Source organism: Hylobates moloch, unplaced genomic scaffold (assembly GCF_009828535.3).
Source record: "Hylobates moloch isolate HMO894 unplaced genomic scaffold, HMol_V3 SCAFFOLD_17, whole genome shotgun sequence".
NCBI lineage: Eukaryota > Metazoa > Chordata > Mammalia > Primates > Hylobatidae > Hylobates > Hylobates moloch.
The window spans coordinates 39,595,565-39,717,460 of NW_026652292.1; the positions used below are offsets into that span (position 1 = coordinate 39,595,565).

At 39.1% G+C, this 121,896-nt stretch overlaps 3 protein-coding genes, 1 long non-coding RNA gene and 1 pseudogene across 9 annotated transcripts; 1 reads left to right on the plus strand and 4 right to left on the minus strand.

The window, feature by feature from the left end:
- Positions 1–17,181: 17,181 nt before the first annotated feature.
- Positions 17,182–49,295, minus strand: TMEM267 (transmembrane protein 267). The gene is made up of 4 exons (XM_032136120.2): positions 49,254–49,295; positions 27,155–27,540; positions 19,735–20,071; positions 17,182–17,288 (listed from the first exon to the last, which is right to left on the minus strand). Exons 2-3 carry the CDS (start codon positions 27,464–27,466, stop codon positions 19,736–19,738), a joined length of 648 nt encoding a protein of 215 aa, XP_031992011.1. The 5' UTR covers positions 27,467–27,540; positions 49,254–49,295; the 3' UTR covers positions 17,182–17,288; position 19,735.
- On the plus strand, positions 49,127–51,485 carry LOC131381624 (uncharacterized). Its single transcript, XR_009210496.1, has 2 exons — positions 49,127–49,435; positions 49,573–51,485. It is a non-coding gene; the product is annotated as an uncharacterized LOC131381624 (long non-coding RNA).
- Positions 51,486–52,140: 655 nt separating this feature from the next.
- CUNH5orf34 (chromosome unknown C5orf34 homolog) lies at positions 52,141–79,182 on the minus strand. Of its 4 annotated transcripts, none has more exons than XM_058430081.1 (14): positions 78,844–79,170; positions 74,845–75,041; positions 74,276–74,365; positions 71,464–72,110; positions 69,386–69,481; positions 68,092–68,215; positions 60,202–60,293; positions 58,948–59,017; positions 58,121–58,291; positions 57,616–57,710; positions 56,039–56,137; positions 54,364–54,402; positions 53,333–53,373; positions 52,141–52,547 (listed from the first exon to the last, which is right to left on the minus strand). In XM_058430081.1, exons 2-14 carry the CDS (start codon positions 75,037–75,039, stop codon positions 52,354–52,356), a joined length of 1,953 nt encoding a protein of 650 aa, XP_058286064.1. In that variant the 5' UTR covers positions 75,040–75,041; positions 78,844–79,170; the 3' UTR covers positions 52,141–52,353. The 4 variants fall into 4 exon arrangements, with proteins under 4 accessions (XP_058286064.1, XP_058286063.1, XP_031992013.1 ...); XM_058430080.1 differs by having other exon boundaries at positions 74,845–75,076; XM_032136122.2 differs by lacking the exon at positions 54,364–54,402 and having other exon boundaries at positions 74,845–75,076; positions 78,844–79,182.
- On the minus strand, positions 60,743–62,158 carry LOC116457118 (elongation factor 1-alpha 1-like; annotated as a pseudogene).
- Positions 79,183–89,608: 10,426 nt separating the features above from the next.
- On the minus strand, positions 89,609–119,975 carry PAIP1 (poly(A) binding protein interacting protein 1). 3 transcript variants are annotated; one of them, XM_032136131.2, is made up of 11 exons: positions 119,855–119,975; positions 118,355–118,524; positions 111,620–111,805; positions 106,925–107,037; positions 101,945–102,056; positions 99,843–99,968; positions 98,550–98,656; positions 97,851–97,968; positions 96,731–96,785; positions 92,448–92,541; positions 89,609–89,890 (listed from the first exon to the last, which is right to left on the minus strand). In XM_032136131.2, exons 2-11 carry the CDS (start codon positions 118,451–118,453, stop codon positions 89,797–89,799), a joined length of 1,104 nt encoding a protein of 367 aa, XP_031992022.1. In that variant the 5' UTR covers positions 118,454–118,524; positions 119,855–119,975; the 3' UTR covers positions 89,609–89,796. The 3 variants fall into 3 exon arrangements, with proteins under 3 accessions (XP_031992022.1, XP_031992019.1, XP_031992020.1); XM_032136128.2 differs by lacking the exon at positions 119,855–119,975 and adding an exon at positions 119,103–119,623; XM_032136129.2 differs by lacking the exon at positions 119,855–119,975 and adding an exon at positions 119,340–119,614.
- Positions 119,976–121,896: the final 1,921 nt, after the last annotated feature.

The window sequence follows — 121,896 nt, forward strand, 5'->3', positions numbered from 1 at the left end:
TTTTTTTTAGCATTCATGCTTTCCAGATATATGCATACAAATTCATTCCCATATCACCATCATCAGCCTTATTATATGCTAAAGCATAGAAGTTAGGTGACTTGCCTAAGGTCAGTCAATAATTTGGGAACCATAGAGCAGAATGGTACCTCGTGCTAATAGGAATAAAAACACCCCTAGGGAAATCAGAAAAAGGAGAGCAGTGAGGGATGATTAACGTTTCTGGATGTTAAAATATATTATAAATTTACCATAATTAAGTTAGTGTATCACTGATGCATAAATCCAGAAAAAAGGCTCTTGCCAATTTAATATATTGCAAAGTTAGTATTCTACATCAGGGAAAACTGTGGATTATTCAATGAATGGTTTTGAAACAACTGGTTAACTGTGTAGAAAAAAGATAAAGTTAAACCTTTAAATTCCAAGTATATTACTAGACAAGCCTTGTAATTAGAACACGTGTAGACATACACCACTTATTATCAGTTAGTGTAGTATGCTCAGTCAAGGCAAACACCATCTTAGTATAGTAGCCCCAGGATATTATTAGTTAATACAAAACCAGTTCAAAGATATGTTAGTGAAAGGGACTAACTAGTCCCTCTCAGCAGTCCAGTTGACTGCTGGAGTTCTCAAAACTAATGTAAGCATTCAATATTAATTATTAAAATTAACAATGCAGTTCCCAAACTATGTGCGGAGGCAACCCAGAATGCTGAAACAAACTCAGTGGTGCTGTGAGATATTTTAAAATTTTCAGAGAAACGGAGACATCTGTTGGACATGGCACAACTAATACCATTAGGTTGTTCAAATCTAACTAAATAACAGAAACTGGCTGGGCGCGCTGACCCACACCTGTAATCCCAGCACTGTGGGAGGCTGAGGTGGGTGGATCGCCTGAAGTCGGAAGTTTGAGACCAGCCTGACCAACAAGGTGAAACCCCCGTCTCTACTAAAAATACAAAAATTAGCCAAGCATAGTGGCAGGCACCTGTAATCCCAGCTACTCGGGAGGCTGAGGCAGGAGAATGGCTTGAATCTGGGAGGCAGAAGTTGCAGTGAGCCGAGATCGCGCCATTGCATTCCAGCCTGGGTGACAGAGCGAGACTCCGTCTCAAAAAACAAACAAAAACAGAAACTGGTATTTCTTTCGGACTAGTGGTGCAGTCTCAAAAAAAAAAAAAAAAAATTACTGAGACATTAAGGACATCAACTGTAAGCCAAGAAAGTGTGGGAGCCTCTAGTATGCCTCATCCATCAATTTTCCTGATATTTCCTTGTTTTTTTTCTAAGTGGACACGTACTGTTTGAGTCATTCTTTCTTTGGGAGAACGTCTTCACCTGCCTGGGCCATCAGAGGGCCTCTTCACGTGGACATCATTTCCAATCTCTCCCACTGCTACTCCCTCCCTGCAGCCTCCTCCCCATAGCTCACCTGGCTTCAGTGTTCCTTCACCCCAGGCTCTGGCGTCCCTCTGTGGAAATAATCATGTGTTAATCCTTATCAGTGCCATCTGGGGACTTGCAGAATTTGCATCCTGGTCCCCTCCTCTCTGCCAAGTTATTGCTACTCAGCAAAAGGTAAGGGTGAGGGAAACACTGTGAAGTTCTTCCCTTCCGGGCTGTGGTTGGTTCGGCATCCCCAAATTAATTTTCTTCTGAACCCCCAGTGAGGTGAGAAAGTCCTATCCCTTTCACTAATGTATCTTTGAACTGATTTCTTATTAACTAATATCCTAGGGCTACTATACTAAGATGGCGTTTGCCTTGACTGAGCATACCACACTAACTGATAATAAGCGGTGCATGTCCGCACATGTTCTAATTACAAGGCTTCTTTCCTGGCCTTTGTGGTGGTGGTGTGGGGTGGGGGCAGGGGTGGGGGGATGAAGTAGCTGAATAAGAAAAGAACAGGAAAAGCATTTAGCTCTTGCCGTCACATTAATGTGATAACCACACAACAGAAGGATGCAGAAGAATGTACGCAGGTGGGAGCCGTAGCTACCTCTTGGAGTCAGATTGAGAAGGTCTAAGATATTTTGCAGAACAGGACATACTTGAGGCACTCTCTCTTAAGTAGCGGCTACCCAGATATTTAAGTGGTGGAGGAAAAGCTTCTCGGAGAACAGCGTACGCATAGGGAGCCAGACCATGTTCAGTTCCAGGCACTGCAAACAGTCCAGCGCTCTGCGCAGAAGCTGGACTTGATCCCAAAAGGCTACAATCCAGGGGACAGGGAATGTGTCCCTGGTTTGCTTAAGGTAGGGGTGACTTTTGTTTAGATATTATTTTTAGTGGGTTTTTGTTGTTGTTGTTGTTGCTGTTTTGGTTTTTTTGTTTGTTTGTTTTTTTGAGACGGAGTCTCTGTCGCCCAGGCTGGAGTGCAGTGGCCCGATCTCGGCTCACTGCAACCTCTGCCTCCCAGGTTCCAGTGATTTTCCTTCCTCAGCCTCCCTAGTAGCTGGGACTACAGGGGCCCACCACCTGTATTGTTGTATTTTTATGCCCTGCTAATTTTTGTATTCTTAGTAGAGATGGGGTTTTACTACATTGGCCAGGCTGGTCTTGAACTGACCTCAAGTGATCAGCCCGCCTTGGCCTTCCAAAGTGCTGGGATTACAGGCATGAACCACTGCACCCAGCCTTTAGTGCTTTATTTTTAGATTGTAAATAGCCCATATTAAGAGTCAGCCCACATTATACTGAATCTGTATAGAGGCTTCTTAGCTGCTATGCCTCTAACCTCTGAAGTTCTTGATGGGAAGTGTACATAGCTACAAGACACAAATTAAAATCTGGGAGCTTTTGGATTCAGCTCCCAATTATCACCTCTAGGAAGAAAGGCAAACCTGATCATGCCATTCTCAGGCTTAAACCTTGCAATGCTTCTTCTGCATTGCCTCAAGGTAAGTTCCTAAGTCCTTAAAAGGTATACAGGGTTCTCCAGGACCCAGCTCTGGTTAGCTTACCGACTTCAACTGTTTTCACTCTCACACCTCAAACACTCTGCTCCTGCGTTTCCTACAACCCCACTGACTAGCTGCCACTCAAGGCTTTTGTAAATGCTATTCTCTCTGCCTTCAGGGAGCTTCTCGGCAGTTCTCCATCACCTTATTCACTTTCACCTGAAGACCTCTTGCTCAGCTACTGGTTCTCAGGGAGCTTCCCTGTCTTCCCTAGGGGGACCTCCAAGCCCCTGTGCTTGACCTGACTGCAGCACTTACCACCCTCTACTGAAATGTCCTGTCTCCCTGTCCATCTTCCAACTAGCCTAGGAGATCTTTTAAGATGGGGCCTGGTTTTTTCCACCATTAGAATATTAGTTTTTAATACAAGGCCTGCTACATAATAGGAACACGTTGAACATTTGTTCAATTGCTAACTAAACCAGTATTCTGTGAGGGCAAATATTATATTCATTTTCATCAAAAGGGCTATGAACTGGAAGACTCTTTTTTTTTTTTTTTTGGCAACGGAGTCTCACTCTATAACCCAGGCTGGAGTGCAGTGGCATGATCTTGGCTCACTGTAACCTCCACCACCCAGGTTCAAGTGATTCTCCTGCCTCAGCCTCCCAAGTAGCTGGGATTACAGGCGTGTGCCACCACACTGGCTAATTTTTGTATTTTTAGTAGAGATGGAGTTTCACCATGTTGGCCAGGCTGGTCTTGAGCTTCTGACCTCAGGTAATCCGCCCACCTCGGCCTCCCAAAGTGCTGGGATTATGGTGTGAGCCACCAGGCCTGGCCCTGATAAGACTTTTATGAATTTAAATTTTTTTTCGTGGAGAATAGAGAAAGGGTTTTTCTAAAGATGCAGTAGTTCTACATGGAGAAAATAAAGGAAAAATACAACCGTTGATATCGAAGGAGAAAAACATATCCCAAGAATGAACTTAACTGACAAGGCAAGTTGCGGGCCATTTCCCCAGAATTTGAGGAGCCCCAGCATTACTTGGACAAAGAGCTGGAGAATATAAAAAAATAAAGCAGGAAGGACTCTTGGGAAGTATCTGGCCTATCCCTCGTTGGCTCAGAACAGATGAGTGACTTCTCCAAAGACACCAGGAACACAGCGATGTCCAGGGCATAGTGACTTTAGAAAGTGGTTTCAGGAGTATGGGAGGTGGCCCACCAGCTTGTATTAAACAAACAAAACCACTAACAAACTACAACAACTGAAAATACTGAAGCAATCATAGCAGGTAGAATATAGTAATGGCCTCCAAGTCCCTGCAACCTGGCAAAAGAGGCTTTGTAGACATGATTAGAACCTTCAGCTGAAGAGATGATCACGGATTATCCAGGTGGGCCCAGTCTAATCACATGGGTTCTTAAATCAGAGAACCTTTCCTGGCTGTGGTCAGAGGAGGGTGTGACTATGGAAGGAGGATCAGGGAGACGTGATATGAAAAGGGATTGACCTGCCATTGCTGGCTTTTAAGACAGAATAAAGGGCCACAAGCGAAGGCCTGCAGGTTGTCTGAGTCAGTTTGGGCTGCCATAACAGAGTACCATAGACTAACCAGGTGCGGTGGTTCGCGCCTGTAATCCCAGCACTTTGGGAGGCCAAGGCGGGTGGATAACCTGAAGTCAGGAGTTTGAGACCAGCCTGACCCACATAGTGAAACCCCGTCTCTACTCAATACAAAAAATTAGCCGGGCATGGTGGCATATGCCTGTAATTCCAGCTACTTGGGAGGCTGAGGCAGGAGAATCACTTGAACCAAGGAGGCGGAGGTTGCAGTGAGCCGAGATTGCACCATTGCACTCTAGCCTGGGCAACAAGAGCAAAACTCCATCTCAAACGAACAAATGAAAAAACCAAAACCATAGACTAGGTGGCTTATAAACAACAAAAATGTATTTCTCATAGTTCTCAAGGTCGAGTTTCTGATGAATGTTCTTTTCTGAGTTGCACACACTGAATTCTCACTATAACCTCCCAGGGTAAAAGAGGCGAGAGAGCTCTCTGGAGTCTCTTTTATAAGGGTACTAATCCCATTCATGAGGGCTTTGCCCTACAAACGGCCCCACCTACAAACGCCATCACAGGGGGATTGTATGCATTTTGGGGGGATGCATTGAGTCTGTAGCACAGGTGGTATCCAGAAGCTGAAAAAGACAAGAGAGCAGATGCTTCCCTAGAGCCTCCAGATGGACACTTTCCTCCTGATGCCTTCATTTTAGTTCAGTGAGACTGTGTTGGATTTCTGACATACAGAACTATAAGATAATAAATGTGTCTTGTTTTAAAGCACTAAGTTTGTGGTCATTTATTACAGCAGCAAAAGAAAAGTAATACTGTATGCACAGACACGAACTCATACCCTATAACCCCTAAGCAGTCCAGGTAGGCAGAATTCCCCACTTCCATACTTCCTTTCCACCCTTTTGTAGTTTTCAAAGATCCCTTGAAGTTGATTTTCATCTGATCTCACCTGGATTGGTATGTGGAGAAGGAAGCAGAGGGCTTGCAGAGTGGTTTGTCTTAGATGTCACACCCTAGGAATGGGAGAGCCCTTTCCACGATTGGCCTGGGGCCCAAGCCATCTTCTCTGGAGGCCAGATTGCACAAGAGCAACCTGTGTCAATCATTTTAGAATCTGGACAAACACTAGAGTCTCTGCATGCCAGGGAACCAGGCCTAACACTGAGAGACTATTGTCAGACATTGAGCAATCAGCTGTGGACCTCCAGGAAGAGGGAACTGTGGTATTTACACATGGCTTTCCAAGAGAGACAGCGCCTCTGCAGCATACAATGTGTTCCTAATAGTACTCTCAGGAATACTTTACTACTGTCATTAAGATATGTTATATGTGCCTGTTATGTAACCACTGTCCCACATTTTAGACTTTATTTAGTATCACCCGGATACTTAGGGAAAATTTTCTCTCTGCCTTCCACTTTATGTGCATGCTGTCAATATCACTGACCTGGAAACTTGGGCAGTGTTCAATATAAGACCAATTAATACCAAATGAGTAAGGGGGTGTGAATTCAGATGACCACCTTCTTTGAAGGCTCACCCAGAGGTCTTAGGAAGATCAGGATATGTGCTAGACCTTTAAACTGACATTCCCCTCCTGTGCAGGCAGTTGTGGGGTTGATGGAATTGGAATGCTGCCCAGACCTTGAAGCAACAATATTAATTGCGATACTGGATATGTAAGTCAAACTGACTCCTTGCAAAGTCAGAAGAAATGGTAAAATGCTTCATACACCCTTTCATTATTATTGTTATTTCTGGCAAGTAAAGAAATGCCAAGGAGATGCAGGTGGCAGAACCTTTGATTTATGCAAAGTGCAAAGTAATTGTGGAGACTGATTATTAACATGAGTTTCTCAGATCAATGAAATGGCTGTGAACCTTCTGGCTTGGAATAGATCTTGGTACGTAGCTGGAGTCTGATGAAATAACAGATTAAATAATAAGGACAGCTATGTGGGCTTAAATGAGGTGCTGAATCTAGTGTGGAAACAGAGTAGCTTATCAGTAGCTCGGCTCACTGACCCACCAGAACAATCAGCACCAGTCTGAGGTGTGTTGCGGGGAGAGTCAGGTGCTGGTGTCAGGCCAGACCTGCTCCGTAGACTGAGAATTGCATTTGTGATAGGAAATGGAGCTACCTCTGTGTCATATAAAAGTATACATGCTTATTGTAAAACATGATACAATATATAAAGTAAAAGCAGAAGTTCCTCATGACCCACTCCCCCAACTCCTGAGGTGACCATTGTAAATTGCCTGGTAGCTAGGTTTCAGAATTGTTTTCTACACTACACACATGTATATGCCTATTTTACAAAAATGGAATCACCTTGTTTTATTACTGGCTTTTATTTTTAAAATATTTCATACAGACATTTTTGCGTATCATTACATCTATCTCCTTCATCCATTTAAGTGATTTAGCCATTAGTATTCCATTGTTTGCACAATAGCTTAGGCTACTAATCCTCTAGTCAGACTTTCAGGCGATTGCAAGTTTTGTCTTGTTTTATTTTTGCCATCGGAAGCAACCAATAGAAATCCCTCTCCTTTGTATACTTACTTGTTTGTTTCTTACAATAAATTCCTAAAATAGAATTTCTGAGTGAAATGGCTTGTACTTTTAAAACATGTTACCAAATTTATCTCTAGCAAGAAAGTGTGATTTTATTGTTTCACCAACAGTGCCCATTTCCTTACACCTCTTGCCGATACTATTATCAATCTTTTTAAAATGTACCAAACTGAGAATTTTAAAAAAACCTTGTTGATGTTTTATTTTGCATTTTAGTTACATTAAATATCTTGGGATTTACGTTTTAATAGATTGTTTCTATAACATAACAATTACAATACTTGTAATAATTAGCAATAATCAGAAATAAGCATTTCTTTCTTTCATTTTTTTTTTTTGAGATGGAGTTTTGATCTTTTTGCCCAGGCTGGTGTGCAGTGGTGCAATCTTGGCTCACTGCAACGTCTGCCTCCCGGGTTCAGGCGATTTTCCTGCCTCAGCCTCCCGAGTAGCTGGGATTACAGGCGCCCGCCACCATGCCTGGCTAGGTTTTTTTTTTTTTTTTTTTTTTTTTGTATTTTTAGTAGAGATGGGGTTTCACCATGTTGATTAGGCTGGTCTCGAACTCCTGACCTCAGGTGATCCACCTGCCTCGGCCTCCCAAAATGCTAGGATTACAGGCGTGAGCCACTGCACCTGGCCAGAAATAAGCATTTCTTGATGTAACTGAGAAGTTAAAAGTACTCCAATCACAAAATATCTATAAATTCATAACAAAACTAGATGAAAATCAACCTGTTACCACATCTGCAGATTCCATTAGAATTAAGTTCAGTATGTCTTTTCATCACATGAAACAGACATAATGAGTCACATAGAAGAAATTACTAATTAAGATATTCCTTAAGGGCTCTAGATTTAGAACTTTGTGAATAACATTTAGATCAACATTTTCTTTTTTTAAGGTCATGATATGGGCCCAGAGGAAAAACCATAGGAAAACAAATAGAAAACTTTTGACAGACTCATTATTATTATTATTATTATTATTATTTGAGATGGAGTCTGGCTCTTGTCGCCCAGGCTGGAGTGCAATGGCATGATCTCGGCTCACTGCAACCTTTGCCTCCCAGGTTTAAGTGATTCTCGTGCCTCAGCCTCCCAAGTAGCTGGGATTATTAGGCACCCGCCACCATGCCTGGCTAATTTTTGTATTTTCAGTAGAGACAGGTTTCACCATGTTGGCCAGGCTGGTCTCGAACTCCTGACCTCAAGTGATCTGCCCACCTCGGCTTCCCGAAGTGCTGGGATTACAGGCATGAGCCACCGTGCCTGGCCCAGACACATTATTGTTTGGCCATATATGTATTATATTTTGTAGTTAGTGCATCACAGACCATCTAACATGACAGACATTTGGCAGGATACTCTGGCACACTAGTAAAATCCCATTAAATTCCTCTTTGTCTCCCCCACATGCATGTGTGACAACATTCAGAAGAGGGCACAAAATATATAAAATAGTGAACACTGCTTGCCAAATGATGCATAATTGCTTTCAGTGCCGTACATTTCCACTGAGATCCAGCCATATATGGTGAGGAAGAAACCAGCACAATTGTCAAAAGTGCTTGCTCGTGGTCGCATGGCACCCACACCAGCCAAGGAGTGAGAGTCACTTCTATACCCCAGAAATCAGAAGACTTTACTGGTTTCTAATTTGTGGGGTAGACATTTAGACTCATCATATTTGCATTTTACTGCTTCATAATCTGGTATATGAAATAAATTGCTAGGTGGCTAAGTTTGCTTTTCAGGGAGAATTTAAAATGCAACACAATATACATCATTATTCATGCTCAGGAGGCCATGGCACTTAAAATATGGCACAGTTATATTTGAAAGATTCTACAGAAGTCCACACTCAGAGGTTTGAGTATGTTACCTACTCCATCATCCTGATGTTTGTGTTGTTGCCACAAAATTGTGCAAGGTGCCAATAAGCTCTGTTATACCACAAATCAGACTTCATGTGCAGACTATGCATACAGATAATGTGGAAAAAAAAAACCCTTGTGTTTTCTTTGGAGCAGGATATAAAAAGCAGAAAGAATTTGAAATTCTCTTGAAAGCTGTAAAAGTAGGCTTGACAGTCACTGGGCTCATCCAATTTGAAGGCAGAGCACAGGACTGAATGACCTCACTCATCATTCTGTAGCTCTGGGAAACGGAGTCCATCAACTGAAACTCTTAGTAAAAAAGCATATCCTTCAATAAAAGTCCATAGGATGGATTGAAAAATACCCCCGGCTTTCATATAAGTTGAAAACATAAGCCAGGTGCAATGGTTCACACCAACGCTTTGGGAGGCCAAGGCAAAAGGATCATTTGAGGCCATGAATTTGAGACCAGCCTGGGCAACATAGTGAGACCCTGCATCTACAAAAAAAAAAAAGAAAATTTAAAAAATTAGCTGGGCATGATATTGCACCTGTAGTCCCAGTTACTCGAGAGGCTGAGGTGGAAGAAGTGCTTGAATTTGGGAGGTCAAGGTTGCAATAAGCTGCAGTCATGCCGCTGCACTCCAGCCTGGGTGACAGAGCAAGGCCTTGTCTTAAAAAAAAAAAAAGAAAAAAAGAAAAAGGAAAAAAAGAAAAAGAAAAAAAAGGGCCGGGAACGGTGGCTCATGCCCATAATCCCAGCACTTTTAGAGGCCGAGGCGGGTGGATCACGAGGTCAGGAGATCGAGACCATCCTGGCTAACATGGTGAAACCCCGTCTCTACTAAAAATACAAAAAAATTGGCCGGGCGCGGTGGCTCACGCTTGTAATCCCAGCACTTTGGGAGGCCGAGGCGGGCGGATCACGAGGTCAGGAGATTGAGACCACGGTGAAACCCCGTCTCTACTAAAAATACAAAAAAATTAGCTGGGCGTGGTGGCGGGCGCCTGTAGTCCCAGCTACTCGGAGAAGCTGAGGCAGGAGAATGGCGTGAACCCGGGAGGCGGAGCTTGCAGTGAGCCGAGATCGCGCCACTGCACTCCAGCCTGGGCGACAGAGTGAGACTCTGTCTCAAAAAAAAAAAAAAAAAATTAGCCGGGCATGGTGGTGGGCGCCTGTGGTCCCAGCTACTTGGGAGGCTGAGGCAGAAGAATGGTGCAAACCCAGGAGGTGGAGCTTGCAGTGAGCCGAGATCGGGCCATTGCACTCCAGCCTGGGCAACAGTGCGAGACTCCATCTCAAAAAAAAAAAAAAAAAAAGAAAATATAAACCTTTACCAGTTGTGCATACATTGTGGCTTGTGCTGTCTGCTTTCTCTTCTCTAAGGTTCTAAGGTGCTTTCTCTTCTCTAAGGAATTGGTCAAAACTTCTTTATCAGGTCATCTCCAAAGACTAACCTGCTGTCAGTTGGCAACACTTGGGTCAAGGGTCAAGGGCACCCTCCTGTGGTATGTCAGTGTGGGGGAGGAAAGAGAATAGAGTGGGGTCCTGAGGTCAGTATGATCAGTTATGCTTAAGCACCCACCCAAGTCTATGCCACTATCAGAAAGCTGTGGTGTAGCAGACATTCCATGTTACAATATTACACTACAATGTTCAGTAGTGAGGAACACATTATCAAGTACCTGGCTGAAGTTAGATTGCATGAGTTGTAGTAAGCCAAGTCAGCATGCTTCCATAACTACTTCAAAGACATATGGCCTAAAGTAGAACTGGGAAAAGCCCTCTACACAGACTATTCTAGATTGACTAATCGTATGATACACGAGGAAGTGCACAGTAATTTACACTGTACTGTACATTGCACTGATGGGTGACTGAACTTATACCACTGTACAGGTAAGGGCCTTGGCAGAGTTAAATGTACCCAGCAGAGGGCTGATGGACTTGGTGATGAGGGACATTTAAGAAAAATTAAAGATATCGATAAGGCAGAGCAGCTGGCTCAATTAAAAAAAGAGAGATGAGGAAAATGAAGTTAAACAAGCAGGATGGGTCTGGAGTAGTGGTCTTCAAAATATTCCTGACCAGCAACATCGACATCAATTGGAAATGTGTTGGGAATGTAAGTGATCAGGACCTACCAAATCAGAACTCTGGGGATGGGTCCCAAGCAGTCCAGGTTTTAACAAGCCCTGAATGTGACTGTGATGTGTGGCAGAGTTTGAGAACTACTGGTCTAGAGAAAGGAAACAAAGCTTAAGATCTCAGAGGTGACCCGTATCATCTAAGAAGGAGGTACAGGGGCCCACTGTACTGATAAGTGGCTGATGTGATGTGAGAGTGGTGGCATAGAATAGGGGAATGCAAAAGTCCAGGTTTCAGGCAGGTTATCTGTAACTGGGAAAGATAAAAGCAAGGGTTGGAATAAAAGGAAAAAGGGGATCCTTTTTACTCATATCATCAAAGAAGGGGAAAGTGAGTCTTAGAAGGTGAGGAGGATTTGAAGTGAGCAACATAATGAGCTATCAAATGAAAAAAACTGAGAACTCTGACAGTGGTGAGCAAAGACCAGTTGGTTAAATGGGCCAAACTAAGTAATCGTTCCACCAGCCAAAAGAAACAGGAGCCAAGGGTGTCTGCCTAAGGGTCAGAGTGGGAAGGTTGCTGCCTCAGAGAAAGGGCCAAGTTAAAGAGGTGAAAATAAAATGGGGAGTTTTGACCAGGCACGGTGGCTCACGCCTGTAATCCCAGCACTATTGGGAGGCTGAAACAGGCGAATCACTTGAGGTCAGGAGTTCGAGACCAGCCTGGCCAACTGATGAAACCCCATCTTTACTAAAAATAAAAAAATTAGCCGACTGTGGCAGGTGCCTGTAATCCCAGGCTGAGGCAGGAGAATCTCTTGCATCTGGGAGGCAGAGGTTGCAGTGAGCCGAGATCATGTCACTGCACTCCAGCCTAGGTGACAGAGCGAGACTCCATCTCAAAATAAATAAATAAATAAAATTAAAAAGGGAGTTTTTATCCATTCACAATAGGGATTTCTTTTATTATTATACTTTAAGTTCTAGGGTACATGTGCACAACTAGCAGGTTTGTTACATATGTATACATGTGCCATGTTGGTGTGCTTCACCCATTAACTCATCATTTACATTAGGTATATCTCCTAATGCTATCCCTCCCCCTCCCACCACTCCACCACAGGCCCCGGTGTGTGACGTTCCCCACCCTGTGTCCAAGTGTTCTCATTGTTCAGTTCCCACCTATGAGTGAGATCATGCAGTGTTTGGTTTTTTGTCCTTGCGATAGTTTGCTCAGAATGATGGTTTCTAGCTTCATCCATGTCCCTACAAAGGACATGAACTCATCCTTTTTTATGGCTGCATAGTATTCCATGGTGTATATGTGCCACATTTTAAAAATTATTATTGTACTTTAAGTTTTAGGGTACATGTGCACAATGTGCAGGTTTGTTACATATGTATCCATGTGCCATGTTGGTGTGCTGCACCCATTAACTCGTCATTTAGCATTAGGTGTATCTCCTAATGCTGTCCCTCCCCCCTCCCCCCACCCCACAACAGTCCCCAGAGTGTGATGTTCCCCTTCCTGTGTCCATGTGTTCTCATTGTTCAATTCCCACCTATGAGTGAGAACATGCGGTGTTTGGTTTTTTGTCCTTGCGATAGTTTACTGAGAATGATGATTTCCAGTTTCCTCCATGTCCCTACAAAGGACATGAACTCATCATTTTTTATGGCTGCATAGTATACCATGGTGTATATATATGTGCCACATTTTCTTAATCCAGTCTATCATTGATGGACATTTGGGTTGGTTCCAAGTCTTTGCTATTGTGAATAGTGCCGCAATAAACATACATGTGCATGTGTCTTTATAGCAGCATGAATTATAATCCTTTGGGTATATACCCAGTAATGGGATGGCTGGGTCAAATGGTATTTCTAGTTCTAGATCCTTGAGGAATCATCACACTGTCTTCCACAATGGTTGAACTAGTTTACAGTCCCACCAACAGTGTAAAAGTGTTCCTATTTCTCCACATGCTCTCCAGCACCTGTTTTTTCCTGACTTTTTAATGATGGCCATTCTAACAGGTGTGAGATGGTATCTCATTGTGGTTTTGATTTGCATTTCTCTGATGGCCAGTGATGATGAGCATTTTTTCGTGTGTTTTTTGGCTGCATAAATGTCTTCTTTTGAAAAGTGTCTGTTCATATCCTTTGTGCACTTTTTGATGAGGTTGTTTGATTTTTTCTTGTAAATTTGTTTAAGTTCTTTGTAGATTCTGGATATTAGCCCTTTGTCAGATGGGTAGATTGTAAAAATTTTTCTCCCATTCTGTAGGTTGCCTATTCACTCTGACAGTAGTTTCTTTTGCTGTGCAGAAGCTCTTTAGTTTAATTAGATCCCATTTGCCAATTTTGGCTTTTGTTGCCATTGTTTTTGGTGTCTTAGTCATGAAGTCTTGCCCATGCCTGTGGCCTGAATGGTATTGCCTAGGTTTTCTTCTAGGGTTTTTATGGTTTTAGGTCTAACATTTAACTCTTTAATCCATCTTGAATTAATTTTTGTATAAGGTGTAAGGAAGGGATCCAGTTTCAGCTTTCTACATATGACTAGCCAGTTTTTCCAGCACCATTTATTAAATAGGGAATCTTTTCCCCATTTCTTGTTTTTGTCAGGTTTGTCAAAGGTCAGATGGTTGTAGATGTGTGGTATTATTTCTGAGGGCTCTATTCTGTTCCATTGGTCTATATCTCTGTTTTTGTACCAGTACCATGCTGTTTTGGTTATTGTAGCCTTGTAGTATAGTTTGAAGCCAGGTAGTGTGATGCCTCCAGCTTTGTTCTTTTTGCTTAGGATTATCTTGGCAATGCAGGCTCTTTTTTGGTTCCATATGAACTTTAAAGTAGTTTTTTCCAATTCTGTGAAGAAAGTCATTGGTAGCTTGATGGGGATGGCATTGAATCTATAAATTACCCTGGGCAGTATGGTCATTTTCACAATACTGATTCTTCCTATCCATGAGCGTGGAATGTTCTTCCATTTGTTTGTGTCCTCTTTTATTTCATTGAGCAGTGGTTTGTAGTTCTTCCTTGAAGAGGTCCTTCAAATCCTTGTAAGTTGGATTCCTAGGTATTTTACTCTCTTTGTAGTAATTGTGAATGGGAGTTCACTCATGATTTGGCTCTTTGTCTGTTATTGGTAGAGGAATGCTTGTGATTTTTGCACACTGATTTGTATCCTGAGACTTCGCTGAAGTTGTTTATCAGCTTAAGGAGATTTTGGGCTGAGACGATGGGGTTTTCTAAATATACAATCATGTCATCTGCAAACAGGAACAATTTGGCTCCCTCTTTTCCTAATTGAATACCCTTTATTTCTTTCTCCTGCCTGATTGCCCTGGCCAGAACTTCCAACACTATGTTGAATAGGAGTGGTGAGAGAGGGCATCCCTGTCTTGTGCCAGTTTTCAAAGGGAATGCTTCCAGTTTTTGCCCATTCAGTATGATATTGGCTGTGGGTTTGTCATAAATAGCTCTTATTATTTTGAGATGTGTTTCATCAATACCCAGTTTATTGAGAGTTTTTAGCATGAAGGGCTGTTGAATTTTATTGAAGGCCTTTTCTGCATCTATTGAGATAATCATGTGGTTTTTGTCTTTGGTTCTGTTTATACGATGGATTATGTTTATTGATTTGTGTATGTTGAACCAGACTTGCATCTCAGGGATGAAGCCAACTTGATCATGGAGGATAAGCTTTTTGATGTGCTGCTGGATTTGGTTTGCCAGTATTTTATTGAGGATTTTTGCATTGATGTTCATCAGGGATATTGGTCTAAAATTCTCTTTTTTTGTTGTGTCTCTGCCAGGCTTTGGTATCAGGATGATGCTGGCCTCATAAAATAAGTTAGAGAGAATTCCTTCTTTTTCTGTTGATTGGAATAGTTTCAGAAGGAATGGTACCAGCTCCTCCTTGTACCTCTGGTAGAATTCGGCTGTGAATCTGTCTGGCCCTGGACTTTTTTTGGTTGGTAAGCTATTAATTATTGCCTCAACTTCACAGCCTGTTATTGGTCTATTCAGGGATTCAACTTCTTCCTGGTTTAGTCTTGGGAGGGTATATGTGTCCAGGAATTTATCCATTTCTTCTAGATTTTCTGGTTTGTTTGCGTAGAGGTGTTTATAGTATTATCTGATGGTAGTTTGTATTTCTGTGGGATCAGTGGTGATATCCCCTTTATCATTTTTTATTCCGTCTATTTGATTCTTCTCTCTTTTCTTCTTTATTAGTCTTGCTAGCAGTCTATCAATTTTGCTGATCTTTTCAAAAAACCAGGTCCTGGAGTCATGGATTTTTTGGAGGGTTTTTTTGTGTCTCTATTTCCTTCAGTTCTGCTCTGATCTTAGTTATTTCTTGCCTTCTGCTAGCTTTTGAATGTGTTTGCTCTTGCTTCTCTAGTTCTTTTAATTGTGATATTAGGGTGTCAATTTTAGATCTTTCCTGCTTTCTCTTGTGGGCATTTAGTGCTATAAATTTCCCTCTACACACTGCTTAAAATGTGCCCCAGAGATTCTGGTATGTTGTGTCTTTGTTCTCATTGATTTCAAAGAACATCTTTATTTCTGCCTTCATTTTGTTATGAACCCAGTAGTCATTCAGGAGCAGGTTGTTCAGTTGCCATGTAGTTGAATGGTTTTGAGTGAGTTTCTTAATCCTGAGTTCCAGTTTGATTGCACTGTGGTCTGAGAGACAGTTTGTTATAATTTCTTTCTTTTACATTTGCTGAGGAGTGCTTTACTTCCAACTAAGTGGTCAATTTTGGAATAAGTGTGATGTGGTGCTGAGAAGAATGTATATTCTGTTGATTTGGGGTGGAGAGTTCTGTAGATGTCTATTAGGTCTGCTTAGTGCAGAGCTGAGTTCTAGTCCTGGATATCCTTTCTAACTTTCTGTCTCGTTGATCTGTCTAATGTTGACAGTGGGGTGTTAAAGTCTCCCATTATTATTGTGTGGGAGTCTAAGTCTCTTTGTAGGTCACTAAGGACTTGCTTTATGAATCTGGGTGCTCCTGTACTGGGTGCATATATATTTAGGATAGTTAGCTCTTCTTGTTGAATTGATCCCATTACCATTATGTAATGGCCTTCTTTGTCTCTTTTAATCTTGTTGGTTTAAAGTCTGTTTTATCAGAGACTAGGATTGCAACCCCTGCCTTTTTTTGTTTTCCATTTGCTTGGTAGATCTTCCTCCCTCCCTTTATTTTGAGTCTATGTGTGTCTCTGCAGGTGAGATGGGTCTCCTGAATACAGCACACTGATTGGTCTTGACTCCTTATCCAATTTGCCAGTCTGTATCTTTTAATTTGAGCATTTTGCCCATTTACATTTAAGGTTAATATTGTTATGTGTGAATTTGATCCTGTCATTACAATGTTAGCTGGTTATTTTGCTCGTTAGTTGATGCAGTTTCTTCCTAGCATCAATGGTCTTTACAATTTGGCATGTTTTTGCAGTGGCTGGTACCGGTTGTTCATTTCCATATTTAGTACTTCCTTCAGGAGCTCTTGTAAGGCAGGCCTGGTGGTGACAAAATCTCTCAGCATTTGTTTGTCTGTAAAGGATTTTATTTCTCCTTCACTTATGAAGCTTAGTTTGGTTGGATATGAAATTCTGGGTTGAAAATTCTTTAAGAATATTGAATATCGGCCCCCACTCTCTTCTGGCTTGTAGAGTTTCTGCCGAGAGATCAGCTGTTAGTCTGATGGGCTTTCCTTTATGGGTAACTCGACCTTTCTCTCTGGCTTCCCTTAACATTTTTTCCTTCATTTCAACTTTGGTGAATCTGACAGTTATGTGTCTTGGAGTTGCTCTTCTCAAGGAGTATCTTTGTGGCGTTCTCCACAACAGGGATTCTTAAGCCTGCCATTAAAGAAAGCTGGGCTTGGGGATGAGTAGAACACAGTACAGCGGCAGAAGTTGTCCAGAAGCCAGCATGAATAACACAACTCAAGAAAAGAGAGTGGTAGACTGGGAGGTCGGATCAGTGAAACAGCAAAGAAACAAACACTAGGTGAAGGAAGTTAGTCTAGAGGATGGAGAAAAATGCACACATGCAAATAAGGTTCAATCTAACTTTCAAACACAACGTTTTATTGACACAAATTCTTTCACTAGAAGCAAAAACAAAGTGCGGGCATGGGGAGGTGGTTTTCCAGACATTATAATCACAACTTTTGGGGTCCATTTAGATCAGGGGTCCCCAACTCCTGGCCTGTGGACAGGTCCTGGTCCATGGCCTGTTAGGAACTGGGCGAGAGAGCAGGAAGTGAGTGGTGAGTGAGCGAGCATTATCACCTGAGCTCTACCTCCTGTTAGATCAGCTCCAGCATTAGAGACCCATGGGAGCAGGAACCCTACTGTGAACTGCGCATGCAAGGGATCTAGGTTGAAAGCTCCTTATGAGGATCTAATGCCTGATGATCTAAAATGGAACTGTTTCATCCTGAAACCGTCCGCACCCCCACCCCGCCCCTGCCATCTGTGGAAAAATTGTCTTCCACCAAACTAGTCCCTCCAGTCTCTGGTGCCAAAAGGCTGGGGACTGCTGATTTAGAGGACAATGAAGATTTCTGATGGTAGAGGTAGGAACCACGATGAACCCACACATAAAATGTGCAGTATTGTTTAAGCAAGAAGTTATGTTCAAAAGTGAATTCCCATTCTAATAAAGGAAAGTTATGACAACCCAAAAGATGCCTAGGTAGCATTCTTATTTATTTATTTTTATGTTTTAAGACAGTCTCCCTCTGTCACCCAGGCTGCAGTGCAGTGGCCCCATCTCAGCTCACTACAACCTCTGTCTCCCAGGTTCAAGCCATTGTCTGCCTCAGCCTCCCGAGCTGAAACTACAGGTGCATACCAGCACGCCCAGTTAATTTTTGTATTTTTAGTAGAGACGGGGTTTCACCATGTTGGCCAGGCTGGTCTCGAACTCCTGACCTCAAGTGACCTGCCTGCCTCGGCCTCCCAAAGTGTTGGGATTACAGGCGTGAGCCACCGCGTCTGGTCGCTATGTAGCATTCTTAAATAAGGCCCTATATTTTTAATAATATTTATTTGTTTAATATGAAGAAAGAAAAAGTAGAATAGGTTTTGCAATTTAGTCAGGAATTGTTACACAAGATACAGACTTTATTTCCATGGATTTCTGAAGTCAGATGCTTAAAAAAAACTCTAATCAAATTTACCCCCACTATATAATATTTACCATTAAACCAGCCAAACTTATACAATAATTACTCTTGAAAAATAAGTAGACTGTAGTATCTAATCAATTGCAAAATATAATAGATTGCAACCAATTTGTTAACAACAAGAAAAAAAAACTCCCCTAAAGAGCTTGAACCTTCATAATAATTTACAGAATTCTGTTTAACTTGATATACAAGAAAATCTGCTGTGGATAAGGCATTGCTTTATGAACCCTCCATCTTTCCTCAGAGAATAAGGCACCGATCACTAGCATTATAAATCACAAAACTGTAAGAAAATTTGAAGACAGCAGGTGCCATATATGCCACAAAGAAAAGCAGGTACCTTTAGGGCACGGATTTTAATAAACTGTGCAAATATAAGATGTATAGCAACTAAATTTTCCTTCTCTAATAAAGAGGAATCATTTTAATAGAAGATCAACCTGAAAGAAAAAGGAAAAAGCAAATTTCCTAAAACTTTATTTTGAAAAAAATATATGCTGTCTTTCAGTATAAGGCAGAGTAAAATATTTTAGAATAGTATATAAAATAGTATATAAACAAAGTGATAGCAACTAAAACAATTTTAATGGTACGTTCAGGAATTTACATTTGAAATGACATTTCTGGTCTTTTTTTTTGCATGAATTCAAATGTTATGGTTATGATCCCAATATCAATATTTTGTTAATGTTACTTATTAACAAATATTACATTTAGTTATGTTTTTCAAAACAGTTAAAACTAACACATGAGATTCTAGGCTAGAGATACTAAAAAATACTACTTCAGTAAAGTGTTACTGTAGCCAACATGTTTTAACAATTATTTCCTAAATTAATTTCTGAAATAATAAGCTAGATCTAATGTTAGCTACTGGATATTATAATGATGTGTCACAAGTGTTCTGAAGGTTTTGCCAGTAATCATAACTCATAAAGCATTCTGCAAATTAAATTTCACTCAGGATCAACATATATGAAAATAAATACATGTTAGCATTAACTATACATTTGTATAGTTAAATGATTCATATCATTTATTTGGTGATTTCACTATTTCAATATCTCAAGAAAATTGGATCCAAATATAATGTTAACTCTTTACAAATTAGTTACCCTAAAATTTGAGCTGTTTTTCATTAGGAAATGGACTAAATTCCAGGTATATTTCCAGAAAATGAACTGGATGTTAATCTAAAAGAACTACTAGTAAAGCCAGATAAACAGAAAGAAACAATAAAAATATATCGTGGAATAAATGAAACTCTAATATTGCACTAGAGTTGTCATAGAAGAGAGAAGTAGAATAATAACAAGTATAATTTTTTAAAAAGTTGTACATGCTTCCTGAGCAAGAGGATTCCAGAATTATAATAACTAAATAATGTAAACACCTAACTGTATTTTTAAAAATTAACTTTAATGTTGGCTACTCTTAATTATCATCATCTGAGCCATTTGCTTCTCTAAGACTGCCGTGTGGTTACCTCAGACATCAATACGAACTCCATGTTTTGAAGACATCATTTGTCTGGTTCCTGTTAAATACATAACGAATGAACAGATGTGAGGTAAAGATGATGTGATTATTACATAAAGCCAGAATGGCAAAGGAGAAGTTTTTCCAAATGGGCATATCCACAAACCATGACGAATCCCATCTCGGATATGATGTGAAGTCCAGGATATAAATAACATCCAGGGAAGAAAGCACCATGAGTCTTTGAGCTTGAAAAGGTGCATAGTAAATTTCAGGGTCAGAACCACAATGGGTATCACAGTAGAACAATGAAGGAAAGGTCTTCGTGGAAGAGTCAAAGCAGCCTGAGGGAGCAAAGTAATAGCGAGTATCATTTCCTTTCTAGCAAAACAAAAGTTTATACATGCTTCTTAATCTTTTAAAATATTTTCCAGAGTCTATTGGACATGCAAAAGAAAGATGTTCTATGCCACTTCAGAATACATATACCAAAATTATATATATATATAAAAGAATATAAAAGTGTGAGCAGGATATCCTTTACATTAAAAATAAAATCAAGGTCTCAGGAATATGGTGATTAATTTTTTAAGTTTCCCATTATTTGCTTAGAAATTCACAATATGAACATAATTTATAATCTAAGTGTACAGTTTGTGTAATTTAGAGTTTTATATAATTACCCAGGGCCTCTAAGAGCACTGTAAAAAATATCTCACAACCAAATAAAATATTCTTTAGTCAAGGCAAAAGAGGGAAATATTTTTGTTAATATCCATTTTATATTAGCTATAAACACTTTTGGAATTTATTTACAACATTTAGAAAAATTATATTATTTTAAACACGTATTCTAAAATTGAGTTAAATAAACTTCAGTAAATTTCTTTTTTTTTTTTTTTTTTTTTAGTTGGAGTCTTGCTCAGTTGCCCAGGCTGGAGTGCAGTGGTGCAATCTCAGCTCACTGCAATCTCTGCCTTTCAGGTTAAAATTCTCCAGCCTCAGCCTTCTGAGTAGCTGGGATCATAGGCACCTGCTACCATGCCCGGCTAATTTTTGTATTTTTAGTAGAGACGGGGTTTCACCATGTTGGCCAGGCTGGTCTCGAACTCCTGAACTCAGGTGATCCACCCACCTTGGCCTCCCAAAATGCTGGGATTACAGATGTGAGCCATGATGCCCGGCAAACTTCAGTAAATTTCTAAACCACTACCAAAATGTATACTCAATATCTGAACCAATAAAAATGTCAGGCTTAATCCCTGAATGATTCATGAGTAGGGTTTTGTTCCCACCTGCTTTAAAGACTAATTTGCAGCGAGATAATCCCTAAACAAAAATAAAGCTGAGGATAGTTATGATTGTCTAAATCTGAATCTCCGCACATATCCTCTAAAAGTATTACAAAACATGAAGGTCAAATAAAACTACACAAAATCTCAAACCCTCAGCATAAACAGAAGCCAGAGAATGCCCATATTTGAAATTACCCATAAGTATTAAAATAAACACCAAATCAGTGGGTTCTCTCTCTCACACTTCCATCCAAGTCAGGAAAAACTATATTGAAGAGAGAAGAGGGGAAACCTAAGATTGATCTAAAATTACCACTAGGAAGTTCAGCTTAAGTGTGAAAATACTGAAGAGTGTCCTAGTAGGTCAGAGCACTAACTGCAGGGAAAGGACTTAAAAGTGGACCTTCAAGACTCTGAAAGGTATTGATTCTGGGGGAGATGATGGTAAGAAAGGGAGAGACACCCTTTGGAGACTGGATGGTGAAAAGGAAAAGAAGTAGTAAAAGGAAGAAATGTAGTTTCCTGTCCAAAAAACACAAACAAAAATCAGACAATGTTCCGACCACATGAAAAAAGTTACTTATTAAAGAGACTGTACCTTGTCCCACTGTCAAATCAGACCACCCTTGAACAAGGAATCCTATAAACCCTCTCCTCAAACGAGTATTCTTTACCTCTCACCTATGGTATGAACATCAAAGAGTTTATTTTACGCTCCTCTTTCCCTGCCTTCTCCTCCATATTTTGTTTTACTTCTATTTCATCAGAACATGTACCATTTCTGTATTATTATTCTACTTTTGTCTTCACCTTTGTTTTTAAATTCTATATCCACAATATGTTAAGTTCATCATCGGTCCTTTTACTAACACTGCCTTAACCAAGAATACGTTAGAATAAAGAATCATGTAATATCATGAAATAAAGTGATAAAATAGAACAAATCTATAAAAAGCTAGTATAGGAGGAAAATAAAAAACAGAATAAAAATATCAGGCCAAGTGGGGTGGCTCACACCTGTAATCCCAGCACTTTGGGAGGCTGAGGTGGGCTGATCACCTGAGGTCAGGAGTTCGAGACCAGCCTGACCAACATGAAGAAACCCCGTCTCTACTAAAAATACAAAATTAGCTGGGCATGATGGTGCATGCCTGTAATCCCAGCTAATTACGAGGCTGAGGTAGGAGAATCGCTTGAACCTGGGAGGTGGAGGTTGCGGTGAGCTGAGATCACACCATTGCACTCCAGCCTGGGCAATAAGAGTGAAACTCTGTCTAAAAAACAACCCCCACCCTCAAAAAAAAAAAAGAACCATCTCTTAAATCCTGTTCCTAGTAACAAATACAAAACAACAAATTTTTTTTAACTACATAAAACATAAGAAAATTATATCACAAGACTCCAAACTAAATTAAATCTCAAACAACCATATGGGGAATAAAAAATCTTGAATAAGAAATTCAAAAATGGAAAAAAATAGATTAAAAAAAGATGATAACTGATTAAACTCAGTATGAAAAAAACAAAAACAATCTAATGAATGACTATATTGCAATGTATCCAAGGGAGAATAGGTCAAATGAAAGTTTAATAAGGAACATTGAAAAAAATTAATACAAAAATTAGCTGGGTATGGTGGTGCACGCCTGTTATCCCAGCTACTCGGGAGGCTGAGGCATGAGAATCCCTTGAACATAGGAGGCAGAGGTTGCAGTGAGCTGAGATTGCACCACTGCACCCCAAACTGGGCAAGAGTAAGACTCTGTCTCAAGAAAGAAAAGAAAAGAAAAAATGCAGGAAACCAACGAAGAGAATAAAAATGATATGAGGAAAAAAGTAAAAACAGTCAGGTGGCAAATAGCTGAAATAGAATACAGGCAAAAAGAAACAACATATGTATAACTGAAGTCCCTAAAGAAGAAAAACAAAGAAATAGAATGGAACTAGTATTTAAAGCTATGATCCAAGAAAACCAAAAATAAAAACGCGAATCTATTCAAAGAGCCCATCTTAAAAAACGGACTCAATGATAAGCTTCGAGACAATTTAGTACAGCTATTACTGTAATAATGATAAAAGAACAGTTTTTAAGCCCTCCACGCAAAAGATAAAATAACTTCCAAAGGCAATAGTATTACACTGGCATCAGATTTCTCCCCCCAACAAAAGCACTTTTATGTACTATAGTAATAAAGGTTTAGTTTATAATCCGTATTAGTAAAATATAAATCATAGAACTGATTGGAAAGACTGGTGACACCTTTAATAGGAAGTACAACATTTTCAACAGGATGGGATTAAGGAGCCTATGGTAATCACTACTTGCAAGAAAGCAATAACCTGATGTTGAGTTATGCTCGGGATATGTTTACAGCCATACTGATTCTTCATACTCTTATTTGTGAATTAACATCTATTTATATTAATAGCTGCTAAAAAAGAAACTGGAAATTCTTGTTGTTGGCTGATTTCTAAAATGTCAATGTAGCGTTTTTTTTGTTGTTGTTGTTGTTTTTTTGACAGAGACTTGTGCTGTCTCAAAGCCCAGGCTGGAGTATAGTGGCACAATCTTAGCTCACTGTAACCTCACTGTAACTCCTGGGCTCAAGTGATCCTCTTGCCTCAGCCTCCTGATTAGGTGGAACTATAGGCATACACCACCATGCCTGGCTAGTTTTTTATTTTTTGTAGAGATGGAGTCTTGCTCTGTTGCCCAAGGTGGTCTTCAGCTCCTGGCCTCAAGTGATCCTCCCATCTCAGCCTCCCAGTGTTGGGGTTACAGGCATGAGCCACTGTGCCTGGCCTTTGATTTTTTTACTAATAGAAAAACAATGAATAAGGAAAGAAAATGGAATTATCATAGAAGTAAAAATAGATCACTGTCATGAATACTTATTCAGTTTTGATATTTATTACTGATAATCACATACCACCTTATGGTGGATGTAAAATATTTTAATACTTAATTCAAAAATAATGATTAATACTAGCACTATGCTGTACTTTATGTGCACTATCTCATTTGATCCTTATAACAACTCTATATGGTAGGTAGCATTTTACAGCAGAGGAAACTGAGGCAGTGAGGCTAGTTACTTCCCCCATACTGTGCAGTTAATCAGTGGCACAGCTGGGATTTGATCCTGTGTCTGTTTAACTCTATAGTTCATATTCTTAACAATAGTGCTTCTAAGTGAATTAAAGGATAAATATGTTATGCAGCCTAAATGCTTTTAAAAATTATAATAGAATAAATTCTAGATGAATACATTTATGAATCACATATTTTATAATGTTTCATAGCTTATCCCAATCTCTAACATTTATTTTATTAATTTTTTTGTTTTTGAGACAGAGTTTCACTCTTCTTGCCCAGGCTGGAGTGCAATGGCATGATCTTGGCTCATTGCAACCTTCACCTCCTGGGTTCAAGCAATTCTCTTGCCTCAACCTCCCAAGTAGCTGGGATTACAGGCGCCTGCCACTATGCCTGGCTAATTTTTTTTTTGTATTTTTAGTAGAGACGGGATTTCACCATGTTGGCCAGGATGGTCTCGATCTCCTGATCTCGCCTCAGCCTCCAAAATGCTGGGAGATTACAGGCGTAAGCCACCGCACCCGGCCCATTTACTGTTAATATTTACCAGGCCATGTCACTTATCATGCTTACTTAATCCTCACAACAACCCCACAAGGTAAGTAATGTTATAATCCACATATTACAGATGAAGAAATTAAAACTTAAAGAAGAAAAGGGAACTTAATTAAACTAAAGAGCTTCTGCACAGCAAAGGAAATAATCAATAGAGTAAACAGACAACCTACAGGATGGGAGAAAGTAGGGTTCATTTGAAAAAGGGCTCATATCCAGAATCTACAAGGAACTCAAACAACTCAACAAGAAAAAAACAAATAACCCTATCAAAAAGTGGGCAAAGGACATGAACAGACATTTTTCAAAAGAAGACACACAAGCAGCCAACAAACATGAAAAAATGCTCCATATCACTAATAATCAAAGAAATGCAAATTAAAACCACAATGAGATGCCATCACATACCATCAGAATGGCTATTATTAAAAAGTCAAAAACCAACAGATGTTGGCAAGGATGCAGAGAAAAAGAAACACTTATACGTTGTTGGTGGAAATATAAATTAGTATAACTTCTATGGAAAACAGTATGGAGATTTCTCAAAGAACTAAAAGTAGAACTACCTTTTGATCCAGCAATCGCACTACTGAGTATCTTCCAAAAGGAAAATAAGTTATTATATAAAATAAGTCATTGCCAGGCACAGTGGCTCATGCCTGTAATCCCAGCACTTTGGGAGGTTGCGGCGGGAGGATCACTTGAGCCTAAGAGTTTGAGACCAGACTGGGTAACATACGGAGACCCTGCCTCCATAAATAATTTTTTAAAAATTAGCCTGGCATGGTGGCATGTGACTATGGTCCCAGATACTCAGGAGGCTGAGGTGGGAGAATCACCTGAGCCCAAGAGGTTGATGCTGCAGTGAGCCGTGATCACACCACTGCACTCCAGCTTGGGCATCAGAGCAAGACCCAATCTCAAAAAAAAAAAAAAAAAGAAAAGAAATCATTATATAAAAAAGACACCTGCACTTGTATGATTATGCAGCACTATACACAATAGCAAAGTCATGGAATTAACCTAAGTGTCCATCAGTGGATGACTGGATAAAATGTGATATATAATCACACCATGGAACACTACTTGCCCATACAAAATAATAAAATCAGGTCTTGTACAGCAACATGGATGGAACTGGAGGCCATTATCCTTAGTGAAATGATGCAGAAACAGAATGTAAAAAACCACGTGTGTTCTCACTTGTAAGCGAGAGCTAAACAACGGGTACACATGGACATACAGAGTGGAATAACAGACATTGGAGACTCCAAGAGGTGGGAGAGTGAGAAGAGGTGAGAGATAAAATACTATTTGTACAGCATTACAGTGATGGGTACACTAAAAGCTCAGACTTTACTGCTATGCAATACATACACATTATACAACTGTGCTTGTGGCCCTAAATCCATAAAAATAAAAAAAAAACACTAAAAAAAAGAAAAGTACTAACACCAAACCACCAGGATTCAAACTCAAGTCTTCTCATTTCAATCTTAAACAAAATGTTATGCTAACTCTACTTATAGCACAAAAGTTTGTCTTTAATTAGCAATTACTGATTTTTTACTGATTAAGTTTCTAAATAAGTGAAACAATTTCTGAGAAATACCTGGTACTTGATGCATAATAGGAAAAAGTGAATATTTCTCATTCATTCCACAAATATTTCCTGAATATCTACTAGGTAAGCCAGGCATTGTTCTAGGCCAGGGGTGAATGAAACAGAAAGTCCTTGCTCTATGAGTTTAGATTTCTTTCCTGAAATGTTTATAGATCATAAACACATAAAACGTAGGCAAATCTTCTGACGTTTAGAAAATATTATCTGAACCAACATTTTAAGTTTAGTTCATTTGTGAACTATATAACTGAACTACTGAATGCCTCAGTGAAATTCCTCAATTTCTCCACAAGGGACTGTGTTCTAGCCATTCCAGTTGAAATACATGCCTTTCGCCCCAAAAGGGACTGGGAGAATTAATCTGTTCAAGTCATTCCTCAGGACTGGGAATCATCTTAAAGCTATTCAACTTTTATGGAGTACTTAGGAGCTGCATACTAACTGTAAAACACAAAGAATAAGGGGGAAATGTTAAGTGTGCTCCTGAAGAAACTACACTGATACAAAAAGAACTAGGACACCCTTGAGAATCACCCCTGTTAATTTAAACCGGTTTACTAATACATTCTTCAAGACCTGGCTAAACACATCCTCTGTAAGCCAGCACTGAACTCTTTAGGTACAGTTCGTGGGTCTTTGCTCTATGTGAATCCATAGCAGTTTGTGATGGCAAATAATTTGATTAGCAACATGTCTGTGTGCATCTTTAGGGAAGTACTAAGTGGTCAAAAAGGTTAAATGAATGTGCTTTCCTATTTTAAGACAAATCTTCTCTAGTTCTAAATGATGCTGTAAAGATCAGCAAAACAGTGCTAAGGAAATTAAAGATCAGAAAAATTAAGCCTATGCTTTTTACCTTTAAAGACATGGATCCAGCTAGAAAAAAGTGGTCTACATCAATAACAGAGGCTAAAAATCCAGCTAAAATGATTTCTCCGAAGTCAGTCTTCTTCTTGATTCCAGTGACTACCGCCCATGACCACATGCCAATTACACAATGTACTGCATTATCTGAGAGAGCACGAAGCCAGTCGTTTTGCTGAATTGTGGAAAACTGAAGAAGTCTGTCAGCTACGAGGCAAAATACCCCCAGACCAAGGCTGGAAATAAGAGATTCAGTGCTACAAGTCTGCAGTAAAGCATGGGTCTTTTCAGTCTCAGATGCCATGACAAACAATATGTTAGTATAGACTAAAAGCCATCAGGAATGAACAGTCTATTCTTGTTTACATTTCCAGCACCCTAAAGGAGAAAGTAGAGAAAAATATGAATGAAGATTATGGAGTACCACATAATATTTAAACAAAACAGTATCAGCAATAATTTCAAAAATATAAAACCAAGATGTAAAATACTGGCAACTTTTACATGTTATATATAATATGCCATAAAGCCCAAGGAGAATAGTTTTTTTTTTTTTTTTTTTTTTTTTTTTTTTTAGGAAAAACAGGGTACATAGTATGTATCAAGGAGAATTTCGGAAAGCCCACCAACTGCAATCTATTGCTTTAAGGTCATCAAATAGTTCTATCTCTCAGCTGTGTGTAGTACATGGTGGTGAATATCCACTGGGTTTGTGTACCCAACAACTACTTTCCATACTTCAGACAACAGTAATCCCTTCCTTTGGGAAAACTTTCTCACATTAAACTCCAGAGCTCGCCAATTAGAGTTTTCCATTTCCCTAATAATGGTGACTAATTTAGTAATGAAAGTGGCCCAGGCTGAGCCAATCAGATTCCTTTCCAAAATTTGTCTTAGTGGTAGAGAAAATTCCTCTTCTTGGAGGCCATGGGCTCCACTACATGAAATAGCCTAGGAAAATAAAATCCCAGAGAGACACAAAGGAGAAATGCTAATAGAATCATGACGACAGTGAGTACTTATGTCCAATGTCTAAAGGTTCTCAGAGCTACCCTAGATCTTGCAGCTCCCCCTCCACTTCAATGAGCTACCCCAGCATTTTCCCAATAAATCCCCTTTACATTTCTGTTGCCTTGAACCAAATAACCTTAACTGATATAAAAATGCAATCATAATTCTATGCTGAGTTCTCACGTGGCACAGAATATTGACATTATTTACCTAGCTAGAAAATATCTGTCTATCTAAAGTGTGACACATGAAGTTTTTTCTTCTACATTGTTTTGTTTTAATCCTGAGACTGAAGAATAACTGATTTATTGATAACAACTCAACTTCTATTCTGCAATAAAAACTATACATAGCTCATTATATATATTCTAAAACTGCAGAGGGCCTAGAAGAATAAAACAATTTTGAAAAAGAGAAACTAAGTTGGGGGACTACTTATACCATCTTATTTTAAGTTTCATTATAAAGCTACAGCAGGCTGGGCACAGTGGCTTACACCTGTAATCCCAACAGTTTAGGAGGCTGAGGCAGGAGGATCACTTGAGGACAGGAGCTCGAGACCAACCTGGGCAACATAGGGAGACACTGTCTCTACAAATAACAAAAATTAGCCAGGCATGGTGGTGCATGCCTGTAGTCCCAGCGACGTGAGAGGCTGAGGTGCGAGGATTGCTTAAGCCCCAGAGGTTGAGGCTGCAGTGGGCTGTAATCGTGCTACTGCATGCCATTCTGGGCAACACAGAGACCCTGTCTTAAAAAAAAAAAAAAAGCTACAGTAATCAAAACAGTGTAGTATTGGTATAATGACAGACATACAGACCAACAAAACAGAATACAGAGTGGGATCAGAAATGGAATCAAACATACCTAGTCAATTTTATTTATTTATTTATTTATTTTTTGAGATGGAGTCTCACTCTGTCACCCAGGCTGGAGTGCAGTGGTGTGATCTTGGCTTGCTGCAACCTCCGCCTCCTGGGTTCAAGCAATTCTCTTGCCTCAGCCTCTCAAGTAGCTGGGATTACAGGTGCCCGCCACCATGCCTGGCTAATTTTTTTGTTTGTATTTTTAGTAGAGATGGGTTTCACCATGTTGGCCAGGCTGGTTTCGAACTTCTGACCTCAAGTGATCCACCCACCTCAGCCTCCCAAAGAGCTGGGATTACAGGCGTGAGCCACCATGCCCAGCCAGTTTTTTTTTTTTTTTTTTTTTTGAGACAGAGTTTTACTGGAGTGTAGTGGCACAGTTATGGCTCACTGCACCCTTTACCTCCCAGGTTTAAGAGGTCCTCCTAACTCAGTCTCTTGAGTAGCTGGAGCCACAGATGTGTGTCACCATGGTTTTTTTTTTTTTCCAAAGAGACAAGGTCTCCCTATCTCTAGAGAGGCCTCGAACTCCTAGCTGGTCTCGAACTCCTGGCCTCAAGTGATCCTTGGCTTTCCAAAGTGCTGAGATTACAGGCATGAGCCACCATGCCCAGCCTGATCAATTAATTTTTGATAAAGGTGCAAAGATAAATCAATGGAGGAAGAATATCCTTTTCAACAAATTGTGTGAGAACAAATAGATATCCATATGCAAAAATCATAAACCTGAATCTATATCTTACTCCATATACAAAAATTATCTCAAAATGAATCACAAACCTAAATGTAAATAAAACATAAAAAGATAAAATTTCTGGAAAAAAAACATAAAGTATTTTTGTGTCTTTGGGTCACACAAAGAGTTATTAGATACAATACCAAAAGCTTGATCCATTAAAAAATTGGTAAGTTGAACTTTATCAAAATTAAAAGCTTCTGGTCTTTGAAAGACAATGTCAAGAGAAAGAAAAAACAATTTTTAAATCTTATATCTGATAAAGGACTTACATCCAGAATATATAAAGAACTCTCAAAACAGAGTAATAGGAAAACAAACCAATACAAAAATGGACAAAAGATGTGAAAATGGGTACTTTACCATAGATGATATTCAGATAGCCAATAAGTATAAGAAATATGTTCATCACCATTAATTATTAGGGAAATGCAAATTTTAAAAATGAGATATCACACACCTGTTAAGATGGCTAAAATTAAAGACTGACAATCCCAGATGTTGACAAAGACGTGGAGCAACCAGAACTCATACACTGCTGGTTGGAATAAAAAACAGTATGACTATTTTAGAAAAACAGTTTTCCAATTTCTTAGAAAGTTAAACGTACTCTTACCATATAACCCAGTCATTCCACTTCTAGGTATTTTCCCAAAAGCATATGTGTACACAAAGGCTTACACATGAATGTTCATAGCAGCTTTATCTGAATTTGTTCCAAGTTGGAAACAACTCAAATGCCCACAAACATGTGAATAAACAAAAGGTGGAATAAAAAGGAACAAACACGTGATACACATAAAAACATGAATGAATCTTGAAATGATTATAGTAAGTGAAAGAAGTCAAACAAACAAAAATTACACAGTTAAAACCCACAGAACTGTGCAACACAAAGGATGAACCCTAATGTAAAGTATGGACTTTAGTCAATAATAACATATCAATATTGGTTCCCTACTTGTATCAAATATACCACACTACTGCAAATGTTAATAATGGGGAAAATGTATGCAGGGCAAAGGGCATCTATAAGATGCTCAATATTGGCTCAATTTTTCTGTAAACCTAAAACTACTGTTTAGGCTTATGTATTAGTCTGTTCTTGCATAGAACTACCTGAAACTGGGTAATTTACAAAGAAAAGAAGCTTAATTGGCTTACAGTTCTGCAGGCTGTACAGGAAGCATGGCTGAGGAGGCCTCAGGAAATTTACAATCATGGCAGAAGGTAAAGAGGAAGGAGTCACGTCTTACATGGCCAGAGTAGAAGAGTAAAGTGGAAGGTGCTACACACTTTAAACAGCCAGATCTCGTGAGAACTCACTCACTATCATGAGAACACCTAGGGGGAAATCTGCCCCCATGAACCAGTCACCTCCCACCAGGCCCCTCCTCCAACACTGGGGATTACAATTTGACATGGGATTTGGGTGAGGACACAAATCCAAACCATATCAGTTTATAAAGTCTATTAACTAGAAAAACTTACAAAAACTTAAAAATAAAGTCAATTTATTTTTAAAAATTAAATAAATGAACCACCAACAAATATTATAAATGTAGGTAATAGATGTTCTGTAGTTCATTATATTTTTCTCTATGTTTAAAATTTTCATTTAGAAATGTTTTTATTAAATTTATTTATTTTGAGGACAGGGTCTCACTGTGCTGCCAAGACTGGAGTGCAGTGGCTTGATCTTGGCTCACTGTAACCTTGACCTCCTAGTCTCAGGTGATCCTCCCACCTCTCCTCCTGAGTAGCTTGGACTATAGGCATGAGCCATCATGCCTGGCTATATGTTTCCATTTCTATTTATTTAATTTAAAAAATTATTTCTTTCTTTATTTTTTGAGACAGGGTCTTGCAATCCCCAGTGTTGGAGGAGGGGCCTGGTGGGAGGTGACTGGTTCATGGGGGCAGATTTCCCCCTAGGTGTTCTCATGATAGTGAGTGAGTTCTCACGAGATCTGGCTGTTTAAAGTGTGTAGCACCTTCCACTTTACTCTTCTACTCTGTTGTCCAGGCTGGAGTACAGTGGTGTGAATATGGCTCACTGCAGGCTCTACGTCCTGGGCTCATGAGATCCCCCTGCCTCAGCCTCCTGAGTAGCTGGAATCACAGTCACAGGCCACCATGCCTGGCTAATTTTTAAATTTTTTTGTAGAGATGGGATTTCATCATGTTGCCCAGGCTGGTCTGCAACTCCTGGCCTCAAGCAATCTTCCCACCTCAGCCTCCCAAAGTGCTGGGATTACAGGCGTGAGCCACTGAACCTGGCCTAGAAATATGCTTTTAAAAAGAGTACATAGTATAATTCTACTTATTTAAAATTCTACAAAATACAAACTAATTTATAGTGACAGAAAGCAGATCCATGGTTTCCTGAAGACAGTAGAGGCAGGAATGATTAAAAAGGAGCATAAGGAAACTTTGGTAAGGGACGCATATGTTCATTATCTTGACTGTGGTGATAGTTCCATGGTTCACAGTTTCATACGTATGTCAAAACATATCAAACTGTATATTTTAAACATATACAGTTCATTACATGTCAATTATACTCCAACAAAGATGTTAAAAAGTTAGGAGGGTACACTTCATTGATTATAAAACAGCAGGCTTTTGTAAAAAAGGAGAAATATGAAAACAAGAAACTATGGAAATGAAAAGGTTGATTACCCAAATAAAAACTCAATGAAAAGTCTACTCTGCACTGAAGCAATGCACAGTGGCATGAATCTTTCAAACATCAAAATTAGTAAATGAGAACATTTGCAAAGAATTTTTCCAAAGCTTAAGGGGAAAATATAAGACAGAGAGTTGGGCATTGAAAAAAAATTTCCAAAAATAAAGAGAAAACCTTTAGAGTTTCTATGTCCAAAAAAAAATTATCTTCAAAAGAAAGAGAATGTGATTATCACCAACCCTAAATGTCAGAATATTGTGAGGTAACATTTACAGAACTCTGAGAGAAAAAGATCATAGACTGTAGCATTCTATGCATAGCTAAATTATGGCACCTATGTGGCAACTGTGAATTTTAAAAGTTTTCCCCTAGAAATTATACACCCATGTATGATTTTGGGGGGTAGGGGAAACTGAGCAGTAGAACTTCTCAATCTCTAGCAGGAAGGGAGACAAATAAAGAAAATTTGATCAATACAGCAAGACAGAAAATAAAAAAAAGAAAACCTTACTTCCCTCCAGCTCACCCCCACTCTGCAAAAAGCAATAGGGACCAAATAAAATACAAATACCACAACAAATGTGAATGTGTTAAATTTCTCTATAAAGAGACAAACATAATCAGATTGGGGCAAAAGAAAACATCACTAAATTATTGTTCAAAACAACACACCTCAAACAAAAAGTCTTAACAATATAGAAAATAAAGAGATGAGAAAATATGTCTAAGAAATACAAACAAAATTAAGTAGAATGGTAATATTAACTGCAAACACAGAATTCAAGGTAAAAATGATTAATTAGCACTGAAAAGGATAAAATATTCACATCACAGTAAAGTTCTATGGGGTAAGAGGATGCTTACATGTCAAACAACATAGCAGTAAAAAATTAAGTGGTCAGTAAAAGGCATAATCTGAATAATATAATTTATAAATTTTATTTTATACTCAGGTGTACAACTTCATATGCTGTGAAGCAGTGGTCCCAATCCTTTTTGGTACCAGGGACTGGTTTTGTGGAAGACAATCTTTCCATGGACTGGGGAGGGGGATGGTTTGGGGATGATTCAAGTGCATTACATTTATTGTGTACTTTATTTCTATTATTATTACATTGTAATATATAATTAAATAATTACACAACTCAACATAATGTAGAATCAGTGGGAGCCCTTAGCTTGTTTTCCTTCATCTGGAGAGTTCCATCTTAGGATGGTGGGAGACAGTGACAGATCATCAGTAATTAGATTCTCATAAGAAGCACGCGACCTAGATCCCTCGCATGTGCAGTTCACAATAGGGTTCGCTCTCCAATGAGAAGCTAATGCTGCCACTGATCTGAAAGGAGGTGGAGCTCAGGCAGTAATGTGAGTGAGGGAGAGTGGCTGTAAACACAGACGAAGCTTCACTTGCTAGCCTGCCATTCACCTCCTGCTTTGTGGCCTGGATCCTAATGGGCCACGAACCTGTACTGGTCCATGGCCTGGGGGTGGGGACTCCTGCTATAAGCAGTACACATTCTTTTCAAATGTTCATAGAAACCCCATAAAAGTTAACCACATATTTGAATTAGGGAGGCAGAGCAAAATAGCAGAATAGAAGGCTCCACCAATCATCCCCAAACACAAGTCAACAACTATCTACACAGAAAAAAAAAACACCTTCATAAGAACCAAAAATCAAGTGAGACTCATAGTACCTGGTTTTAACTTCACACCACTGAAAGAGGCACAGAAGAGATAAAAAAACAAACACAAAAAAGCAAAAACAGTCCTGAATTACGAATGCCACCCTTCCCCTACACCCTAGAAGTGGCAGAGTGGGGGCAGAGAGCATCTCTGGGCACTGAGGGAGGGAGAACACAGCAGTTTTGAGGCACTGAACTCAGTGCTGTCCTGTTAGAGCAGAAAGGAAAACCAGACTAAACTCAGTTGATGTCCAGCCATGGATGGAGCATTTAAATTAGCCCAAGCCAGAGGGAAAATGCCCATTCCATTGGTCCAAATTTGAGTTTCTGCAAACCTCACCACTGAGGGCTACAGTGCCCTCTGTCTCCAGGTAAACTTGAAAGGCAGTGTAGGCCTTAAGGACTACTACTCACCCTTAGGTGAGTCCTAGAGCTGAACTAGGCCCAGAGACAGTCGACTGGGTGGGCACATGACATACTGAGACCTCAGCTGGGGCAGCCAAAGGCGTCCTGGCATCACCCTCACCTAACCCCATGCTGCAAATCTTGAGGCTCCAAAAGAGACCCCTTCTTTTTGCTTGAGGAGAATAACAGCTCAACCACAGCAAGACAGGACACTGGTCAGAGTCATGAGGCCCGCATTCCAGGCCCTAGTTCCCAGATATCATTTCTAGACATACTCAGGGCCAGAAGGGAAACCCCTGCCTTGAAGGACAGGACCCAAAACTGGCAGCATTCATCACCTGCTAACTGAAGAGCCCTTGGGACCTGAAAAACCAGCAGTGATACGCAGGTACTACATCAATGGCCTTGCGTGAGACCCTTGAGACTTGCTGGCTTCAGGTGAGACTCAGCACATTATCAGCTGTGGTGGCTATGGGAAAAAAATCCCTCTGTTTGACAAAAGCAGAAGGAAAACTAAAGGGGACTTTGTCTTTCACCTTAGGTACCAGCACAGGCATAGGAGGATAGAGCACCAAGTGAGCTCTTGGGGTTCCTGATTCCAGGATATGACTCTTGGATGGCATTTCTAGACCTGCCCTGGGCCAGAGAGGAGCCCACTGCCCTAAAGGGTGGGTCTCAGGCCAGGCAGCATCCACCACAAACTGACTTAAGAGACCTTGTGCCTTAAGGGGCATCAGCAGTGTTCTGGCAGTATTCTTTGCGACCTGGGGTGGTGGTGGCTATGGAGTCAGGCTCCTCTGTCTTTGGAAAGGGGAGGGAAAAGTGGGAATAACTGCATCTTGTGGTTTGAGTGCCAGCTCAGCTGCAGTGCAATAGAACATCAGGTAGACATCTAAGGTTTTTGACTCTAGTCCCTGACTCCCAGATGGTATCTCTAGACCCACCCAGGGCCTGGCGGACCTCACTGCCCTGAAAGGAAGGACATAGGCCTGGCTGGCTTTGCTACTGGCTGATTGTAGAGTCCCAGGGCCTAGAGCAAACATAGGCAGTAGCCAGGAAGTGAATATAGCAGGCATTGTGTGAGACCAAGTGCCATGCTGGGTTCAGGTCTGACCCAGCACAGTCATGGTAGTTGTGGCCACAGGGGTGCTTGGGTTACTTCACCCTAGCTTTAGGTGGCTCAGAACACAGAGAGAGACTCTTTCTTTGAGAGAAAGTAAAGGAAGAGAACAAGAGTCCTTGCCTGGTAATCCAGAGAATTCTCCCATATCTTGTCCATGACCATCAAGGCAGTACCTCTATGAGTCTGCAAGAACCACAGCATTACTGGGCTTGGAGTGTCCCCTAAAGCAGATATAGCTTAGATTATAACACCAAAGTCCTTTCAAATATCTGGAAAACCTTCCCAAGAAGGCCGGGTACAAACAAGCCCCAACAATGAAGACTACAATAAATACCTAAGTCATCAATTCCCAGATACTGAAGAACATCTACTAGCATCAACACCATCCAGGAAAACATGACCTCACCAAACGAACTAAATAAGGCACTAAAGACCAATCTTGGAAAACAGAGAAATGTAAATTTTCAGACAGAGAATTTAAAATAGCTGTGTTAAGGAAATTCAAAGAAATTCAAGATAACACAGAAAAGGAAGTCTATCAGATAAATTTAACAAAGAGATTGAAATAATTAAACAGAATCAAGCCGAAATTCTGGAGCTGAAAAATGCAATTGGCATACTGAAAAATGCACCATAGTCATTTAATAGCAAAACTGATCAAGCAGAAGAATTAGTGAGCTTGAAGCCAGGCTATTTGAAAATACAGTCAGAAGAGGCAAAAGAAAAAAGAATAAAAAACAATGAAGCACACATACGGATCTAGAAAATAGCCTTAAAAAAGCAAATTTAATAGTTGTTGGCTGTAAAGATGAGACAGAGGAAGAGATAGGGGTAGAAAGTTTATTGAAAGGGATAACAGAGAACTTCTCAAACTTAGATATCACTATCCAAGTACAAGAAGCTTGTAGAACACCAAGCAGATTTAACCCAAAGAAGACTACCTTAAGGCATTTAATAATAAAACTCCCAAAGGTCATGGATAAAGTAACAATCCTAACTATAGAGCTCCAGTACATCTGGCAGCAGACTTTTCAGTGGAAACCTTTTCAGGCTAGGAGAGAGTGGTAGGACATCTTAAAAGTGCTGAAGGAAAAAAAACTTTTATATTAGAATAACATATCTGGCAAAAATATCCTTCAAACATGAAGGAGAAATAAAAACTTTCCCAGACAAACAAACACTGAGGGATTTCATCAACACCAGATCTGTCCTATAAGAAAAGCTAAAGGGAGAACTTCAGTCAGAAAGAAAAGGATGTTAATGAGCAATAAGAAATAATTTGAAGGTATAAAACTCACTGGTAATAGTAAGTACACACAAAAACAGAATATGATAATACTGTAAATGTGGAATGTAAACTACTCTTATCCTAAGTAGAAGGAATAAATGATGAGCCAATGAAAAATAATGCCTACAGTTTTTCAAGACATAGTACAATAGGACATAAATAGAAACAACAAAAAGTGAAAAAGTAGGCGGGGGGGATGAAGTTAAAGCAGAGTTTTTATTAGTTTTCTTTTTGCTGTTTATTTGTTTATGCAGACAGTGTTAAGTTGTTATCAGGCAAAATAATGGGTTGTAAGAGTATCTACAAACCTCGTAATAACCTCAAACCAAAAAAACATGCAGTGAATACACAAAAAATAAAAAGCAAGAAACTAAATCACATCCCCAGGGAAAATCATTTTAACTAAAGGAAGACAGGAAGGAAAGAAAGAAGGAAGAGGCCAGACGCAGTGGCTCATGCCTGTAATTTCAGCACTTTGGGAAACCAAGATGGGTGGATCATTTGAGGTCAGGAGTTTGAGACTAGCCTAGCCAACATGGTGAAATCCCGATTCTACTAAAAATACAAAAATTAGCTGCATGTTGTGGCACACATCTGTAGTCCCAGCTACTTGGGAGGCTGAGGCAGGAGAATTGCTTGAACCTGGGAGGTGGGGGTTGCAGTGAGCTGAGATTGTGCCATTGCACTCCAGCCTGGGCAACAGAGAGAGACATTGTCTCAAAAAAAAAAAAAGGAAGAAAAGACCATAAAACAACCAAAAAATAAACAACAAAGTGGCAAGAGTAAGTCCTTACTTATTAATGATAACATTAAATATAAATGGACTAAATAATCAAAAGCCATAGACTGGCTGAATGTAAGAAAAACCAAGACCTATTGATCTGTTACCTACAAGAAACACACTTTACCTATAAAGACACACATAGACTGAAAGTAAAGGGATGGGAAAAGATATTCCATGTTAATGGAAGCCAAAAAAGAGCAGGAATAGCTATACCTATACTAAACAAAATAGATTTCAAGACAAAAAGTATAAGAGACAAGGTCACTGTATAATGACAAAGATGTAATTTCCATAAGAGGATATAACAATTTTAAATGTATGTGCAACCAACACTGCAGCACCCAGATATATAAAGGAAATGTTATTAGAGCTAAAGAGAGAGATAGGCCCCAATATAATAATAGTTGGATACTTCGACACCCCACTTTTGGCATTGGACAGATCTTCCAGACAGAAAATCAACAAAGAAACATCAGACTGTGAAAGGAAAATATCTTGGGTCCTTTCAAGCTGGGAACCACTCAGGGCAAATCTGCCTCTCATTCTATTCAAGTCATCCCTTTGCTCGTAGAGATAGATACATATTCTGAGTGCCTTCTTGGGAAAGACTTATTATAAACTCAAAAGAATGCAACCATCTGTCTCTCACCTACCTGTGATCTGGAAGCCCTCAGTGGTGGGGGCCTTACTTTGAGCTGTATCTGCCTTTCTGGATGGAACTAATGTACTTCTTACATATTGATTTGTTGTACCCAAGCAAGTTAGAAAAAAGCCACACTTTGAGAAGAATTAAGAGTCCTTTATTAGCCGGCGACCAAGAGATGGCTAACGCTCAAAATTCTCTCGGCCCCGAGGATGGGGCTTGATTAACTTTTATACCTTGGTTTAGGAAGGGGAGTCGGGGGGGTGTCTAGTTAAAACAATTTTACAGAAGTAAAGTAGGCAAAAAGTTAAAAGGATAAATGGTTATAGGAAAGTAAACAGTTCCAGGTGCAAGGGCTTTAAGACTATTACAAGGTGATAGATGCGAGGCTTTGGGCGTTATCAATCAGATGAATTCCTGGGAACTGCGGATATAGCTTGACACAGTATCTTATTGGTTAATTGCATTCTTGGATGTGCTGGGAGTCAGCTTGCACAAGTTAAGTCCTTGAGGAAGGGGCTGCCAGTGAAAGGGCCAAGATGGAGTCTGTCTGGTTCTCTTAGCTAAGGGAGAGTCCATTCAGGTGGAAACAAGGCTAAGTGATTAAAGGAAAAAGGGAGAGTCTAAAAATAGGGTTAGTAAAAATGAAGTTGGGCATTACAGATTGATGTCTTCTGTCTCCCTAAAATATATAAAACCAAGCTGCACCCTGACCACCTTGGGCACATGTCATCAGGACTTCCTGAGGCTGTGTCATGGGTGCATCCTCAACCATGGCAAAATAAACTTTCTAAATTAACTGAAACCTGTCTCAAATTTTTGGGGTTCACAAGACTTAATCTGCACTACAGACCAAATCGATCTAATAAATATTTACAGAACATTTCATCTAAGAGCTGCAGAATATACATTCTTTTCCTCAGCACATGCATATTCTCAGGGATAGACTATACAAAACAAGTCTTAAAACATTAAAAAAATTGAATTAATATCAAGCATCTTCCCTGACCACAGTGGAATAAAACTAGAAATTAATAACAAGAGGAATTTTGGAAACTATACAAATACATGGAAATAAAACAATATTCTCCTGAATGACCAGTGAGTCAATGAAGAAATTAAGAAGGAAATTTAAAAATTTCTTGAAACAAGTAATAATGGAAACATAATATATCAAAACCTAAGGGATATGGCAAAAGCAGTACTCAGGTAACTTTACAGCTATAAATGCCTACATCAAAAAAGAGGAACTTCGTATGAACAATTTAATAGTGCATCTTAACTAGAAAATCAAGAGCAAAGCAAGACCAAAATTAGTAGAAGAAATAAAAAAGATCAGAGAACAAATAAATGAAATTGAAATAAAAAAATACAAAAGATTAATGAAACATAAGGTTGTTTTTTGGAAAAGTTAAACAAAGACACACAAAAAAGAAAACTAAAGGCCAATATCTCCGATGAATATTGATGCAAAAATTCTCAATAAAATACTAGCAAAGTGAATTCACCAATACATTAGAAAGATCATTCATCATGACTAAGTGGGCTTTATCCCTGGGATGCAATGATGCTTCAACATATGCAAATCAATCAGTGTGATACATCATCTCAATAGAATGAAGGACAAAAACCATATGATCATTTCAATTGATGCTGAAAAAGGGCTAAGTAAAATTCAACATTTATTTGTTTTAAAAACCCTAAAAATAACTGGGTATGGAAGGAACATACCTCAACATAATAAAAGCTGTATATGACAGATCCATAGCTAATATCATACTGTGAAAGGAAAATAAATCTTGGGACCCTGAAATCACTAAGTCAAGAGAAAAGTAAACTTGGGAACTATGTCAGGTAAACCTGCCTCCCATTTTATTCCCAAATAAGATAGCTACAAAGATAAAAAGCTACATACCTCCCTCACAATTTGCCCAGAAGGAAATTCCTTGTGGATCTCAAGATCTTTACCCTGAAAGAGTTCCATTGAATTTCACCCTGGCAACATAAACTGATGGCTTATCTTCACAGGTGCAGGACAGTAAATCCTCCCCCTGCTCACCTGAGACAAATGGATATCTGATTGCTTCCTTTGCCCTATTTATGTAAAAATGCAGATTCACTGAGCCAGACAAAATTGTGTATTTAGTAAAAGGCTGGGCCAGGACTCAAAATAATGCAACCTTTTGTCTCTTATCTACCTATGACCTGGAAGTCTTCCCTTTGAGTTGTCCCACCTTTCCAGAAGGAACCAACATACATCTTTTTTGTTTTGTTTTGTTTTCAGATGGAGTCTCGCTCTGCCACCTCAAGGCTGGAGTGCAGTGGTGCAATCTCAGCTCACTGCAACCTCCACCTCCCAGGTTCAAGTGATTCTTGTGCCTCAGCCTCCCAAGTGGCTGGGATTACAGGTGCACACCAGCATGCCCAGCCAATTTTTGTATTTTTAGTAGAGATGAGGTTTCACCATGTTGGCCAGGCTGCCTCAAACTCCTGATCTCAAGTGATCCACTGCTTCAGCCTCCGAAAGTGCTGGGAGTACAGATGTGAGCCACCACGCCCGGCCCCAACGTACATCTTACACACACTGATTGATGTCTCATGACTCCCAAAATGTATAAAAGCAAGCTGTACCCTGACCACTTTGGGCACATGTCATCAGAGCCTCTTGAGGCTGTGTCACGGGCACATCCTTAACCTTGACAAAATAAACTTTCTAAACTGATTGAGAGCTGTCTCAGATATTTTATGTTCACAACACCGAATGGGGGAAAATTGAAAGCTTTTCCTCTAAGATCTGGAACAAGATAAGGATGATGCCCATTGTCATCACTGTTATTCAGCAGTAATAGACATCCTAGCTAGAGCAATCAGATAAGAGAAAGATATAAAAGGCATCCAAATTGGAAAGGATGAAGTCAAATTAGCCTTGTTTGCGGATGATATGATCTTATATTTGGAAAAACCTAAAGACACGACAAGAAAACTATTAAAACTATTAAACTAGAAAAGCATGAGCAAAACAAGCCCAAAATTAGTAGAAGAAAAGAAATAATAAAGATTAGAGAATAAATAAATAAAATTGAAATAAAAAAATACAAAAGATCAATGAAACACAAGGTTGGTTTTTTTAAAAGTTAAACAAAATTGGCAAAACTCTAGCCAGACTAAGAAAAAAAGAGGGAAGATAAAAGAGAGAAGATAAACAACTTCAGTAAAGTTGCAGGATACAAAAGCAACATACAAAAATCACTAGCATTTCAATACGACAATATTGAACAGTGTGAAACAGAAATTTTTAAAGTAATTCCATTTATAATAGCCACACATAAAATTAAATACCTAGGAATTAACCAAGAAGTGAAAGATTTCTATAATGAAAATTATAAAACAGTAAAGAAAGAAATTGAAGAGGACACCAAAAAATGGAAAAATAATCCATGTTCATGGACTGGAGGAATCAATATTGTTAAAAAGTAGCATAATGTGAGTACATAAAGGTGAATACAAAATCGAGAACCAGACCCAGTATTTATATGGTGGGGAGAAATGTGTACATAATTCTGAATTGGTAGAGGAATGATGTAATATTTGACCCAGATCTTGTTATCAACTATGGTTCCAAGTGCAAGAAGGGCAAAAACAGTTTTGTATAAGTAAAAAAAAAACTTATTAAAATTTTTGAGGCCAGGTGTAGTAGCTCCCACCTGTAATCCCAGCACTTTGGGAGGCCAAGGCAGGAGGATTGCATGAGTCTAGGAGTTTGAAACCAGCCTGGGCAACACAGACTGTCTGTACTAGAAATAAAAAAAAATAGCCAGGCATGGTAGTGTACACCTGTAGTCCTAGTTACTCGGGAGGCTAAGGTAGAAGGATCACATGTGTCTAGGAGTTTGAAGCTGTAGTAAAGAACTACGATCGCCCTACTGCACTCCAGCCTAAATGACAGGGTGAGACCCTGTCTGAAAAACAACAACAAATAAGGAAATGGGGAAATCACAGACTTGTCAGGTTTTGAAAACCAGGCTTCAAAACTATCCCTCAAGACCTTCAGTTAAAATGACACCAGACACAGGCCGGGAGCGGTGGCTCACGCCTGTAATCCCAGCACTTTGGGAGGCCGAGGCGGGCGGATCACGAGGTCAGGAGTTCAAGACCAGCCTGACCAACGATCAGAGACCGTGAAACCCCATCTCTACTAAAAAAAAAATACAAAAATATTAGCCGGGCGTGATGGCGTGTGCCTGTAATCCCAGCTACTTGAAAGGCTGAGGCAGAAAAATCGCTTGAACCCAGGAGGCAGAAGTTGCAGTGAGCAGAACGCGCCAATATATTCCAGCCTGGCAACAGAGCGAGACTCCGTCTCAAAAAAAAAAAAGGACACCAGACAACTGTTCGGATGAAGATTTCCCTGCCACCAAGACCCGCTTGCACTGCCCAAACTCCTGTCACCGGGTATTTCCCATGGCATTGCTGCCAGTGCTGCCCTGTCTGCTGCTGCTATAAAAGATTCTTGGCAGTTATTTGTTTCCTTGCTCTCAACACAAAATTCGGAGCGGGGTAAGGTATGTGTCTGATTGGCTAAGTCTAGGTCATATGACCACACTCAAACCGCAAGGCTGGAGAAGACAGAACAGTATGTGGCCTTTTCAGTACATACAGATGGTTTCAACCTACGATGGTTCAATTTATTATTTTTTTGACTCTACAGTGGGTTTGTGGGCGTTAATGTATTTTCAGCTTATGTAATTTTTGACTTACGACGGGTTTATCAGGACATGGACACCATCATAAGTAAAGGAACATCTGTATAGAAGAACATGGGTTCTATCTTCCTTCACAATGGATTGGAAGAGGAACCTCCCAGATCTATTACATTGAACAGGAAATGACCTGTCCATACTGGTAATCAGTAGGTAGAAAAGGCTATAATTACTAAATACCACTGAAGAAAATCAATCATCAGACAAACCTAGTTTGGATAACCAACTTTCAGTCTGTATAATGTAATTTTATATAAACAACTTTAGATTTTAAAATGTCACACCCCATGTTTTACAATACAGACCATTTCTCTGATTAAATTAAGAAAGGGAATCAGTTTGGTTGACTAGCTGCCTGGAAAACTTTCATGGTTAGATAGCTTTTGTAATCAACTGGGTTATTAAATTTAGGATATTTATATGCATTTGTCAATAGAATTCTACATAGTCCAGCTAACTAGAGGAGCTCAAAAATATTTTTAAAAATCTGATAGGCATGACTACACAATACTGTAAAGCTTTTAGCTAGAAGAGCTCAAAATTATTTTTAAAAATCTGATAGGCATGACTACACAATAAAGTTTCTGCATGGCAAAGTTAAAGACAAATAAATGGAGGAGATTTAGAACATTTATGACAGAGAAAGATTAGTAGCCCTAATGTATTAAGGGCTCTTAAAATTAATACAGAAATAAGCATCCTAATAATAATGTGGGCAATGTACATAAAAAGACAATTTGGAAAAGAAATACAAATGGTCAAAAAATATGAAAAGATTTCAATTGTATTAGTAATCAGTTGAATTCAAATTATAACAATGAGATTTCAATGTAAGACTGACAAAAGATTACTAATACTCTGTGATAGTAGGAGTAGGGAAATAATGATCACTCTCAAAGATTATTGGCAAGAGTGTAAATTGGTATAAACCTTCTCGTGGTCAATTTGACTATGTATCAAAAACCACAAAAAATAAGCAAACACTTTTGATGCTACATTTCCAATTCTAGGAAAATAAGGAAATAATTAGATAAATACGAACAGCTATATATGAATGTTCAGCATAGCATTGTTTACTAGAAAAATTTTAAAATAATGTATATGTCTGAAATATGGCACTAGTGAAATAAATTCCACAAATATGCAGCCAGTAAAAAATACTTATTCTCATATTTACTGACATAGAAAGATGTTCATTAAGTATTAAAATTTAAAAGATAACCTACAAAATTATATGTAAAAAATTACATTTTTGTTAAAAAAATATATACAGGTCTATTAAAAAATCTGGAAGGCTGTTCATTTGGTTTGTTTCTCAGTGGTGGGCTTACAAATGTAATCATTACTTTTTTTCCTTTTCTGAATTTTTGGAAAATTTCAATGTCTTACTATTATGACCATAAAACCAATAAAGCTACTTTGAAAAGTTAAAGCCAGAAGTAATTAAACAACTCATACTTGATTGTTAAAGTCAGCCTCTTAAGAGTGTAATTTTAGGGCCGGGCGCGGTGGCTCACGCTTGTAATCCCAGCACTTTGGGAGGCCGAGGCGGGCAGATCACGAGGTCAGGAGATCGAGACCACGGTGAAACCCCGTCTCTACTAAAAATACAAAAAAATTAGCCGGGCGTGGTGGTGGGCGCCTGTAGTCCCAGCTACTCGGAGAGGCTGAGGCAGGAGAATGGCGTGAACCCGGGAGGCGGAGCTTGCAGTGAGTCGAGACTGCGCCACTGCACTCCAGCCTGGGTGACAGAGCGAGACTCCGTCTCGAAAAAAAAAAAAAAGAGTGTAATTTTAAAAAGGTATAACATTATAAATATATATTAATAAACACATTAAATATATAACACTAATTGGTATTAATAAAATTACATCCAATCTCATAAATCAAATTTATTGTATAACATAAAAACAATTTGTTCATAGTTATGTAATAATAGACACAAGAAATAACTTATGCAGATTCCTTATGTGAAGCATACTTACTTTGCAGATAACAACTATTTTTTAAACGATAATGGAGTCTACAACAATGCTCATTCTTGATCATTTGCAATAATGAAAATTGTTCTCTAAAGCATTAAGATGGATTATTTTCTATAGATTCTTCCAGGATCTGGAAATAATGATTTCCAGGTACTCTCAACCAAGAGATGTGACCAAAATACAAAAAATGCAAAAGATACCTCCATTACAAAGTAATGAATCCTTTCTATAAACCTCAGGATTTATAGTGTCACAAATTATGAATCATTGTCTCCTTTAGAAAACAAACATTCAACACCTGAATGGATAAAGAAGTCAACATATTTAAATATTTAATGCGTATAACTTTAAAGTTGATAAAATGTCCCTTTCAACTAAAAATAAATGCCCTTATCCATTTAGCTGGACTGAAACAGGGACACTGAAAACTTGAATTAATGGCCAACCCAGAGCAGCCGCAGCAATATTCCCCTCCTTCAGTAAAGTATGGCCTGTAAGTTAGCCCTAAGGAGAAAGAAGGCCATTCAGGTATGAGAAGAACCTAGGCTGGGCACAGACTACACAGACGCCTAACACAAAAGCTCTGCTGCCACTCAATCTTTGTTTATATATTATCACAAATTTTCTTTTCTTTTTTTAGAGACAAAGTCTTGTTCTGTTGCCTAGGCTGGAGTGCAGGGGCATGGTCCTAGCTCACTGTAGCCTCTAACTCCTAGGCTCAAGCAATTCTCCTGACTCAGTCTCCTGAGTAGCTGGGACTACAGGCAAGTGCCACCAAGCTTGGGCAATTTTTTCTTTTTTCTTTTTTTTGAAGAGACAGGGTCACTTTGTTGTCCAGGCTGGTCTCAAACTCCTGGCCTCAAGTGTTCCTCCCGTCTCGGCCTCCCAAAGCACTGGGATTACAGGAGTGAGCCACTGAGCCTGACCCAATTACAAATTTATTTTCAACCCTCATTCCAGAAGGAAGACAAAAATAAAAAGCCAATATCCACTTAACTGCAAATTTCATGATGTCCTTACAAAGCCAGTGCATTATATTTTCTTTCAGTCATGAAGCAATTTTTAATAATCACAATATATATTTAAATGTTAATAACCTTACTTTTTTTTTTTTTTGAGATGGAGTCTTGCTCTGTTGCCCAGGCTGGAGTGCAGTGGCACAATCTCGGCTCACTGCAAGCTCTGCCTCCCAGGTTCACGCCACTCTCCTGCCTCAGCCTCCCGAGTAGGTGGGACTACAGGTGCCCGCCACCACGCCCGGCTAATTTTTTGTATTTTTACTAGAGACGGGGTTTCACCGTGTTAGCCAGGATGGTCTCGATCTCCTGACTTCGTGATCCGCCCGCCTCGGCCTCCCAAAGTGCTAGGATTACAGGCGTGAGCCACTGCGCCCGGCTTACTTTTTTTTTTTTTGACAAGGTATCTCTGTTGCCCAAGCTGAAGTGTAGTGGCACGATCATAGCTCACTGTAACCTTGAACTCATGGGCTCCTGCTTCAGCCTCCTGAGTAGCTAGGACTACAGAAATGCACAACTATACTTGGCTAAATTTTTGTTTTTAAAGTGTTTTGTAGAGATGGGGTCTCACTGTGTTGCTCGGGCTGGTCTTCAGCTCCTGGCCTCAAGTGATCCTTCCACTTTGGCGTCGCAAAGTGCTGGGACTACAGGCAGAAACTACCACACCAAACCTACTAACCCTACATTTTACATGATGAGTTCAGATTTTAAAAGGATTAGTTTGCTAATAAAGTGTCATGAGCAAAGTGAAAAATCAAAAGATTACTTGAAGTATTTACATGATGATCCAAATTTAAAGCGACCTCAACAAGGAAAATTTACTGTTTACAAATAACTGTATCACGGTTTACGAATAGGAACACATACATTATACATAATGGGTATAATGCGAATGCCATTTTATCAATGGAAAGTACAAAACAGCTTGCTGATGAAAGAGGAAGGAAAAAGCTCACAGTGAACTTGGAAGCAGATCCTTCAGCCCCAGTCAGCCCTTCAGATGTCCACAGCCACTGCCGACATCCTGACTGCAACTTCATGAGACCCTGGGCCAGAACTGCCAGCTAAGTCCTGACCCCACAGAAAGAATGAAATTATTGTCTACTGTTTTTTTTGTTTGTTTGTGTTTTGTGTGAGATGGAGTCTCGCTCTGTCGCCCAGGCTGGAGTGCAGTGGCGTAATCTCGGCTCACTGCAAGCGCCGCCTCCCAGGTTCACGCCATTCTCCCGCCTCAGCCTCCCGAGTAGCTGGGACCACAGGCGCCCGCCACCACGCCCGGCTAATTTTTTTGTATTTTTATTAGAGACGGGGTTTCACCTGTTAGCCAGGATGGTCTCAATCTCCTGATATCGTGATCCGCCCGCCTCAGCCTCCCAAAGTGCTGGGATTACGGGCGTGAGCCACGGCGCCTGGCCCCTGTCTACTATTTTAAGCCTTTAAGTTTTGGTGTAATTTATTACACAATAGATATGTAGAAGAGTACTATTTCTATTTTTAAGGAAGGTATAATTGCAGTTCCAGAACCCCAAATTTCTGGCATCTATTCTACTCCAACTTTTGGTGCAGATATTTAACATCTGGCTCAGAGTCTGAGTATTAGAAAAAGAGAAATTTAATAAGTGTTCTTCCTGTATTACTTATTGTCTCTGAATAATACACCTAAGGGTACCCATTTTTCTTCTTAAACTTTTTATTTCCTTTTCCATTTCCTATTCCTCCCCCTACAAATAAAACGGACTCCCGAACCTCCTAAATTCATAAGCTTTAAGTTTATTTTACATATTCACTTTTGTTGATAAGGTTCCTTAAGAGTAGTGATCTCTTTTAAACTTGTCATGCTTAAAATCCGATGTGCTCAAGGTATTTAATAAATATTCCATTTTACTAATACAAGGGGTAATCACATAATAAATCCTCAGCCTATGAACTAAAGATACTGTTTGGGATAACTTCTCTGACATAACTGACATATTATAAATTCCTCCCTATGACTCGCAGAAGCCACTTTCTGCAATGGCCAAACTTTGTCACACCCCATCCCCCTTATAGCAAATACTACTAACTTTGGGGCCTTCAGAGTATACATAGCAGTACTTTTCTCCTTCCTGAATTCCACATATAATTAGCTGGTCACTTTAATTATACGCTATCATGTATTGTTTGCTAATAATCTTAGACATTATTTCTGTCAAAACAAATAAGAGCTGATACATTCTCTAAGTAAATGTCATCTGTTTTAACCTTCCCTCTTCCCCACCAACCTTACACATTATATGCAAAAACCCAAGGTCAAAACACGGTCCAAATTCAAGAAACTGCCTTTATTATGCTTTACCAGTAAGTCCTCTTCACTGAACTGTAGTTGCTGTAAACTTAATATATTTAATTTCTTTAACGGAAAAATAACAAAAGCAGATGCCAAATCTGATGCAACTAACTGACAAAGAAAGGAAACACAAATCTTGCTTACTTTCACTGAAACTTTTTATAGCCATCAGATGTCTGCACTTAAAATGTTTAGTTCCTATGCCCATTACGAATAAAACAAAATTCTGTATTTCAACATGTTTCAAGCCTCAGAAGTTCCCAGACATCCTTTTCTGAGTCTGGTGTGATGCAATAATTTTTTAAATGACATTTAAAAAAATGGGCCAGGCTGCAGGGAAAGAACCATGTCACACTCTCAGCATTCAAGCCTCAAGGGCTCCGGGGCGCGAAAGGCTCTTACAACCGGTTAAGGAGAGCAATGGGCTCCTTCGGCAACTCCCGGAACCCTACCCTGGGCCAGGGGCGCGGAGCATAGGCGGAGGGCCGGGGTTCTAGGGATCTGGAAAAAGCGCGAAGCCGGGGGGCGGCGCCAGGGCTCCTCGCAGACCCCAGGGCCGCGGGACAGTGCCAGCTCGTGGGTCACACGCACCCAGCAGGCTCCTGGCTCCCGCGTGCCGGCTGTTCCAGCACGCCCTCCGACCCGCAACCGGACCCTCCAGACATCAGACTCAGTGGTCCCCACCTCCGGTCTCCCACCTCAGGACGCAGTTCCGCGGCGTCCACCCGGCCCCCTCCCCTCAGTCCCTCGCAGCGGCTCAGCCGTACCCACCCCGGGTTCTCTGAGTTCAAACCAGCAGTCCCTAGAGCAGCGGCTCCGCCCCTCGGTCGGAGCCATAGAGACGTCGGCTGCCGGCCAGAGTGGCTTCAGACCACAGCCTCGGCGGAGAGGACGCCGGGATACTGGCCAGCTCCAAGTCGAAAGGAAGCGACGCATGAGTACTGTTTGGTGCGGTGGGTAGATACCTCGAGTTTCTCCTCGCCCACCGTAGGCCCCGACCCCTAAAAAGGAAACTTTTGGGACGTCAGAGTGAGAGGAGAAAAGTGTCTTTTTAGTTTACTTTTGTCAAACCTGAGGATTCGTTTTTCAGTTTAGCCGGAGCCGTGCCGCAAACGTAACTGCCGACATCCCCACGACGCACCCAAGTGGTGGCCCGGAAGCTGGGGACAGAAAAGTGGCCTCCCCGAATGCCAGGCACACAGGCCTTACTACCAGAAGCTTGAGCTAGGAGCCTCGGCCGTCGCGTCTCGAAGGTGCAGCGATACTGCCAACTTCCTTCCGCGAACCCCTCAGGGTGGGCAACGGAGCTTTTCACCAGACTGAGGGACCGGGCGACCTGGCCGACCGGCGGCTCCTCACCGCCCCCTTGGGGATTTCTTGATAATTCTTTGCCACGATGCGGGCGGATGTTGTGGAGCTACTGTTTGTAGACCGCAGTAGCGTGACAACACTTAATCATGACTACTAAATCCTCAGAAGTCGAAAAAGCAAGTCCATACAGAGTACTTTGACCCTAATTAAATCGCGCTTACAAGATAGTTTGTTTACTGGGACTTTGGCTAGGTCCCATCCCGTCTCTGCCTCAGAGTGGTGGTTGCTCTCTTCGCACCAAGGAAATACCAGCTTGACATTTGACTCTAGGAGGTACAGGCCCAAAAGAAGAGGCCCAAGGAGGGACATTCTTCTTTCCCTTTCCTACCTACAGTTTCTCAAACCAAGTGTCAGATGGAAAGCAAGGGGTGGTATCATCGTAATTATACAGTTGACCATAGAAAATAAACTTCAATCTCAAAGTAAACTCCTAGGCCACCCCCAGAATCTTAGAGTTTCTCAATCATAGAACTCATTTCTTGTCACACTGTTGGTTCTTAGCCAATGTAAAAGACCCAACTGACAGGGAAAATTAAACACCTTTTAACTCCCACATACCTTAAATGAATTTAAAGTATCTCTCAGCAAATGTATTTATAATTTCGAGTGCTTTTAGCCATGTTAAGGACAAATTTTCTCCTTCTGAATGCAGTAATAATTTGGCATTACCCTTTTGGCAGTGTGGTACAGTCTTATAATCTAGGCCTTATGGAGCTATTGAGGAACAACATAGATGGCTTCATGCAAACCCGAACAATGTAATAATAGTTCTTTTGTCTGTAGTCAGTCTACTGCCTGTAGATGCTTTTTTTTTTTTTTTTTTTTTTTTTGAGACAGGGTCTCCCTCTGTCACCCAGGCTGGAGTGCAGTGGTGCAATCATAGCTCACTGCAGCTTTGATCTCCTGGGCTCAAGGGATTCTCCGGCCTCAGCCTCTGGAGTAGCTGGGACCACAGGCACATGCCATCGTGCAGGTAATTAAGTTTTTTGTAGAGACGGGCATCTCGCTATGTTGCCCAGGCTGGTGTTGAAGTCCTGGGCCCAAGTGATCCCCCTCCTTGGCTTCTCAAAGTTCTGGGATTACAGGCGTGAGCCACTGTGCCCAGCTTACTGATTCATTTATACAAACAGAGTGCTCTCAGTGTGCTACAGAATGACTATGGAGCTCAAGTTCTAGTGGAGGGTGTAAGCCACAAGGAAACAAGCTAGACAGATTGTAGTTAAGTACTATAAAGGAAGTAAATAGGGTGATGTAATAGACTTGGGAGATGCTAACTTTAGTCAGGTAGTAAGGAAGGCCCTTATGAGGAAATGGTACGTGTTTGAGAATTGAAATGTGAAGGAATCCAGTGTCAGAGGAACTAAAAAAAAAAAAAAAAAAAAAAAAAAAGGCATTGTGCCCCTTTAACTTGGTGACGTTATCATTCCTGATCTACAGTCTTCTCCCCATTTTTCTCGTTTTCTCTGTTACTGCTTCCCTTTTATTTGAAGAGCCAGGTCTTTTATAGAAATCAGAAAATTAGAACATTTCTGGTTGTGTTTGGTGTAATCTTGACGTCTTTATAGATATGTGGTTTTGTTCTTTCCTAATAGACAAGCTTATAGCACTTTTGGTGAGCTCATTTCTGTTAAACACTTTGCAGCATAAATCTTTTCCTGTGTTTGAAAGAAAGTATCTGGTTCATGAGACAGTTTAGATACAGTCTTTGCCAAAGTGCCTGATTTTTAGTTTACAATGTTACTTGTCTCCGTTTTTGTTTTTGAGATCTAGTTCTTGTCTTATAGCTGTATTGAAAAATACTTGGAGTAAAGGGACCAAATAGCAAGTGAACAAATGCACAATTCTGCATATTTAAAAAAAAAGAGGCCGGGTGCAGTGACCCACACCTGTAATTCCAGCATTTTGGGAAACGGAGGCAGGAGGATAGCTTGAAGCCAGGAGTTCAAGACCAGCCTGGGCAAGATAGGGAGATTCCTGTCTCTACAAAAAATATTTTTAAAAATTAGCCAGGCGTGGTGGTACATGTCTGTGGTTCCAGCTACTCGGGAGGCTAAGGTGGGAAGATCCCTTGAGCCCACAAGTTCAAGGCTGCAGTGAGCTATGATTGCACCACTGCATTGCAGCCTGGGTGACAAAGCAAGACCGTATCTCAAACAGTAAAAACAAACAAAATGAAAAAACCTGAAGATTAATAGTGAATGCTCCACAAGATAAAAACAGCAACAACTTTATAATGCTACAAATTTTTTTTCTTGTTAATCTGAAATAAGAATTAAATGTGAAACAGTTCAAAACTTCAAAATAGTTATTTATTATTAAAATATAAATACATATTTTAAGTACAAGTTAAATAAAAATACCTTCAAAGTTAAATGTCAGTTCTTTCACAATCATTGTGCAGGGGTAATACGTACAATATCTTGGCTTACTAGTAATTTTATACCAGTCACTTGAAACAACATCCTTAAACTTTAATAATATGTTGCAATAATTCAATTTTTCACTTTTTAGAGTTTGATAGAAGACAGTCAATATCGTGAAGGATTTCAGAGGTTTTTTTCAATGCTATTGATACTCTATTTTCATTAACTTCTCCTAGCAAGGTTTCTGAAGATCCTGGCTTATAATGATCAAAAGACTGTTCATTTTTCTTGTTAGAAATCTGGTTTAGGATACCACTATTCTCTAGTAGCACTAAGTTGCTTAGTTAAGGAGGTTTTCCCCACATTTTTCACTATATAAATATCTTTATATACAGAAAGCATAGGCTTCATATTAAAATATTTCTCAGCTGGAAGACCTCTTGGATTCAAAATAGAGTTGGAACTGCAAGGCTTATCAAGTCTGCTCCTTGTAGATGAAGAAACTAATTACAGTATAAGGGAGGGGGAAAGAGAACAGAGTGTGTATGTGTGTGTTTGGGTGGAGGTTTGGTGGTAAAGAGGAAATGAAAATTTCAGTAACATTTCTTTAAGTGAAGAAATGATATGGGAATTAAAGAGTAGGATGACAGGATTATAAGGAATCTGTGTAGTGTCTATTTTTAATTTAAAAAGATTTAGAATGAAAAACCTGTTCACTACAGAACTTATTATTTGAATAAGATTAGAGAAAAACCACAAGAGAAAACAAATTTAGATGAATTGGGTGAGAATGTACAGAATGAAATATTTCATTAAAAAAAGAGGTCTTAAACAGTTAAAATTTTATAATATAATTAAAAGCCTCCAAAGGAGACCTTAACCCTAATTAACTGTTCTTTGCCCAATTTAAACTCAAAGAAAGGTAAAAATGTTAACATGCTATACCTTCTATGGACAAGATCCATCTTAAATTACAATCTTAGGTATTTGCTGACTCAATAAAGGTTAGCAATATATTAAGTATAGATTAATATTCACAAAGTACTGAAGTCATGAATTAAGCCTAGAATGAAACAGAGTAATTATGTAGGACAGTGCATTCTGTTTAAAGGATACAGTTAAACTTCTGTATCTTTTCAAGTTCAGAAGCAACAGACCTGTCCAAGGAAAAAGAAAAAATTCATTCAGTTCTTTTGTATTCATGGTATTTCAAATAAGCATACCTGACTTTTTTTTTCATAAAGGTTAGAATTTTAAATGGAAGAACGCAGAAGAATTCTCTTTATGTTACCTTTATTTAGCAACAAATCAACTTGACTCAACTGATACTGAGTGCCTTTAAAGGTAAGTGAATAAAAGTCTACCCCTTGTAAATCCAATTCAAGGAATTTGTAATCAAATATTGACGTTTGAGGATAATGGGCCTTCCTGTTATTTCTTAGTACTAACCTAGCATACACTCTACTTTCCTCCCTAAAGTTTACTCAAACTTTAAAAACCTATTAAAATTCCATTCCTTCTGTGAAAGAAGTGCTCTCTCCTTCCTTGAATTCCTATAGCATATTAATTAATCACATACTTATTTGTAATATCTTCTCTTGAACTATTTAACTTCCTGCTCTTCCTAACTAGTTTCTCTCAGAAGAAAGGGTTTTTTATTTTTCTGTACTTGTGCATATATTAAGACCTCATTTATATGGAACTCTTTGGGAATGGATGGTATGGGAGATCCAAGTTTTTAAATAGTTGAATTACGTGTCAAAACAACTATTTTTTATTAAATTCCTTCTGGAATAGACTACCTACTTATTTCATTGTTTTTTTAAGCACAAAGGGTTAACATGATAAACATTAGCTCTTACCATGTTCTATAGAAAGATAGTGGGACAACCGGTATGGAGTAGAGGGCTAATATATACATCTCCAGCAGAACCCCTAAGTGTCTCTTCTTTATCCTTTTTCTTATCAACTTAGAGTGAAATACGAGCAATGGCATACAACTACAAACTGTAACTTGACTAGCTCTCTGCAAAATTAATGAAGACATTAGTCTAAAATATTGAAGTCACTAGAAAAATCTTCACAGTTCGTAGTAGGGTGTGTGACTTGTCTGCTTTATTGGCTTTACTACAACAGATCACATGCACCTCCTTATCAGCTTGTACTCTTTTCCCTTGTACTCCAGCCTATGGATAGAGAACGAAAAGAAATTTCATAATTTTAAACACCTGTGGCAAAGAACTTAGATACAACTTACTCCAATAACCAGCTGATTGTTCATTATTGCAAAATGTTTTTTTTTTTTTTTTTAAAAACCTGACACATTTTTCTGGATGTAAGAAACAATACCTTTGTTGTTATTGCTCACATAATGAATGAACTTTTTATGAAACATGTACAATTTTTAACTAAAAAGTTGAATTAATAAGCTAATAATGGAGGGTGTGGTGGAAAAAAATACTAGAATACAACGTAGGTAGTTTTTATTGTACAATCTTGTTTCTTCCTTCAACCTACCCGCTTTGATAAGAAAAACCGAAGTGGAGATACCTAAGGCTTTATAAGGGGAATGGAGCTACTCCTCAATTTCTTTATCTTGCCTCTGCTGTTCCTAGTTACTTTCACCTTTAGCTGCTATCACCAATCTCTACTTGCAGTTTTTAGTGTGTATTGACAGCCTCTTCTCAGCTTTCAAATAAAAAGGCTGATGATATTTTACAAACTGCCAGCTAAGCAATGGTGAAGTGACGGTTTTATAGACAAGTACGATTTTCCTTCCATCACAATTGTTTTTTGCTAGTTACTTTAGCAACTTTTCTGCTTTCAAACAGGCTACAGCTAAAGGATGAGGGATCTGCAAAGCTGGATCCTTAGATACCTGAGATAGTCAAATAACGCTTACTGATATGATTTGATTTGTTCTAAGAAAGGACTTAGGAAAAGGTAACAAAAATTGGCTTAATGTTTACATTTTGTATCACTACACTATGTCAGGTCACCTCACAAAACTTACTTAAAAAGCTTCCCAAATTGTTCCTGGTATCCCTGTCTTCCCATATATTCAGGTTAGACTCTCAGTGACACTAATCTTCGAATGACCTTTCTTCCTATCATTTTTCCATTTAGGACCTTCTAATTCCATCAGGTCTGAACTCCTATTTATTATAAGATCTATTCCTAGCCCTCAAAACTCATACTATATACTAATAGATAGCATATGTTCCATAAAAACTATCTTCTGTCTCCACAGGCTAAAATATCCTTTTTACTTCTGCCCTTATTTCCTCTCTAAAATGTCTTATATTTTCACAAAAAGTTCCCTTGAAGCCCAGTTCTAGTACCCTGCACACTGAAAAGCACACAGGAGGGACTAAAATACTTGCTTTATTTGATCTGCCAGTTAACTTGGGGGAACTAATATGACAAATCATTTAAAAATCAATGTTCTCTGAAAGCTTATGTTATTAAACCTTTTATTTCCTTCAACATTACTAAAAATTTAAGAATCCCTTTTAAATTTTTCCATAAAGTTTTCAGGATGAATTTGTCACATAAAAAGAGCCACTCATTTTCATGTTAAGTTGTCAATGCAAGGTTTTTTTACCTTTAGGTAAAATAGAATATGATGAAATGTAATAAATTAGATGTCTGATTAGAAATAAATTATTTTCAAGCTTAAGCTATCAAAAATACTTTAGGAGTTAAACATATTCAAAACTAAGAAAGTTTTTTTGGGGAAAAAAGTCTCAGTTTACTGTTTGACATTTTAATTTTTTTAAAGTATTAGCTCTTCTAAACAGATTAAGTTTAAAAGAAAAATACCAATTTTCTTGGAGAACAGAAGATGACGAATGAGTGGGCATCTCTCTGGGACTAGTCTGGGTCAGTCTCCTGCACCATGATGTTACTGCTGTCACATATCTAAAGTGAATACATTAAAAGAAATACTTGAAAAATGAATACATTATAAAATTATAAACCAATGTAAAAATAATTAGACAATTTGGGAAAAAAGGATAAAGAAAAAATGTTAAAGTGAAGCATTTACTGGGCAATTCTCAAAATATTTTTCCCTGGTCATAGAAAAGCCAAGTTTTTTCCATTATTCATCAAGAATAAAATGATTTACTTATATTTGTGATTAGTACAAGTGACATTTAAGAATCAAAATAAAGGTGATATTTGGATTTCATTTAAAGTTCAATTTTAAATGTTCTAATTCTTTTAGTTTTTCAAAGTAAAATGCGTTTAAGTTTTATCAAAAAATATCGACACATAATAAGACTAAGTGAGCATTTGCTTACTAAAATTTAAACCAAAAAACACCTGCTAATGCATATACACATATGCTTGTATGCATATGTATAATTATATGTAACTTACTACGTATCTAAAACAAGTATCAAGTTTAATAAAATGAATGATCTGAAATGATTGGCTGAATCAACAGAAATGTTTGCTAAAGAAACTATCTTTTTTGAGGCAAATCATTAATAGCAATGAATGAGCACTTAGACTGAAACACAATAAAACCCAACAGAAAAATACATTCAAGAGGTAATAAAAAGCAATTCTTTTGTGAATATTCTCAAGTAAAATCACTAAAATGTCAAGACTATCACAAGTAGAATTATTGTAATAAATTAGATAAACCAAAAGAAAAAAATTCATAAAAAGCTGAAGAATCTTCCCCATTTTAAGAGTAATCATTGGGTAATTTTATCCACTTTATAGAAATATACACAATTTTAGTTATTTGTGGTTGCAAACCTTATTTCAAATTGGTTAGAGGATTAGTTAATTGTTAACACAGCTGACCATATCCAGCTTCCACAGCAAATCAGTATGTCTATAACACATTTCATTTTGAAAAGTTACTTGAATACAAATGAAATGATTAAAGCTGACTTGAAGGCCGGGCATGGTGGCTCATGCCTGTAATCCCAGCACTTTGGGAGGCCAAGGTGGGCAGATCACCTGAGGTCGGGAGTTCAAGACAAGCCTGATCAACATGGAGAAACCTCATCTACTAAAAATACAAAAATTAGCCGGGCATGGTGGCACATGCCTGTAATCCCAGCTACTTGGGAGGCTGAGGCAGGAGAATCGCTTGAACCCAGGAGGCGGAGTTTGCGGTGAGCCGAGATCGTGCCATTGTACTCCGGACCAGGCCACAAGAGCAAAACTCTGTCTCAAAAAAAAAAAAAAAAGCTGACTTGATCTATTTAGTTATGCTAAACACAAGTACAACTATCAACTCTGAAACGACTGAAATGCCTTCATTATTATCCACATGGAAAAACTAAAAATATATATGACACTTAAATAATGCTTATTGCTTCTTCTCTGTTAGTTAAAAGTAAAACATAAAAATAATTTTTAAAATTGCTTTTCAGTACCTTTCATATGGTTCAGGGTGTTCAATTTGAATTAACTGATCTTGTCCATCAGGAAAAGTTAACTTACACCAACCTAAGTTAAGACCTTGATTTACCTTAAGAAGTGGAAAGATAAGTTTTATCATTTTAGAACTGCAAAAAAGAACATAAACAACCTATTCTAACTTCATTAACTTAAAGAAATAAGTAGAGGAATCATTAAAGATGCAACAGTTTAAATGTTGTTTACATGAGATATGGGTGTTATGTAACCACCACTCATATAGGTAATTATCAAAGCAAATGAAAATACTAATCCCTTTCTCTATAATCAGTTATCTTGAGAAAAATGACTATTTGTCAAATCATTCTGATTTTTGCTAGGAAATCCAAAGAGATCAGTAAAGCCTCTTGACAAATTTTATACTTCAAAAAATGAACTAAAATAGTGTGGTACTTTATTTTCTTTGTTCTGTTTTCCACAGATAACCAATAAAAAATAGATGTAAGTCTGAAGTATACCCACCTGTCTCTTCTCAATAGGAGAGCTGAAATTCCAATTTAGGGTTAGAGTAATGCCATCTAAAAAGATAGCATGTACTTTGTCATCAGAGTAGGCAAGAAATCTTCCCACATTGGGTATGAGTGACTCTTTCAAAACCAAAGGCAGTATATTGCTATCATTTATCCCACGTACCTAAAACCAAGTAAATAAAAATATCAGGAAATAGAGTTATCTAAGAACAAGATTTAAATGAATATTAATGACTCTAGGGCAATTTTGGATACTTATTCAGAAGTCGAATATTGTAAAATCCTTATATTTTAATTTTTCCAGAAGTAGATACCCATAACAGTCTTTTTTTCAAGCAGATTCAGTTCTAATATCTTTGTAAAGTCACTGTTCTCCTCTGAACTTTACATCCATTATAGACAAAAATTAGGAGCTTATAGATTTGTAATTAAATTAATACAGATACAGAAATCAAAGTCTGAGAATCACTTCCTCCAAATCAGCATTAAGGAATTTATTTTTACGGCTATGAAAATATAGAACACTATAATATCATGGTTTATAATGACTAATGTTTTTACATACTTCAAATCCAATCAGTTCCCCTATCCTTTCCTCTTCATGAAAAATAAAAACAAACCATATACAATAAAACTATAACATAAAAGCCTGAACTTTCAGCGCTTGTCTACTAGGTAGGTATTTTTCTGACTAAACCAACATTAATGTTACAAGCATTTCTCACATCACTTAGAGGAAAACGGTTTGAACTCAAAAGTATGGATACAAACAATAAAACAATTTAAAAATATCTTGCTTTTAAAATAATTTTAACATACCATTTTCCAGCAGGATATACGATAGTTATGGCTTAAAGAAAGTCTCATCTTCACACAATGTTGAAGAATTCTGTGAACACAAAAAATACTAAACATTTGCAAATGACATTTTCCAATTCTAGCAACCCATTTTCACTGCCATACAACATTTTAGATGATCAGTAAATCATTTCCATTGAAATGTGTTGGGAACTCTTTTTTTCTCCAGAAATCCTTAAGCCCCTAGAAGGGAACTACTGTTGTTTCCCTTTGTGCTAATCTTACCTACTTAAGGCTATTCCTTTAATTTGTAGCAACGAAATGGTTCCATGGACAGAATTTTCAGGAACTCCTTTTTAAGAGGTGATAAATTCACACTGCCTGGAAGGTTTCACATAGCCTAAAAATGGTAGGGATGTGAATCAACTATCCCTAGGAAATCAAATTACAGAATATGCTTCTTCAAATCTATTTTGGAAATTGCTTGTAAATAAATTTATAAAAAGAAACAACAGTCCACTTGCATTCTTCTGGGTGTTATAGATTGAGAGAATTTTAAAAACATATGAACCAAAGAACCAATCTATGCTTTATCATTAGTATATTCTCAGAAATCTATTACTCTGAAGATAATAAAGAAGTATAGGGCCGGGTGCGGTGGCTCACGCTTGTAATCCCAGCACTTTGGGAGGCCGAGGCAGGCAGATCACGAGGTCGGATCGAGACCACGGTGAAACCCCGTCTCTACTAAAAGTACAAAAAAAATTAGCCAGGTGTGGTGGCGGGCGCCTGTAGTCCCAGCTACTCGGGAGGCTGAGGCAGGAGAATGGCATGAACCCAGGAGGCGGAGGTGCAGTGAGCTGAGATTGCGCCACTGCACTCCAGCCTGGGCGACAGAGCGAGACTCCATCTCAAAAAAAAAAAAAAAAAGAAGTATAAAAACTTTAAATGTAACATCAAATCTCCAACTTGATTTCAAGGAACAATAATGATGCCACACTATGCAGTGAAAGGGCACTTACTTCCTCTCAGCACTTGCTCACCAAATATGGATATTTCTGCATATTTAAATTACAAACCCAGAAGTACTCTTAATAAATGACATAAAAATTACCTTATTATATAAATTATGACACCAAAAAAGTTGACAAATTTTACCGAAGGCATATATTTCCATTGTACCTGCCAATTCTTAATCTTATCGTTAATCACAAGAAAATGTGCCAAGATGTTTAGACATATAACATTTTATTCAATTGAATGGGAAGAACTTACCTTGTTGCCTGTTTAATTAGAGAACGGACAGAGAATGGACTTCCTGGTCTATCTGGAGGAAGGTTATTTACTGAGTAAATTTTCTCTTCTCTCTGAAAATTAGTTAAAATGAAAAATCTCATTAATAATAAAATTTGGCCTTTATTACTTAGCTGTTTTTCTTTGAAATAAGTTTTTACAATAGTGACGATGAGTAGATTTTAACAAAATAAAGCCCATAAAACCATGGTATTTTATGATGCTTTTTCATTTTCCCATTTTTTTTTCTCATTAAACTTTTTTAATGGGTCTCAAAATTCTGTGACAAATGTTTGGTCAAGTTGTTTCCATTAAAAAGTACTGATTTTAAAAACTAATAACTTAAAACTGCCACATGCAAAAAAAACCAAAGTGGTCCATAAAACACTCTCCTTTCCTTCTGAAGGTTTTACGATGCATTGTTACCATTAACCAGTCTTTTACTACTAAACTTAAATGGCCAATTGAAACCAACAGTTCTGAGACAGTTCTTCCACCACTGATTAAGAGTGGGGTGGCAGGTATTAGGGATAATATTCATTTGGCCTTCTGAGCTTTCTGGGCAGACCTGGTGACCTTGCCAGCTCCAGCAGCCTTCTTGTCCACTGCTTTGATGACACCCACTGCAACTGTCTGTCTCATATCACGAACAGCAAAATGACCCAAAGGTGGATAGTCTGAGAAGTTCTCAACACACATGGGCTTGCCAGGAACCATATCAACAATGGCAGCATCACCAGACTTCAAGAATTTAGGGCCATCTTCCAGCTTTTTACCAGAACGGCGATCAAGCTTTTCCTTCAGCTCAGCAAATTTGCATGCAATGTGAGCCGTGTGGCAATCCAATACAGAGGCATAGCCAGTGCTTATTTGGCCTGGATGGTTCAGGATAATCACCTGAGCAGTTAAGTCAGCTGCTTCCACTGGTGGGTTGTTTTTGCTGTCACCAGCAACGTTGCCATGATGAACATCCTTGACAGACACATTCTTGACATTGAAGTCCACATTGTCCCCAGGAAGAGCTTCACTCAAAGCTTCATGGTGCATTTTGACAGATTTTACTTCTGTTGTAATGTTGACTGGAGCAAAGGTGACCACCATACCGGGTTTGAGAACACCACTCGCCACTCGGCCAACAGGAACGGTACCAATACCACCAATTTTGTAGACATCCTGGAGAGGCAGGCGCAAGGGCTTGTCAGTTGGAGGAGTTGGTGGTAGGATGCAGTCCAGAGCCTCAAGCAGCGTGGTGCCACTGGCATTGCCATCCTTATGGGTGACTTTCCAGCCCTTGAGCCAAGGCATGTTAGCACTTGGCTCCAGCATGTTGTCACCATTCCAACCAGAAATTGGCACAAATGCTACTGCGTCGGGGTTGTAGCCAATTTTCTTAATGTTAAGTGCTGACTTCCTTAACAATTTCCTCATATCTCTTCTGGCTGTAGGGTGGCTCAGTGGAATCCATTTTGTTAACACCAACAATTAGTTGTTTCACACCCAGTGTGTAAGCCCGAAGGGCATGCTCTCGGGTCTGCCCATTCTTGGAGATACCAGTTTCAAATTCACCAACACCAGCAGCAACAATCAGGACAGCACAGTCAGCCTGAGATGTCCCTGTAATCATGTTTTTGATGAAGTCTCTGTGTCCTGGGGCATCAATGATAGTCACATAGTACTTGCTAGTCTCAAATTTCTACAAGGAGATATCAATGGCGATACCACGTTCACGCTCAGCTTTCAGTTTATCCAAGACCCAGGCATACTTGAAGGAGCCCTTTCCCATTTCAGCAGCCTCCTTCTCAAATTTTTCAATGGTTCTTTTGTCGATGCCACCGTATTTATAGATCAGATGGCCAGTAGTGGTGGACTTGCCCGAATTTACATGTCCAATGATGACAATGTTGATATGAGTCTTTTCCTTTCCCATTTTGGCTTTTAGGGGTAGTTTTCATGACACCTGTGTTATGGTGGCAAAACCGTTATGAAAAAAAAAAGCCATTTTCCCATTTTTTAAAAATATAGAATTCATTCAAAAGTTTTTTTTTATGGTTTTTTTTTTTTTTTTTTTTTTTTTTGAGACAGGGTCTTACTCTGTTGCCCGGGGCTGGAGTACAGTGGCGCAATTACAGCTCACTGCACCTCTGTGGCTCAAGGAGTCTTCCCACCTCAGCCTCCCAAGTAGCCAGGACCACAGGCACATGCCACCACACCGGGCTAATTTTTTAAGTGTTTTGTAGAGGCGAGGTCTTACTATATTACCCAGACTAGTCTCAAACTCCTGGGCTCAAGGGATCCCAAAGTGCTGACATTACAGGCATGAGCCACTGTGCCTGGCCCAAAAGTTACATTCTAAAAACTTACAACTTATTGCGCGATTTAAATATTAGCTATATTTACATTAACGTGGTAACCAAACTAATTTTCCTACACATTAGCAGGAAATTTATCATGAGCCACCCCTTTCCCTTAAGACAAAAAGAAATGGCCATATAGATTTAAAAAAAAAAACTATTTTAATTGAATGAATATACTGTTTTGCTACATTAATGGAAGAAATACTGTTACAGTTTGTGGAAGAAAAAATTATTTACAGGCTGAGGTTATTGAAATTTGAAAAAACATGTTATTTTAAAATTCTTTCTGAATTTCCTCTTCCTCAGACTTGCTAGTGTTTCCCAGAACTCTGTCTCCAGCCTTCTCTTCTGACTTTTTAGATAATCCTAAAAGGGTCCAAAGCTGTGTTCACATTAAATATCATAATAGCAACAGCTAACATTTGTGGAGCAGATACTATGTGCTAGGCACTATCCTATTTTACATGGATTATCTCATTTATTCCTCAAAATAATTCTGAGGTAACTATTAATGCTTGTTTTTCAGATGAGAAAACTGAGACTGAAGGCCAAGAAACAGTAGAGATCTGATTTAAACCACCAAGAGAGTGCAGCTCATACTCTTTACCATTAGGGGAAGAAGATGGGCTTCCAAGTCAGACAGATGTGGATTCAAATCACAGGTCTGCCTCTTACCAACTATAATGATGAGGAGGCTATACAACCTTTTGTAAGCCTCAGTGCCTGCAGCCTGTGAAATGGGGATACTGCCTACCATCCAGATTTATCTGAGGATTAATGATATAATATACATATGAAGTTCCTGGGACAGAATTTAGCATATAATAGGTACCAAACAAAAGTCTCTGTCCTTTTATCTTGGTCTACAGAACTGACTATCTAAATCTCTATTGGGCTTCTCTTTTGGCTATGAAAACAGACACCTCAACATCACCATGTTAAAACTGGAATTAGTGTCATTTCAAAATTTGCACTTTCACTTTCTCTACGCTGTATTTACCTTTGGTATGTCATTTATCACGTTGTTCCCTCTACCTAGAACTCAGTTCCCTCCTCCAGCACCTCCCTTTGCCTGGCTAGCACCTGTTTTTCCTTCCATCTCAGGGAAGCCATTGCAGAGGTCCCACAGACTAGAAGAAATCCCCTAGTTATGTCCACAAGCACAGTTCCCTCTAATCCTGCCTCTTGGTTTTAAATACAACTTCAATTTAATAGTTTTTTACTTAATGTCTGTTTTCCCTGTTAGAATGCAGCTCCATGAAGGAAGAGGCTGTGTCTGTTTTGCTCATGTCTGTATCATTATCATTTATTAGCAGAGTGCTTAGCACATGGGAAGCACTCAAAATACCATATTTTAATTATTCATGTCTTTCTCTACTGGATATTGAATTCCCTCTGAGTTCTTATTTCCAATATTCTATTTCATCAACTCTAAAATGCTCATTTTTCACAATTTAACCTCTCTGAAATCTGGATCCATCTTACAATTGTGTCTTATAATCTATTAGGCAGGTGGGGGTTGAGATATAGTTGAATTTTAATAATCTCAAATCCTTAATTGACATGTCATGGTAGGTGCAAAAGAAAAAAAGCCATCATCAAAAAAATTTAGATTTGATAAAAATTTTGGTTTCACACAGTATTGGGCACCACCATTCATTGATTAATAATTTGGCATCCCTTTCAACTCCTTCCTCATCCTCCATGTCCAGTCAGCAATCAGTTCTGTCTCCTTAATATTTCTTCCCATTTTTCCTACCACTGCCTGGCCTTCACTTGAACTACTATACATGTCTTCTGACTGGTTCTACAGCTTCAAGTTTTACCTCTTTCCCACCCAGTTCATCTTCCTCTGAAATAATCTAACAAAAATCTGATGTCACTTCCCTACTTGAAATCCTTCAATGGTTCCCCAAATGCAGTGAGGTTTCTCTCGCTCCAGTTATAAGCTGGCCATCTTAGTGATCTGGCTTCTTCTCTGGACATTTCCCCCAGCATCCCATCTATGTTTTGGCCTAACAAATTACAACATTTTTACTTCCTTCAACATTCCACACTCGCCCCAGGCTCTTGTGTCCAGTTAGGTGCCATTTATAAACTGTTCTAAGAACCAGCAATAATAATGTGTTGAATAAGATAGGGCTTAGCTCTAGTGTGGCTGATAATGAACAAACATACATCATTAAGAAAATGTCACCCAATATTCAGTGCTTTGAAGAAAAAAGATGAGGATGTCATGATAGGGAGTGTCTTGGGTAGCTTCTTTAATTTGAATAGTCAGGAAAAGCCTCTGTGAGGAGATGACATTTAGATAGAAATGACAAGAAGTCAGCCATGCAAAGAATTGAGAAAGTAAATTGTTCCCTTAGCTATATGCTCCTCTTTTGTACAACTCCTCCTTTGGAATTATAGATTCTAGCTTAGCCAAGTTTTCCTTCAGGAGTTGTTTCTGGAGCCTCAAACACTGGGTCACATGCCATTTCTTATGTGGTAACAAAGCACCAAGTTCTTATCTCTATGGGAGTATTTACACTGTGAGTACTTGTCAATCTTTCCTATTTCAATTTTTAATTACACAATAAATAATACATTACTTTTTTGTTAAAAAAAAAAAAAAGTTAAAAAAGTATGAAAATTGAGTCCTCTCAGACTTCTCTTCCCTCAAAAAATCCCACACTCTTTCCCAAACGTAGCTACTTCAGTGTGTATTTGCCCAGGATCCTTTCTTGTGCTTGTGCATGTGTATTACAGAAAGTACTATATAGGTATGGGGTTTATTTTTTGTTCTTTACAAAAAAGATATCATTGTATGTGTTCTAACGCAAGTTTCTTTATTTGCTCAACAATATCTTTGAGATCTTCCAGAATCTATTACTCTATGCATCGACATCTACCTCATTCTTTTCAACTACTGCACACCATTCCCGTAATTTGATAATTACTATTTCACCATTTCCCTATTAATGAACATTTATTTAGGTTGCTTTTGATTTTTTGCTGCTGCAAATAATGCCACAAAACACACCCTTGGCCATGCTTCTTTGAACACATGTGCAAATATTTTTCTAGGCTAGATACGGAAAAGCAGAATTTCTCATCAATTTCATTTGATGTTATCAAATTGTCCTTTACGAAAGCCAAACCAATTAACACTTCAACCAACACTATGAAAGCATCCCTTTTCCCACACCCTTCCCAGCAGAAGATGTCATCAGTCTTTTTAGTTATTGACAACTTGGTAAGGGAAAAATGTTATGTCATTGATATTTTAATTTGCATTTCCCTGATGCAAGTAGTTAAGTTGAATATGTTTTCAAATATTATGACTTTTTAATTTACATTATCTTTTCTATGGCTAAATCCATTTTTTACCCTTTGCCCATTTTTCTATTAGGGATTTTGGTTTTTTTGGTCTATTACTGATTTATAGTGTGGAATATCTTCTGGGCCTTTGCTTATCTTTTTAACAGAAATTCTAAAATTTTTTTTAATTAAAAAAATTTTTTTGACACAGAGTCTTGCTCTATCTCCTAGACTGGAGTGCGGTGGCGTGATCTTGGCTCACTGCAACCTCCGCCTCCCAGGTTCATGCGATTCTCATGCCTCAGTCTCCCAAGTAGCTGGGATTACACACATGCACTATCATGCCTGGCTAATTTTTGTATTTTTAGTAGAGACGAGGTTTCGCCATGTTGGCTGGGCTTGTCTCGAACTCCTGGCCTCATGTGATCCACCAGCCTTGGCCTCCCAAAGTGCTGTGATTACAGGCGTAAGCCACTGTGCCCAGCCTAAATATTTATAATTTAACATAAGTTTGAAGATCTCAAGCTTGTCAAACTTTTCTTTTATGCCTTCTGGTTTCCTGTATTCTGCTTAAGAAGGCCTCCTTTACCTAGAGATTTTAAACATTGTTCTTCTATATTTTCTTCTAACACTTACGAAGTTTGGTTTCTTACATTTAGCTCTTTAATTCATCTGAAATTTATTTTGGAGTCTGGGTTAAAGTAAGGAGCAAACAACTTTATCCCAAAAAGAGGGTCAATTGTTTCTAAACCTTTGCACTAAAGCAGAGAAGGATGAATGTGTTGCACACAAAGGTTGGAGAGTGAAGCCCAAGGCAGTTTTAACCCAAATGCTTTTTAACCCAAAAGCTCATGCTTCTACTCCATGATATATTTGCTTTATTATAAAAAGCAAATTATATTATTTAATTCTCCAGACTGGGGAGTAGGAAGCAATGTTATATCACCCCCTCCCACAACAGCTTTTAGTATAATTGAAGCTCCAGGAAGATACACTCCTTTTATCTTGCAATTTTGCAAACCCTCTGATATACAGCAGTCGGCAATGTGACTATGCATACCTACTCTATTTGCTTGCTCACTTGATTGTCTGATGTACTATATACACACACACATATACACATATATACATATACATGTTACTGGGCATGCTTGTATCTCATTTGCTTGTTTTCCTGTCTAACTGAACACAAGACTGTGAACTCTTGAGGGCAGGAACTCTTCTTCATCTTCATCCTTGTCAGTGCTTACCAGAATGCCTGCCAAAGAGTTACTGTTCAATTAATATTCATTTACTAAATACTTTCCTAGAAATAGGCCCCAGTTGGGAATCTCTTCCAATATATACTAAAGTATTTATGAAGAAAACAATATTTGGTTGGGATTTACTTAAAAATAAACAGGGAGTGGAGGGAGTAGCAGGAAGTATAAATGAACAAGATGGGTGATGGGTACATAGGGGTCCATTATATTTGCCTACTTTTGTATATGTTTGAAATCTCCATAGTTAAAAACAATCTCAATTTTTAACTCTATTCCCTAGGCATTCTGATAATCTGATTAGTATTTAAATACTCCACTCTGTAATGAAGAGAGAAAACATACTTATTTTGTTCTAGCATGCAAAGTAGTGTGATACTATAGTGATTGCTGTGAAAGGGTGGATGTCAAATATCAGAGGGGCAATAAGCAAATTAAAACTCATTAACAAAATATTGACATTATTAAGACTATGGGCTGGTAATTATAGCATGTTATGTTTCACTGTTTTCAGCAACACAGAACAATCTTGTTCAACGGTCTAGCTGTACATAAAGATTTAGAAGTTAAGAGGTGCTTAAAATACACAATTACATGATGGGGAAAAAAATGTGCTTTTGCTTTTCAATGTACAAATATTAATTCAAAGTAGTGTATTAACTTGAAGTAATGGTACTGGTTTCAGCATTTTCCATCGATAAAGTCTACGACAAAAGGAAGTTTCTGATTTAAACACGAACTGCCTAGGCAAATGGAGATAGCAGGTGAAAATACAGTAAAAATAAGGTGGTTAATAATTACTGTACCAATGCTGGCAGTAAGATTATATTAATTCTCCAGACTGGGGAGTAGGAAGCAATGTTATATAATGACCAAATTTCCCATATATATTTGGAATTATTTAGAAAGAGCTATACAGCAAAACTCTTCTTGAGTTGAGTTCATTGTTGGCTTACCTCTTCTGATCCTTCTTGAATGGAATAATAAGTAAAATAGTTCCCAAAATAAGCCCCTTCTGATTTGAAAACAGATCCATCCCCAGAATAAATCTCTATTGAGTTCATATTTTGATGGGTGAGTCTAAGAAAGAGAAATAACCATTAAAATTTTTTTTCCACTTGAGATTAAAACACGCATGAAGATAGTCATCAAAAAACAGTAACAAAATCTAAGCAAAGCAGCACAGTCTTTTTGCCTGTCCAGTGAAGCAGATAATTTCATATTCTGAACCCAACCAGCTAAATTAACTCTTTCACAAAAAGATAAATAGAATTGATTTATGCATTTATTTCAACAACTAAACTAAGAGCTTCTGAAATTCAGGCATCTTGACTTATCATCTTCTTGATATCCCCACTGCTAATCACAACGCTGGCATATAAGGGTCACCAAAGCAATGTCTATGGCATACGAGTTAAATACAACATTTCCAGAGCCTGAAAATAAATAGATTAATGAAACTAGTGGAATCAATACTTTATGGATAAGATTAGCCATCTGCACAAGGGGCTATCCCTAAGAAAAGGTGGCTGTACCTGGAGCAGCCAGGTACAATCAAGGTACTGGGTATATACCAAATAGAAACTTAAGCCAAGTTAATTTTATTAACATATATGTTAGAATATGTTGTTAGAAGGAATAGGTCTTCACATAGGAAAAGGAGAGCCCCCTCGCTCTCCAAAAATTCAGCAGTGCTCTTCTAGCATTTTTCATGGAAGTGAAACTCTCAAACTGGCTAACACTAGTATTCTAGTCACTAGAAGGGTGTCCTTTGTTGTGGGGTAGGGATAATTCAATGGAACAGTGCTGGCACAGAGCGGCCACTCAATGAGTATTTGCTTTGTGAATGAAGGCTAAAATCTCCCTTAGGTGATCTAACTTCTCTTATTCCATGCTCAAGCAATTCTGTTTTGACTATTTCAAACAACTTGATCCTCCAATGCTTGGAAGGGGTATCCTAAATAACTGATATGAATGTTACATTCACTAGCAAACCAATCCCTCATTGGCTTTGGAGGTACCACATAAGTCTTATAAAAATGGTTAATGTGAGTGAGTCACAAGACGCTTGTGTGCACTAATAACATTAGTTTTGAGACCTGTAAAACTTAGGATCAAACACAGGAGCACAGTTGGCCCAACAGAACTGTGTCCTCTTCTGAGAGTCTGTCTACAAGGCTAGTCCCATCTTCTCTGTGACATCAATAAACAGCTCTAACTCCAACACAGAAGCCAACATAGGTGCCTTACCTATATGTAACACCTTTATACCAAACCATTTTCACTAGTTCAGGATAGGAATATTCATCAGATTGTCTCTGTAAAAGTGAATCACAAAAATTCCACCTGTGAAGGATAAAATACAAGCTATTACTTCTGGTTGCTCAATATAATTGCCTTTATAAGTCAACAAAATGGTGCCACTGTAACAGGATTAATTTCTTGTTTAACTCACTAGATCAAAGAATAAAAATTAATATGAAGGTATATTAATGAAATGTAAAAAGCAAGTCTTTTTCCATGTTTTTTCAGTATTTCCAATAATCTCATTATTGAATCTCAGCACAATTACATAAAGTTTTACTAACATTTAAAATTTAGCCTGGATTCGCTAGGCACAGTGGCTCATGCCTGTAATCCCAGCACTTTGGGAGGCCAAGGCAGGTGGATCACGAGGTCAGGAGTTCGAGATCAGCCTGACCAACATGGTGAAACCCTGTCTCTACTAAAAATACAAAAATTAGGCATGGTGGCACGCGCCTGTAATCCCAGCTACTCAGGAGGCTGAGGCAGAAGAATCACTTGAACCCGGGAGGCGGAGGTTGCAGTGAGCTGAGATCGCGCCAGCCTGGGTGACAGAGCGAGACTCCATCTCAAAAAAAAAAAAAATTTTTTTACTAAAATATCTATAGTGGGCCAAGCACTGTGCTATACACACTGTGGATATAACAACCAAAAAAAGGTAGACATGGTCCCTGCCCTCAGCAGGGACATCAAATAATAAACATTGAGTGCAAAGAAAAGGCAAGTACTGTATGCTACGGAATTGTATAGGACTTAACTTGTTTAGAGTCTTCAGGAAAACCACTCTAAAGAAGTTAGGTTTAAGCTGAAACCTGGAAATGAGCACAAGTTAGCCAGTTGACAGAGGGAAAGAGAGAGCGCTCCTGCAGAGTAGAGTAGGTGCAGTGGTCACAGAGTGCTTGAGCAAGCATTTTAGGGATTGCTGAAGTCCAGCTTAGCAAGAATAGAGAAAGCAAGGGCAAGAGTAGTGAGAGAGTTGAGGATTACAGATATACGAAGGGACCAGATCACAAAACACCTGGTAAGCTATGTGAAGGATCATGGATTTCAACCTAAACATCATGGTAAGTTATTGAAAAATCATTGCTTTTGAAGCATAATTCCCTTTTGATGTGTACTCATAATACTTTTCTCATTTTAACCAGATAATCATGACAAGCCTAACAGTCATTCCCATATTTTTGTTTTAAATAACAAATGTATACTCAGAGATTGCCTGGGATCAAATCTCAATTTTACAAGTACTAGCTGTGTACCTTTCCTCAAGTTATTTAACATTTCTGTGTCTCAAGTTCCTCTACATATAGGGATGATACATTTTTTAACTGCACGGGAATGCTTTGAGAATCAAATGGGTAAAGTCCAACAGTACCTGGCACATAAGTGTTTTGTAAGTGTTAGTTTTTATCATTATTATTTGCACTATTTATGCAAAGTTGATGTTACAAATCTACAATCCTTAGTGGAGTTAAAAGTTTTCTACTTAGCCTTACAGAAGCCACTCCATGTGTACCCCTTTTGAAAACAGACGTATTTATAGTCAGTGAACCAAAGACAGGGGCAGCCTCTGAAGCTAGGTATGGACAAAAAACTGTGTCAAATCCACACTCCAGCAAGCAAGGTTACGGGCTCCAGTGAGTGGCAGCAGGTGCTCCCCTGGGCCCACAGAACCCTGTGCGGACTCCTGTCCTATCATTTAGCATACTTTAATAATCTTTTTAGGTACAGTGACCTTCACTAGATTCTACGTTGCTATAAAGCAGGGACTGTGTCTTAGTCATCTCTGCAGTTACTGGACTTAGCACAGTATCTAGTGTAGAGTCAGCCTTCTACATTCAATGCATGGACACAGAGTAAGAAACATAAGCAACATATCTGCTAGGGAAATTATTTACTATCAGTTAAAAGCAAAATTTTGGATGAGATAAACTTTCCTTGTGAATGGTATCAGATAAAAAGAAAATTATCCAGGTTAAGACTGGTTCTGATAAAAGCTTCATGAACAATAGCCATTACTGCATTACCTGTGTAGGTGTGGGACTGGACAGCTGAGTGACAGGGCCCTGGGAAGAACAGAAACCACTTCTCCTCTTTCCTCGGAAATATCAGAAGTTAAAAATCTACTCTGAGTTATATGTGCATCAATTTTAGACATATTGCTGATTTTATTATGAAAATGAAGTGCTAAAGACAAAGGATATTTCCATTCCTCTGGACAGGCAGCCACAGACCAGCACTGCTTGACCCATGTGTATACACATGTGTGCTTTGTACCAGGCGAAGGCAGCTCTTCCCTGCCTTCAGTTCCATTTACACAACTCATCTTCTTTAAAGTTTCTTTGGATTTCACAATCTGGCAATGAAACTCATTTTCTTTGTTCTTCAGTCTCTGTCCTGATAAATTTCCATGTACACAGATTTTGCCAGCTTTTTCAACTAGTTTATCTTTTGGGGCTTTATTATTTGTTTCTGACAACACTGCAGATGAGTCTGACTTCTGGCTAACTTTACACAAAAAATGTACTGTAAATTCATGCTGAGATCTGGGCAGGCAGAGGTATGCATGACCATCTAAAGATGTTATCTTCACAATGCCACTCTCCATATATATCATGGTACCATCTGTATCCAGACTGGGCCATCTCACTTCTGTGATGTCAATGAAGATACGCTGCAATGAGGGGGGAAAAAGAGATGGTGAGTATTTTCTGTTAACAGTCCAATTTTTCCATACATTTGATATTTAAGTATTGTGTAAGAAAGCTCTTAAATATTTGTGTTTTACTATCTGCAGAGAATGAAAAAATGGAGGGTCAGATCTCAGCCTATATATGATTTTCCAGAGAATATCTGATATTAAGATTATCACCCTTAAGAAAAAGAGATGTAAAACAGACACAAAATGAGAGAAATGGTCATATTTAGTGTTAAATGTATTTTGGTTTTAAATGTACAATGAATTAGAGATAAACAGATTTGTACCCCTCCCCTCACCCTGCAAAAGTTTACTCTGAAAAAAAACTAGAAATAAGGGAAGACCAACACTATGATACAATATATTAAAAGCAATCACAGCTAAAAATTTTTCTTTAAGTTTTAAATAAAAAAAATAAATAAAAGCAACCATAGCTTAAATGGTACAGGACTAGCACAAAAATTATTGACAGAACAACTCAGAAAATTCAAAAACGAACTCAATCATATCTTAAAATGTTACATGAGATAACATAAGTTTTTCAGAGCAAGAGGGAAAAGAGAAAATTATTTAAACTAGTACTAGAATTACTGAACAGCATTTGGGAAATTCTGTCTTGCAGGGTTATCACATGAACTAAATAAAGTAACATGTAAAAAGTACCCATCCTAGGCAGTACCTGGCACGCCATACACTAAAATAAATTTCAGGAGTCTTAGAGGAAACTTTAAAGAAGTTTAATTACTCAAAGAAAAATTGATCTTGACTAATAACAGACTCATAACAAGTAACAGTGTTGGTTGCGTCTTTTCATATAAGATATAAACAGTAGATATTGTGTGAGAGGTTTTTACTGAATTAATTTTGCCAAGCATTTAGCATTTCAATTCCATTTATGTAAAACCTTACATTTACACAAACTATTGTCAAGAAAGCTTCCTAAATTTACCATGCTATCTATATGTACAATGTTAGGACACTAAAATTGAGAGCTGTATTTATTGACAGCAAAGCTGGTTTGTAAGGATGGTCATCAAAGTCCTCTTTTAGAATTAGACTATCTAATAATCCTGCTGCAGCATCAGCAACAAGCTAGGCAGTTTCAGTGACTCAAAAGACACAATGGAAAATTACCATTCTAGGCTAAGTTACAACTTTTAATTTTTTATGGCTCCTTTGCCACGAGACAATATAAAATTACTCAGCCGGCAGGCAAGCATCTTGACAGCATAGAAAGGTAGCAGAAAGTAGTTGAGAAACAGAGTTTACGGAGTCAGACAGACTAGGTTCAAATCCTGACTTTGCCACTTAGAAAACTGCCATAGACAAATTAGGTAAACTCTCTAAAACATAATTTCCTTGCCTATAAAAAGAGGCTGCCGGCCAGGCGCGGTGGCTCACGCCTGTAATCCCTGCACTTTGGGAGGCAGAGGCGGGCGGATCATGAGGTCAGGAGATTGAGACAATCCTGGCTAACACGGTGAAACCCCATCTCTACTAAAAATGCAAGAAATTAGCCGGGCGTGGTGGCGGGCACCTGTAGCCCCAGCTACTTGGGAGGCTGAGGCAGGAGAATGGCGTCAACCTGGGAGGCGGAGGTTGCAGTGAGCCAAGATAGCGCCCCGGCAACAGTGCGAGACTCTGTCTCAGAAAAAAAAAAAAGAGGCTGCCATCTAGCCAATATACCTGTTTTGATTGGATGGACATCCATTTTGATCAGTATGGTGTTATTAAATATTTTTAATATTGTTCATAGTTGTTGGACATAGTAAACCCTCAGTAAATGACAGTTATTATTCCTAAAAGTCCAAATACAATACTATATAAGCAAAATAATAAAGGTCATACCCATAGTTACATATCTCTACTATACATTAACAAATATGCTGTTACTGAAAATGGTCACATAATTTCTTAATTTTGAGATCTCTGAGAATGAAAAAGTCACCAATCTAAAACATTCTAGTTATAATGCTTGGATACAAAGAAAATGGCAAGGGGATACACTATGTAACTTCAATGTTTTATAGCAATGTATCCCCAGGTGTCTTGAAAAAGAAAAAAAGGCTAAATATTAAATTACCTGTTTCTAGTTACTTGTCCTCAAATAATACTAACAAAAATGAAGTTAAAAAATTCACCTTTTTTCTTTCAGAAGGTATGATGGTTTCAGATAAAAAAGGGCAAGTAGCTGAAGAGTTTCGAAAATCTAGGGCTCGCTGTAGTTGCTCCTATGAAAAGAAATATAAAATGTAACCTTAATGTAAAATGATTTGAAAATCAATTAAAAATGACAGTACAGTATAATCCATAATACTTAATTACTTTTCATATTCTAGCCACGTCAACAGTATTTTGGTATTCAAAGAGTAGTTTTGGCCAGGCACGGTGGTTCACACCTGTAATCCTGGCATAATGGGAGGCCAAGATGGGAGGATTACTTAAGGCCAGGAGTGTGAGAACTAGTTTGTGCAACATAGCTAGACAATGCTCTACAAAAAATTTAAAAGTTAGCCAGATGTGGTAGTGCACACCTGTAGTCCTAGAGTAACTCCCTTGTAAAAGGAGGTTGAGGCAGGAGAATCACTTGAGCCTAGGTGTTCGAGGCTGCAGTGAGCTATGGCAGTGCCACTGCACTCCAGCCTGGGTGACAGAGCAAGAACCTGTCTCTAAAAAACAAAAAAGTTGTTTATGTGATATCTTTACTTACTTTGTAAGTGCTAATGACAAAATGTGTCCTTTGACGAATTCTTTCTGGTTGTTCTAAAGGATGTGCTGAAACAGGTGGTGACTTTTCAAATAAAAATTCAGAGCCACAGGGAGAAAGTTGCAATGTGGAACCATCAACATATTGTACTTGTACTGAATCATCTTCATAAAGTATCATTCGCAGTTCGGCTGCCATTACTATGACAGGATAAGATATCCTTCTAAGTCAAAGACTGAATGAAATAGGAAAAACAATAGCACAAATAGTTCTCTTAATGTACAAAAGTTTTATCAAAATAAATGGGTGCATTTTCTAAGAAGATGACATTGCCATTGCATTTACTTTTGTTAAGAATACTAACTACACTTGATAAATCTGAAATGAATATCCTTAACAAAATGCCTTAATTAACCCCTAGAAGTTTACTCCAATGGAGGAACATAACCAAGAAGAGACAACCACAAGTGATAACTGTCTTTATAATTTTAATAGCTTCACTTCTACTGAAATTTAATTTTTGTAAATTATATGCTCATTATTTAGAAGCTTATAATTTCCAGAAGTTTACTCCAATGCAGGAACATAACCAAGAAGAAATTTAATTTCTTTTTTTTTTTTTTTGAGATGGAGTCTCACTCTGTTGCCCAGGCTAGAGTGCAGTGGCGTTTTCTTGGCTCACTGTAACCTCCACCTCTCAGGTTCAAGCGATTCTCCTGTCTCGGCCTCCTGAGTAGCTGGGATTACAGGTGTGTGCCACCATGCCTGGCTAATTTTTGTAATTTAGTAGAGACGGGGTTTTACCATATTGGTCAGGCTGGTCTGGAACTCCTGACCTTGTGATCTGCCTACTGCAGCCTTCCAAAGTGCTGGGATTACAGACATGAGCCACTGCGCCCGGCCTAAAGAAATTTAATTTCTATAAATTACATGCTCATTATCTCATTTTAAATTTCAAATAATAAGCAAATTCCACCTTTACGGTAAGAATGCAGCAAATTGTTTGTAATACAAATTCAAAAGACAGGCAGAAAGTAACTATTAGGCTTACGGGAAAAGGACTCTGAAGAAGAAATCCAAATACCTGGAATCCTATCTCTACCCTAGCATTAAAGAAATAGCTCTTTATTACTACTGAGCAACTTAATCTCCTATTGTCTTGGATTCGTCCTTATTTCGCTGCATTCAGTTTCCTCTTCTCTACCTCTAATCACCTATGCTCTCCATATAGCAGTGACAGAAGGGGAACTAAAGAGTTGGGTTTCATTCACACCTTACCATTTACTAGCTAGCTGTAAGTCTCAGGTTGTTCCTCATGTAAAATGGGAGTAGTAACAGGATTGTTGTGTGGATTAAAAGAGAAAACAAATATGATAGTGACCAGCACTGGGGATGCTGCCTTGCAGGCACTCAATCAATCTTATGAAATGTTTTTATTCCTTTCTAACCCTAACCCCATCCCTTTCCACATTATCCCCTTCTACTACCCAGATGATCAAGTTTTACGTGCCAGAAAAAAATAACTTTCTATAGAAAACACTTCTACCACTTTATCCCTATTTCCCACCTATAAACAGCTCAAGTGTAATATTCACTCACTACCAACCTTCTCGCCTATCAGTCTTCAATTCACTGCAATCCAGCTTTCACCTCTATCTCTTTACTGACATTGTTTCGCAATGGTCGCCAATGTCTTCTTACACCCAATGACTTTAGTCTTCATCCTACTAAACCTCATCAACGTGTAACAGCATTGTCTACATTCCCTTGCACCAAACTCTCTTTTCCCCTACTTTTCCCCTCAACATTGGGCTGCCACAGTTTGCTTCTTCACTTCTACCTGTTTTTAATCATTCTTCTTCACCATTCCCTTAAATGAAAGATTCTTCAAGACCTGACCTTAGTCCACATTTCATCCCTTCTTAACACTCATGTCACTTTTATGCCCCACCTCATCTTTTTTTTTTTTTTTTTTTTTTTTGAGACGCAGTCTCGCTCCGTTGCCAGGCTGGAGTACAGTGGCGCAATCTGGGCTCACTGCAACCTCTGCCTCCCCGGTTCAAGTGATTCTCCTGCCTCAGCCTCCTGAGTAGCTGGGACTACAGGTGCGTGCCACCACGCCCGGCTCATTTTTTGTATTTTTAGTAGAGACAGGTTTTCACCATGTTGGCCAGAATGGTCTCGAACTCCACACCTCGTGATCCACCCATTTTGGCCTCCCAAAGTGCTGGGATTACAGGCGTGAGCCACTGCACCCGGCCCACCTTGTCTTTTTTTAACCTTACCCCCTTTAATGTATGTAATCAGCTGTAGGTGATATCATCTGTAATCTTCTGAGGATATGTCAGGATATAAGTAAATATTTAACCACATGGTCTCTCCTGAGTAGATTCACACAATTTTAATTATTTTCTTTCTCTAGAGAACTTCTAAATGTACCTGACCTCTCACAGAGCTTTCAAGTGGCTGCCTGCTAGACTGCTATGTCCCTGTCCTATAGATAAATCAAACTTAACATAACTAAAATGAAACTTAATCACTTCTACCAAAAGCAGGCTTCTGTAATATCCCCTAATTGCACTTTCACTCTCATCTCTTCTGTCAAATCCAGTCTGCATACAGTAGTACCCAGAGGGATCTTTTAAAATGAAAATCACATCTATCACTTCGTGGCTTAAAACCCACCAGTACCTTCCATTTCCACTTAGAATAAAATACAAACTCCTAAACTATGGCCTACAAAGGCCACACAATCTGGTCCTATCTACCTCTCCCAATGTCATTTCTCAACTCTCTCCTACTTCTACAGGACACTTTAGATACATTGGCATTTTTAATGTTCTTTAAACAAGCGCTTTCCCATCTTTGCACTGTTCTTTCTGCCTGCCTTGTCTTTTCCTTGGCTAATCACAAGGCTGGTTCTTTATCATCATCAAGGTTTCAGCACAAATGTAACTCCTACAAGGGCCTAACGACCAACTAAGTTAAAGTTACTCCCAAACATCTCCCATCATTTGTCATCCCTCTTCAAGTTTTTTCTTCATAGAATCTATCATCAAAATTGATTACTTGCTTTTTGTTTTCTCCCACTAGGATATAAACTCAACCGAAGCAGGGGCCTTATCTGTCTTATATTCAACAGTATCTCTGGCATCTAAAACAGTATTAGGCAAATAGTAATGGCACAATAAATATTTGAATGATGAAAAACAAGTAAATTGCTCCTCTTGAATTTGCAATTTGAATTAATGGTGTCTCATTATTAGTAGCCAATATTCTAAAACTTGACTTTCCACTCCATGCCCCTGTAACAAGTCCTGTTGATTTTCTGTCTTCGGAACCTGGCTCTCTCTACCTCTTTCTCTTTTTCAGGCCATAGACTCTCCAACTCCTGCAACTGTCTGGATTTCTTCTCTCTCCAATCCATCTCTAGTATTGATGTCATAGGTAACTTTCCACAAGTTAGACCATACCAACTGCTTTACATCACCTGTTTACGTACTTATCAAATGGCAATATAGATTACAGAGATATATATATATATATAAACACACACGTATATATCGGATATGTCTACTTGGTATTTTAGGGGAAGAAACGGGTGCTGATACATAGATGGAAGACATTTTCTGATTCCAATTTGGGAAAAATAGTCTATCTTTGGCCAAGTCTTTTTCTTTTCTTTTTTTAATAGCTTTATTGAGGCGGTTTTCTAATTTTAAATAATCAAGCATACACAAGAAACAGTGTAATGACTAAGGTTCTTGGCATACCATAGGAAAGCATAACCCGGCTCCAACCCACACTGCCATTCTCATCTCTACAGTCTCATTCCTGCTTGCGTTCTCATCACCCAGCACATTACGTCAGGGTATATTTAACACTCAAAAATCCACAAGTCTGTTCTTGATATGAATGAGAATCTCATTTCTTTCAAAATGCTATAGTCTCTAGTTACAGAAGGAGCCTGATCAAAACCACCACCAAAAGTCTTCTACTCACAGCAGTTCGGAGCCGAAAAGTTGCGGAAATGAGGCCCAGCAACGGTCCCTGGCTTTGATTTGCCAAAATGCTCTGGAAGCCGCAGTGTCGGCGCCTGCCCACGACTGCTTCTTCAGGGGTTTCTTGAGTTTGACAAATTACCAGCAAGTGATATTTCCTGAGGAAAGAAAAAAATCACAACCCTAGAGGAATAAGGTGGCAGGGAGAGTGTTTTGGCCAAGACGCCCACCAGGCAACAGGAAAGCGGAGACAGCGCCAACTGTAACTACTAGGAGAAAGCGCAAACAGCACAAGAGCGGTTCAAAACCAGCGCCCTCAGCCGCTTCACCGCTCCGCAACAGGGAAGACAGGAAGTCCCGCCCCTCCACGACAGGGAGGGCCGGAAGTCCCGCCCCCCCCACTCCGGAGGCTGCCCTCGCTGCGTTCCCTGCGAAGGGCGGAGCAGGAAGAGGTGTAGGAAGGGGAGGGGTGGTTCCTTGTTCGGAATCGGGTTGGCTCCTCTTTGATTTTTATTTCTGGTGTCCCACGCAAGAGCGGTCCGACCTGGTTGTATTAATAATAAAGGCTGTAAGGATCAGCCTTTTGAACGGTCCAGCCGAGAACTAACCACAGAGCGCGTTTTGGTGGAGTGGTACTTATTTTTAAATAAGCTAAAAAACGATTATACTCCAGTAAAGCTGTTTAAAAAAAAAAAAAAAAAAACTTGGCCAAAGATGGAGAACTCTTCTTTTCCTGATTTGGTTTCAGAAAATAGGTCGTCTATGTATCTGTACCTTTTTTCCTTATAAAATGGCAAATAAACGTGTCTGCTATATTTATTGCCACTAAACAAGTGTTTATGGAACACTCACTATGTGTTTAGGCATAGTGGGGATAAAGCAGGGAAGGTGGCCCAGTTCTTTGCGGGTGAGAATCAGAGCTAGAGATTAACTGGAAAGAAAGAATAAACAATCATTTATTACAGTTGTGGTGAGTGTTTCTAAGATAAAATACAGAGGTTTGTGAGAGCATAGAGAGGCATACCTTGTTTTATTGTGCATTTTATTGTGCTTTGCAGATACTGAGTTTACTACAAATGGAAGGTTTGAGGCAACCTTGATGGAGCAAGTGTATGGGTGCCATTTTTTTCCAACATCATGTGCTCACTTTGTGTCTCTGTGACACATTTTGGTAATTCCCACAATATTTCAAACTTTTTCATTATTTTTGTATCTGTTAGGGTGATCTGTGTGATCACTGATCTTTGATGTCGCTGCTGTAATTGTTTTGGGGGACCACAGATCATGCTCATATATTATAAAATGGCGAACTGAATCTGTTACAGGTAGTTAGGCGTGAGCAAGGCAGGAGAGGGCTCTCCCCCGCCACCCACCCACTAGAAATGTTGGGTGATGATGGTTCAGCAATTATCACATGGCCTCTCTAAAAATGATAATTTGGCAGCGCCAGGGAAAGGCCATTTCCTGATGGCCCACACCTGTTAACACCAAAATGTTAATTGAATGCAGGCCCCAGAGAGAAGCAACTTCCTGAGCATGCCGGTTAAGAGACAAAAATGAAGTATGATTTTTCTGCTACACTCCACTGGAAAAAGGAAGAAAGCCTCAGATGGACATGTGTATAAATCCATAAAATCACTGTGTGTGCTCACTTCCCAAGGGTAAAGAGGGCTCTGAGCATGCAGGGAGCCCATCCTAAGATCATGGTTAAATGCGGCACTTGACCTTCTCTCTCTTTCTCTCCTTTTTTTTTCTTTTTTTTTTTTTTTGAGACAGAGTCTCACTCTGTCGCCCAGGCTGGAGTGCAGTGGCACGATTTCGGCTCACTGCAATCTCCGCCTCCCGGGTTCAAGCAATTCTCTGCCTCAGACCCCCCACCCCCGAGTAGCTGGGATTACAGGCGCCCACCACCATACCCGGCTAAATTTTTTGTGTTTTTAGTAGAGACAAGGTTTCACCATCTTGGCCAGGCTGGTCTTGAACTCCTGACCTCATGATCCACCTGCTTCGGCCTCCCAAAGTTCTGGGATTATAGGCGTGAGCCACTGCACCTGGCCGGCCTTCTCTCTTCAACCTTCACATGCCCACTTGGGTCTCTTCCATGCATACCTTCCTTTCTTTCCTGTTCTAAGGCCTGTTTAAATAAACTTCCATTCCTACTCTGGAACTTGCCTCAGTCTCTTTTCTGCTTTAGGTCTCTCAGTCAAATTCTTTTTTCTCTGAGGAGGCCAGGACTGAAGTTGCTATGGACCTGCAAGGATAGGCTGCTGGTAACTTGGGGTAACTCAGATCTCTTCCACTAGTAACAAGTTGATTGATATATAATGTGTGTGTCTGGCTGCTATATTCACTGGCCGCTCTCATCTCTCACCCTCTACCAGAGCCTCCCTATTCCTTGAGACACAACAATATCAAAATTAGGCAAAGTAATACCCCTACAGTGGCTTCTAAGTGTCCAAGTAAAAGAGGGTTGTATGTCTCTCATTCTAGGTTTAAATCAAAACCTAGAAATGCATGATTAAGCCTGTAAGGAAGGCATGTTGAAAGCCAAGATAGGCTGAAAGCTAAGCCTCTTGTGTCAAACAGCCAAGTTGTGAATACAAAGAAAAAATTCTTAAAGGACATTAAAAGTACTACAGTGAACACATGAATAATAAGAAAAACCAAAACAGCCTTATTACTGATAGGAAGTTTGAATGGTCTGGATAGAAGATCACACAAGCTACAACATTCCCTTAAACCAAAGCCTAATCCAGAACAAAGCCCTAACTCTCTTCGATTCTATGGAGGCTGAGAAAGGTGAGGGAGCTGAAGAAAAGTTTAAAGCTATCAGTAGTTGGTTCATGAAATTTAAGGAAAGAAGCCATCTCTGTAACATAAAAGGGCAAGGTGAAGCCACAAGTGCTGATGTAGAAGCTGCAGCAAGTTATCCAGAAGATCTAACGAAGATCATTGATGAAGGTGGCCAAATTAAACAGTGGATTTTTAATGTAGATGCAACAGCCTTCTAGTGGAAGACGTCATCCAGGACTTTCATAGCCAGAGAGAAATTAATGCCTGGTTTCAAAGTTTCAAAGGACAGGCTGATTGTCTTGTGAAGGTCTAATGCAGCTGGTGACTTGAAGTTGAAACCAGTGCTCATTTCTCATTTCAAAATCCTAGGGCCCTTAAGAATTATGTTAAATCTACTCTGCCTGTGCTCTAGAAAAAACAGAGCCTGGATGACAGCACATCTGTTTAGAGTATGATTTACTGAATATTTTAAGCCCATTGTTGAAAATGACATTCAGAAAAATAGATTTCTTTTAAAATATTGCTACTTATTGACAATGCACCTGGTCACCTAAGAGCTCTGATGATGTACAAGGAGATTAATGTTGTTTTCATGCCTGCTAACGCAGCATCCATTCTGCAGCCTAAGAGTCAAGAAGTAATTTTGATTTTCAAGTCTTATTATTTAAAAAATACATTTCGTGAGGCTATAGCTGCCATACAGAGTGATATCTCTAATGGATCTGGGCAAAATCAATTGAAAACCTTTGGGAAAAGATTCACCATTCTAGATGCCATTAAGAACATTTGTGCTTCATGGGAGGAGGTCAAAATATCCAATTAAGAGGAGTTTGGAAGAAGTTTATTCCAATCCTCATGGTTGAGTTTGAGGGGTTCAGGTCTTTAGTGAAGGAAGTGACTGCACATGTGATGGAAACAGCAAGAGAACTGAATGAGAAGGGGAGCCTGGAGATGTGACTGAATTGCTGCAATTTCCTGATAAACCTTGAATGGATGAGTTGCTTCTTTTTTTTTTTGAGGTGGAGTCTTGCTCTGTCACCCAGGCTGGAGTGCAGTGGCACAATCTCGGTTAACTGCAACCTCCGCTTGCTGGGTTCAAGCAATTCTTCTGCCTCAGCCTCCCGAGTAGCTGGGACTACAGGCATGCGCCACCATGCCCAGCTAATTTTTTGTATTTTTGGTAGAGACAGGGTTTCACTATGCTGTCCAGGCTGGTCTCGAACTCCTGACCTTGTGACCCGCCTGCCTCGGCCTCCCAAAGTGCTGGGATTACAGGCGTGAGCCACGGCGCCTGGCCTGAGTTGCTTCTTATGGGTTAGCAAAGAAAGTGATTTCTTGAAATGGAAACTACTCCTAGTGAAGATGCTGAGTATTGTTGAAATGACAACAAAGGATTTTGAATATTACATAAACTTTGTTGATGAAACAGCAGCAGTGTTTAAGATGATTGACTCAAATTTTTAAATAGAACTTCTTTAAAATGCTATCACACAGCATCGCAAACTGGATAAATCTTTCTTGAAAGGAAGAGGCAAACCTCATTGCTGGATTATTTTAAGAAATTGCCACAGCTGTCTCAGCCTTCAGCAACCACCACCCGAATGAGTCAACAGCCATCAACATTGGGGTAAGAACCTCCACCAGCAAAAAGATTACGATTCACTGAAGACTCATATGATCATTTGTATTTTCTAGCAATAAAGAATTTTTAAATTAAGGTATGTACATTTAAAAAATATGCTTTTGCACACTTAATAGGCTACAGTATAGTATAAGCATAACTTTTATATGTACAGGGAAACCAAAGAATTCCCAACTTACTTTATTGCAATATTTGCTTTATTGTGGTAGTCTGGAACGGAACTAGCAATATCTCCATGGTATACCTGTAATGAGCAGATTTAACCTATGATGAGAAAATATTTCCACTGAAGTTTGAAATTTAAGTATGTGTTAGCCAGGTTAAGTAGGGGGAAAAGTATTTCAAGCAGAGGTTAAGGTCCGTGTGTTAAGGCTGTGAGGCCCAAGGGAAAGAGCTTTCCCTTTAAAAGGACTGAAAGAAAGCAAATGTGGTTTAAGCATGGTTAGGGAAGAAAGAGGCCTGAAGGGGAGGGAATCCTGGAGTGGGATATAGAGGTAGGCAGGCAGAGTACAGAACATTAGGGATTTATGGACTCAAGATTTATATTCTCTGACACCAAATTAGGAAAAAAAGAGGTCTCTATTTTTGGCCAAGGGGTGTGTATGTGTGTGTGTGTGTGTGTGTGTGTGTTTTAAAACAGCTTTATTGAGGTATAATTGTTTATTGCAAGGTGTTTAAGTAGGCCGGGCACGGTGGCTCACATCTGTAATCCCAGCACTTTGGGAGGCCAAGGCAGGTGGACCTGTAGTCAGTAGTTCCAGACCAGCCTGGCCAACATGGTGAAACCCCATCTCTACTAAAAATACAAAAATTAGCTGAGCATGATGGCAGGCACCTGTAATCCCAGCGACTCAGGAGGCTGAGGCAGCAGAATTGCTTGAACCTGGGAGGGGGAGGTTGCAGTGAGCCAAGATCGTGCCACTGCACTCCAGCCTGAACAACAGAGCAAGACTCCATCTCAAAAAAAAAAAAAACAAACAACAAAAAAAACAAAAACAGAAAACAACAAGGTGTTTAAGCAAACGTGGCAGCACCACAGGATGGGGGGCAACCTAAACCCCTAATTTACCTCCATTTAAGAAGGGCTGATATGCAAATTGATATCCATCTTACATAAAGTGTAAAGGCATCCTTATAAGATCACATTTTCATTGAACTGTAACATCAGTTTGTATTATATAATGCTAACTTAGGTCCTGTCCCACCCCCATCTTTTATCTTCTAAGAACCTCCTATATAGAAATCCTGTCTACTACAGAGTTTTGTGATGCTATTTGTACATTAGAAAGATTCTTGGAACTGGTAAGTGGAGAAAGGATTATAGGATGCAAGGTTGATATGGATAGCTCAGTAGAAGGTTTTTGAAAAAGCAACAGTAGAGATCATGGCAGCTTGGACGCAGGACCTGGGCAGTGAAGATGATGAGCACAGCTCCAAGAAATATTTAGGAGATTGACTCTATACTTGGTGATGGTTGAACCTGGGGGCTAAGGGAGGGGTAGGAGTCATAGGCAATGCCAGGGTTTCTGGTTGGGACAAGTGGATAGGTGGCAGTGCTACTGATGAGAGGCGGGATGTTAAGAGGAAGAGCAAATTTAGTGATAGCATGATTTAAATTTTGTTAGTCCACCTGATTGAAATGGTAAATTAGTAAAGGTCTGCAATCAGGAGATAGAAACAAATCTGGAGGTCACTGGCTGATAGCTGCTAACTGAAGCTACAGGAGAGGATGAAATAGTCCAAGAATATTGTGACATGAGAAAAGAATGTTTAGGACTGAACTTTGAAGAACACTAGTATGTACAGATTAGGTAAAGGAAGAGAAGCCCACAGAAACATAGGAGGAACAGCATGAAGATGGAAAGCAAGTTAACTGTGTCCTAAATGCCTAGAGGTTTCTTTTTTTTTTTTTTTCTTTTTTGAGACAGAGTCTCACTCTGTCACTCAGGCTGGAGTGCAGTGGTGCAATCTGGGCTCACTACAAGCTCCGCCTCCCGGGTTCACGCCATTCTCCTGCCTCAGCTTCCTGAGTAGCTGGGACTACAGGCATCTGCCACCACACCCGGCTTATTTTTTGTATTTTTAGTAGAGATGGGGTTTCACCGTGTTAGCCAGGATGGTCTCGGTCTCCTGACCTCGTGATCCGCCCACCTTGGCCTCCCAAAGTGCTGGGATTACAGGCGTGAGCCACCGCATCCAGCCTGAGGTTTTCAATTTTAGTGTTACTTAACAATGTCACATATTGTCACAGGATAAGCTAAGAATGAAGTCTCTCCAGGACTTAGTGACATAGAGGTCATTGGTGACTCTCGTGAGGGCCACTGTATATAGTGGGGGCAGGAGCCATAGTGGGTTTTAAGCGCAAATAGGAGGTAAGGACATGGAAAACATGGGAAGGCACTTGAGAAGTCTGACTATGAAGCAGAGATAGGACTGTGGTCGGAGACAAATATGAGAAGCAGATTTCTTCTGATGAGAATGGTGTGTTCAACAGTCCATGCAAAGAGCCAATGGAGAAAGAGAGGAAAAATACAGACCAAGTAACAACAGACTCCATGAGAGAATGAGAGAAGATAGGATTCCAGCACTTGTTGAATAACTGGCCTTTAATAAGAGGAGGGATTCTTCCTGTACAGGAGGAGGAGGGAATGAAGTGAATGCAGATGCATTTGTGTACATGGGTATCATGTTTTTTGTTTTGTTTTTTCCCTGCGAAGTAATCAGTTAGGAGGTGAAAGGGCCTTTAGAGTGAAAAGGGTTTGAAATAGTTACAGAAGGATTGAAGAGAAACACATTAACATTGTTGGCAGTACTGACAGCCTAACTCAATGTGCTGAGCATGAATTTACAGTGATAAAAACCTACCAGAAACATGACCTCCAGCTGTAAGGATGCAGAAGCAGTGTTGGGTTCATCCAGGGCTGGTATTTTGCCAGGCTGACACAATAGAGCAGCAGCATACATGAGCTTAAATTATTTACATCTGCTGAAGTCTAGTCCGCCAAAGATCACCAGGCTCAAGCCTGTCTTCTCTGACAAAACCATTTATTGATCTACAAGCAAGAGAACCAGAAGCAGCAAAGATGGTGCATTCCACAAGAGGGCAGGGGGTGCCATCTTTGGTAAGGTTTAGGTTCCCAATGTAGGGTTCTGAGCAAGCTATAAGGGAAAGGAGACCAGTTCTGGGTTGGATGCTATTTCTGTAGCAAGATTAGATGTGAGAATTAACTCGGGATTGGTGCTGCAATGAAGTGAGGGCAAGTTTAGCAACTGGATATCCCCAGTAGTAGATGGGTTATAGCAAAGTAGGTCTAAGAGTGTCATAGCCAGCAAAGCAGTGGTCACATGAGGGAGTCATGATGGTATTTTATAGCTGCTGCAGGACCTAACAGTTTCATGTTAACTTTGCAGCTGCCTTTATCTGCCTGTCCCCCTGACAGTGGTGGTGCTTTTTTTTTTTTCAGTTTGAGCCACTTTGAGTCCTAGAGTTTACTTTCATACCAAACATCCTCCTCTCGTTAAATGTGAATGATTTTTCCCCCTAAAGCACAACTTAATCCATATGCATCTGTCCTCCCTAAAGATTTAATGAAGTACCTAATTATAGAATTAAGCTTGCTTTCTGGCAAGACCCAGCCTAGAGTGAACCTTGTTTCGGACCATCCCCCAAATCACCAAACCAAAGCCCAAATCCTATCACAGATTCTAACACACTCTTACTGATGCACCCCACAACTCCCACAAGGTGTATGTTCTCCTTTACTGCAACAATAAGCTCAGGCCGGGCGAGGTGGCTCATGCCTGTAATCCCAGCACTTTGGGAGGCTGAGGTGGATGGATCATCTGAGGCTGGGAGTTTGAGGCCAACCTGGGCAACATGGAGAAACCCGTCTGTACTAAAAATACAAAATTAGCCGGGCATGGTGGTGCGTGCATGTAATCCCAGCTACCTGGGAGGCTGAGGCAGGAGAATTGCTTGAACCTGGGAGGTGGAGGTTGAGGTAAGCTGAGATCATGCCACACTGTACTCCAGCCTGGGCAACAAGAACAATACTCTGCCTCAAAAACAAAAAACAAAAAACAACAAAAAAACAAAACCCAATAAGCTCAACATGTTTAGGTACAGTGTGTTCCTGGTAGTCTATGGCTGGAGAGCATTAACAACATAAAGACAGAGGGTCAGAGTTGATGACTTCTAGGTTAAGACCAATATTTGTGTTTTTTTTGCCAGAACACAAGACTATATTTACTAGCAGCTCTGTGTCCTTGCTCATTGGAAAATGATCTTTCCTCAAGAATTACTGACACGTTTCTGTTTAAGGCATGACAATCCTAAAGGCCAACAATTGTGGATGGGTGCGACTCTTCCTTTCATTATGTACTGGTGTAGTCAATTACGCAAAGTCTGGTCAACCAAAGACCACCAGGCTCAAGCCATCAGTTTTAAAATATGGCCACATGCTCCTTGATGGCCTGATACGGTTTTAGTGACTCCCTTAGGACCAAGAGAATATAATGGAACTAATGCTGTATTAACTTCCAAATGCAGCTGCTTTCGGGTCTTTTGAAATAGCCCTTCAGAATCCAGGCAACATGCTGCGAGAAGTCCAAGCTACATGGACAAGTGTAGATGGTTCTGGCGAACGATTCCAATCTAGTCTTGGCTTTAAGTCATCTCAATACCATGAATCCAGATGATTATAGCTCTCAGATATTCAAATTACCCTCAGCCCTTAGTTTTCCTTGCCTAGGCCTCAGACATCACAGAACAGAGAAAAGCCATCCCCATTGTGCCCTCTCCAAGTTCCTGAACCATACAGTCCATGAGCATAATAAAATGACTGTTTTAAGATGCTAGATTTCTGTGCTTTTTTTTTATTAAGCATAATACCGGGAACAGATATTGACCTTGTTGGTAGCTACTGTGAGTAGAGCAGTAGTTGGTGACAATGAGCTAGTAGACAAATACTGGATGGTTGTTCACAGAGCAGCTGCTAGAGGTTTCAAGTATATGCAGTTAGCATTCTTTGTCTCTGGTCTAATGTACCACCCATTCTCTACACCTCCTCTCCCTCCAATATTTATAAGTCAGTGCTATCTTTAGAGAACTGCAGATTATGTTAATAGCTGCCATGTTACAGGAGCCATTTTGAAAAACATTTCTTACTACTACAACTTCCAAAAACCACAATTACGTACATATTTCCTTTACAGAAGGAATTTTAAAGTTTTAATGTTTTATATTTGCTAGTTTTTCAAGGTAGACTTGTTACTAAATTCTTATTCAGAGAATAAATATCTTCTAATATGATTTCTTTGATTTCAAACCATTAAGTAAATTCATTATGTCATTTAAGTTCAACTGCAAATTATTTAAAATACCAGATGCTACTTCAAAAATTTAGAGGAAACAGAACTATTTAAGCTTTATTTTCAAAGTCTAATTTTAATTCAGACCGAACAAACAAGCAGAAAAGTGAGAAAGCTAACTGTATTAGCAGACACAGATGTACCAAATGTAAAACAGTGGGTTATTAACAGAACTATTTACATGCATATTTACAAGCAATCCTTTTGTACATAGTTTTATTTTTAGTTAGCTGGAAAAAGATTTGTCATTAGGTAAAAATATTATTTATTAGGGCTGAGGTGGTACCACATCATAGTAAAAGTATTAGAAAAGTGACTCTCAAGGTGTATCAATTTATAAAGCAGATGAAAATTTGAATGACAAATATCTAGTAAAATTCTCTAGTAAAAAAGTCGATGCAACCCATGCTACAAAATAAAAGTGAGAAAGCCATATAAATAAAGCAGAATAATGTTCTAGGCTTTAAGGTAATGAAATTAGTCAGTTGAAAAAATAAAAATAAAAAAGAACAATTCTAGAATGGGAATAAATCTTCAGTGAAGTCTTGGTTGTTTAGCTGGGAGTTCACCAAGTTGGGTTTCCCCCCCCCATGACATTTAAAAAGCCCTTGGTATCAAATAGCATCTGCGTATGTAAGTCAGTTGTTGATATATTCCAAGACTTTAGTGCTAAAGATTTTCAAGATTATGATTCATATTTGAAATTCAATTCATTGGGACACTAAATGTCAAACTAAAATGAAAGCTATAATACTCCTACCTAAAAAAGGATGCTACATTTTTGCAGTAATATGTATTTCCAGACGAAGACTTTTTCCCCTCAAGAAAAGTAGAATTTAAAGGATAAGCATCTAACCAACTAGCAAAATTTTCAACATTTCATTTATTTCAAAATCGATTTTATTGCAGCCAAAACAGTAGAATTAACTGTACATAATAAACTATTATATATATATACACATTTTAAGTTATAGGGAATAAAGTTTATTTTGGCAGATAGTGTTAAACAAAATTAAAGTTGCATACATTAGTAACATAACTCAACATCCTTAATTTGGTATAGGTGTGACACATTTTCTTGCTCTCCTGTGTTCTGCTAAATCACCATACTTAAACTGCTTTATAAAACTGATATGCTGAAATTTAACTTTACTGTTTTCGCTTATGCTCTGATTCCAAACAAAACTTTTCATAAGCTTCTTCTATCTCTGGGTCCATCTCATCATCAATATCATCCAAGTATCTGTAAAAGCAAAGATGATTCGTAAGTGTAAGGTTTTTCAATTCAGAAAGTAAGATGCTAAATCATGGAAAAATTAATGTAATACAACTTTCCTAGACTGAGTTATAAAAGAACACAAGCCTAACTTTAGAATTACATTAATGGCAGTCTTCGGACAACCAAATGCTTAATTTGGTAAGTAAAATTGTACAGATTCTGAGTCCCTTGTGTCTGAAATTATAGTCAAGAATATATAATACTTTTAGACATAAGTTAAATTCTATAACTTGAAAGTTAATCAAAGGCTTGACATATAAACTTGGGGCTCAAGATTGATATTAATAAATTCACCTTATCAACAAACAATTAGAATATAACTATTAATAGAACATAATTTCAAATATGCCATTCACCTCTAGTGATGCACTACTATTTTATGTCTACTTAATAGTAGAAAGTGCTATTCCTGCTATGATTTGTGCTGGGTTATTCCCATGATGACAATTTAGTCACATTCCCATTTATTTGGAATCAGATTTTCATAGGAAGCTACTTTTGAGATAATCTATTCCAGATTTTTTTCCAACTATTAGGTAGTTTAAAATGGTGGAAAGCAAGGCTTCCCATAGTTAAGTATGGGGGGAAGGATTTAAAGTGTCAATTAAGGATTTAATCTACACATTCTTATTGAATGTCCACAGCCATCTTAAAGATATGCATTACGATCACCTTCATTTTGGAGATGGAAAATAGACTCTGGAAGGTTAAATGAACAATGTAAAATTTTAAGTGTGTGGCGGGGCCAGAATTTGACTCCAGGTCTTACCCCTTTTCCTCCACAACATGATTCTATCTACATCTTCCCCACCCCACCAATAATCCACTCCCTTCCACCTACAAGCATGAAAAAACAATCTTGCCAATCCTACCAACTGCTGATGAGTCCTTTTCTGTTTCTTCCCCATTTCCAATACAGGGCCATGTGTTGAAATAACCATGAGCTCATTAGGGCAAGAGAATATGATGCTTACCAAATAAACTTGAGGATAACCTGAAGTTCAGTGCCAAGAACAACTTTATCTTCCAGCGGTATACCCAAGTAGATGGAACTTTCCTAGTTTGCCTGGGTCGTTAAATCCCTGTATTTTTTTGTTTTCTATTAAACTAGGATATAGAAGTATGGCAACAATTCTATTTCTAGATCTCAAACCGACCCATAATTAAAATATCACTAGAATAAAGGTGGTTCGCTTTTAAAAAAAATCTACAACACAGGAGATGAGATATTGAAAAAAAATAAGTTCAAGATATAATTTATTCCCTCCCATCTCCTACTTAGGAAGAAAAGAAACTAAGTAGCTTGTCCAAATATACACAAGTTGTTAACAGAATTGGGACTAAACTTCACAATTTCCTGGTCCTTCTATAAGAAAATGTAGTGCAATCTGATGGTAAGTGAGTAATATGTTAAAGGGATCTTTAATTACAAAGAGCGGCAGGTGAAGAAACAGATATATAAACAGTCTTATAATTAACATCTTCTTATCAGTTCAAACATTTTTACGTAGTAATCTGTTTTCTTTACTCTTAACTTATCCTTTAATAGCTAAGATTTGAGACTTCTACTGTGTGCCGGAAGGCTAAGTAGACATTTTATGTACTCTCATGTAGTTCTCAAGGACAGGTACTACTATTCTTATTTTATAGATGGAGAAGCAGACACAGAAGTTGCCCAAGATCTTTTTTTTTTTTTTTTTTGAGACGGAGTCTTGCTCTCTCACCCAGGCTGGAGTGCAGTGGCGCGATCTCGGCTCACTGCAAGCTCCGCCTCCCGGGTTCACGCCATTCTCCTGACTCAGCCTCTCCGAGTAGCTGGGACTACAGGCGCCCGCCACCATGCCCGGCTAATTTTTTGTATTTTTAGTAGAGACAGAGTTTCACCGTGGTCTCGATCTCCTGACCTCGTGATCCGCCCACCTCGGCCTCCCAAAGGCCCAAGATCTTACAGTAAGTTTTAGAGCTTCTTAAAGTCTAAATAGAATCTATTTTAAAAAAAAAATTATGCTTAAGTATATTACTTTAATATTTTCCTCAACTATACATTTTTCAGAGCTAGTCTCTGAGTTAATACAATTTTCTGAAAATTTTTAATACATAAACACCACCACATAGCACCATCAAATCAAAATATCAAAATGCCTTTTTTGTTTTTTTGAGACAGAATCTAGCTCTGTCTCCCAAGCTGGAGTGCAGTGGCACGATCTCAGCTCACTGCAACCTCTGCCTCCCAAGTTCAAGCAATTCTCGTGCCTCAGCCTCCCGAGTAGCTGTGATTCTGTGATCCTGGCTAATTTTTGTACTTTTAGTAGAGACAGGGTTTCGCCATGTTGGCCAGGCTGGTCTGGAACCCCTGGCCTCAGGTGATCTGCCCTCCTCAGCCTCCCAAAGTGTTGGGATTACAGGCGTGAGCCACTGCGCCTGGCCCCAAACACCATTCTTTCGTGGGCTACTTTGTCTAATCTCCACCTACAAATTAGACACAGAAATTTCACGAAGTTAGTAACTAAAGAAAACTTACGGATCACCAGCCCCGGATAAATCTGTTCCATTTTCTTCATAATCTGGAAAAAAGTCCTCTCTTTCAAGTAATTCTTGGTATTTCTCTTGGTAATCTGTAAGACAACATAGGAGAAAAACTAAATACTGAAAAAATATCACATAAAATGACCAATCACCCCTAAATGTTTTTTTTTTTTTTTTTTTTTTTTTTTTGAGACGGAGTCTCGCTCTGTCGCCCAGGCTGGAGTGCAGTGGCGCAGTCTTGGCTCACTGCAAGCTCCGCCTCCCGGGTTCACTCCATTCTCCTGCCTCAGCCTCTCCGAGTAGCTGGGACTACAGGCGCCCGCCACCACGCCCGGCTAATTTTTTTTTTGTATTTTTAGTAGAGACGGGGTTTCACCATGGTCTCGATCTCCTGACCTCGTGATCTGCCCGCCTTGGCCTCCCAAAGTGCTGGGATTACAAGCGTGAGCCACCGCGCCCGGCCCCCTAAATGTTTTTTAATATTATGACTTTTGCCCCCTTGCATGCTCAGAAATCTTAAAGTAATTACATACAGTACTAGAAATATAAGTTGGAAATCAAAGCCACTGTAAGTGATGTACATTCATAGCCAATGTGTACTGTTTACATTCTCTACTGCTGCTTTCCATCAGACAAAATAATGGTTATATAACTGTTGGGGAAGAACAGTCCTTCCATACTCCTGTTTTTCCTTTCATTGGAAAGATATTAATCAAATTCTACTGGTTTCCAGCTCCCTCTGTACTCCTCCACAAGGAAGTAAAGCAAGCTATCTGGTCAAGTAAGCAGGTAACAACAATTGGTCTCTGTTCCTCAGATGAGGTTAACCTACCAAAAGTTTTAACAATGGGGGATTTTCCTTCCCTTTCTTCCCAGAGAGATGGGGAAGGCAGCTACCTGGTAAACGTTTCAGCTCTGCCAACTTTCCTTTCATTGGGTCCTCCCAGGTAATACAGGTGATATTACAGCTATCTGCCAATTGTCTTAGGAAGAGTTATTGGGTACCTTTTAAGTTAAGTATTTCTTTATGAAGTCCTAACCTCTGAATAAAAAAATGAATCAGTATATATTAAGACTAGTTACCTTATAGTTTCTTATGAATGGAAGCCAACGGAAATTTCGCAATTATATTAGACTGGGTAAAAGCCATGTTTTTCCAAGACTATGTCAGTCTGTATAAAACTGTAACTCCAGCTTCAAGGGCTGGGGACATTTTGATACCCAATTTTGACACTTTAGAGACCGTTTTAACAATAAAACCTTCCTGCTACAAAAAGACAGATATTCTTTTAAATGTATGGATAAGTTCACAAAAAAGAAAAACCAAGTCATCAGGTCACAAATGAAGAAGGAACTGAAAGCCATATATAAACTGCAGCTGCTGCAGCTGGGAGGCTGACAGATGATGTTGGTCTCGGTAACTAAGGGGCTTGGATTTTAAAACCCACAGAAAGTCAGAAAGCAAGGTCTTGGGCCCCATGGGAAACAGGAAAATGAAATCCATGCTCCATGTCCAACCTCACCTGCACAAACCTGGGACCCTCAAAGGGCTGGTATCTTAAACAAAAGGTGAATCAGGAAAAAAACCAAGAAATATCTCAGTGGTGTTTTATCTTTCCTGCGAGATAGCAGGAAAGCTTGGTCATCTCTGCCTGGGTTTGGAATAGGGACAGAGCACTTTGTAGAAATTGGTCCTCCAGAGAATTTTTAACAATGGGCCTGCACCTCAAATTCCTACTACCTACATAAAGAACCCCTATGACGAGAAAACAAAAATTTGTCCAAGTCAGTGATACCTACTCTGTGGCTCCTGGTAGAAGCAAATGTAAAACCATTTTGGACAGAGGTTCCTATAATCCAAGCCACAGTGTTTTTCATGGGGGAAAAAAAAAAAAAAAGACAAAGCACTGAAGCATTCAATCAGAGTCATATTAATATGAAACTTCAAATGGTTTAAGAAAAAAAAAAAGTGTGTGGACAAGGTCAGGAAGTCAAGACCAGCCTGACCAACATGGTGAAACCCTGTCTCAATAAAAAAAAGATACAAAATTAGCTGGGCGTGGTGGCACATGCCTGTAATCCCAGCTACTTGGGAGGCTGAGGCAGGAGAATTGCTTGAACTCAGGAGGTGGAGGTTGCAGTGAGCTGAGGTTGCATCACTGCATCCCAGGCTGGGTAACAGAGTGAGACTCTGTCTCAAAAAAAAAAAAAGAAAAGAAGAAAAAAAAAGTGTGTGGAAAGAGCACAAATGATAAAGCAAGTAACTGTTAACAAAAAGTACACCTGGGTAAAAGGTAATCCTTGTACAATTTTACTTTTGTAACTTTTCTGTAAGTTTGAAATCATTTCCAAATAAAAGTTTAAGAAAGACAGTTAAGGCAAAAATTTTATGTGTGATGATCAGAAATAACAGAAGGGTTGTAATTAAGAGATAAAACAAAAATATAAAACAGAAGTAAGCATGTTTGGAATGATGAGAAAAAATAACTTGAAACTCTGAGAAAAGGTCAAGATTATTTGAACAAAATGCAGAAACAAAATTTAGCTTGATTTTTCTGTAAAACTGTAAGATTTCATTTACTTTCATGAAGTATAGCAAATTAAAAAACCCTTAAGAAAAAGAAACTGAGATCTACTGGCTGTCTACATTACTTCTTTTCCTTGAAAAGAAACTGAAAAAGCAAACTGAGTTTCTGTAAATCAAACAGTACTAGAAACAATTAAACAAGTTAGACAAAATAAAAAACAAATAATCAAAATAAATCAAGGTAATTTTTAAGAATAAGAGGAAAGATTTGTCTTACCAGACATAGCAAGATTCACAGTAAGGTAAAAATAATTTAAGTGTAGTATTGGCATAGAAAGAGATTAACAGAAAAAAAGATTCACACAAACATAGGAATAAGACACACAATTTGATAGAAGAGTTACATGGTATACAACAAAGGGGGCTTATTATAACTAGGAAAGGAAGGATGGCTTAATACCTATTGTTGAGACAACAGGCAATGGAAAAGATACTTAATTCCTATGATAACATGCTATATAAAAATTGCACTGGTAGATTAAAGACCTAAATATAAAAAGCAACAATGATTTTTAGAAGAAAATAGAAGTGGTAAGGAAATTTTCTTAAACCACAGAAATTACAAACAAGACTGATAAATTTTGTTCACATTAAAACTCAAAGGTTCTACATGACATTATAAACAAAATGCAAAGACAGGCAAATACTGAAAGAAGGTAACTGAAACCCTCAGCTAAGAATCACTTTTTTCTAGACTACACAAGGAATTACAAATCAGTAAGACAGACAAATGATCCAACAGAAATATGAACAAAGAGTATAAGCAGGCAATTCTCAAAAAAATCAAAAAGGTCAACAGGAACAAGAAAACTTCAATATCACTTGTCAGGGAAATAAAATATCAGCAAGACAGAATTTCATACAATCTGATGGACAAAAATTAAGTTCAATAAAAAGTATTGCCAAAGATGAGGAGCAGGAACCCTCATGTGCTGCTGATGGGAAGATTAAGTGGCATAATCATGCTGGAAAACAATTTAGTAACACTTAGTGAAGTTTAAGATGCCCATAGCGTGTAACTTAATTCTACTTCCTTGCCCTAAAGAAATTTCTTTGTGCTAGAAACACAGGACAGTCAATGCTTGGAATCCAGAGGAAACAAATGGAAAAATTCCAACCATAAGCTGGTTGCAGTTTGTACCAAATGGGAAAAATTTCTCTTCCTCACTCTACAGTTCCATGTATTACAATTAAGGCAATCTTTCTATAAATAGTCCTCTTCTGGAAGAGGAAATGCACAGAGATTTGGATTTTAATTAACTCTCACACACCAAGTATGAATGAAATGTGTAATTCTTCGTGTCAAGTATTAACCCATATTAATACATGTTGCTGACTATGCAGTGAACTAGAACCATCTTTCCCCTCCATTCTAATCACCTGAAAATTTAAGATTATAAAAAATGTTAGAGGAAATATAAAATTAAAATAGTTGCATTTAATTGAGAATTCTTCCCATCCTCTGTTGTTAAGTGACAAGACATTATATGTGGAATCAGACTTTCATTTGAAATGTTTCAAGTGGTCACTATGAAGAGCATTCTATATTAGACAAACCATTACACTGGTATTTTAGAATGATGTGAAGACATCAAAAAGTTACAATTTTGTGCTGGTGAGGATGTGGTTTTCTGTAAATTTACTACTTTACCAAACAAATGGGAGGAGGGAATGACTGTGAGACAACATACCTGGATCAGCTGCAGTGAAAGGAACACCATCAGATGTATAAAATGTTGGTTCATTCTAGGATGAATCAAAGTGATAAAAATATGTAATCATTTCAGAATTGATTTTTGTAAGTACAATAATGAAGCATGGCTGTCACTCGTCTGCACCTGATAATGCAAGAACAAGCAAAAGAACCTAACTTCCTAGTAGCCATTTTCACTTCACTGAGAAAGTCTATGGTTTTCAGATTTCCATTCTATTATCTCAAGTTCTTGTGGTTCTAACGGTGCTGTCTATTGTCTTTCGGTGAACTGTTCTGTTGTGCACTGTCATTTAGTGTCAGTGCATTTTTAGCTGTGGTTTCCAACCCCACCATTTCTTTTTTTAAAGAATTTCCAAGACCAGGGCTGGAGGAACATTTATCCACAGCTGCTTTATGTTTGTTCATGTCAGGAGCTTCAGGGCATCACTGGCCTAGTTACCATTTTTTTTTTTTTTTTCCTGAGACAGAGTTGTGCTCTTGTTGCCTGGGCTGGAGTGCAATGGCGTGATTTCAGCTCACCACAACCTCTGCCTCCCGGCTTCAAGCAATTCTCCTGCCTCAGCCTCCCAAGTAGCTGGGATTACAGGCAGGTACTGCCACGCCCAGCTAATTTTGTATTTTTAGTAGAGACGGGGTTTACTCCATGTTGGTCAGGCTGGTCTTGAACTCCTGACCTCAGGTGATCTGCCCACCTCGGCCTCCCAAAGTGCTGGGATTACAGGTGTGGGCCACCATGCCTGGCCAACCATTTTTATTTTATTTTTCGTTACTACAACATGCAAAGTAAAAGTCTGAGATGCAGGTCCTTGGTTATAAATTGTCTGGAAAAGCTGCTTCCTGGCATCCCTGTGCTCACTTAAGTCCAAGCCTTGTCAATCTCTCTTGCCATTGGATATATCTTTCTCTAGTCCACCCTTTCAATGGAGAATTCCAGGTCTCTTCTCATTTTTACCCAGTCTGATGGCTGCCATGTCACTCAAAGCCAGTGAAGACAGTTATTAGGCACTGAATTCTGAGAACAGCTTTATGTAGCTCTTCTAATTTCCGAAACGGAATTCAAGCAATAAGCAAAACTTAAAACATAAACACTGGCATACCATAAAGTAGTTAGGATCATTTTCTGGTGTTGCTTCTCTATATGTTGAAGTTGCATGGACTCTACCCCAGTTACTTGACCGGAGTTCTACAAGCTTCAAGAGCATCTGTTTTACATCTCTATAGACAAAAGTTGAAAGTGAGTTAGTGTATCCACCACAAGGGCTGTCAGACCCTAAAATACCTCAGATTCCCAAAACTTTATTTCCTTAATTTAACACATACATCTGATGCCCTGACTTGCTAGACGTTTCCTATGACATAAATTCATTAAAAAAAAAATAGCCTTGAATTATGTTCCACGTAACTATGACTATATGGACCTTAAAGGCAGTGGCTATCCTTCAAACAACATTTTTATGTGTCCTACTATACTTACAGTAGTACTTTTATTTGTTGGACAGTTAATATCCAGATTTTATTTTTCATTTAATTCATATCTTGAGAAAATTAGCTTTTTCAGTTTCTAAATGTAATTGAGCAAAAATGACACGTCTATCACAAAAATGTCTGACACATGTCTATCACAAAAATGTCTAGTGAGCAGAAACTATAGGTAAAATATTATTCCTTTAAAGTATTTTTGTATATCCGTTAGCCATCAACTCACCCTGCTGAAGTACAGCAAATTAAAAAACAATCTCCAAAGAAAAAGCAAGAAACTGAGATGCACTGGCTATTTACATTACTTCTTTTCCTACCTACTGCAGTTTGCATCTAGGACAACGTTTTCAATTCTCTGAATAATTTCTTCCATATCCATCTTTCCTTTTTCCTTCCAAGCATCTTCCAAAACAGATCCTGTCAACTAAAAAAGCAGGTGTCAGTAAAATAAGAAATTCAACGGTGTATTACAGAAATTCTAAAAAGATACCAGTAACAGTTCAAGCATTCCCTAAACGAGATGAATTTAGCAAGCTTAATATTCCTAATTATTCTCTGTCTACCATCTAATATTCAGTGATCTCTACGCCCTCTATATTTTTCTCGACTGAGAGAAACTAAAAAAAAAAAAAAAAAAAGATAGCAGAACTTTAATCATGGGTTTTATGTCAACGACTGTTATATTTCCTGTATGACTAAGATAGGCTATTAGATTTTAATGAACATGTCACTTTTTTGAAATATACAACATGCAACAAATATAGAAGCTTTGAATTAAAAAAAAAAACACAAACATGCATTTAATCAGGAAATAAATCAGTTAAGAATTTAAACAGGTAATTTATAGAAAATAATAAACAAATGACTAATAAACATGAAGAAATGCTTAAAATCATCTGACAAAACAAAAACCAAGATTGATTATATCCATCACTATAAGGATGTAGGAAGAGATGTACTCATTCTGCTGACGGGGCTATACTCTGATCAGCATTTGGAAGGCAAATTAGCCATTACTTGTCGTAAAATACATATGCTCATCGACCCACCAAATCCGCGTTTAAGAACTTAACCTACAAAAGTATCTGCACATATAAAGACAAGAGAAAAGATTACAAGCAATGCTGCAGTGGCTAAACTGAAGATAATCCAAATATTCATCAGTAAACATTGATAGATGGTATGGAATGGATAAACAATGCATATGCATATGATAGAATACTAGGAAGTTATTCAATAAAAGAGGTAAATCTGTGTGCCATGGAAAAAATCTAAGATGTTTCATTAGGTGGCAAAAACAAAAACAAAAAGCCAAAACAGAGTAAGATCTTATTTAATAAGAGCACATATACAGAGATAAGAAGGGAAGAAGACAGAATTTGCAAATGGAAATGGCGTAAAGGACTTCCATTTTTCACTTCTGAACTTGCTTCATATATTAAACAATAAGTATATCTCGCTTTTCCAAAATATTCGAGAAAAAAGTAAAATGTCAATATTTACCTTAAAGTAATAACTTAATCTTGAATTCATCTGTATACTATACAGACTAACCTTCCTCTAAATCATAAGTAAATAGGTAAATTAGTTAAATTAAAAAAAAAACCTACCTTCAACAATTTTACTGCACAAATTAAATTGTCATCCATAGGATTAGAAAACAGGGCATTCAGCAATTCTCGAAGACCAACCTGAAGAATATCTGCTCTTGTAACCTGTCCATTTGTTCCCTTGATCTTTAGGGACCAAAAAAAAGAACAGAAGTAATGATGTCAAAATATAATACAGATACATAAATGAACTAACAAGGTGTTGGCAAAATAAGCATTTTAGCTAAATCACAAAAGTCACAGGAACACACTCTGATATCTTCACAGAATTAGTTAGAATTACTTTATATGTAACTAAGACCTCTAATAAAACTGGTAAGCTATAGCTAAAATTTAATATCAGAGTCAGCATAATTTAAGCCCACTTTGATGTTACTGCTTCATAAAGCTTTCTCTAGTTTGTTCAACTACCACTTTTGTTTGAACACACAGCATTTTATTCTGCTTTTAAAATATTTTAAAATATTCTATTTTGCATCAGAGTGGTATATGTATCTTATATCACTGTGTAGAAGAATTTTAGGTGCAGGAACTAAGCCTTATCTTTACATCCCCCATAGACCTAGCATCATTATCTCCATACAGAAAATGCTCAACAGTATTCCTATTTTAGATTGCTGTCCATATTTTGGCTTAAACAAAAATTAGACTGAAAAAGAACATGGCATAAGATTTTCAAAAAACTAAGTCTACCTGTGGTAAAAAGGCATAGTAAGTTAGGCTCTGGACTGGACACAGACCTTTTAGATACAATGACTGAGATGCACATTTGATAGATTCACATTGTCTTATGATGTTTCTGATATTATGACGTTTATGATCTTAAGTTCTCAAATCAGGGTATAAGAAGGTATAAGCTTATATCTGATATTCACTAATTTAAAAAATCAAGCAGAGGCTGGGCATGGTGGCTCATGCCTGTAATCCCAGCACTCTGGGAGGCTGAGGCGAGCAGCACCTGAGGTCAGGAGTTTGAGACCAGCCTGGCCAACGTGGTGAAACCCCGTCTCTACTAAAAATATAAACATTAGCCAGGCGCAGTGGTACGTGCCTGTAATCCCAGCTGCTCAGAAGGCTGAAGCAGGAGAATCACTTGAACCCGGGAGGCGGAGGTTGTAGTGAGCCGATATCACGTCACTGCACCCCAGCCTGGGTGACAGAGCGAGACTCTGTCCCCACCAAAAAAAAAAAAAAAAAATTCAAGCAAATCCATTACACAGTAATATTGCTGTGTTGAATCCAGCACTTCTATTGCCTACTAACAAGCATATACTTAAGTACACCACCCAAATTTATAAATACGTTTAGCTGTAGACTTTGTACAAATGCATTTTTATGTGGAAGATTAATATATAAAATAGGACAAAAAAGAACTATTCTTAGGGGTTGGGGGATTGGGGAGATGTTGGTCAAAGGACACAGAATTTCATTTAGGGGGAATAAGTTCAAGAGATCTCTTGTACATCATGATGACTATGGTTAACAATATATTGTATACATGAAAACTGCTAAAAATTTTAAGTGTTCTTAACACAAAAAAGTATGTCAAGTAATGCATATGTTAAATAGCTTGATTTAGCCATTCTACGATGTATACATATATCAAAGTGCTGTGTACCATAAAGATACAATTTTTGTCAATTAAAAAAATATTTTTAAAAAACTATTTGGGTGAATTAGAGTGAAAAGCCTAGAGAGACTCTAGTTTCTCTTTTCACTCAGAGTTCTGCAGAGTAAACTGCTTTGAGCCACCATCTGAAAGTCAACATACTAAATGTATTAATATATAAGATGCAAGAACTCAAAAAGGTATCACTGTTGATATCTCAAGAACTTAAATTTGCATGTAAACCACAGCTTCCTAAAAGTACGCAGATTTTTACCTCAGTAATTATTTCCTAACATTCTGCCCATGAGCAAATGTTATGGACAGATGGTCCAGTAAACCACAGACACTAGCAGGTGCCGAAACATGTTTTCTTTCCCCTCTCTTTCATTTCACTCTTAATGTTGTAAAAGTACAATGTGAACACAAATTCCTCATTGAGATCAACTTACGTTCTCAGGCCTTGTTAGTACTTAACAAAAGAAAAACTTCTCACCTCCAGGTTAAGATAGAGTTCTCCCAGAAAGAGTACAAATGCATGAAATCGTTTTCGAGTAACTTCATCCCCTTTTGCAGCTTGATCTTTAACTTCATATTCAGTCCGACATCTAATTAAAGACATATCTTTTATAATCTCACATTGCTTTGCTTTTTAAACAGTCAAACAAGATAACAATTTGTCAGTTTGGCTGTCCACAGCAAGAGGCAAGGACAATGTCCCACTGCTCTTTCTACAATAAAGAAACTGTTCCTGACTATTGAAGAGGCTAGAATATACACCATCTTTTCACACTAAGTCTCCCAATTTGAAAAAACTGACAGTTTTATTTTCAACTATTTTTATCAAATTTATAATATGTTTAAGCAATATAGGTGTAATCTGATTCACAGCATACTGGCAGCCCAAAGGGGGAGAGAGAGCCTCACCTTGTCTTATAAGTTTTTTTTTTTTTTTTTAACTAAGAAAGCACTGATTTTACCCAAATTGTCTCTAAATTTTTTTTAATACTACAACTTTGAAAAGGATCTTTAAATACATACATACACACACACACACACACACACACACACAGCCTCCAACTGAAAATGAACTGTTTTTAAGTCCATTATTCTTATAATTTCCATTATACGTATCAGAGAAGTATTAATGTGAGGAAAAAATTCCCCCATTAAAACCACAATATAGAAAGCAATGGACTTGTTCTCTATTTCCAATGAGACTGACAGCTTCAAATAACTGATTTTTCCTTGCTCTCTTTGCCCCTTACTTGACCCATTTGCTTCACACAGATGACAAAAAGAAGCAATCCTCTTCTTAGAGCTTATTGTCAGTCATAGTTCCTACAAGGTAACTAAACTAGGCACAATAACCCTGTCACTGCCTTCATAAGTGAATTACAGTGTCAGATATTGTTACTAAAACAGATTTTTAAAATGGACTGTAAAAGTTTATCATTTTGTTATTAAGTATTTTTAATCTTTATCGATAAGGTGAGAAAACTGTGGGAAAGTAACCTGTTTCACAAAACTGGTTTTGACAGTTTTCCTTTTAAAGACAAAGGGAAAAGCTATGGGTACTGAATGGTTTCCATGCAGCCAGTTTAGGTTGACTTTGTAAAAAATGTTTAACAAAGAAAAAATAAATTACCTCTTGTTCAGCAATTGACTCTGGGTCAGTTTGTCAACCACGAAACCCCAGCACAGCTTATTGTGCTTATGTGGCCAATTCCAATGTTTACGAGGTATATTAACTGAGCAACATCTTCTGTTTGAGTCAAATGTTGTAAGATATTTGTTATCACCTTGTACATATTAAATTCCTCATCAGAAAAAAGTTGGGATATTTATAGGTAGTACATTCTGGTTAATAATGGAAGAGATCAGTTAATTAATGCCAAATCAGTTATTTAAAAACACCTGTTGGCTGCTTTTCTTTCTGTTACAACTTTGTTGGTAAGAGTTGATGAAATAACTTTTTTTCATAAAATGCTATGACAGATTGTATGTTAGGATATGATTATGTACATGCAAACATAAATACCTACATAATTGACTAGGTGAAAAGTCACTTTTTAAGCTAAAGATTTTCAATTATAAAAGCAATGTATGTTTATTTTGCAAAGGTTAAAACAGAAAAAGCATAAAGAACAAAGTCACCTGTAATACTACTAAAAACAAGAGATAACTGCTGTGAAGGTAACTTCCGTTCCATCTTTTTCAAAGTATGTATATATTTTTTAAAGAGATAGCAGAATTATGCTTTGCTTTTTACTTGTTAGCTCACTAGTATTTCTTCCACATTATTATCTTTGACAGGATTAAAGTACCACAGAAGCACATATGGTGGGTAACAGTCAATGAGAAGAGTGGGTCTCTATCATAGCTATACAGTAGAATCACTTGGGAAGCTTTAAAAAACCATGTCCTAGCTCCACCTCGTCTAATTACACCAGAATTTCAAAGGGTTCAGACAGGATCTCGGCTTTAAGTATCTAGGTAAATCTAAGGCACAGCCGGGGGTGAGAAGCACTGAAAAATATGAGTGAGCATTCCTGGCGTCCTACCGCCTACAAGTAGCCACTCTGAATCTTTACAGAAGCTATAATTTGTGTTTCTTTAATTGTTAAGTATAGTTAGATATCTTTTTATAACTTTGACATCTGTATTTTTCCAAATTGTATCTATATCTATTTGGGGGCCATTCCAAGTATTTTTATTATTATTATTATTATTATTATTTTTGGGATGGAGTCTGGCTCTGTCACCCAGCCTGGAGTGCAGTGGCCCGATCTCTGCTCACTGCAAGCTCCGCCTCCTGGGTTCATCCCATTCTCCTGCCTCAGCCTCCCGAGTAGCTGGGCTACAGGCACCTGCCACCACGCCCGGCTAATTTTTTATATTTTTTTGTAGAGACGGGGTTTCCGGGTTAGCCAGGATGGTGTCGATCTCCTGACCTCATGATCCGCCCGCCACGGCCTCCCAAAGTTCTGAGATTACAGGCATGAGCCACCGTGCCCAGCCCATTCCAAGTATTTTTATAGAGATACTAGTCGGCTGGGTGCGGTGGCCCACGCCTGTAATCCCAGCACTTTGGGAGGCCGAGACGGGCGGATCTCGAGGTCAGGAGATCGACACCATCCTGGCTAACACAGTGAAACCCCGTCTCTACTAAAAATACAACAAATTAGCCGGCCTGGTGGCGGGCGTGCCTGTAGTCCCAGCTACTCGGAAGGCTGAGGCAGGAGAATGGTGTGAACCAGGGAGGCGGAGCTTGCAGTGAGCCGAGATCACGCGCCACTGCACTCCAGCCTCGGTGACAGAGCGAGACTGTCTCAAAAACAAAAAAAAGATACTAGTCTTTTTCTTACTCATTCCCAAGAAGCCCCTCTTTTCGTATTAAGTAAATATGCTCATTGCCATGTGTTATACATTATCTGATTTTTACTTCATAAATATATGCCTTCTCCCCAAAATGCTACAATCAATATGTAACTAAATGTATTAATCTCTTGTTTCAGGGCCTGTGGGTATCATGTCTTGTTTAAAAGGGCTTTACCATGCCAAGATTTCTGTTTTCTTGTCAATTTCCCACTTAGCATTTATCATTTCACTTTTTTTTTTTTTTTTTTTTTTTTTTTTTTTGAGACGGAGTCTCGCTCTGTCACCCAGGCTGGAGTGCAGTGGTGCGATCTGGGCTCACTGCAAGGTCTGCCTCCCCGGTTCACATCATTCTCCTGCCTCAGCCTCCCAAGTAGCTGGGACTAAAGGTACCCGCCACCACGCCCAGCATTTTTTTTTTTTTTTGTATTTTTAGTTTTTTTTTTTTATTTTTAGTAAAGACGGGGTTTCACCACGTTAGCCAGGATGGCGTCAATCTCCTGATCTCATGAGCCGCCCTCCTTGGCCTCCCAAAGTGCTGGGATTACAGGCATGAGCCACCGTGCCCAGCCTATCATTTCACTTTTAATAAGTCTCTGACATATTTGGTATTTTAGCACAGAGAGTGAGACGGGAACTTGTCTTTTTTTCCCAAATGACTATCCAGTTATGCTACCAGCACAATTTATCTTTTTATCAACAGCTTGAATTTTCAAGGGTCTCTGGGGTCTACTTCTAGAATCTTTATTCTGTTCCACTGCAGTTTAACCACACAACGGAATGCTTTGCAATCATTAAAAGTAACTTAAAAAACTAATGGACAAACTATAATAAACTTGAAGATAACCTTGTTATTGAAGACATCAAATTATAAGAAAACTAGTTTTCCCTAAATTAGCTTATAAATTGAGTATTATCTCCAAAATATCTAACATATACTAACAAGACTTGTGTAATTTCAAACACTGATTCTAAAGTTCACTGGACGAAACAAGCATAGCAAAGAATATTCGACAGGCTGGGCATGGTGGCTCACGCCTGTAATCCCAGCACTTTGGGAGGCTGAGGTGGGCGGATCACTTGAGGTCAGGAGTTCGAGACCAGCCTGGCCAACATGGTGAACACCATCTCTACTAAAAATACAAAAATTAGCTGGGCATGGTGGTACGCACTTGTCATCCCAGCTACTCCGGAGGCTGAGGCACGAGAATTGCTTGAGCCTCAGAGGCAGAGGTTGCAGTGAGCCAACATTGAGCCACTGCACTCCAGCCTGGGTGACAGAGCAAGACTTGGTCTAGGAAAAAAAAAAAAAAAAAAAATTCCACAAAAGAACAAAAAACTAATCACCCTAAGATATTTTTAAAAATTATAGCTTTTGGCAGCACAGGGTGGCTCATGACTGTAATCCCAGCACTTTGGGAGGCCGAGGCGGGTGGATCACCTGAGATCAGGAGTTTGAGACCAGCCTGACCAACATGATGAAACTCGTCTCTACTAAAATTAGTCAGCTACTGGGTAGGCTGAGGCAGAAAATCACTTGAACCTGGGAGGCAGAGGTTGCAGTGAGCCGAGATCGTGCCACTGCACTCCAGCCTGGGAGACAAAGTGAGACTCCATCTCAAAAAAAAAAAAAAAAAAAAAAAAAAAAAAGCTTTTTAATAGCTATTGTATGAACTGTATGGTAATAAAAAGGAATAGAATAAGTGACAAATGCAATGAAAATCCAAAATCAAAACCCAAATAATGCAGTGTGATAAAAGTGGCAGTTCAAATCAATAAGGAAAAATGGATTATTCGCTTTTATTCTAATCTAAATAAAATTAGATCCTTATTCAAACCAAAGCTACCAAATAAGAATTACATAACTGTTTATTTTTAAGATCTTGGAAAAGGAAAGGCCTTTCTAAACACAAAACCAAATTCATAGACCATTACAGAAAAAAGACTGGTATATTGAACTATACACTTCAAATATAATGCACATAAAAATGGGCTGCCCTATTCTTTCCTGCAGCTTTTTATAACATATGGTCTGAGGAATGGTCAAATTCTAGTATATTTAGAAGTAGTTTTCCTTTAATTTCACATTTACACTGACCTTTGAAGTAGTAATTGGCGGAAGTTGCCACTCTGTGGGCTAATTGTCAGGTGATGGGACAGGTAATTACACAGGCGAGCTCCCATATAAGAGAAATTTGGGATAGACGTGGCCTTTTAAAAAGAAGAAAAGTGTCATATGACATAGGTACATCATTATCAATGCAAATACCTAACAGCAGCATTCTAAAGAAGAAAAAATTGACTCCCCAAACTGACCATATATACAAGTCTTTTGTCATTGTTAGGCTTAAGGAAAGTAAGTTCACTTTCTCTCCCAACCTTACAGCAAGAACCACAATAAGTACCAAAAAAAGTGAAGAAAAAAAAAAAAGAAAAAACCCATCAGTTACCTGAGGCTACCAGAAAGCGAAGAGATAATGTCTCCTGATGCTAACCCATTTTTTGCAGAAAATCTGTACATGTCCTCAACTGCACAGTGACAATTATGAATGAGAATATTGTCAAACTGTTGACCAGTGGGGCTTCTTGGGGCAGGAAAGCACAGACTTTAGTGTTTGGCAGTCCAGGACAAGATTCCCTGGCATTCTGCTTCATGACTTTGGACATCGGTAAACCTCCCTGAGCTTCAGTTAGACTTTAAAGAGGTGATTAATGGTAACTGGCACAAGCAACTAACACTTAAAAACTCCAAGAATGATTGGGTAAAGGGGAAATGAAAACAGCTAAGCTACTTAAAAAAAGACAGTAATAAAACACTACACATCAAAGATTGTTGATATAACCAAAGCAGTGTTCAGCAAGTTTAACTTTAATTGCAATTTCTAAAGAATAGTAGAGAACATAGTTTATCATCTAATATTAGGTAAGAAAACACACATTAAAAGGTTAAGAAGTCGGGCACAGTGGCTCATGCCTGTAATCCTAGCACTCTGGAAGGCCAAGGCCAGAGGAATGCTTGAGACCATGAGTTCAAGACCAGCCTAGTCAACACAGTGTGACCACCATCTCTATAAAAAAATTTAAAAATTAGCTGGGCACGGTAGCATGCACTGCAGTCCCAGCTACTCTGCAGGCTGAGATGGAAGGATCACTTGAGTGCAGGAGTTCAAGGCTGCAGTGAGCTGTGGTCATGCCACTGCACTCTAGTCTGGGTGACAAAACAAAGCCATCTTTAAAAAAAAAAAAAAGTTAAGGGACTTAGTCACAAATGTAATCGAACATAGAATCTGGATCTAACAAATGTCCTGCTACCCCTCTGACCCTATGTTGGGTCTACTTACTAACTTTTATTTCTAATTATTTCCTTGCTCACATGGGGCCAGTACATGTCACATTAATGGAGAAAGAGTGATTTCTCCTGACATCATGTAGGTTTAGCTGGTACCCAAGACTTGGTTCATACTTACGCTTTTTCTATTATTGGCATTGCATGTTTTCCTTTAGCTTCTTTTTAATGTTATAACATGATTTAAAGACAAGTTCTATAAGGCTTGTCATTCAACAGTTTCCTACTTCCCTACTTACACCCCGGTTTTACTCCCAAAGACCACTTTTGACTTCTTCAGCTAAAAATGTTTTAACCCCCATATCTCCGCACTACGTAATTTTTCAGTTTAGATGTTATTTCTTACTGCAACTTGAGCATCCCTGCCTAAAAATCTAATATCCTCCAAAACCAGAAAATGTGAGTGTCCACATAATGTCAAAAGTGGAAAATTCCACACCTGACCTCATGTGACAAGTCAGTCAAAACACAGGTGTACAACACATAATTTATTCAGCATCCCCAAAGGAAAAAGGACCCTGTCAGCCCCCTTCAGCTGTAATATACTTAGGTACCCTCCCTGAGGTGTCTCATTATATACTGTATATGCGAAATCTGAAAAAATCCAACATCTGAAATGCTTGAAATCTCAAGCATTTCAGATAAGGGATACTCAACTTACAGTTTCCCATCATGGAAGATGAGCTTTTAGCTTTCACTCTGCTTAATTTCACCCCACTCTACTATTTCCTACTATCACAGTATGGTTATGATTTTATTCATTTGCTGTGTTTTCATTTATAGCTGAACCATGTATTACACTGCTTTTACCTTTTTTTGCACAACTCTGTTTTCCCTAGATGCAGTTTTTCCTACATTTTTATATTCTTCTCATTGATTTATCCCTAAACTCACTACTCTGTAAATTTCTTCTCATACCTTACAGCACGTGTGCTGATCTTACTACGGACGTCTTTCCTGGAGCCTTCTGACCTAGTCCAGTGAAGCCTGGCTGCTTCAGACCTACTATGCACGCTGCTATTGTTTGGAGATCTCCTTTGAACCATCATCTGGACAGTTCACTTAGTCTCTCCTGTAGAGTTCTTTTTCCTGGTTCCCATGTCTTCATCCGTGGCATAATTCCTCTTTTTGACAGAGTACCTCCTTTGTTAATTTCATAAGAAGGGTTACAACAAAATTTCAAACTGGCTGGTCAGTGTAAAAAGATCTGGATGGTCTAACTTTTTAGATTCTCAAGCAATCCTTTTAGCCTCATTCCATCCTTATTCTAGAACCTTTTAGGTTTTGCACTGCAAGTCATGGTGATTCTCAGCTTTACCACCACTGGCCTGGAATTCAACTTTAGATCTGCCAAGTCAGGTACCACTCACCCATCTGCTTTCTAGTCTTCAAAACTAGTGCTTTTCTTTTCCTCTTCTTTGTCCCTATGAGCTTCTGCCTTTGAAAAATCCCCATAGTGTCATTTTAGTGGTGTTTGGGAGATATCAAAGTTGAATGTGTATTTAATCTGTCATTTTTTTTTTTTGATTCGGAGTTTCACTCTTGTTGCCCAAGCTGGAGTGCAATGGCGCAATCTTGGCTCGCTGCAACCTCCGCCTCCCGGGTTCAAGCGATTCTCCTGCCTCAGCCTCCCAAGTAGCTGGGATCACAAGCATGCACCACCAAGCCCAGCTAATTTTGTATTTTTTTTAGTAGAGACAGGGTTTCTCCATGTTGGTCAGGCTGGTCTTGAACTCCTGACCTCAGGTGATCCACCCGCCTCGGCCTCCGAAAGTGCTGGGATTACAGACATGAGCCACCGTGCCCAGCCTAATCTGTTATCTTTGATAATACTTCTTCGTTTGTTAGTTGCTATGAGTAAATTTCCATAAATTACCTCAATGAAACTTAGCAGCTTTGATAAACCTATGCACCACTGATCATAGAATATTAAAACATTAAATATACTGACTACATATTTGACAATCAGAGAAATAGTTGAAGCTTATCAGGTTACCGACCCTTTGTCTAGTCCTGAATAAGTATTAATTACGCAGCCTACTGAATAACTGAAACTAAATAGTGGAGGAAGCCAGAAAGGTCATAAGAAATAAATATATTTGTTTCATTTTCTTATCTCATATTCCTCTTCAATTCATTTATCGGCAGAAAGCAAAAATGAGGACAGTTCTATCTTCCTAACATCTCAGGTACTTCCTCAAACCTGACAGTTGGCTAGTTAATCTTGGGGTCCAGTAACCATCCAGAATAACTTGGAAAAGCAGCCAAATGAAACATTAGGATAGAAAATAATCATTAATTTGCATTATAATCTCCCTTCCATATATTCCAAATTTGAGTTGCTCTTGTAACAGTGACTTAAAGAACCTAAAGTTTACATTTCTGATCATGGCCCATTTTTTTTGACCAGTCTCACAGTGACTAAGAAATTTTGTGTTAAGCCAGTGTTGCCTACTGTATTTTTCACTTTTAAAATAGCATTAATGAGGCCAGGTGTAGCAGCTCATGTCTGTAATCCCAGCATTTTGGGAGACCAAGGCAAGCAGATCACTTGAGGTCAGGAGTTCGAGACCAGCCCGGTCAACACGGTGGAACCCTGTCTCTACCAAAAATTCAAAAATTAGTTGGGCATGGTGGTGCACACCTGTAATCTCAGCTACCTGGGAGACTGAGGCAGGAGAATCGCTTGAACCCGGTAGGCGGAGGTTGCAGGGAGCTGAGACTGCGCCACTGCACTCCAGTCTGGGAGACAGGGCAAGACTCCGTATCAAAAAAAAAAAGAAAAAGAGTTAATATGTTAATGACCAATATGCTGGGATAAAAACTAAATGCTGTATAATGAAACAATTTCAACTGACTAAATTAGACTTTCAAGGAATTAAGATGAAATCCTTAAATTTTAAAAGAAAGCAAAGACAAGTAGAAATGTTAAGACTCAAGACGAGACGTTTTATGGTTTGGCTTTCTTTTTTTAAAGACCTATTTATGAGGCAAGCAAATTCTCTTTTTTCCTCCCCTACTCTAATACTACTATTCAATTCAACACATAGGGAAAAAGAATTGTAGTCTTTTCTGGTACTGCTAATCTCAGAGCCTGCAAAACAAGGGGCAGGGTTTGGGTGGGGGGTGGCACTTATGTAGCCTTCCTTTTCAGTGCCCGTATCACCTTCTATACTATACTGCCTGTATAGAGCTTTGGCTAAACAGGTGAATATTGCCTATATTGAACCTTGACTACACAGATGAACTTGCAATCCTGTTTGGCTCTACCCTTGGATCCCTAACTATAGGAGTTTTATACAAGACAGACTTAGACCTCTCAGAAACTATAAAGAGTTAAGTGTGGAGGGAGGTGATCATAAATCTGGTCTCCTTCAAGGAATAGCCACTATCCTTGGGCTTCAAGGAAGCGATCTGAAGGTCATTCCATACTACAGGCCAACATACCTGTTGATAGATGAGTTCCACAAGTTCTTGCAAAGCATCATCTGTTGTAACGCAACCATTCAGGGTCTCCGCAAACTGTTCAATTTCAGTTTCAAAACTGCCAGGCTGCTCTGTAAGATGATTCAAAAAATCCTGAACATATTCTGATAGAGTAGGATAATCCTCACAACCATCCTCATAGGATTCCTACGGATCAAAAATGAAAAAAAAAATTTTAATCTATGCAACTGGCTAAAACACACAAGGTGGTATGTCTCTAGCACAAATGCTTTTAAAGATCCTTCACATGATAAAAATCTATGTTCATCAATAAAACTGTCAATTGAGCTATTTTTCTTCCTTGCCTAAAAGCTGAAGTGTTATAATTAACAGCAGAAAGGTTCTGTTTAGCCGAATAGGCAATTGTCTTCTCATTCTGGATCAACTTCTAAGACGGCCGAGGAATAAAGTTTAAACCAATATTTCAGTACAATGCCAATATAAAAATTAAGAATCTGATCTACTTACGAATGAAATAAGATCTAGGATTTGCTTCAAAGTGGGAGGGGAAGTATGGACTAGGGATATAAAAACAAGAACGGCCACATGTAGCTTACTGTTGAGGCCATGAGGATCCATTATACCATTCTCTGTATTTCTGCAAATGTTGACAACTTTTTTATTGGGGGATAAAAAAGAACACCAAAAACCTAATAAGGTTTATCATCTGTTAATCCCCAAGGGCAAAGAAATGCATAAAGCTGCTCGAGTAACTAAAATTTCATCATGGTGTAAATGGAAAGAGGCCTTTTGGCTGCTACATCCAGGCTGCTAACAAAACCTTGATAGCAGCAGTAGTTTCCAGCTAATGTTGTTTCCACCACTGTCACCTTTGGCAGTTTCCAACCTTTTCATTAATGGCAGGAGGCTGAGTGGGCGAGTTTTACAAAAGATAATAGACTTGAGCAGCAACTTTCACATCTCAATGCCTGGAATACCACCCGAAGCGCTTTAAAGTTTACCAAACAGTTAAAATCTAATAATAACTATATTGTTTGATGAAATTTAACCTTCTCCAGAGTCAAATGAAAAGCCACATAAAAAAGTTACGACTACAAAACAGAAGCATTTTGTGAAGGGGTTAAGTTCTAAAGTCAGTGAGTGCATAGAAGAAAAAAAAGTCATACATGGTCAAAACACCCTTATAAATGCTCCATGTTGGAGAAAGAGTCTTTTTTTTTTTTTTTTGAGACAGTCTTGTTCTGTTGCCCAGGCTGGAGTGCAGTGGTGCAATCTTGGCTCACTGCAACCTCAGCCTCCCGGGTTCAAGCTAATCTTGTACCCCAGCCTCTCAAGTAGCTGGGATTACAGGCATGCGCCGCCATGCCCGGTTAATTTTTGTATTTTTAGTAGAGACAGGATTTCACCACGTTGGCCAGGCTGGTCTCGAACTCCTGACTTCAGGTGATTCCCCCACCTCGGCCTCCCAAAGTGCTGGGATTACAGGCCACTGCGCCTGGCCCAGGACACAGTCTTAGGAGAAAGACCAACATTGCCAATTGTCCAGTTGTTCCTTTACTAAGTGCCAAAGACTGTCTTAGGGGATGGGATACTGCCATGACATGAATATCCGCCATGAATAAAGCAGACAAGGCTCTCCTCTCATGGAGCTCATACCCCATGATGGAAGACACATTCAGAAGTTGGAATATACTACAAAAAAAAAAAAAAAAAAAAAAAAAAAAAAAAAAAAAAAAAAAAAAAAAAAAAAAAAAAAAAAAAAAAAATCAAAAAAAAATTTTAAAAATTAAAAAAAAAAAAAAAAAAAAAAAAAATCCAGCCATACAAATATCTAAGGAAAGATATTCTCTGTCTTTCTATGGGCACAAGAAGCACACAGGCCCCAAGGAGGCCTAATAACTTTGAGAAAGACAATAACTAGAATACAGAAACTGAGGATGGGTGGTAACTAATGAGGTCAATGAGGCAGATAAGGAGATCTTGGAGGGCTTTGGGGGCCAAATTAAGGAAACTGACTCTTAAGGGAGTAGGAAAAACAGGATGGGGGAAAGAGGGTTTGAACAAGGAAGGACCATGCACCAACTTAAGTGACTGTGCATGGTCACAAAACTGGTTAGAAGAACTGAGCGCAGAACAAAGCCTATACTTTTAACCTCTATGTGAAACTCAAAATAAATGACAAAAGCTTAAAACCCAATTTTGACTTTATGTACAAAGATGTTCATTGCCAAAAAATCCATTAACGAGGAATTGGTTAAATACATTATCATATATCTGTATAATGGAATATCATATAGCCATTTAAGAAAACAACAGGCAATAGTACTTACCTCTAGAGTGAGAAAATGTTCCCATTATAAATACATTATAAAATTGTGAAAGCAGTTAGGCATAATTGTACACATTCATATACTTAATGTTAACTACATACATGTATGAATTTTATAACTGAAAACTAGTCTTAAGTTTTTGTTATACAGTTGCTAGTTTTACAGACTTGTAGTATCCTACCACTATTAATGACAAGCAACAGCAGAAAGGCAAAGGTACGGGTCCCAGCTGAAAGTACTAATTTCCTGTTTCCATCAACTGTCACTCTTTGTGGCAAAAATGCTGCTTAGAGCCCTGATTTGCAATCCTTTTTTTTTTTTTAAAGTCAACAGAACTCTCTTTTAAGAAAATGTAAAATCTGATCAGTAAAAGAAGAAAGTAGAACTGCTCTGAATATAGCAGAACAGAGGATCCAGAGCCTGCCATTTTAAGCAAAAAAGGAGGCATAGAGTATTTGGAACAGACAAGCACTCCAACGTGTTTGAATCAAAGCCTGCATTACTTCTCTAGCACCAGATTTTTTAAAGCCACAAATTTCTTCAGTCTTCAATGTGGAGTCAAATGGCTTTCAAACACGGATATTTTCAAGTTTTATTTTTCTTAGAATTCTATGGGAGATTGGGAGAGATATAAATTAGAAAATGAACTTTTTCATGGTAGGTACTCTATTTCTACATTGTCAAGAGATGAGAACCTATTACAGAACAGTGGGAATAAAAGAAAACTGATCAGACACTACAGAGAGTGAATACAGTCAAGACTACTTTAGCTAGCTGGATTGAATTAAGGCAAGGGTGTGCAGGAGAGGTGAGTCAATACGCCACCAAGTTCTTAGTGTAAGCAGCTAGTCAGAAAGAAGAGATTCACCTGAGATAAATAATTCTTACACTGTGTACAGATTTTATACTTGCATTTGAATGTGAGGTCTTCAAGAAGTGGTCAAATAAATGAAAATGTATGCCAAGAGTTCACTAGAGTTCAAAGGAATGACTAGATGTCAGGGTTATTAGCACATAAATAAGTGATAGATTCTAGGGAATAGGCGGGATTAGCAAAGGAGGTAATAAAATGGAAGACAGAACGTCACCAACTGTCATCTGAGGAGAAAAGGAAATGATCTGCAAGTTGGGAGGATAAAGAAAGTACTGCCACAGAAGCCAAAGAGGTAGGGGAGAAGAGGTGCTCATAACAACAAATGCTACAGAATAAATTCATAGGTTGAAATCTGGAGAAGAATAATCATTGCAGAGTCTTGGGAGTGAAGGAGATTATGCTCAGAGAGAAAAAAGAACAAAATTAGTACCTTAAATACTTAGTTCTTATAAAAATGAGAGGGAGCTTCTGATAGACTAAAAAGGTACCTTTGCACCTAGCACAGGACCTGGCACATGAGGATTTATAAACTGAATAGATCCTACAGTGCTCAAAGTTTTAAAATGAGATTTAGGAAGATAAATTTAAAGATCGGAAGAACATCAGTCACAAAAATTGTATCAATACAATTAGGGAGATCAGACTGCAGAGGTTTGAACAGTGAGAGACAGTGAATGATTTTACCTATTGGAGAATGATACTACTGCAAGGCAGAAGAAAAACTGGGAAGTAACTTGAAGAGGGATTCTCTTAGAAAAAAAGCTTGTTGTTTTGCAGGGGAGGAAGGGGACTTCTGTCTCTTCATCAATGCTTTATGAATTCCTGTGTTAAATTTTTGGCTCTGGTAAGTGAACTGTGACGAAATATTCAAGGCATAATGGTTTGTCTGAGAAGAAACAATGGCCAGGAATAAGTGGACATAGCAACTCACTGGTAAGAAGGCATGGAAAGTAGGAAATTCTAGCAGCAGGATTAGAGGAAGAACTGAAGATAAAAGGGCTTGGTGCCTTGAAAGAGTTAAGAAAGCACAGCAGAGGACTACCATAAAGGCTGTTAGAAAAAGGATACCAGGAAATAGATTTTCATGTGTAGAACAAAAGCAGACTCAATAAATGTCTGGAAACTGAGCCAGAAGACTACTAGAATAGAGACTCCATGAAGACAGGAATTTCTGTCCATTTTGTTTGTTGCTGTTTCATCGGTGCTTGACTCATGATAAGTACTTGACTATTTGTTGAATGAGTGAATGTAGCTAACTTTGGATTATGGCTACTAAAAGGAAACGTTTCCTTTGCAACAAGAGCTTATCCTAAGAGTCAGGGGGAAAAAAGGATCCTGCTGTTCTGTGACTAATTGGATTGAGAAAAACTCTCTTAGCCTTAACTATGGGTAAAGATTAGGGTAAACTAGTAAGGCTAGAGAATATACCAGAACAGGGGTAGTAAGCCTGAATGCCTGTAGAATTCAGGTAGATTACAAATGAATGAAATAAGCCAGAAAGCAAATTATAGAGCTCACAGACTCCATCTAAAGAGAATGCCTCTACTCAGCTCCAACCAATTTTTGCTGTATCAAAATGCCAGTCCACTAAGGCCAGATTTTATGACAAACTAGAACATTCAAGTTTCTAATATCTAATTTAGGCATTGGTTAATTAATTAAAACAACTTAAACAAAAAACAAACCCATTCAGGGCTAGAGAAGACACCTGCAGGCCACACAGGTTTCCAGGTGCCAGGCTGCAATCTGTTTTGGTAAATTGAGCACAGGAGGTGCTGATCTATTAGCGGATGGCAGGGAATGCCTAAAAGCTGCAGTGGCTCAAAGTAAGTGGACTAACATGACTTTATATACTGCTCTACAGCCCCAAAGTCACTTGAACCACGTAAAAATAGTTGATACACGATTATTACACACACAAACACACCCCTGTATCCCTCCATCATAAAACAGCCCAAGTCAATAGGGAAGAAAATAAGTGGGAACCTGCTTGTGGCTGCTAGAACAAGCATCCTTAAGAGTTTATTCAACCTTTTACAGTGCTCTAATGGTTCTTTTCCTCTGTGAACTAAATACAATTTTCTGGCAAGAACTCAAGATGCTCTCATTTCTACCTTACACGATAGATGGCCTTTTTCACCCCATATCAATTGCTTTTCCTGCTATGCCCATATCTTTTTCTTTCCAATCCTAAAGCTTTTTCCTATACAGTGTAAGAATCATGGAGTATCTAAAACATGGAACACAGCTTTTCCATACTTTTACTGTCAAATATGGAAGGAGAGCCAAAAAGAGGTAATAAAAAAGATGTGTCATTATCAGTTATAAAGGAAATATGAATTAAAACCACAACTAGATACTATATGCCCACCAGAATGGTTAAACAGAAAATACCAAGTGCTGACCAGGAAGTAGAGTAACTGGAAATCATACCCTACTCAGAATGTACAGTGGAACAATCTCTGGAAAACTACTTGGCAGTCTCTGCTAAAGCTGGCTACCCTAAGTCCCAGCAACTCCATTCCTTGGTATATACCAAACAGAAATAAAGGTATACAGCCAGCAAGACACAAAATGTGCCCTATTCATAATAACCCAACAGTGAAAGCTACCAACATTCATCAACAGACAAATAGGATATATTCATGCAATGGAATGCTATAAAAATAAGTCACCTCCAATTATATGCTACAACATGGAGTAATCTTGATATTGAAAGTGAGAAAGAATATATTCTATATGACTTCATTTATATAAACTTTGAACACAGGCAAAACTATCCTATGACGTCAAAACAGTGGTTATACTTGGACATCAGGAACAACTGGAAGGAGACAGAGTGGGTTTTTGGGATGTTGATAATGTTCTATTTCCTGACTGGGATGCTGGTTAGTTGAGTGTTCACTTTATGAGACTGAGCTAACACTTAAGTACACTATTCTCTGCTATACTTCAATAAAACTAAGAAGATAGGAAAGACAGGACTTAAGCTAAAGTATCATCAATCATTTCTCCAATGATTCCCTCCCACTTCTCTACAATTAATCCCTATGCATTTACTCATCTGGGTTTATCCAGTACAACAAATTCCTTTCTACATAGTCCAACTGTGCTTTGTAGGGCTATTTAAGAAAAGTGACTATTTTTTAAAGTTGTTATATAAGTGACAAAGAAAAACTGAAAGTTTAAACGTTCTTCATACCTATGTAAATACTTTATCGCAACCCCGTAAGACATTTCTGCATACAATTAGGATCAAAACTATGTCTATTTTAACATAATGGAATAATCACTTGAAACAAGAACACAGGTGTGTATCTCAAGCTTACATTCTAATACCTTGAATATAACTACAAAATATATTTCTGAATCAGCTTTGTTTCCTTCTGAGTTCAATAATTCAAAACATTCACAATAAGAAAATTTTTTTATGTGTAGTACAGAAAGCACAAACATTCTCTGATTAACAAAGTAATAACCACATTATTCCAGTAAATTAACCCAGAGTTGTAGAAAAAAGGGTGTACTTACTGTGTAACTGGAAGAATAACCTGAAGGGTAAAATTCAGGGGCATTCACAGATAGCTTAGACATTAATACAGGAGCTACAACCACCTGGGGCTTAGCCATTGCTGACTCCGAGTTCTGCTGTGGGATTTTATCCTGTGAACTAGGTGGAGCTCTCAGGGGCCTCGTTTGCTCTGCGAAAGAAAAAAAAAACGGGGCGTCAGATGCATTCTTTCCTTTGTACAACAACTTGCTATATACTGAAAAACCATCTGAAAAGCGTCTGTTTTTAAGAGTTAAATAGGAACCATCATGAAATTTATGCTTATCGCTGGGATGTGTACAGCCTACAAAAAGGAACAATAGACTTGATGTGACTCATTTATGGGCATACCTGCCTCTCAAATGAGTGCTTGCGAGCTGTTTTCCTCTCTGTCGTTTTAAAGGGGTCGGTGGAAAAGAGGTGGTTACTCGCTAGGGTCTCGCTTTAGGGGTCTGCTGAGTGGAGGCGATTTTTACTTCCTCCCGGGACCGCGAACTCCGAGACCGCGCACCCGGCCCCTCCCCCAGCCAGGCGCACAAAGGATTCCAGCAGACACCTTCCAAACCCGGTTCCGGGCCCGTCCCTACCCGGTCACGCGGCCCTCTCGGGGAATGCTTTCGGGGAACCGGGGGTGGGGACCGCAGACAGCGCGTCGGGCCTCGGCACGCGTGGAGGGCCGTGGGGAAGCGTTCGCCAAGGAGGACTGGGGCCCTTAGAGCTGCTCCGTACCTGGGAGCGCCCCGGGCCGGGAAGGCCGCTGGGGGCTGGCGGGGACCTCGCACTGGGCCCCTGGCGGCGGGGTCGTCCTGGGCTGGCGCAGCGGCGGTGGCTGCAGGAAGCCCGGGGCTTTGGGTTGCGGCGGCTGGTGCCGCGCCCGCTCAGCAGGCCCCGCTCCGTTCGGGAAACCGCCGCCCTCAGGCCCGCCCCCTCCGCGGCCCAGGCCCCGGCTCCGGCCCCGACCAGCACCTGGGGCCCGATCGAAACCGTCCGACATGCTCCTCCTCCTCCGCCTCCTCCTCCAGGGGCCGCTGCCGCTGCGCTCGCGATAGGACGCGGGGGGAAGGCGCCGCGGGTCGGCTATAGCCGCCGCGCCTCACTCGGGCCTCATGGAGGAGGAGGGCGGCGGGGCCCCGGCTCAGCTGCTTGGTGCTTCTGGCGGAGCGGACGGTAGCACGAGCACCCGCCGCTCCAGAGCGCCCGCCCCCCTCGGCTACCCTCGGCTTTCCAATTCTCCCCCAAAACCCGGCTCCCCGCCTTCGGCGCGGCAGGGGCGCAGGCGGGTCACAGCGGCCCCCTGCGGCCCGGAGGCCCGGGACGCGCCCGCTAGGCTCCTCCAGTTCGCGGCTGGCCGGCCGCGGGGCCCAGCAGGCCGCCTGCCGAGTGGCGTCTCGGCCACCTGCCGGCCCGCAGCCAGGCTCGGGCAGGGGCATCTTGGTTCCCGGGGCCACGCTGGGGGGATCAGGGGTGAGGGGGACGCTTACCACAGGCAGGCCCGACCTACTCGGTAGTTCTCAGGAGAGACGTGCGACACCGACAGTTGACGCCCGGAAAATAAAAACACGGGGGGAGGGGGCGTGGACCCTGCGCCAGGGGTCGCTGGCGCACAGGTGTGTTCAATGACGGCTCCGGCCGAGCCCCGCGGACTGCTGAGGAGTGGTCCCTGGGAGACTGCCACCTGCTCCGTTAGCATCGGGGGAAGGGAGTAGAAACGGAATCAAAGTATGTGTCCCCCTTTTTAATTCACACTAGGTGTTTACCACAGTAGGTCACACCTACGTTTAACAAGCTTCGTTCTCTTCCCTTTAACCTTCCCCTCCAGAAATTTCAAGAAAATGTGCTACCTTTCAATGTAACTCTCCCCTCTTTTTCATCTTGTGTCAGTGCTGTCCAATGAAAATATAATGCGAGCCACAAATGCAAACCACTTATGTAATTTTACATTTTCGAGAAGCCACATTAAATGAGTGAAAAGAAACAAGTGAGGCCAGGCGCGGTGGCTCACGCCTGTAATCCCAGCACTTTGGGAGGCCGACGCGGGCGGATCACCTGAGGTCGCGAGTTCGAGACCAGCCTGACCAACATGGAGAAGCCCCGTCTCTACTAAAAATACAAAATTAGCCGGGCGTGGTGGCACATGCCTTTAATCCTAGCTATTCGGGAGGCTGAGGCAGGAGAATCACTTGAACGCAGGAGGCAGAGGTTGCAGTGGCCGAGATCATACCATTGCACTCCAGCCTGGGCAACAAGAGCCAAATTCCGTCTCAAAAACAACAACAACAACAACAAAAAGGTGAAGTTAACTTAAATTTACTTAATCCATTATGTTCAAAATGGTATTTTAACATGTGATTTAAAATATTAAATATTTTCTCTATTTTTTAGATACTAGTTGAAATCCAGCGTATATTTTACACTTATGGCACATCTTACTCGGGATTGGCACATTTCAAGGGCTCAAGAGCCACATGTGGCTAGTGGCTACTGCGTTGCACAGCACAATTCTAGATTTTATTAACATGTAAATTGTTGTTTTTGTCAGGCCTGACAGTGTTAATGCCAAATAAAGGATGGATGAATATAAGTAATGACAAGGAAGGAAAAATTGATTTCTTTACGGTTGGGTTGATCCATCTCCACAAATTCTGATTTTAGCCTTGTGTTTTAAGCAGGGTTTCATGTTTTTCTGTCTTTTCATCTTAAGAATCATTTCAATTAGGGACACAAACTCTTGTTAACCGTTTTCTCTTCTCATTACTAAAGAAAACAATGTCTTCCCCTTAATGAATGAGAAAATGGCTTCACCGAGGGCAATCATGAATAAATGGTTCATGCTATTGATGTTAGGCAAAATAATGAAGTCAGGGAAGGAAGCCAGCAGTACGTGTGGCTCTTCGGTGTATGGAAAGTTTAGGATTCAGTCTGCCAGAGCTTAGTTGGGATTCCAGCCTTGACTATTGCTGGCTGTGTGATTTTGAGTAAGTAAGGGGTTTAGCTTCTCTGAGCCTCACTTTCCTCATCTGTAAAATAATAACTGTGTTGTAACACTCAGCATATATTACAGAGACAAGATTACAATTTAAAAATTACAATTTTAACATTTTCAAATTCATTATTGTATGTGGTCACCAGTCACTTCTTGCCTGGACTTTTTTATCATATAGGAAAGACCCATAAACTATGCTAAAAAACTAACAATGAGTTATGTTCCACTGAAGTAGATGCCCCAATCCTGTCCCAAGCTTTTGTTTGCACTCACCACCCTTTCATTTCCCCTTAAAGCTTTTATGATGAATAGCACCTTTTCTAACACCTGGGACTTTCCTATGTGAAGATAAGGCCATTCTGCATCCATGGTGATGTCACAACATCTTCACACCCTCTTGTTAGGAAAATTAGGTAAGATATCCTTTGCCTTCTCTGTATTTGTTACTGTATAACTTTTGCCCTATTCTTATAATGTGTGGATGGTGGACTTGGAGATAACACGAATGGATCTTGCATCATGATAATAAAAATATCTAAT

Excerpts from the sequence above, each read along its gene's own strand:
- TMEM267 (XM_032136120.2), bottom strand. The coding sequence starts at position 27,466 with ATGGCATCTGAGACTGAAAAGACCCATGCTTTACTGCAGACTTGTAGC. Across the intron at positions 20,072-27,154 it reads CTGGATCCATGTCTTTAAAG|GCTGCTTTGACTCTTCCACG; the intron begins GTAAAAAGCATA and ends TTGCTCCCTCAG.
- CUNH5orf34 (XM_058430081.1), bottom strand. The coding sequence starts at position 75,039 with ATGGCAGCCGAACTGCGAATGATACTTTATGAAGATGATTCAGTACAA. Across the intron at positions 59,018-60,201 it reads CTAATTAAACAGGCAACAAG|AATTCTTCAACATTGTGTGA; the intron begins GTAAGTTCTTCC and ends TTGTGTTCACAG. Across the intron at positions 58,292-58,947 it reads GTATATCCTGCTGGAAAATG|GTACGTGGGATAAATGATAG; the intron begins GTATGTTAAAAT and ends ACTTGGTTTTAG.
- PAIP1 (XM_032136128.2), bottom strand. The coding sequence starts at position 119,367 with ATGTCGGACGGTTTCGATCGGGCCCCAGGTGCTGGTCGGGGCCGGAGC. Across the intron at positions 118,525-119,102 it reads CCGGCCCGGGGCGCTCCCAG|AGCAAACGAGGCCCCTGAGA; the intron begins GTACGGAGCAGC and ends TTTCTTTCGCAG. Across the intron at positions 92,542-96,730 it reads TTTCACTGCAGCTGATCCAG|ATTACCAAGAGAAATACCAA; the intron begins GTATGTTGTCTC and ends GTTGTCTTACAG.